At 43.1% G+C, this 126,308-nt stretch overlaps 1 protein-coding gene across 3 annotated transcripts; it reads left to right on the top strand.

Moving 5' to 3' along the window:
- The first annotated feature begins 11,082 nt into the window (after positions 1 to 11,082).
- On the top strand, positions 11,083 to 79,179 carry LOC309537958 (phospholipase A2 inhibitor and Ly6/PLAUR domain-containing protein-like). 3 transcript variants are annotated; one of them, XM_082233117.1, is made up of 6 exons: positions 11,083 to 11,348; positions 11,794 to 11,916; positions 31,446 to 31,595; positions 36,376 to 36,522; positions 65,609 to 65,755; positions 78,772 to 79,179. In XM_082233117.1, the coding sequence occupies exons 1-6, from the start codon at positions 11,297 to 11,299 to the stop codon at positions 78,939 to 78,941; spliced, it is 789 nt and encodes a 262-aa protein (XP_082089243.1). In that variant the 5' UTR covers positions 11,083 to 11,296; the 3' UTR covers positions 78,942 to 79,179. The 3 variants fall into 3 exon arrangements, with proteins under 3 accessions (XP_082089243.1, XP_082089245.1, XP_082089244.1); XM_082233119.1 differs by lacking the exons at positions 11,083 to 11,348; positions 11,794 to 11,916; positions 65,609 to 65,755; positions 78,772 to 79,179 and adding exons at positions 24,844 to 25,170; positions 29,088 to 29,210; positions 37,782 to 38,216; XM_082233118.1 differs by lacking the exons at positions 11,083 to 11,348; positions 11,794 to 11,916; positions 31,446 to 31,595; positions 36,376 to 36,522 and adding exons at positions 59,100 to 59,273; positions 60,537 to 60,659; positions 61,768 to 61,917.
- Positions 79,180 to 126,308: the final 47,129 nt, after the last annotated feature.

Here is a 126,308-nt window from a genome sequence, read left to right as displayed (position 1 = left end):
GGCATAATTTTGTGGTTTGCCTCATCTGGCAACATGTCTTGGGGAAGCCTTGCCAAGGAGCACATTTGACCAGACAGGCAGAAGTGTGATTAGCACAGAAATCATGATTTAAAATATGAGATTTCCTGATCTCATCCAGCTCATCTCTCCTGAAACTGAACTACAGGCCAGGGCATGACAACTGGTCTATCTGTGTCTCCTATATGCCTTCAGACAGGGTGCCATAGACAGTGCCCCGTGCCCCAACCTGGCAGGAAACCTCAGTCATGCATACAACAGGCACCAGTAGTTTAAGGATAATACCTCCTGCCAATTGCTTATGCCCAACCCCACAGAGTTTGATGGATGATGTCATATGATAAAATAGAAGGAGGAGGAGAAGGAGGAGAAGGAGGAGGGTTTGGATTTGATATCCTGCTTTATCACTACCCTACGGAGTCTCAAAGCAGCTAACAATCTCCTTTCCCTTCCTTCCCCACAACAAACACTCTGTGAGGTGAGTGAGGCTGAGAGACTTCAGAGAAGTGTGACTAGCCCAAGGTCACCCAGCAGCTGCATGTGGAGGAGCGGGGACACGAGCATGGTTCACCAGATTACGAGTCTACCACTCTTAACTACTACACCACACTGGCTCTCTTAACCCTTAATGCAGCCACAAATCACACGCAATATCACCGCTGAATATCTCCTCCTCGTGGCAGCAAACAATCCAACCAATCATGGTGTTTGGGGGGTGGGACAGTGTGATGAAATATCAGCTGGTTGGCTGGCGTACAAATCCCCCAATGCTGCTGGCCAGCAAGTGCTCTAGGGAGCGTTTCCTGCCCACAGTGCTGTGGGGAGGGGGGGAGCGGCTGCCCTCTTTGCCAAAACCCAGGAACGGCCCTGCTGGGGCGGTGGTGCATGTGCCAACAGAGAGGGCCACCAGGCCATTCTTTGCAGCATCATGGAGAACTCTAAGAGATCAGCTTCCTCTAATGATGGCTGGAGTCAGTGGCGGAGGAAGACTTTCCGGCACCCAGGGTGGGGTGCCGAGGGACAGGGCGAACCGCCTGGCAGCGCACGCACAGCCCCCACACCGACGGTGCCCTACAGCTGGAGGGGAAGGCAGTGGGCGGACAGCGTGGAGGCTGCGGGCTCTTGAGATGCATGGCTTGGGCATGCTGCAGGCCCTGCAATGAGTGCCACCTGCCATATCGTCACCACCCATCAGGGTGACAGCCGGGACGGACTGCACCCACCACACCCCACTTCCTACACCACTAGCTGGAGTTTCTTTTCTTTCTTTCTTTTTTAAAAATTGTTTTATTAGGTTTTGGGTCCCTTTGGAGAAGCAGTCTGGGCACTTCAAACCATTTTCAGCCAGCACGTTGCGATCAGGAACTGCCAAAATCAAAAGTATAGTGAGCATGTTAATGGTTTTATCTGTTTTTGTACATGTATGTTATATTATTGTAATTCACCCAAGGGCTTTACAGTTTTGGTGGGGCACCTACAAGTATTATTGGATGAAAAGATTATCTAGTGCTGAACTGCTCAACCCAACCTATAGCCATTTTGGCTGTCTCACCCCATTTGAATGAGGCACATGTCCTCTGAGTACCGCTGATTGACTAAGTATCCAGCCCTTGGCCAATTCCAGTGCAAAGCCCTAACATCCTAAGGATTCTAAAATGATTCAGAAACTTACGGCTGAGAGTTGCATTGTTACACAGTTCAGTGTTGCAGCTGTGCCTCTTCATCTGAAAGAATTTACCATTCCCTGTAGTGAAGCTGTATTCACCTGAGTCACAATACCCGGTTACGGCGCATGCATTCAAAAGTTGCACTCGGTGCCCCCCTATGAAAAAGAATTTGAAAGAAATATCTTGATCTGGAAAAAATATGCAGGTCTATTGCTCTTAAGGAACATTCAATGTAATGGTTCCAATTTTCTTTGATGCCTGAATCAGGACAATGTGGAATGTGTTATTAAAGTTGGTAATCTAACGTGAGGTGCTATTTAATTTTTGTTTATTTATTTAAATGTGTGTGCACTGCAATATCATAAAAGGAAAAAAATACCAAAATGTTTTTCACATAAACATTAAATACATAAAAGAGATAAAAGAACCCTTAAGTTAAACGATCTTAACCTGGATCTAATCCAATAGCAAAAGACAAAAAGTAAGGCAAATCCTACCTAAATTTGTAAGCAGAACACTGGCAGAACAGGAATATTTATTGGAGTCACAATGTCTTGTTAAATTGCCATGTGGTGTCATTGTAGTTTTGGATATATCTGCACATCAGAAGTAATGCTGAGGACAGGAGCAAAATATTACTTTGTGGATTATTAACATCAGTATTATTTGGTTTTGTGGTTTGCTTAATGAGACACAGCGGAGGAGATGATAGTGAATTAAAATGTTTAAATTAAAAGCGGTTCAATTTCATAAGCATTTTAATAAAATAAAATAAAACACCCATTAATTAAAATTATTGAAGCCATTGTCCAGAACACTGGTTTAATTATTTCCAAGAGGTGGGGATGTGAACCCTCCCTTTCCCATGGCCAACTTTTCCTCCCATCCAGACTCTCACTTAAATATATTTTCTTCCCACTGTTTGGTTACAAGCTTAAATCTGAACACAATTAAACTATGGAATTTTCTATAAGACATAGTGGATGCCACCAATTTGAATGGCTTTAGAAGGGAATTAGGCAAATTGATGGAGAATAAGACTCTCAGTAGCTACAAATCATCTGGCTCTCTCCCTGCTCCTCCAACCTAGCAGATTGAAGGCATACTAGTGGAAGTAGATAAAGAGGAACCTCTGTGACGGGAAGCTAAACGGCGTTTCCGTGGGCTCTTGCTTCCATCACAGTGTTCCATTACATCAGAAGTGGTTCAGTCACGCTGACCACATGACCCGGAAAGCTGTCTGTGGAAAATTGTCAGCTCCCTTGGCCTGAAAGCGAGATGAGAGCCGCAACCCCATAGTTGCCTTTGACTGGACTTAACCATCCAAGGCTCCTTTACCTTTTCCTTTTTTACTGTCACATCCGAAGTCTATGGGAAGTTGCTGGGTCCTTCATGGATAAAGAGCAATATACTGATCAAAGTGCAATGAAAGCCTCAAGGTACTGCTCAGGTGACTGCTCAGGTGCCAAACTAGACATAGCTCAGGGCTGTTGAAAGATGCCAGGGACACACTGGTAGGCACTGAATAGAATGCAGTGACACCAAGATCATTACTGAGAGCTAATTAAATCATTTTACTGAACATTGCCCCTCCTTGTTCTAATTGTGTCAGATTGTTGGGACAGGGAGAGATACTTTGACTCAGCTGTTCTGCTTAGTGATGACTGTCCTTGGCCACGTTGTCTTGAACTGAATCCAGCTAGTTGTTTATACCTGCTTCAAATCCCACCCTCCATTTTCAGAAGACAAGAAGAACCCTGCAGTGTGGCTGATCAGATGCCCATGGGTACTGTGCTGGTCCCGGGGGGTAGGTTACCGTTATCGTAGTCAAAGATCAGTCCTGAGTCACTAGCCTGGAAACAGTTCATAAAGAGCGAGGCGAAGTCTGAAGCAGGAAGCCGGGCGGGGACAGGAACACTGGAAGGTCAGAAGCAAGAAGGGCAGGTCTGGGTCCGGGTAGGAGCAGGTACTCAACGACAACGTTGCTCCCGCAACCTGGGACCGGGCTGACTGGCCTTTATCTTCTCTGAGGCCTGGGGCGGTCCCGGCCCCCAGGAGACCCGCCTCCCCTGGCCTTAAGGCGAGCACTCCTCCTGGGAGAAACCAGCTCCCTTCGCCTCTCTGTTCTGAGCCTCTGCAGTTCAGGAGAGGCTGAAGGGTTAATGGACCCAGGGGGAGACTCACCTGTAGGCACTGAGTCCTCAATCACCTCCGGAGCCAGAGTGGAATCACCTGGTGCCTGCTCCTGAGGATCCGACACAGGTGCAGGCGCTTCAGACTCAAGGCCTTGCCCCAGTTCAGCCGGCCCTGGAGGCGGGGACTCCTGTGCAGGCTGGGATTCCTCCGGTTCAGCCTCTGAATCGGAATCCCAGGCCATCACAGGTACAGGACTATCATGAGAGGAGGGCAGTAGCCCACTCCCACTGTTCTCCCCCAGCAACTGGAAATAGTACATCCATCAGAATTAATAGCCCCTGATAGCCTCTTCCATAAATGTGACTAGTCCACAGTTAGGTCTATCCAACTGTGGCTTTCATTGTTGATGTGGGTTTTCTATAGCTCAGCCAGTAGAGCATGAGACTCTTAATCTCATGGTCGAGTCCCATGGGGGGAATTGAGGGGTTGGACTAGATGGCCCTTGGGGTCCCTTCCAACTCTACAATTTGATGATTAAACTGAAGAATTTTGCTGATGCAGATTATTCTTTGCTTCGGCAGAATTTCTGATGTCCTGGAGAAGCTAAACTAATTTATCTAGGTCTATTTAGCAATGCAACGCCTTCCTTGAAAGCCAAGGATGTTTCTCAAGTTTCTACCCCATCCCTCACCAATAAATATCTTTGGCTGGAAGGATTGGAGGTAGGGGGCGGGTATTTTAGCAGACATTGCCCATACTTGTTCCTCATTCTCCATTGGCTTTCTGGCAAAACTTACTTAATAGTTTCATTCCAGAAGGGAAGAGAAACAGGATGGATTGCCTGACCTTATACCACCGCAGAATTAAAGCAGGCCTAGGGCCACAAGCCTCGAGTGGTACCATAAGGCTTTTAAAATAAAACAGCTAATACATGTTATTAGTGGTTTGGCTTCAATTCCTTAGGTTAAACTTGAACTTGGGTCCCCAATACCCTCTTCTTAAACCCTTCTAGGCATGCACTGGTAAAACAGATGACCCAATCTTGCATATGACTTTCCAGATATGGATGTAACTTTGGCCCCTGTATGTCCAGTGATAATCAATAACTTTCAGTTTGTATCACCCAAGGATGTGGACAGGATCCTTGGAAATGTGAGAGCTAATGCCTGTGGCAAGCAGGAAAACTTAGGCTGTTTTTCTGGCTCAGAGTAACAGAAAGGGATGGGGGAAGGATATAATGAAAGCCAAGGAGGGCTGGTGATGCCCCCCCCCCAAGCTCCAACACACAGCTTGGCTGCTTCACTTACTAACTTTCTTCAGCATCCTCACTGAACTCCCTTTCCCCAGCATTCATTTCAGGCTTTGACTTTTTCTGCTTAGACTTCTACATCTTTAGGCATGCTGGGTGGGGCTCAGGAGGAATAAATGGATGCACGAGGGCTGAGAAACTTGAGCTATCATTAAAATAACAGAAGCCTTTATGTTAGGTATAACAGGTGAAGAGTTACCAAAAGAAACTGCATGAAACTGCATGAGACATTGTTGGATTTTATGGACTTTAACATCATCATGTTGGGCGATATGAATGGAGTGGTATCGACAAATCAGAAAGACAAGTGGTGACAAAAGATGGAAGACTACCGAAAACCTTCTTTGAATTGACAGACAATATGGACTTAATTGACATTTGGAGAACTAAGAATCCCCTGAGTAAAGAGGGGACATTCTTTTCTGAAGCCCAAAAGACCTGGACAAGGATTGACCAAATCTGGATAACTACAGGAATGGCTCCCAAGATTCGAAAAGTGGAAATCTGCCCAAAAACTTGCTCCGACCATAACCCTGTGAAGATGGAAATGAAACCAACATTGACTGGTTCCTTCAGATGGAGGATGAACGACGCCTTGTTTAGAGATTCAGAAATTACCAAGAAGGCCCAAAAAAGTATAAAAGACTATTTCGAGATAAATTTGAAGACCACAGTGGAAAAAAGAACAATCTGGGACACAAGTAAAGCCGTAATGAGAGGGTTTTTGATACAACAAAATGCAATAAAAAGGAAAACTCAAAATGAGAAAAAGGAGAAGATCCTGGAGAAAATAAGGGAAGGAGAGAAAAAATTGAGACTTAAACCAAAATCTCAAGAGATTTTGAGAGAAATTAAGTTACATCAAGTACAATATATGAAAATGATAAATCAGGACATTGAATGGAAAGTTAAACAGATGGGACAAAAGACTTTCGAATCAGCCAATAAATGTGGAAAGTTATTAGCATGGCAGTTGAAGAAGAGACAAAAACTAAATATGGTTACTAATCTTGAAGTTGATGGAAAGAATATACAGAAACCACAGGAGATTAGAAGCTGCTTCCAGAGATATTTTAAACAACTCTACACACAAGGGCCGCCAAATGAGTTAAAAATTGATCAATTTCTGAACTCAAATGGATTACAAAAAAATTCTCAAGAAAATGAAGTTTTATTGAACTCCAAAATATCTGAACAAGAGGTGGAAGGCGCGATTCAGAATATGCAACTGGGCAAATCTCTAGGGCCTGATGGATTAACCTCCAAGTACTACAGAACCTTAAAAGACTATTTGATCCAACCTTTGAAGGAGGTTTGTAATGAAATTATGGAAGGGAAAAAGGCACCGGAGACGTGGAAAGAAGCTTACATCACACTTATACCGAAAACTGAGATGGAAAAGACACAATTAAAGAACTACCGCCCCATATCCCTACTTAATGTGGATTACAAAATATTTGCAGATATTTTGGCTACAAGACTGAAAAAAGTTTTGGCAGAAGTGATACATAAAGACCAGGCCGGCTTTCTTCCTGGAAGACACTTATCGGACAATACGAGGAATGTAATTGACATTCTAGAAAAGCTGCAGGTGAACATTAATACAAAAGCAGTTTTGATTTTCGTAGACGCGGAGAAAGCCGTTGACAATATTTCCTGGAGTTTTATGAAGAAAAATCTTCATGGGATGGTGGTTGGTCAGAACTTTGAAAATGGTATAGGTGCGATATACTCTGAACAAAAAGCTAAACTGATAGTAAATTATAATGGTTGGGAGTTACTCGTGCGTAATCCTGCTCCGTTTGAGCATTAGATTGCCTGGTTAAACCCTCCGGACTGCACAGCCCATCTCAGCGTGGCTGCCTTTAGTCACTCGTAGAATCTGTCTGGGCATTTCTTAAAGCGCTGCCAACATAAGAGTTGTTTGACGCCCAATCGTCTCCGCCTCTCACTGCGCAGGAGTCTCCTGCGCAGGGTGGGTGTGGGCAGCGGGGTGCTTGGGCTCTCCTCACTAACTTCCAACGAAGAGTCCTGGAGCCCCTGCACCTCCCTGTCCCGTTGCTCTCCTGGATCCCTGGTGTTACACTCATTCTCTTCCCCTTCTTCCCAGCTGAGTCTCCCTCTAGCGCTGGGACCTTCCCCTGCAGAATCAGAGACCCTCTCCTTCTCCCGTGCCTCTGATGGCAGTTCCCTGACATCCACCTCCCTCCCAGGGCCCCCTTCACTCCCCCTCCGACCCGGGGGCTCTATTGCAGCCTCTTCTCTGGTCGGCGAGCCAAGGAAACCCCGGAATGAGCTGTCCTCCTCATCTGTGGGTGTGAACACCTCTTCCCACCTGCTAAGGTTCCCACCCAAGGAATGACTCTCCCAATCCGATTCTTCTTCGGATTATGAAAACCCTTCGAAACTCTCTTCCTCCTCTGTGGTGCCGAACTGTTCCTCCCAGAATCGCTCTAAGGGCTTGGGTTTATCTGGGAACCGTCGGTGGAACACTTCCACCATATGCTCGTCACCAACTGCCTCTGCTGGCACCCACGTGTTTTCCGACCAGGGCTCTCCTTCCCATGCCACCAAGTACTCCACTTGCCGCCCTCGCCACCTTGAATTCACCATCTCTGCAGCCGAACTCTGGTGTTCCCTTTCTTCTACCTGTGGTTGTGGCATGACTTCTACCTCCCGCCCCTCGAATTCCCGCCCCTCTCTGTGTGGTGAGAGTAAGGACCTGTGGAACACGGGATGTATTTTCATGTTGTTGGGCAACCTGAGCTTGAACGCCACGGGGTTTATCTGTTGTATAACTTCAAATGGCCCCAGTCGTCTGGGCTGCAACTATAATAAATAATAAATGTTGGAAGTGTAAAGAAATTGAAGGTACTTTCTTTCACCTTTGGTGGACGTGCCCAAGTATTAAGGCTTTCTGGGAAATGATATATAATGAACTGAAAAGGGTATTTAAATATACCTTCCTGAAGAAACCAGAGGCCTTCCTCCTGGGCATAGTTGACCAATCGGTGTTAAAGAAGGATAGAACTTTCTTTATGTACGCTACAGCAGCAGCAAGAATTCTTATAGCAAAACATTGGAAGACAGAAGATCTACCCACCGTGGAAGACTGGCAGATGCAACTAATTGACTACATGGAGATGGTGGAGATGACTGGCAGAATTCGAGACCAGGGAGAAGAGCAAGTGGAAGAAGATTGGGGGAAATTTAAAATCTATTTGCAGAAACATTGTAAAATTTTTGAATGTTGATGACATTGAAATGAACTGTGGGGGTTCTAGCAACAAGATAAAATTTAAGATTAAACCAACAATAGATAAACTAAGGGCTATGAATTTGCTGAACCAACTTTTAAAAGGGATACGAGAACGGGGGATGTGAGGAAGTCAGGAAAATATGTGAATTTAAGATATAAAACTAAGAAAGAGGGAATTTTTGTGTTTTTCCTATATGTGCTTTTTCTTTTTTACTATTAGTTTTTTAATGTATGTATTTTTGTGCTTAATGTTTGTATTGTTGTATTTTGTAGTCTGTATTTTGTGTTTTTATATTTCTCTTGTCCTTGTCTTTGTATTTTTTCTTTTATACTGTGCATTTTTAAAACTTAATAAAAAAAATTACAAAAAAAGAAGAAGAGTTACCAAAAGAAGACAAAAGATGGATTTAAGATAAATAAAAATGAAATGAAAGTACTGGTTAAAAATATGACAGAACAACATAAAAATGAGTTACAACTAGCAGAGGTGGATTTTCACTGCCAGATTTGAAGTTATATTATGAGGTGTCCTGTCTCTGCTGGCTGTGGGAGTGGATAATTTTTAAATACATATATTTTAGACCTTGAGGGTTATGATAATAGATTTAGATGGCATGCATTTATTTGGTAAGAGAAGACTAAAGTGCACAAATGGTTTTTAAATCATTTGGTAAGGAAATCCATTTTTGCAGTATGGGAGAAATATAAAAACCTGTTAGAGCAGAAGACACCATGGTGGCTTTCCTCACTGGAAGCAATATCCTTGAAAAAAACTAATGCAAAAAGTGAATGGGCAACCTATAAAGAGTTGCTAATGGAAATAGAACAACAATTAAAGTTGAAAAGATTTGAGGATACAAGACATTTAGTAACAGATTGGTTGCAATACCATCAATTGAATGATGTCTGTAACATTGATAAGACAAATGGGTTTAGTAAGAAAATTTCAAGGTTTGAAAAAGATTTAATGGAATACAATGTGAAGTTACTTTCCAAAATGTATAAGTTGTTGCTAGAATGGCATACTAAAGATGAGGAAGTTAAATTGGTAATGATACAATGGGGAAAATATATTGGGCACAATATTCAATTTTCATCTTGGGAAAAGTTATGGAGGGAGGACTTAAAATTTACAGCAAGCTGTGCATTGAAGGAGAACTATATGAAAATGATGTAACACCTACAAAATTAGCAAAGATGTATAGAACTTGTTGTTGTTTAGTCGTTTAGTCGTGTCCGACACTTCAAATGTATATTGGAAGTGTACAGAGAAGGAAGGCACGTTCTACCACATGTGGTGGATGGGCAAGATAACAAAAACATTCTGGGAAATGATATATAATGAGCAGAAGAAATGTTTAAAATAACGTCTTTTTGGGGGGGAAGAAGGTTTTTTACTAGGAATTTCAGATGTAGAGATGCCAAAGTAGCAGATTATGTATGCGAGGACAACAGCATGGATACTACTGGCCCAAAGATGGAAAAAAGACAAAATCCTGACCAGACGTGAATGGTTGATGTAGATGATGGACAACGCCAAAATGGTGAAAATGACCAGGGAAATCAGAAACCAGGACATAGTAACTTTAATAAGGAATGGGAAAAAAATATACAATTTACTTAAGAGAACACTGTAAAAAACTAAAAATGTGACAGGATTTGAGTAACGCTTGCAATGTACTAAAAGCTAAGGTAAAAATGGATTATTTAAAGAAAAATAGAGAAAATATATGATGCAGTAGAAAGTGTTTGAAAATGGAAACCATGGAGGGGTGGAGAGAATCCTAAATGTTGATGATTGTCACTAATGTTTGCATTCAAATGAATCGTGTAAAATTGAATAAAAAGGATTTTCTTTTCTTTTTTAAAAAAGAGAGAATAGCCATGTTTTTGTAGCTCCCTAATAGAGAAAGCTCCATGGCCATTGCTGGTTCTAATAGAGACCTTCCTTATAGTTGTGTAAGTGGCTGATTCATACCTGGCACACTCAGCCATTGGCACATTCAACTCCTGAGATCTCACTTCATTCTTTTCACCCTCTGGAAACCACATCAAAGACAGCAGGATCAGTTTCACTGCTTAAAGTCTCCATTGCATCCACAGCCCATTCCACACTTTCCAGCCTTCCTGGAATGGATCTAGTATCCAGGCTTTTCCTGAAAGAGCTTCTCCACCCCACCCCCCAATTCAGCCCAAACACTGAGATCTAGCTCTGAGGGCCTTATGGAGGTTTTCTCACTGTGAGAAGTGAGGTTAGTGGGAACCAGGCAGAAGGCCTTCTTGGGAGTTGTACCTACACTGTGGAATGGCCTCCTATTAGATGTCAAGGAGATAAGTAACTATAGAACTTTTGGAAGACATCTGAAGGCAGTCCTGTATAGGGCGATTTTAAATGTTTGATGTTTTATTATGTTTCTGTATATGCTTGAAGGCACCCAGAGTGGCTGAGGTAACCCAATCAGATGGGGTGGGGAGTAGAAATAATAAAATTATTATTATTACTATTAAGAGGAATCCTTAGATGGAGGCCATTTTGAGGGGCTATTTTGTAGGTGGCTTCAGGGCTTTTGCCCTTGCGTATTTGGCTCTAAATTGCTTTCTTGAGTGCCTTCATCATTGACATTGTAAATTGTAAATTATCTATATCAAAAAATAAATCTTAGAAGTGTCAATCAACAACTAATGAGATCATAGACAATTCCTTCACTGAGTTTTGAATTTCAGTATGTTCCTCTTTATCTTTGTGGTGTACAAACAGCACCCATTCCTGGACCTCACTGAACCATTTGTACCCAAGTGTTGCCTGCGACATGAGAACATGGCCTATAAATAACTCCACGTAAGCCTCTACCTGCACCAATTCCCTTGTTGATCCATCTCTGCTCTGAGTCTCCTAATCTTTCCAGAATGATGAAGGCACTCCTGAGCGCATGCCTCCTCTTGGTCCTGCTTTCTCCAGGTAAGATGGGGAACATTTAATTACCTTTAGAGGACACTGAAAAGAACTTGCAGCTTGGGAGAGAAGGGGAGTTAAAAGTGCAGATCAACACCCCACAGAGCAAGGAGTGCAGGGTTACCAAGAGAAAGTAGCAGAGTTAGGTCATGAATATTTCTTGTGATGTCATTATGATGGGCCCGACGATGCTTTTTCCCCTGGGCCCGTACTCTCACTTAAGTATAGTGCTCACAGAACACCAGTCCCACGGATTTCCACAGTCTACCTCAGATTATCTTTCTTTTCATTCTATTAAAATGCTTTTAAAATTGAACACCTTTTAAGTTAAAAGTTTTAATTTACTATCACCTCCTCCTCTTAGTCTCATTAAGCAAACTGCAAAATCAAACTAATAATAATGTTAATGATCATAATAATCCATGAAGTAAACTTTTGTTTCTGTATTCAGCATTACCTCTGAACTGCAGATATATTTATAACAATACTGGACTGACATATAAAGACTTTGTTGAAGCAACCTGTGACTCCAAGGAAGATTCCTGTGTTGCCAGTGTTCTGCGTACAAATATAAGTAAGATTTTCCTGCCTTTTTGTCTTTTGCTGTTGGATTAGATCCAGGTTAAGATTGTTGAACTTTAATGGTTCTACTAGCATATAGAAGTCTATGCTAGGGCAACTCAGCCATGAAAAAAAGTGAGTTGAGGAAGCTGTAGCACTTCAACTATAGATGAATTAGAACTCCCATCAGCTTCAGCTAGCCTGGCCACCATTCAGGGATGATGGGAGATGTAGTCCAACAACATCTGGAGGATCACAGCTTCCCAATCCTGAAGTAAGCAATGGTTTGTAAATGAAAATGGGGAACCTAACATCACCTGATCACAATCAGTGGCTGGATCTGGGTGCTGATCCCCAAGCTTGGACAATTTGATTTGCATTAATGAGAAATCCCTGCTTACCCTTCTAAAAGTTTTGACTGTTTACAATGGTTTTTAAGATACATTATAAATTTTTCCCATTCCTTATTAAAATTCCAGTCTTCCTGTTTTCTGATTCTTCCAGTCATTTTTTTTTTCAATTCAGCATAATCCCTCAACTTAATCTGCCATTCTCCTCTAGTAGGAAGTTCATCTTCTTTCCATCTCTGGGCCAATAACATTCGTGCAGCCATGGTCGCATACATAATTAGTCATTTCTGTTCCCTTGGGATTTCGGCACCTAGGATTGCTAAAAGAAAAGCTTTGGGGGGGGGGTTAAATAAAAAAGTTATTTTAAACATTTTTTAACTCATAATAAATCATTTCCCGAACCTCCAATACTATCTTACATGTCCACCACATTTCTAACATACAATTGACCCAGTTTTGTACATTTTTGCTAATTTACTGCTATTTACATCATTTTCAAATAATTTTCTTTCAGCATGTAACATGCTGTAAATTTTAAATCCCAATCCGATAACTTCTCCCACGCTGTAAATTGTATGTTATCCCCAAAATCTCTGGCCCATGCTAGCCATTAAGTATACATTGATATCAGTTTCTTTAATTTTAATACAGTTTTTAATGTCTGCTTTATGCATTAAAGCTGGAAAACATTTTGATATTTTTCTTACTATGATATAGTGGTGTATACATATTTTAATTAATAAAAAAGGAACAGCCCATCACTTTAGACTGACAAATTTAATAACACTTTGTATATTGTTAGTTTGAAAAGGTCCTCATTCAGACAATACAAAAAAAATTGGAACCATTGCAACGAATGTGCCTGAGTAGCAATAGACCTGCATATTTCCTGCCCCCACCCCCAAACTGGGTATTTCCTTCAAATTCTTTTTCATAGTGAAACCCCGAGTGCAACTTTTGAATAAATGCTCGCTATCCAGCTCTTGTCTCTCGGGCCATTACAGCTTCACTGCAGCGGATGATAAATTCTTTGAGATGAAGAAGTACTGTTGCAAGACGGAACTGTGTAACAATGCAACTCTCAGCTGTAAGTTTCTCCATCATTTTAGAATCCTTAACATGTTAAGGCTGTGCACTGGAATTGGCCAAGGCCTGGATCCTTAGTCAATCAGCAGTATTCAGAGGACCTGTGCCGCATTCAAATGGGGTGAGCAGCTCAAGACTATTAGGGACTCTCAAGGTGGAGAGTCAGGCAGGATGGGGAGGCAGGCATGAGGAGAAACTGTGAAAAAGAGGGACCTACTGGGCAACTACAGCTCTGCCTGAGAAGGGATGGGTTGCCTAACACTAACCTTATACCCGGTAGTCTTAGGGCGGTTCACTGAAACTCACAGGTTATTGCTGAAGAGCAGAAGAGAGACATAATCTCTGTACAAAAATAGGGATCTAAGATCCTATAATTTCAAAGAGGCTACACCATAACCAATGGCATGAAAACCTTCAGAGAGATCAAGAAGGAAAAGAAAGTTCACACTCCCCCCACCCAAATTTTAGGAAAGATCATGCATCTCAGAGACCAATGGTGACTTTGTCCCATGTTCAGTCCTGAACCCAGATTGTGTCCAGATTATATTTCATCCATGAGTATGTGCAGCTACCCCACCAAAACTATATGGGCCTAGGGTGGGTTACAATAATATAACACAGAGATACAAAAACAGACAAAGCCATTAACAGTCTCACTATACATTTGATTTTGGCAGTTCCTGAGCGCAACATGCTGGCTGAAAATGGTTTGCAGTGCCCAGCCTGCTTCTCCAAAGGAAAGAAAAAGTGTAAAAGTGAGAAGACTATCAACTGCCTTGGGAATGAGACCCAGTGTGTTGTTTTTAAAGGATATCTTTCTAGAGGTAACATTGCTACTCAGATGGGGAAAGGGCCTAGTCATCAGATGGTTCATGCAGACTCCCTCCTGTTCTCCTATTCTCCCTTCCACCCTTTCCCTTTCCCTTGCATGTTGCTGGAAAAATGAGAGGGACCACATCTTTCACTGGCCCCACTATGCACCATTCCTTAGTGTTTTGCCTGCCTACACTGTATCCTTTAACTCTCATAATGCCACTAGCTTGTCCAGAAGAAGGATTGAGAGTGAGATGTGTATATAAAATACCCTTCTGAACAAAAGTAAAAAGTGCATTCATGGCTTCACCCCAGTTGCATCTGGATCTCTCCACCACTGGAATGTAGTCCAGGACAAAATTTGTTCCTCTTCCTGAAAAAACATATTATTTAAAAGGATTGTAATTTTGTTGTTTAGTCGTTTAGTCATGTCCAACTCTTCGTGACCCCATGGACCAGAGCACGCCAGACACTCCTGTCTTCCACTGCCTCCCACAGTTTGGTCAGACTCATGTTAGTAGCTTCAAGAACACTGTCCAACCATCTAGTCCTCTGGCACCCCCTTCTCCTTGTGCCCTCCATCTTTCCCAACATCAGGGTCTTTTCCAGGCAGTCTTCTCTTCTCATGAGGCGGCCAAACTATTGGAGCCTCAGCTTCAGGATCTGTCCTTCCAGTGAGCGCTCAGGGCTAATTCAGGGCTCAGGGGATTGTAATACATTTCCTTAAATTTTGTGACAATGAGCAGTATCTGGCTAACTCAGACCATTACTGCAAGGATTTATAGTGCATCAGAATTCATGTATATTCATGTTCCAGTGAAATTATGATATTTTTCAGATTTCTTAAATATGCACATTTTAATACTAACTTAGTAAAATTCCCTTTTTAGCATCACAGGCATCCTCTCCTATTCCCTGGGTAAAGGACTAATGTCAACATTCATTTTCTTTTCCCCCTAGCTTTCTTTGAGCAGCACGATTTCACTTTCCAAGGTTGTGGAACAGCAGATTTTTGTGCACTCCGGAAAAATGGAAGCGGTTTAACTGGAATGGGGAGCTTTTTCCTTTTAGTTATCCAAGAAAGCTGTTATAATGCTTCACGAATCTCACACTAGCTTGAATATGAAGGGTAAATGGGACAGTGGAGACCCCTCCTTGTGTATTCCAAAATTCATGGCAATTAGAGGGAATTAGAGCCCTAGTGGTGAAATCCAGGACTCAGGATCTCAGGTTCTTACTTTTTTGCTTTTGGTGGCAGTAAAGCGAAGCAAGGGGCAGAGAAAAAGGATTCAGAATTGTCAGTTTGCATTTCTTGGTGCAGAAAATATTGATCTGGTGTATAATAATAACAATATAATATTTTTATACTCCGTCCATCGGGCTGGGCTTCCCCAGCCACTCTGGGCAGCTCCCAACTGAATATTAAAACACAATACAGCATTAAACATTAAAAACTTCCCTAAACAGGGAGGCCTTCAGGTGTCTTGAAAAGTAAGATAGCTGCTTATTGCCTTGACATATGATGGGAGGGCGTTCCACAGGGCAGGAGCCACTACTGAGAAGGCTCTCTGCCTGCAGACATCTTCCCTATTCTGATTAATTCAAGGGGGCTCTGGAAACTTCTCTGTATGAAAGAAACAAGCAGAAGGTTCATGATGTTTAGGTTACTCCTTCAGAGAAGCTTAGTACAGCTGGCTTAAACTGGTTCTGTTATCTCTTTTTTAAGGTCATATTAAGAGGCCAGAAGGAGCCAGGGTTTCATTTCTCTTTTTATATCTCTTTCTTCTGGTGTGGAGTTCCGTATATAGCGTTAAGGTTTAGACTTAGTGTAAGTTATTGTAAGTTTATGTGAAGTCTGCTGCAACTGGATTTCTTGTGGACAGTGCCAATCCTGAATGCATTGTATATGTGACCATTGTGTTCATTTGCCTTCAGTAGCAGTAAAACTCTGCTGGATGAAATATTAATTGCCTCCGGTCTTTTGGGGGGAGAATCCTGAAACGTGTTGAAGTTTTTACTCTGCTAACTATACATTGGGATCTTCTCTGGATTGATATTGAGTAGAATTTCCATGACAGTTGTGTGGGATTGTGTATTCTAACTACAAAGAACCCTGCAATGTTTCAATAAAAATACTTAAGTTTTCATTCTGTTCATTACAATACAAAATAAATGGTTATGGGAAATAAAATGCTGGATCTCAGATCTGTTTCTTTCAGATACAAATGCAAGTATTATTTATTGGTTTAGCCAAAGAGAATACAAAAGATAAAATACATAAAAGAGGTTAAAAACAAAACAAAATACATTGCACAGAGTTCATGCACAGAGTCTCATATGACAGAGTTCATACACTGGAGTTGCAGAGCTGTAAAAGCTTTTCCCCATTTGGTATTTGTACTGCTGGTTACATACTGAGGGTGAGGGGGCTGAATGGGTAGTCTGGCATTTTAAAGTGCAGGACTGTCCCAACCATGAGGCTAGGTATGACAACCATCTTAGGCGGCGGGATCCATAAGAGCAGGAGATCTGGCCTCCAGGGAATTCCTTGCCCACTGCTGCTGCCTCAGTGGCAGCAACAGCTGCACTGCACTCCTGAGAGACCAGATTGGCCTCTCCCCCCAAAATCAGGTCGCCTCTTCAGTGGCCTCTTGGGCAATAGACAACAGGGCTAGACTGTGCTCTGCATACTCCTTGAGATTCATCTGCATTAACAGAGGGGTCAAATTTCCAGTGGATGCAAGCAATTTCATCCTCAATATTTTTTGCAAACAAGCCACAGCATTGACAAGTCACAAGCACCCTCCCTGGCTCCCAATGACATGCCCTCCCCTTGGAGAATTTCTCACCCAGCCTCTCACCCTGGGAGATGACCACTTCTCCACCTCTCAACCTGGTTACTGGCACCAGGTTTTCCTCTGGGCCCAAGCACACATGCATATTGTAAAAGGTGCAAAGCCCTTCTTTCACACTCTGTGAAACATAAATGCACAGGTTTTTTTAAAACTGGGCAACGGCACGCCACCTGCTTGTGACTCCCGAGCCTTCCCCGATCTCCTTCCCCTTCCCCCTTTGTTTTGACAGATCAGGGGAGGCTCAGGAGTAACGGGCGGGCGGCTGTTGCCCAGGAGGGGCCAGCCTGGTAGTGCAGTTGGCTCTGGTTGGTTTCAGGAGCTGCTTGCTGCTTGCTGCCGTGATACCACGGCAGCGAGCAACTCCTGAAGCCAGCCAGAGCCAACTGTGCTAATAGGCTGGCTCTGGGCTGCTGAGGCTGCCGCTGCCACATTTCCCAGAGAAAGATTTGCAAATCTTGGGAAATTCTGGGGACAGAATTTGTCCAAGGACAGATTTGCAAATCCGGGGACTGTCCCCGGGAACCGGGCACATCTGGTAACCCTACAATAGGAGGTGCTACTGTCTCCTCCCACACTTGTTTCCAATGTAGATCTTTATTCCTCACCTCTTGCATTGTTCCTGATGTCGATCTTAACTCAACCCTTCTTTCCTGGAATGGGGAGGCATAATTTTGTGGTTTGCCTCATCTGGCAACATGTCTTGGGGAAGCCTTGTCAAGGAGCACATTTGACCAGACAGGCAGAAGTGTGATTAGCACAGAAATCTTGATTTAAAATATGAGATTTCCTGATCTCATCCAGCTCATCTCTCCTGAAACTGAACTACAGGCCAGGGCATGACAACTGGTCTATCTGTGTCTCCTATATGCCTTCAGACAGGGTGCCATAGACAGTGCCCCGTGCCCCAACCTGGCAGGAAACCTCAGTCATGCATACAACAGGCACCAGTAGTTTAAGGATAATACCTCCTGCCAATTGCTTATGCCCAACCCCACAGAGTTTGATGGATGATGTCATATGATAAAATAGAAGGAGGAGAAGGAGGAGGGTTTGGATTTGATATCCTGCTTTATCACTACCCTACGGAGTCTCAAAGCAGCTAACAATCTCCTTTCCCTTCCTTCCCCACAACAAACACTCTGTGAGGTGAGTGGGGCTGAGAGACTTCAGAGAAGTGTGACTAGCCCAAGGTCACCCAGCAGCTGCATGTGGAGGAGCGGGGACACGAGCATGGTTCACCAGATTACGAGTCTACCACTCTTAACCACTACACCACACTGGCTCTCTTAACCCTTAATGCAGCCACAAATCACATGCAATATCACCGCTGAATATCTCCTCCTCGTGGCAGCAAACAATCCAACCAATCATGGCGTTTGGGGGGTGGGACAGTGTGATGAAATATCAGCTGGTTGGCTGGCGTACAAATCCCCCAATGCTGCTTGGCCAGCAAGTGCTCTAGGGAGCGTTTCCTGCCCACAGTGCTGTGGGGAGGGGGGGAGCGGCTGCCCTCTTTGCCAAAACCCAGGAACGGCCCTGCTGGGGCGGTGGTGCATGTGCCAACAGAGAGGGCCACCAGGCCATTCTTTGCAGCATCATGGAGAACTCTAAGAGATCAGCTTCCTCTAATGATGGCTGGAGTCAGTGGCGGAGGAAGACTTTCCAGCACCCAGGGTGGGGTGCCGAGGGACAGGGCGAACCGCCTGTTTAAATTAAAAGCGGTTCAATTTCATAAGCATTTTAATAAAATAAAATAAAATAAAATAAAACACCCATTAATTAAAATTATTGAAGCCATTGTCCAGAACACTGGTTTAATTATTTCCAAGAGGTGGGGATGTGAACCCTCCCTTTCCCATGGCCAACTTTTCCTCCCATCCAGACTCTCACTTAAATATATTTTCTTCCCACTGTTTGGTTACAAGCTTAAATCTGAACACAATTAAACTATGGAATTTTCTATAAGACATAGTGGATGCCACCAATTTGAATGGCTTTAGAAGGGAATTAGGCAAATTGATGGAGAATAAGACTCTCAGTAGCTACAAATCATCTGGCTCTCTCCCTGCTCCTCCAACCTAGCAGATTGAAGGCATACTAGTGGAAGTAGATAAAGAGGAACCTCTGTGACGGGAAGCTAAACGGCGTTTCCGTGGGCTCTTGCTTCCATCACAGTGTTCCATTACATCAGAAGTGGTTCAGTCACGCTGACCACATGACCCGGAAAGCTGTCTGTGGAAAATTGTCAGCTCCCTTGGCCTGAAAGCGAGATGAGAGCCGCAACCCCATAGTTGCCTTTGACTGGACTTAACCATCCAAGGCTCCTTTACCTTTTCCTTTTTTACTGTCACATCCGAAGTCTATGGGAAGTTGCTGGGTCCTTCATGGATAAAGAGCAATATACTGATCAAAGTGCAATGAAAGCCTCAAGGTACTGCTCAGGTGACTGCTCAGGTGCCAAACTAGACATAGCTCAGGGCTGTTGAAAGATGCCAGGGACACACTGGTAGGCACTGAATAGAATGCAGTGACACCAAGATCATTACTGAGAGCTAATTAAATCATTTTACTGAACATTGCCCCTCCTTGTTCTAATTGTGTCAGATTGTTGGGACAGGGAGAGATACTTTGACTCAGCTGTTCTGCTTAGTGATGACTGTCCTTGGCCACGTTGTCTTGAACTGAATCCAGCTAGTTGTTTATACCTGCTTCAAATCCCACCCTCCATTTTCAGAAGACAAGAAGAACCCTGCAGTGTAGCAGCATCCTTCTTGGAGTGGCTGATCAGATGCCCATGGGTACTGTGCTGGTCCCGGGGGGTAGGTTACCGTTATCGTAGTCAAAGATCAGTCCTGAGTCACTAGCCTGGAAACAGTTCACAAAGAGCGAGGCGAAGTCTGAAGCAGGAAGCCGGGCGGGGACAGGAACACTGGAAGGTCAGAAGCAAGAAGCCGGGCGGGGAACAGGGACACTGGAAGGGCAGGTCTGGGTCCGGGTAGGAGCAGGTACTCAACGACAACGTTGCTCCCGCAACCTGGGACTGGGCTGACTGGCCTTTATCTTCTCTGAGGCCTGGGGCGGTCCCGGCCCCCAGGAGACCCGCCTCCCCTGGCCTTAAGGCGAGCACTCCTCCTGGGAGAAACCAGCTCCCTTCGCCTCTCTGCTCTGAGCCTCTGCAGTTCAGGAGAGGCTGAAGGGTTAATGGACCCAGGGGGAGACTCACCTGTAGGCACTGAGTCCTCAATCACCTCCGGAGCCAGAGTGGAATCACCTGGTGCCTGCTCCTGAGGATCCGACACAGGTGCAGGCGCTTCAGACTCAAGGCCTTGCCCCAGTTCAGCCGGCCCTGGAGGCGGGGACTCCTGTGCAGGCTGGGATTCCTCCGGTTCAGCCTCTGAATCGGAATCCCAGGCCATCACAGGTACAGGACTATCATGAGAGGAGGGCAGTAGCCCACTCCCACTGTTCTCCCCCAGCAACTGGAAATAGTACATCCATCAGAATTAATAGCCCCTGATAGCCTCTTCCATAAATGTGACTAGTCCACAGTTAGGTCTATCCAACTGTGGCTTTCATTGTTGATGTGGGTTTTCTATAGCTCAGCCAGTAGAGCATGAGACTCTTAATCTCATGGTCGAGTCCCATGGGGGGAATTGAGGGGTTGGACTAGATGGCCCTTGGGGTCCCTTCCAACTCTACAATTTGATGATTAAACTGAAGAATTTTGCTGATGCAGATTATTCTTTGCTTCGGCAGAATTTCTGATGTCCTGGAGAAGCTAAACTAATTTATCTAGGTCTATTTAGCAATGCAACGCCTTCCTTGAAAGCCAAGGATGTTTCTCAAGTTTCTACCCCATCCCTCACCAATAAATATCTTTGGCTGGAAGGATTGGAGGTAGGGGGCGGGTATTTTAGCAGACATTGCCCATACTTGTTCCTCATTCTCCATTGGCTTTCTGGCAAAACTTAATAGTTTCATTCCAGAAGGGAAGAGAAACAGGATGGATTGCCTGACCTTATACCACCGCAGAATTAAAGCAGGCCTAGGGCCACAAGCCTCGAGTGGTACCATAAGGCTTTTAAAATAAAACAGCTAATACATGTTATTAGTGGTTTGGCTTCAATTCCTTAGGTTAAAATTGAACTTGGGTCCCCAATAAAGGTAAAGGTAAAGGTACCCCTGCCCGAACGGGCCAGTCTTGACAGACTCTGGGGTTTGTGCGCCCATCTCACATCTATTGGCCGGGGGCCAGCGCTGTCCGGGGACACTTCCGGGTCACGTGGCCAGCGTGACAACGCTGCTCTGGCGAGCCAGAGCCGCACACGGAACGCCGTTTACCTTCCCGCTGGTAAGCGGTACCTATTTATCTACTTGCCCCCGGGGGTGCTTTCGAACTGCTAGGTGGGCAGGCGCTGGGACCGAGCAGCGGGAGCGCACCCCGCCGCGGGGATTCGAACTGCCGACCTTTCGATCGGCAATCCCTAGGCGTTGAGGCTTTAGCCCACAGCGCCACCCGCGTCCCGCCGGGGTCCCCAATACCCTCTTCTTAAACCCTTCTAGGCATGCACTGGTAAAACAGATGACCCAATCTTGCATATGACTTTCCAGATATGGATGTAACTTTGGCCCCTGTATGTCCAGTGATAATCAATAACTTTCAGTTTGTATCACCCAAGGATGTGGACAGGATCCTTGGAAATGTAAGAGCTAATGCATGTGGCAAGCAGGAAAACTTAGGCTGTTTTTCTGGCTCAGAGTAACAGAAAGGGATGGGAGAAGGATATAATGAAAGCCAAGGAGGGCTGGTGATGCCTCTCCCCCCCCCCCCAAGCTCCAACACACAGCTTGGCTGCTTCACTGACTAACTTTCTTCAGCATCCTCAATGAACTCCCTTTCCCCAGCATTCATTCCAGGCTTTGACTTTTTCTGCTTAGACGTCTACATCTTTAGGCATGCTGGGTGGGGCTCAGGAGGAATAAATGGATGCACGAGGGCTGAGAAACTTGAGCTATCATTAAAATAACAGAAGCCTTTATGTTAGGTATAACAGGTGATGAGTTACCAAAATTAACTGCATGAAACTGCATGAGACATTGTTGGATTTTATGGACTTTAACATCATCATGTTGGGCGATATGAATGGAGTGGTATCGACAAAAATGGATAAATCAGAAAGACAAGTGGTGACAAAAGATGGAAGACTACCGAAAACCTTCTTTGAATTGACAGACAATATGGACTTAATTGACATTTGGAGAACTAAGAATCCCCTGAGTAAAGAGGGGACATTCTTTTCTGAAGCCCAAAAGACCTGGACAAGGATTGACCAAATCTGGATAACTACAGGAATGGCTCCCAAGATTCGAAAAGTGGAAATCTGCCCAAAAACTTGCTCCGACCATAACCCTGTGAAGAGGGAAATGAAACCAACATTGACTGGTTCCTTCAGATGGAGGATGAACAACGCCTTGTTTAGAGATTCAGAAATTACCAAGAAGGCCCAAAAAAGTATAAAAGACTATTTCGAGATAAATTTGAAGACCACAGTGGAAAAAAGAACAATCTGGGACACAAGTAAAGCCGTAATGAGAGGGTTTTTGATACAACAAAATGCAATAAAAAGGAAAACTCAAAATGAGAAAAAGGAGAAGATCCTGGAGAAAATAAGGGAAGGAGAGAAAAAATTAAGACTTAAACCAAAATCTCAAGAGATTTAGAGAGAAATTAAGTTACATCAAGTACAATATATGAAAATGATAAATCAGGACATTGAATGTAAAGTTTAACAGATGGGACAAAAGACTTTCGAATCAGCCAATAAATGTGGAAAGTTATTAGCATGGCAGTTGAAGAAGAGACAAAAACTAACTATGGTTACTAATCTTGAAGTTGATGGAAAGAATATACAGAAACCACAGGAGATTAGAAGCTGCTTCCAAAGATATTTTAAACAACTCTACACACAAGGGCTGCAAAATGAGTTAAAAATTGATCAATTTCTGAACTCAAATGGATTACAAAAAAATTCTCAAGAAAATAAAGTTTTATTGAACTCCAAAATATCTGAACAAGAGGTGGAAGGCGCGATTCAGAATATGCAACTGGGCAAATCTCCAGGGCCTGATGAATTAACCTCCAAGTACTACAGAACCTTAAAAGACTATTTGATCCAACCTTTGAAGGAGGTTTGTAACGAAATTATGGAAGGGAAAAAGGCACCGGAGACGTGGAAAGAAGCTTACATCACACTTATACTGAAAACTGAGATGGAAAAGACACAATTAAAGAACTACCGCCCCATATCCCTACTTAATGTGGATTACAAAATATTTGCAGATATTTTGGCTAGAAGACTGAAAAAAGTTTTGGCAAAAGTGATACATAAAGACCAGGCCGGCTTTCTTCCTGGAAGACACTTATCGGACAATACGAGGAATGTAATTGACATTCTAGAAAAGCTGCAGGTGAACATTAATACAAAAGCAGTTTTGATTTTCGTAGACGCGGAGAAAGCCGTTGACAATATTTCCTGGAGTTTTATGAAGAAAAATCTTCATGGGATGGTGGTTGGTCAGAACTTTGAAAATGGTATAGGTGCGATATACTCTGAACAAAAAGCTAAACTGATAGTAAATTATAATGGTTGGGAGTTACTCGTGCGTAATCCTGCTCCGTTTGAGCATTAGATTGCCTGGTTAAACCCTCCGGACTGCACAGCCCATCTCAGCGTGGCTGCCCTTAGTCACTCGTAGAATCTGTCTGTGGGCGTTTCTTAAAGCGTTGACAACATAAGAGTTGTTTGACGCCCAATCGTCTCCGCCTCTCACTGCGCGGGAGTCTCCTGCGCAGGGTGGGGGTGGGCAGCGGGGTGCTTGGGCTCTCCTCGCTAACTTCCAACGAAGAGTCCTGGAGCCCTTGCACCTCCCTGTCCCGTTGCTCTCCTGGATCCCTGGTGTTACACTCATTCTCTTCCCCTTCTTCCCAGCTGAGTCTCCCTCTAGCGCTGGGACCTTCCCCTGCAGAATCAGAGACCCTCTCCTTCTCCCGTGCCTCTGATGGCAGTTCCCTGACATCCACCTCCCTCCCAGGGCCCCCTTCACTCCCCCTCCGACCCGGGGGCTCTATTGCAGCCTCTTCTCTGGTCGGCGAGCCAAGGAAACCCCGGAATGAGCTGTCCTCCTCATCTGTGGGTGTGAACACCTCTTCCCACCTGCTAAGTTTCCCACCCAAGGAATGACTCTCCCAATCCGATTCTTCTTCGGATTCTGAAAACCCTTCGAAACTCTCTTCCTCCTCTGTGGTGCCGAACTGTTCCTCCCAGAATCCAGCCTTCCTGGAATGGATCTAGTATCCAGGCTTTTCCTGAAAGAGCATCTCCACCCCACCCCCCAATACAGCCCAAACACTGAGATGTAGCTCTGAGGGCCTTATGGAGGTTTTCTCACTGTGAGAAGTGAGGTTAGTAGGAACCAGGCAGAAGGCCTTCTTGGGAGTTGTACGTACACTGTGGAATGGCCTCCTATTAGATGTCAAGGAGATAAGTAACTATAGAACTTTTGGAAGACATCTGAAGGCAGTCCTGTATAGGGCGATTTTAAATGTTTGATGTTTTATTATGTTTCTGTATATGCTTGAAGGCACCCAGAGTGGCTGAGGTAACCCAATCAGATGGGGTGGGGAGTAGAAATAATAAAATTATTATTATTACTATTAAGAGGAATCCTTAGATGGAGGCCATTTTGAGGGGGTATTTTGTAGGTGGCGTCAGGGCTTTTGCCCTTGCCTATTTGGCTCTAAATTGCTTTCTTGAGTGCCTTCATCATTGACATTGTAAATTGTAAATTATCTATATCAAAAAATAAATCTTAGAAGTGTCAATCAACAACTAATGAGATCATAGACAATTCCTTCACTGAGTTTTGAATTTCAGTATGTTCCTCTTTATCTTTGTGGTGTACAAACAGCACCCATTCCTGGACCTCACTGAACCATTTGTTCCCAAGTGTTGCCTGCAACATGAGACCATGGCCTATAAATAACTCCACGTAAGCCTGCACCAATTCCCTTGTTGATCCATCTCTGCTCTGAGTCTCCTAATCTTTCCAGAATGATGAAGGCACTCCTGAGCGCATGCCTCCTCTTGGTCCTGCTTTCTCCAGGTAAGATGGGGAACATTTAATTACCTTTAGAGGACACTGAAAAGAACTTGCAGCTTGGGAGAGAAGGGGAGTTAAAAGTGCAGATCAACACCCCACAGAGCAAGGAATGCAGGGTTACCAAGAGAAAGTAGCAGAGAGTTAGGTCATGAATATTTCTTGTGATGTCATTATGATGGGTCCGATGATGCTTTTTCCCCTGGCACCGTTGGGCCCGTCCTCTCACTTAAGTATAGTGCACACAACTCGCAGAACACCAATCCCACAGATTTCCACAGTCTACCTCAGATTATCTTGTAGGGGATTTGCATGAAGTAAAACTTAATAATTAGGAGTCTCGGGCAGGATTTGTTCAAACTAACAATAACAATTTTATTTAACAAGCAAGTTTATGACACAAATTGATAAAACTTAGGATACTTCAGTTTACAATGTTATTTCACTTCAAGGTTTTTTCAGTTGTTTCACACTTAATACTTTGGTTCTTTTTTTAAAAAAAATTATTCAAAGTTATAACAAAACATATTTTCCAAAAACATATCCTTACCCCCCCCCCATTTTTCCACCCCCCGACTTTCCTCAGTTCCAGTCTTTGGTTTCTCCAATAATGCTATTTTCTGCATGTTACAGAGTTGTATAGATCCTCCAACTGTTTAGCTAATTATTATCAGTAAAAAATTGTGGATGTTTATTCAAAACCTGCCAAGGAGTCCAGTTCACTTTGTTGCATCTTCAAATACTTTGTGAAAGGTTCCCATTCATCCTTAAAGTCACAGTTATCCTTGTCCCGTAGCTTATGTGTCAATTTTGCCAGTTCTGCATAATCCATCAATTTTTCTTGCCATGATTCTTTAGTTGGGATTTCTTCAGTCTTCCATCCTTGTGCTACCACAACTCTCGCGGCCGTTGTCGCATACATGAAGATGTTTTTCAACTTTTTTGGCAGGTCTTTCCCTACAATCCCCAACAAAAATGCCTCGGGTTTTTAAACAAATGTTAAATGGAACATTTTCTTCAGTTCATTGTATATCATTTCCCAAATTTTTTTAATTACTTTACAATCCCACCACATATGATAAAATGTTCCCTCCTTTTCCTTACACTTCCAACATATGTTTGAGCTAGTTTTGTACATTTTCCCTAGCTGCACTGGTGTTGTATACCATCTGTACATCATCTTCATGTAGTTCTCCTTCAATAGTGAACAATCTGTAAATTTTAAGTCAGTTTCCCATAATTTAACTCAATCCTCCATCATAATATTGTGACCTACATCTTGTGCCCATTTAATCATAGTTGATTTTACCTCTTCATCTTTCGTCTCCCATTCTAATAGTATGCTATATGCGGCCTTCAGTAATTTCACTTTCCCTTCAATCACTGCCATTTGAAACCTAGATCTAGTATAACTATATCCTTTCTTACAGTCTTCTTTATATGTTTCATGTAATTGTCGATAATGCAACCAACTCTGAAAGTGGTCTTTGATCTCATCATAATCTCTTAATTTCCATTTCCCATCATGTTCCTTTAATAAATCAGCATATGTGAGCCATTTTCCTTTCTTTCCAAGTGGTTTGAGCAGTAATGCTTCATGTGGTGAAAGCCACCACAGAGTCTTTTGTTCCAATAAGTCTTTATATCTCTCCCATACTCTCATTAACAATTTCCTGATTATATGGTTGTAAAAGCTTCTATGAATCTTCCCTTTCCCATACCCTAAGTGTGCATGCCAACCAAATCTGTTGTCATGTCCTTCTAGTTCTAGTGCCTCTTGCTTGTCCAATCTCATCCAGTCCCTGATCCATACCAAACAAGCAGATTCGTAATACAATTTAAGGTCTGGGAGGGCAAACCCGCCTCTATCTTTTACATCTGTAAGTATTTTATGTTTTATCCTTGGCCTTTTGCCCCCCCAGATAAATCTTAAAATCTCTTTCTGCCATTGTTTAAAGCATTCATCTTTCAGGATGACTGGTATTGATTGAAAAAGAAATAGCATTTTAGGCAACACATTCATTTTAATCACTGATATTTTTCCTAACATTGAGAGATTCATTCTGCTCCATATTTCTAAATTTCTTTTTACCTCACGCCAATTTTTTTCAGAGTTATTTTTAAATAGGTTTATATTTCTTGATGTTAGCCAAATCCCTAAATATTTAACCTTTTTATGGACTTCAATCTCAATATTTTGTTCTAATTTTAATTGTTCTCTTTCTTCTTCCTTCATGTTTTTAACTAATAATTTAGTTTTATTCCTATTTAGCTTAAATCCTGCCACTTCAACAAAATTCTGAATTTTTTCTATTACTTTAGGGAGTGAGGTTTTGTAAGATCCAAAAAGGAATAAGACAAGGATGCCCATTATCACCATTATTGTTTATTCTGGTCTTAGAAGTACTTGCCAAAAACATAAGAGCAAATAAAGAGATTACAGGTGTAAAAGTTGGGAAAAGTGAATTCAAGTTAAAAGCGTATGCAGATGACTTAGTGATAACAGTGGAAGAACCTAAAACCAATACTTTGGTTCTTAACAAGGTGGTACTTTCTGTCAGTTACACACCCCTAGATAACCCTGCTCCTGAGGCACTCCAAGGTTTCACTGGTTTGGGAGTCTTCTCTTACTAGAAGAATCTCTCCCTTCCTGACTGGAATGAGACCTAAGTAGACTGTCTCTTTACAGCTTCTACTTCTCCTGTCTCAACCTCAGCCCCCCAGTTAATTCCTGGCCTAAATACTCTTACAGGACACCACACACTGTTCTTCACACTAAGCTCAGAGACTCCTTTCTCTAGCATGTGATATTTTCCTCAGAGTGGATGTTTCTGCCAAGAACCAACTCTCACTCCCTATCTTCCTACCTATCCTCCCAACCTCAATCCCAACCTACTCCAAAACCTCCTCCCAACACTCCCTCCCAAACTCACTCTCCCTGTCTTTCCAAATCATCTCCTTTTTCAACTCCCCCTCCTGGAACCTTGGCCAATCAGAGGGTGCCATACATTAACCATTTTCTGGCATGGGGAAAAGAAAAAGGAAATACTTCGGCACCCAACCTGCCCCAGCAAAAGCAAACTTTTCCTTCACAGTCATCCAGATAAATGATGTCATAGAGATAAATAATGAATACCTTACAGGAATCTTCTGAGGATTGAATGGGGAGGGGAAAACTATGTACACAGCCTTGAGCTTCTTGGAGGAAGTGGATGCAGATAAATAAATAAATCGGAAAAATAGAAACTGAAAGTAAGTTAAATTGATAGATTGGTTCATCCCTAGTCCAGGATCCTGTCCTCACAGTGGCCAACCCAGTGATTATGGAAGCTCACAGTCAGGACCTCAGTGCAACAACATTCTGGCTTACTGTGAGTTCCAGCAACTGATATCTGAAATATGCAACTTTTTATACTGGAGGCTTCATGTTTAGTAGCCACTGAGAGTCTTATTTTCCATCAATGTGTCTAATTCCCTTCTAAAGCCATTCAAATTGGTGGCATTGACTACCTCTTGTAGAAAATTCCATAGTTTAATTGTGCTAGGTTTGTAACCAAACAGTGGGAAGAAAATATATTTAAGTGAGAGTCTGGATGGGGGGGAAGGTTGGCCATGGGAAAGGGGGAGTTCACCTCCCCACTTCTTGGAAATAATTTAACCGGTATTCTTGGCAATGGCTTCAATAGTTTTAATTAATGAGTGTTTCATTCTATTCTATTCTATTCTATTCTATTCTATTCTATTCTATTCTATTCTATTAAAATGCTTTTAAAATTGAACCCCTTTTAATTTAGAAGTATTAATTGACTCTCACCTCCTCCTTTGTGTGTCACTTAGCAAACTGCAAAACCAATTAATAATAATGTTAATGATGATAATAATAATTAATAATTCATGAAGTAAACTTTTGCTTCTGTCTTCAGCATTACCTCTGCACTGCAGATATACTTATAACAAGCTTGGAATGACATACAATAGCTATCTTAAAAAAACTTGTGACTCCAAAGAAGATTCCTGTGAGGCCAGTGTTCTGCATACAAATATAAGTAAGATTTGCCTGATTATGTTGTCTTTTTTTGTCTTCTTTTTTTTTTTGGTCTTTTTCTGTTTGATTAGATCCAGGTTAAGATAGTTGAACTTTAAGGGTTCTAATAGCATATAGAAGTCTACGCTGGGGCAATTCACCTATTAAAAAAGTGAAGTGAGGAAGCTGTGGCACTTCAGCTGTAGATGAATTAGAACTCTCATCAGCCTCAGCTAGCCTGGCCACCAGTCAGGAATGATGGGAGATGCAGTCCAACAACATCTGGAGGATCACAGCTTCCCATCCTGAAGTAAGGAATGGCTTACATTTGAAAATGGGGAATCTAACATCACCTGATCACAACCAGTGGCTGAATCTGGGTGCTTATCTCCAAGCTTGGACAATTTGATTTGCATTAATGAGAAATCCCTGCTTACCCTTCTAAAGTTTTGACTTGATTTGCATTAACTAGAAATCCCCATTGACCCAAACCAATGAACTCCAATTTAGTTTTGGTTATCAAACTAGACAATAAGCCTAGAATATAACATGAAGCCTTTGCCATAAATGACATTTAAATTGAGACTCCTTTCACAGATCTATAAAAAAAGCTGTACAATTGGGATGGGAAACGAAGGTGCTTCACACTTTCATGGCTCCCCCTCCCCCCTCAAGTAATTTTGAAATAACTCTTAGTGATGAAATGATTAGGAAGGAACCATCATTACGGGAGTATTCTTGACAGTTCACCTATTAAAAAGGGTTTCCGTTAGCCAGCTTGATTCAGTGTGGGCCCCTCCACCCTGATGAACTTCTTTCATACTTCAGCCATTGGTTAAGGTTGATTTGATCCCCTTGCTTGATCCTGATTCACCCACCCCTTCTACCTAGAAGCACATGGGTGCCATTTCTGGTTCGTCTGAGGCGCCAAAATGCCTTGGGGCAATCCTGGGTGGGATGGTTCCAACATCTGGGTGGGATCTGTTCCAACATCACTGGTACATTCTTGGAGGGATAGGGGCAAATGGGCAGTAAGGCTGGTGCAATGCAATGTCTTGCCAAGTTTCTTGCACTGGGCAACAGGAGTTCAGGCAAGCATTTTCCCCACCCTGCAAACTGTTATGATCGACTAGCAGAGAGAACGCAGTGTATGTCAGATGTATTGTCAGATGTATAGGAGAAGGCATGAGTCTTCATGCTTGAAATTTGATGTGAAATGAAGTTCTGCATACATTCCAAATTTAAAGCATTATACAAATTAATTGCAAACATAAAAAAGAGGTTGGTCCTATGGATTAAGGAAGCAAGAGACTACTACTTGTGGCAGAGAGCTGAACTCATAAATGCCTGCAGAAAACTATTCTGTTCCACCTGGGCTATGCAGATAATTAAGAATAGATCTTTCCACACTGGTTAATTGATATCTATTGATTTCCTTTTAATGTGGTTTTTCTTGTATCTTTTACCATATTTCTCGCTCTATAAGACGCACTTTTCCCCCTCCAAAAATGAAGGGGAAATGTGTGTGCGTCCTATGGAGCGAATGCAGGCTTTCGCTGAAGCCTGGAGAGTGAGAGGGGTCAGTGTCCCTCTCGCTCTCCAGTCTTCAGGAAGCTATCCGCAATCCTTCAGAGCGTGGTGGGAACTCCCGCCGGTCTCCGAAGGCTTGCGGACAGCAGCCTGCAGCCCGAAGCCCGGGGAGCGGGCTTTGGGCAGCTGCACAACTTTGTCTCCGCTCCAGAACCTGTTCTGGGGGCTGGGGTCGGGGGAAGCTCGGGCTTCCCCCGCCCCAGCCCCACGGCAAAAATTGAAGCCCCACACAGCCTCTCCCGGCTGGAGAGGTTGTGCATGGCTAAAGAGGAAGCCAAGACAGCCAGCTGGATCCCACTGGCTGTCTTGGATTCTTTGCTCTTTGGGGCTGGGGGGAGGGGAATAAAACTAGGTGCGCCTTATGGTCTGGTGCACCCTATGGAGTGAAAAATATGGTATGTATGAAATGTATGAAAAACATTTTGATATTTTTTCCTCTTATGTTATAGCAGTGCACACGCATTTAAACAAACAAACAAACAAACAAACAAACAGCACCTCACTTTAGATTGCCAAATTTAATAATACTTTCCATATTGTTACTTTGAAAAGGTCCTGATTCAGACATCAAAGAAAATTGGAACCATTACAATGAATGTACCTTAGGAGCAATAGTCGTGAATATTTTCCCCAGATCTAGATATTTCTTTCAATTTCTTTTTCATAGTGGTACTCCTAGTGCAGGTTTTGAATAAATGCACATCATCCGACGATTGTTTCTCAGGCAATTTCAGCTTCACTGCAGGGGATGGTAAATTCTTTGAGATGAAGAGGCACTGCTGCAACACAGAACTGTGTAACAATGGAACTCTCAGCCGTAAGTTTCTGTATAATTTTAAAATCCACAACATGTTAGGGCTTTGCATTCGATTTGGCCAAAGGCTGGATACGTAGTCAATCAGTAGTACTCAGAGGACCTGGGCCTCATTCAAAAGGGGTGAGCAGCCCCAGATGGCTATATGGGTCGAGCCATTCAGCACTATCAGGACCTCTCAAGGGGTGGAGAGGCAAGCAGGACGAAGAAGCAGGCATGAGGAGAAACTGTGAAGAAGAGGGACCTACTGGGCAGCTACATCTCTGCCTGAGAAGGGATGTGTTCCCTTTCCAACCAGGCCTCTCCTGAATCTGTCCCAATGTCAATCCTAAACCCTGACTGGGTCTAGATAATTTTTTCATCCAATAATACTTGCAGGTGCCCCACCAAAACTGTAAAGCCCTTGGGTGAATTACAATAATATAACATACAGGTACAAAAACAGATCCAGTGGTACCTCGGGTTAAGTACTTGATGTTGGGAAAAAGCACCAAGGCAAAAGCCAGCTCCAGATGGCTGGAATGCAAAACAGGATGTTGTGGTTTGCAGATCTACTGTTGGAGAAAAGGTGGAGTCTTTTCTCTGTACTGAGCACCGGATGTTAGCTCAGAGGGTCATGTGACCTGTGCTGGAAGTACAGGGGAGGAGTTGTGTCTCTTCTGATGGAGTCTGAAGGGTGCAGTTGCATTTCTATGTGCTGCTGAGTGACAGGAATAAAACATGTAAAAAGGACTCCTGTCTGTCTCATTTCCCCTCCCTGGGGGAATGCAGGGAGGGAGAGAGAATAAGAGGAGAAAGCAGAGGGTGTGTTCTTTCTCACGACTAATGAGAAGAATCGCCGGGTTTGTTTACCTAGCCTGCCGGGGTCGCAGACGGATGGTACACACAGTATCTCGCTCAATTGCCTCGGGGGAGGCCAGGTACCTCTGCCTGTGAGCGAAGATACTAACATATGGCAGCCTTCGGATGGTTGCGATTCATCGGACATCTGCATGAGAGGCTGGTGGAATGTCCTCCTCTGCTCCAAGGCAGAAGGCAAGCGTCTGAGAGAAGCCAGAGGCTCAACAGACGGCTGGTGGAAAGAAGAGGTGTTTTCCAAGCAACGGAGATCAAGGTATGCTGCATTTCGGGCTAAAAGTGTGAACGCAGGTTGATTAATTCCCTGGTTCATAGGAGCTGTGTTTTGGAAAAACAAAAGCTCCGGAAGGAAAGGCCTGCAGCTCAAAGCTGAAGCCTGCATTCCACAAATTCCTGTGGTTAAGATAAGAAGTCCTGAATGCACTCTTGCTAAGTAACGGGCATGGAAAGTTACTGGCAAAGGGGCTGGATTGTGAGGCTGGGAAAGCGAAACAAAGCCATGGAATGTTTTGGCTACAAGTTTACGTGCTCTTGGAGGGACTTTCCATAGCAGCCAGAGTTTAGCTGCCAGGTGCAAAATAGAGCGTAAACAACTTGCAGTTTGCCTGCCTGAGACAGACAAAAACAACTGTTGGATTTTACAGCTTGACTGACAGTGTGAGCTGGAGGCTTGGCTTCAAGATGGATGCCAAGAAGGCAGGAGGTTTGCCTTTTCCACCTCCCTTAACCAATGACAATTATTCATCTTGGTCTGTAAAGATGAAGGCCCTGCTGCAGAATCAGAGGCTTTTTGATGTAATTGAAAACCCCATCCCTGCAGCACCAACCAGAGGTTGGGAGTCACAGAACGTGAGGGCCAGGACTGCTATAATTCTGTGTGTCTCAGATCAGCAGCTTGTTCATATCCAGCATTTAGAAAATGCGAAAGAGGTTTGGGACACGCTGCGTACAACGCATCAGAGAGATGCTGGTTCATCAGCGTTGCTGTATTTTGAGAAGTTAACCAATCTGAGACTTGCGCCTGATGGAGATGTTCAAGCGCACCTGACAGAAATGAAGTTTCTGCGTCAACAGATGGTGGAACGCAATTTCCGTCTTCAGGAGGAAGTGTTTTGCTTCATGATGATAAACAGCCTTAGTAGGACTTACAAGGTTGTTGCCAGTCAGCTTGGTTCCCTTCCGGCTCAGGACCTGACCGCGGAAAGAGTGTGTGCCGTGGTCCTGAACGAACACGACAGACTTGCTGCACTGGAAGTGAAGGACAGGGGGAGGGAAGAACAGAGTTCACATCTCCCCACTGCTGAATCTACTGGGAAGCATGGAGTAGCATTGAGTGCTGTCCGATGCTACAATTGTGGACAGACTGGGCATCTACAGCGAAACTGTAGGAAGCCACGCCAGTCAAAAGGAGCGAAGAGCAGCTCTACGAAGCCTGAGGCGTCAGGCAAAAGCCGTACCAAGTGCCAGGTGAAACCTGCAAAGGCTATGATGGCGAAAGGAACCACGCCAGATGTTGGGAACGCCTTCATAATTGACATGGGATGTACAAAACATTTATGCCCGCACAGAGAACTGTTTTCGACGTTGAAGAAGCAAAGCTTCACTGTGAAACAGGCCAACGGTCAAGAGTTGGAAGCGACTGGAATTGGGACTGTGTATCTTGAGAGTCTGAACTTGACTATAAGTGATGTTTACCTGATTCCAGAACTGAAATTTAATCTGCTGAGTGTGTCGCAGATTGCAAAGAAAGGACTGAAACTGTCCTATGATGCTAAAAGCTGCAAGATCTACAAAGATGGAGAACTGTATCTTACTGCCAGAGAGAAAGATGGACTGTATTTGTTGACTTTTGATCAAAGTGATTACATGAAATGTAATTCTTCTGATTCTAACGTAATCTCTCTTGCAGGTGTGACCAGTGTGAGCACCAGGAAGGTGACTACGAAGGTCGACAGAGCATTTCAGCGGGTGTATGCTGATGTGATTGGTCCTCTAGAACCATCTAGGGGCAGTGCACGATATTACCTTTTGTGTGTGGGTTGTTTCACTAATTATTCTTGGGTTTATATGATGGAGAAACCGCAAGAAACTTTAGAAAAGTTTCAAGAGTTTTGTGACAAGGTTAAAAATATGCATGATGCTAACATTGATTGTCTTTTCACAGATGAGAAGCAAATTTTTCTGTTACAGAAGTTTCAGAAGTTCCTGGATGGAGAAGGGATAGACCACAAAGTTGCTGTTTCAGCCGAAGCGTGGAACAGAGGGGTCTGTGTTAGGGTGAACAAAGAATTGCAAAAGGGGATGCATGCGCAATTGCTGAGTTCACATTTGCCACATGAATATTGGGCCGAATCTCTAGCGTCCTATCTTCATGTGTGGCTGAGAAAGGTCTCAACAGAGTTGGGATGTTCTCCTTTTGAGAAGCTGTTCAATAGAAAACCTTCTGTTGTCTATTTCAAGGTTTTCGGGTCTCATGTGAGAACAGAAGCTCCAGGTGGAGTAAAGAATGCCAGAGGCATTTTTGTGGGTTATGAAAAGGGTCTCTACAGAGTAATTTTGTCTGAGTCTGGTCAGGTGATTCTCACAAAGTTCCTAGAGAGTGCTCCAGAGCAAGAGTGGGTTGTAGAACAAACATTTCCCACAGGTGACGATTCAGATGATGATGATAATTTTTCTGATGTCACAGATTACAGTGGTACTGATGAAGATGACAGTGATAGCTCAGAGAGTTCAGTTGTAACAGTCATTGAGAGAAAATCTCACACAATGGATAGACCTTCACAGGTGAAGGAAGAACCACTGATTGCTACTGGTTCTCAACAAAGTCCAGAGGTTGAACCAGTGAGCACAGAGGATCAGAACCTCATACGCAGGTCTGAGAGAGTTACAAAGGGTGTACCACCAAAGAGGTACTCAGAAGAGTTTGCTAACTTAGCTGTTGCATGTGTTGCTATTGTTAACAACTCAAAGCAGGTTAAAGCAGTGTCTAAGTCAGAGACAAAGACACAACAGAGAGTAGCAAGCCAAGGTAATGCAGAAGCACTCATTCCTTGGAAGCCAGACAACCAGAGAGGTACACTGGTGAAACCAGTGGTGGGGAGTTCCAAGGGTGGAACTGAAACAACAGGGGACTGTTATATGTATAACAACTGTTTGTTCTCTTCTCTGGGTCGTGTGTTGCCTATTGTTGTTTTTGGGGGAGGATGTTGGGAAAAAGCACCAAGGCAAAAGCCAGCTCCAGATGGCTGGAATGCAAAACAGGATGTTGTGGTTTGCAGATGTACTGTTGGAGAAAAGGTGGAGTCTTTTCTCTGTACTGAGCACCGGATGTTAGCTCAGAGTGTCATGTGACCTGTGCTGGAAGTACAGGGGAGGAGTTGTGTCTCTTCTGATGGAGTCTGAAGGGTGCAGTTGCATTTCTATGTGCTGCTGAGTGACAGGAATAAAACATGTAAAAAGGACTCCTGTCTGTCTCATTTCCCCTCCCTGGGGGAATGCAGGGAGGGAGAGAGAATAAGAGGAGAAAGCAGAGGGTGTGTTCTTTCTCACGACTAATGAGCAGAATCGCCGGGTTGGTTTACCTAGCCTGCCGGGGTCGCAGACGGATGGTACACACAGTATCTCGCTCAATTGCCTCGGGGGAGGCCAGGTACCTCTGCCTGTGAGCGAAGATACTAACACTTAATTCGTTCCGGAGTTCTGTTCTTAACCTGAAACTGTTCTTAACCTGAAGCACTACTTTAGCTAATGGGGCTTCCAGCTGCCGCCATGCGCCGGAGCACGATTTCTGTTCTCATCCTGAAGCAAAGTTCTTAACCCGAGGTAATATTTCTGGGTTAGTGGAGTCTGTAACCTGAAGCGTATGTAACCCGAGGTACCACTGTTAAACCATTAACATGCTCACTATACCTTTTGATTTTGGCAGTTCCTGATCGCAACGTGCTGGCTGAAAATGGCCTGAAGTGCCCAGCCTGCTTCTCCAAAGGAACCACACAGTGTAAAAGTGAGAAGACCATCAACTGCCTTGAGAATGAGACCCAGTGTGTTGTTTTTAAAGGATCTCTTTTTAGAGGTAACATTGCTACTTAGACAGGGGGAAAGGGCCTAGTCATCGGATGGGTCATGCAGACTCATTCCTGTTCTCCTATTCTCCCCCCGCTTCCCTTTCCCTTGCATATTACTAGAAATGTGAGAGGGTCCACATCTCTCACTGGCCCCATTCTGCACCCTTCCTTAGTGTTTTGCCTGCCTGGACTGTGTCCTTTAACTCTCATAATGCCACTTGCTTGTCCAGAAGGAGTATTCCCCTTGGCTGGGGAGGGCGGGGTATAAATAAATAAAAATTATTATTATTATTATTATTATTATTATTATTATTATTATTATTATTATTATTATTATTATTATTATTATTAAAACACCCTTCTGAACAAAAGTAAAACGTGCATTCATTGCTTCACCCCAGTTGCATCTGGATCTGTCCACCATTGGGTTGCAGTCGAGGACAAAATGTGTCCCCCTTGCTCAAAAAGCACATTTATTATGTAAAAGGCATGTAACAAGTTTTCTTAAATTCTGTGACAATGAGCAGTATCTGGCTAACTAATTCTGTGCACCAGAATTTCCGCTCTTGGAAACTTGTAAAATAAAAGGAGGATTCTATGGATGCTTAGATCACAGTGGGGCAATGAGGAAGCCTCAGTGGGCATCCAACCATCCTGAGAGACAATGAAGTGCATCTCCAGCTTTTTGTTTGTGCGTCGCTGCATCACACTGTTGTCTCATGCCAGGTTAAAACACTCAAGGTTCCCACACCAGGGAGGGAGTGGGGTTTTCAAATCTTGCTGTGTGGCCACAGCATGCGACTTTTAACATGCCCAGGAGATAGCAGGGATATAATTCCTCCCATTTTATTGCAACTCAGCTGCACACAAGAATTTGATCTGCTTAATCTAGTTAATTAGGCCTGTTTTCAGATTCTCTACTTTCATTATATTTTATAAATATAATGTCAGAGGCTGGACTGAGGAGGAATGGTGGGAGCTGCCCCCTTCTTTTCTGATTTCCTGAAGCCTGACAGATAAACTGTTTATTAATAATTTTGAGACTCCTTTGGGTATGATGGCAATTCTGAATTACATATGAGTTTCTTTTTATCTGAACTTCATGTTGAAAATTTTGTTTATTCATGTTCTAGTGAAATTATATTTTTCAGATTTCTTAAATATACACATTTTAAAAATAACTAAATTTGTCATTTAGCCTCACAAGCACAATCTCCTAGTACCTGAGTAAAGGACTAATGTCAACATTTCTTTCCTTTTCTTCTAGCCCCCATTCATCTCCACGATTTCACGTTCCAAGGCTGTGGAACAACAGATTTTTGTGCCATCCACAGAAGAAGACTTGGATCGGGGGGAGTTGCCCTTTTTATTACCCAAAAAAGATGTTATAATGCTTCAGGAATCTCACACCAGCCTGAACATGAAGGGTAAATAGGACAGTGTAGACCTCCTCCTTGTGTATTGCAAAATCCATGGCAATGAGGGGAAACTGGATGCCTAGTGGTGAAATCCTGGACTCAGGATCTGTGGATCTTTCTTTTTTGCTTTTGGTGGGGGTAAAGGGAAGCAAGGGGCAATGAAAAATGGGTCAAAAATGTGTGGGTTGTAGATTCTAACTACAAAGAACCCTCTAGTGTATCATTAACAAATAATTTTCATAATGATCATTACAAAACAAAATAAATGGTTATGGGAAATAAAATTTTGGTTCTTAGTTCTGTTTCAGATACAAATGCAATTATTATTTGTTGGTTTAGCTGAAGTAATTACAAAATATAAAATAAATAAAACAGGATAAACGCAGGAATAATTTTTTCCTCATTATAATCATCACTGTAAAAGCAGAACAGACCACTTTTTCAGAGGCGCATGGGCTCTTGTCCCTTAATAAAAAGTTAATTATATACCCAATTCATCTCTCAGTTGGAAGATTTAAATATTTGAACAAAACTTCTCTTACGGCTTCATTGTTGTTGTTGTTTAGTTGTTTAGTCGTGTCTGACTCTTCATGACCCCATGGACCAGAGCACGCCAGGCACCCCTGTCTTTCACTGCCTCCTGCAGTTTATTCAGACTCATGTTGCTAGCTTCGAGAACACTGCCCAACCATCTCGACCTCTGTCGTCCCCTTCTCCTTGTGCCCTCCATCTTTCCCAACATCAGGGTATTTCCCAGGGAATCTTCTCTTCTCATGATTTGGCCAAAGTATTGGAGCCTCAGCTTCACGATCTTCTAGTGTCCTTCTAGTGAGCACTCAGGGCTGATTTCCTTAAGAATGGATAGGTTTGAACTTCTTGCAGTCCATGGGACTCTCAAGAGTCTCCTCTAGCACCATAATTCAAAAGCATCAATTCTTCGTTGATCAACCTTCTTTACGGTCCAGCTCTCACTTCCATACATCACTACTGGGAAAACCATAGCTTTAACTATACTAAGTCCTCATAGATGGGACAAACCAGCAAGTAGTTGGGTAGATATTTAGGAACCTCTATCTCCATGTAGGCAAACCTGTTATACCTAGGGCATCCGGTGATAGCATCCTTCAAAAAAGACGCACTTCATACACTGGAGTCACAGAGCTGTAAATGCTTTCCCCCATTTGGTATTTGTGATGCTGGTTACATAGTGATGGTGTTGAATGTGTAGTTTGGCATATCAAGGTACAGGATGGTCCCACCCATGAGGCAAGGTGTGGTGACCATCTTAGGTGGCTGGATTGTTAGGGGTCGTCAGGAACATGGCCCCCCAGAGCACAGCAGGAGAGTCAGCCTCAGAAATTGAGCTGAGCTAGCAAAGGGCTAGCTCTGAAGATGCGAGCTGTCTGAGTTTAGAGAGGACAGCCCACCCCCTTTCCCCCAGGGAATAATCTGTTTGTTCTCATGAGGAAGAGTTGGAAGCCAGGCAACCATCAGATAAGCCAGAGTCCGAGGCTGTGTCTTCTGGTTTCCAGTGGATGCAAGCAATCTCATCCTCAATATTTTTTGCAAACATGGTAATGTTAGGTTCTATAAAATAAGAAAGAAATAAGATAAAAAGGAACAGAAGAAGGAATGAGAGGGGAAAGAGAAATACAGTGGTACCTCGCAAGACGAATGCCTCGCAAGACAAAAAACTCGCTAGACGAAAGGTTTTTTCGTTTTCGATTTCCATCGCAAGACGAATTCCCCTATGGGCTTGCTTCGCAAGACGAAAACTTTTCGCGACTTTGTTAAACCGTTAAAACCGTGCTTCGCAAGACGAAAAATTCGCTAGACGGCAAAACTCGCGGAACGAATTAATTTCGTCTTGCGAGGCACCACTGTATGGGGAAGAGAGTAAAGTGTGTTTGTTTAAAATGCAGATGAAAGCTATTCAGAAGGCAGATCTCTGAAGATAGGTCACAAGAGGAGATGTTATCTACAACCTTTTCATTCCTGTAGCTTATGAAAAGGGCCCATCATTCTAACAGCTTGTTCTCTTGTTGGCTTCTGATTTCTGTTCAACAAAAGGCCAACCTCCCAGAACATTAGAATGTCAACCCTCTTGCTAGCCATTCTTCCCTTCAGGTCCAGGAGACACCTGTGGGTACAAAGGACATCTGGGTGACCAAGAAAGCAGGAGCTGTTGCCCAATGTCTCCAGCAAAATATATCACCCAGGATGCACAAAGAGATCTGAGGTTCTGGTTTGAATCAACACTGTATCCAAATAAGCACAGAAAGTACAGAATACATATTTATTTTAAAAAATAACAACAGTGTAGTAAGAACCCTGTTACCATATAGGAATAAAAGATCGTAGAAGAAGGTCACTTAAGAATTTGGGAACATTTGGGAAAATACAAACACAGAAAATAGCAAATCTGACTTAGTCTAAGCTAGTGTATTTTAACACCACTTTCTGACCCTCAAAGAGATGTGTCAACCATCAGTGAGTACACATCCCTTTCCGAGGCACATCTTCCACTGTGATGTGCAACAACTACTATTACCAAATTTTTCGCTCTATAAGATGCACTTTTTCCCTCCTAAAAAGTAAGTCTTATGGAGCGGATGCAGGCTTCGCGGGGCTATCCCAGAAGCCAGAACAGCTAGAGGGAGCGCTGCACAGCGCTCCCTCTTGCTGTTCTAGTTTCTGGCTTCGCGGGGCTAGTTCTGGCTTTTGTGGGAGGTGGGGGAAGGGACAGAGCACACAGCTCTGTCCCTTCCCCCACCTCCCAGAAAAGCCCCAAGAGCTGCACTCCCTTTAAAGAGCTGTGTGGGGCGTGTGTGGGGCTATTGGGGGCTTTTCCCCAAGGAGGGAGAAGGGCAGCCCTTCTCCCTCCTTGTGGAAAAGCCCCCAAGAGCCACATACACACTCCTCGCGGCTTGTGAAAGGAGCGCCTGGGATGCATACAAGCTCTGCTCAGCGCTCCCTTTAAAGAAGTTTTTTTTCTTGCATTCCCCCTCTAAAAACGTGGTGCATCTTATGGTCAGGTGCATCTTATGGAGCAAAAAAAATAGGGTAATAGCATAGCTGTCAACATTTCCATCTTTTTAAGGCAAATTTCCTTATTCTGAATAGGATTCCTAGCAAGAAAAGGGAAATGTTGACAGCTATGATTAATAGGCTTAATGGCTCTCATACTGGAGGGAAGGTAGCCATCACGACTGTATAAAAAGAAAGAAAATACTGATAAGCTACAAAACTGCCAGTGCAAACTAAAATGGCCCATGGATACAAGCAGGTTCCAGGTTCCCCTGATTTCTGGGAAGAGCATGTGTGTGACATGCTAATTTTTGATTACTTTGTGCCTCATTAGGATTAGGTTGTTTCCAGCTCATAAAGCCAGAGGGAAGAACAAGAACATTTATTAAAAGTACCTACTTATTGAGAGTGTGAATGTGGTTGAACTGGAAGAGGCACCTGGCTGAATCCCACAGAGTTCCTTTGATTACTTTGTGCCTCATTAGGAGTAGGTTGCTTCGAGTTCAGTTTTATCATAAAGCCCGAGAGAAGAACACATTCATTTAAAGTACCTGTCTACTGTTTACTGACAATGTAGGTGTGGCTAGACTGGAAGGGGCATCTGGCTGAACTCCCACAGAGTTCCTTAGAAAGATTGCATCCAATATGAAATAAGAGCTTTCTGTTACAATATAGAAATATAAGATTTCTGGGAAAGCATGCACTCTCTATTTCCATAATTTCCTGCTCCTCACTGAAACAGTCTTTCCTAGTTGGAATTCCTGGGCATGTTTCCTTGGCCCATAATAACTCCAAGTCAGCTCCTTCTTCTTCCATAGGTCACCTGCTGGTTCGTTCCTCCTTGGCTTTTGATCACTCCGGCATTATGAGGGCTTTTCTGAGTATATATTTCTTCTTTGCACATTTGGCTTAGACTACTGCCTAGGCTAAACAATACAGAGGTGTGGGAACAGTGCATTGGTTGGGCAAGCCCCTTCTTTCTGGTCTGAAAGAAGCAGCAAAAGGAGGCATTTGTACGGCTTCTGGCAGAAGGGGTGAGGATTCTGTCAGGGTCCTAAGTACAACCCCCTTCTTCCCAAAGCCAATAAGCACTGCTAGGTAGTCCTAACATAAATCATGACACAAAGAGAAGGACACCCCAAGATAGACAGCTAAGTGCAGAATGTCCTATGTTCCTTCTGTGCTATGTGTGGCTAAAAAAATACCTTGGGTGGTGGGAAATGAGGGTATTGCTGTGGCCATCACCAGTTAAACATAAGGTGAGCATGCTGGATCAGGGCAATCACCCCTCAAGTCCAGCATCTCAACAGATTATTGTGGGATCCCTGTGGGAATGAGCTGGCTTCAATTCAAGACAATGTGGCTAAGGAGAGTCATCACCAAATAGAACAGGTTAGTTAAAGTATCTTTCCCTGTCCCAACAATCTGGCGCAATTAGAACAAGGCAGGGCAAAGTTCCAGGAAATTATTAATCAGCTCTCAGTAATGATCTTGGAGTCATTGTATTCTATTCAGTGCCTACCAGTGTGTCCCTGGCACCTTTCAACAGCCCTGAGGTATGTCTAGCTTTGCCAGCTGAGCAGTCACCTGAGCAGTACCTTGAGGCTTTCATTGCACTTTGATTAATGGCCTGGAAGAACAGAAAAAGTATATTGTTTATTCTAATTCAGTAAAACCCAACACCAAGTAAGTGCAAAAACAGAGGCATTTGCTCAGAAGATACCTTTATCCATCAAGGACTCAGCAACCTCCTATAGGCCTTGGATGTGATAGCATTAGCTGTCTGCATACATATTTGTAGCTAATGAGGACTGCAGTCAGGGACTGAAGAATATGGTTGGCAGTCTCAGCCATTGTGGGAGGAAATTTAAAGTAAACTTTTGCTTCTGTCATCAGCATTACCTATGGACTGCTTCTTTGGCTATAACAAAACAGGAATGACATATAATAGCTATGACAGAATAAGTTGTGACTTCAATGAACATACCTGTGTTGCCAGTGCTCTGAGTACAAATATAAGTAAGATTTGCCTGATTTTTTGTCTTTTTCTGTTGCAGTAGATCCAGGTTAAGATAATTGAACTTTAAGGGTTCTACTAGCATATAGAAGTCTATTTCTGGGGCAACTCACCTATGAAAAAGGTGAGGTAAGGAAGCTGTGGCGCTTCAGCTGTAGATGAATTAGAACTCCCATCAGGCTCAGCTAGCCTGACCACCAGTCAGGAATGATGGGAGATGTAGTCCAGCAACATCTGGAGGATCACAGTTTCCCGATCCTGAAGTAAGCTGAATTTGGGTGCTTATCTCCAAGCTTAGAGAACTTGATTTGCATTAACTAGAAATCCCTTTTGACCCAAACCAATTTACCCCAGTTTAGTTTAGGTTATCAAACTAGACAATAAGCCTGGAATATAAAGTGGTACCTCTGGATGCAAATAGGATCCATTCCGGAGCCCTGTTTGCATCCAGAGCAGAACGCAACCTGTGTCTGCGTGTCTGTGCAGGTTGTGATTCGCCGCTTCTGCACATGCGCGTGACGTCATTTTGAGCATCTGAGCGTGTGCGAGTGGTGAAACCTGAAAGTAACACATTCCTTTACACATTCCGGGTCACCGTGGAGCGCAACCCGAAAATGCTCAACCTGAAGCAACTTCAACCTGAGGTATGACTGTAATCTCAATATCCCCTTTGACATAAATTACATTAAAATTGAGAGTCCTTTCATAGAAACTATTCAAAAGCTGAGCAACTGGGATGGGAAATGAAGATGGTTCACACCTTCATGGCTCCTTATCCCCCTTCAAGTAATTTAGAAATAATTCACAATTGCAAAACGATGAGGAAGGAAACAACAGAAAGGAAGTATTCCTGTTGTTCACTTCTTAAAATAGGCTTCAGTTACCCAGTTTGATTCAAAGGGGGCCCCTCTACCCTGATGAACTTTGGTTCCTACTTCAACCATTGGTTAAGGCTGATATGATCCCCTTGCTTGCTCCTGATTCACCCACACCTTCTACCCAGGAGGGTGTGGGTGCCATTTTGTGGTTCGCCTCAGGTGCCAAAATGCCTTGGGGCAATTCTGGGTGGGATGGTGGTGCTCACTTGACCATCTGTTCCAACATCACTGCTACATTTTTGGAGGCAGAGCGGCAAGGGGGCAGTGAGGCTGGTGCAATGCAATGTCTTGCCAAGTGTCTTGCGTTGGGAACAACAGGTCAGGGAAGCATTTTCCCCAACCTACAAACTGTTACGATCAACTAGCAGGGAGAGTGCAGTGTATGTCAGATGCATTATCAGATGCATAGAGGAAGGCATGAGTCTTCGTGCTACAAATTGACCTGAAATGAAGTTTTGCACACATTCCATTGCCCAATTTAATAATATTTTCCACATTGTTAGTTTGAAAAGGTCCTGATTCAGGCAACATAGAAAATTACAAATTACAAAATTAGGAGCACTAGACCTGCATATTTTTCCAAGAGCTAAATATTTCTTTCAAATTATTTTTCATAGTGAAGCCGAGAGTGGGGGATGTATTGGGCTCGGTAGTGGCGCCCACCCTGTGGAACACCCTCCCTTCAGATTGTGGGAATGTTCTGGGGTGCAGGAGAGGATATATTGACTAATTATATCCTTATCCAACTTGTGCTAACAAGTTCCCAAAATATCAGCAGAGTTTATAGACATTCCCCTTTAAGTTCGCAACGGTAACGTGTGCACAGGTTCGCTAGAACCTCTATAATAATTACTCTGGTAATTTCCCCTTTGTTCCCTCTTAAAATACAAGACACAACACAGTCTTTATAAAAGTATAAAAGAGTTTACTCACGATCTGTTCACAATATGATCCCAGACGGCAGACAGGCTTAAAAAGGTAAAATACACTTAGAATCTATCTTATAGGAAGATAGGCCTCTCCTCTCTTGGCTGAGAGCCAAGAGGGCATCCTGCTTCTTCGAAAGGTGATGGCAGAGAGAGGGAGATGGCTGCCTGCCCTGTGCTTTTCTCATTACCTGCACAGGTGAGGCCACACCCACCTCTGGTCACATGCGGAGGAAGTCCGTCCCCAGGAAGTTTACCTGCCTGCTGGACAGACATCCCTCTCCATGTTCTAACATGTACACTCTAGGAATGTTGTCATTGACTGCTCCTGTGTTTACATCCCACACAGATGTGAAGGAAAGAAGCAGCTATCCTATCTTTAAAAGACATCTGAAGGCAGCCCTGTTCAGGGAAGTTTTTAATATTTAATGCTGTACTGTTTTTAACACTTGATTGGCAACTGCCCAGATTGGCTGTGGAAACTCAGCCAGATGGGCAGGGTATAAATAACAAGTTGTTGTTATTATTATTATTATTATTATTATTATTATTATTATTATTATTATTATTATTATTATTATTACTCTGATCCTGCACAGTTCCTCTGCCCCTTCCATCAATATTCTTGCTGGATGTTAAGATATGTGCCTTACAACCTTACAACTATTATATCCTATTATATCCTCCAAAATGACCCTCGAGCTGGTTCTGGTTAGTCTTTTAATGGGAAAAATAAGCATTATCTAACACAGAGATACAAAAACAGACAAAACCATTAACCTGCTCACCATGCTTTGATTCCCCCCCCAAAAAATTTTTCTTATTCGTTTTCCAAATTTATAACAAACATAAAAAGAAAACATCAAAAAACAAGCAAGCAAACAAACATATATCCTAACTGTAAAAATTCCGCTTTGGTTATCATTGTTGGTTGACTTCCTCGAATCCCCCTGGCTGAGTTTCCATATACATCATTGTAGCAGTTTTCCAAAACTAGTTTCACATAAACTTACTTAGTCCATTAACATCTCTCTTTTTTTTCATTTGGGCTTTTAACCTTAGTATTCTATAATATCACATGCTGTAACAGCGGAGTAAAGTTCCCAGTGGAAGCAAGCAATTTCATCCTCAAAATGCTTTGGAAACAAGTCACAGCATTGACAAGTCACAAGCACTCTCAATGACAGGCCCTCCCCATTTTCACCTTAGAGCTTTCCTTTTCTCACCCAGCCTCTCATCCTGGGATATGTCCACTTCTCCACCAGGTTGAGATCCCCCCCCCCCCAAGTCTTGCAGCACATTAAGCCTTTTATTTTATATTCAAAGCTTGAACCAATGCTTTCATACCATCACACGGTTGCGATATCTTAGCATTGCCTTCTCTCTCTCTCTCTCTCTCTCTCTCTCTCTCTCTCTCTTTCAGTGTGAGGGGGTTGCCTAAATAATGAAACACTGAAAATAAATGGGGAGGGAAAATGCCACATCTTGTTAAAAGTGATTACACACATATTACTGTACTCCAGTCCTTAGAAATTCTGTTAGAATAAGCAGATACAAATGACACAGTGATACAAAGGAAATTAGTAGAAAGGGGTATATATAAAATTAATAGCAATAATGATGGTAATGATGATATTAGGGTGTGTAAAAGAGAGAACACCATAAAAGAAAGGGAGGAGAGAGAAAGGGGAAATATGAGAAGGAGAGGGGGAGAGAGAAGATGGGGAAGAGAGGAATTTTTTTTTGGTATTAAGGGGCTTACTGGCTCTAATACTTGAGAGAAGATAGCTGTCATGACTACAGTAAAAACAAAACATACTGAAAAGCTACAAATCTGACAGTGCAAACTTGAATGGCCTGATGGATGCAAGCACATTGCAGGTTCACCTGATTTCTGGGAAGAGCAAATGTGTGACATGCTAATTGTTGATTACTTTGTGCCTCATTAGGATTAGGTTGTTTCCAGCTCAGTTTTACCATAAAGCCTGAGGGAGGAACACATTTATTTAAAGTACCTGTGTACTGACAGTGTAGGTGTGGTTGGACTGGAAGAGGCACCTGTCTGACTCCCACAGAGTTCCTTAAAAACATTGGATCCAATATGAAAAGAAGAGCTTTGTGTTACCATATAAAAATATAGGATTTCTGGGAAAGCATGCACTCTCTATTTCCATAATTTCCTGCTCCTCACTGGACCAGTCCTTCCCAGTTGGAATCGTTGGGCACCTTTCCTTGACCCATAAATCCTTCCAAGTCAGCATCTTTTTCCATAGGTTCATTCCTCCTTTGCTTTTGATCACTCTGGCATTATGTGGGCCTTCCTGAGTATATGATTCTCCTTTGCACAGTTGCTTTCAACTAATGCCCAGGCTAAACAATACAGAGGTGTGGGAGCATTGCAATGGTTGGGCAAGCCCCTTGTTTTAACCAAGCTAAGGTACCTGAACATACAAAGATTGTTAGGCCCAGCCAGTCAGTCTCTTCCACCACCTATTCTGACTCTTTTATCATTTCACTTAGTTGACAGATGTGTTCTGTCAAATCTCTGCTTGCCTGTTGTTTTCCATTAAAAAACAACAACACTGATGCTTTATATAAGGAAATACCATTATTCCCCATCCCAAACTATTGATTTGAAGGATAAATATTTTAGAACCAGCCTTTTATTTGCCACAATCATTTATACCTATCATAATAGACATAATGAAGTACACAAATACAGCACTCTTTTCTCTGTGTCCTGCATCCCATTTCAAAAGGAGGAGGTTTATGCTGAAACATAATTACCCGTCAATGTGAGATTTGTGAAGTATTATAATAGTATTTCTATTGGAAAAGAGCACTATTGCTCCAATTCCAACTCTTTCCAAAGAAAATCTGTTGTTCAACATCCTTGGAAAGTGAAGTCACTCCTATGAATGAAATCTGGAAAAGAAAAAGAAATATTCACATTAGTCATTTACTAAGGTCTTGGAGTTTGTGGTTCTGGTGGTGAACAACAACAACAACAACAACAACAACAACAACAACAACAATTTATACCCTGCCCATCTGGCTGGGTTTCCCCAGCCACTATGGGCAGCTCCCAACAGAATATTAAAACAAAATAAAACATCAAACATTAAAAACTTCCCTAAACAGGGCTGCCTTCAGATGTCTTCTCAAAGTCCGATATCTGATGGGAGGGCATTACACAGGGTGGGCACCACTACTGAGAAGCCTCTCTGCCTGGTTCCCTGTAACACAGGGAGGGAACCACCAGAAGGCCCTCAGAGCTGGACCTCAGTGTCCGGGCTAGACGATGGGGGTAGAGACACTCCTTCAGGTATACTGGGCCGAGGCTGTTTTGGGCTTTAAACGTCAGCACCAACACTTTGACTTGTGCTCAGAAGAAATATATTGGGAGCCAAAGTACGTTTTTCAGGACCAGTGTTATGTGGTCTAGGTGGCCACTCCCAGTCACCAGTCTAGCTGCCGCATTCTGGATTAGTTGTAGTTTCTGAGTCACCTTCAAAGGTAGCCCCATGTTGAGTGCATTGACTTAATTTTATAAAGTGTATACTTTTTGTTTCTTTTAAAGTATACTATGCTATAATGATTTTTATAGTGTCCAGATCAAGGAAACAAATGGTACTGCTCTATTCTGACTTTCTCATTCCACACCTGGAATGCTGTGCCCAGTTTCGGGCCCTGCAATCTAAGAAAGATATTTAGAAGCTGGACCGTGTACAGAGGAGGGAACCTAAAATGATAAAGGGTCTGGAAACCAAGCTTTATGTGGAATGGATGAGGGAGTTGGATAGACTTAGCCTCGAAAGGACACAACTGAGAGGACTCCTTTTCAAAGCCTTAGTTATTGGACTGTGACAACTGACCTCAGGATTCTGTTACAGGTGAGGACAAAATAGATTGCGATATAATTTCATTTGGCAGAAAACTTGTGTGTGTTTGTGGGTGGGTGTTTCTAAGAGAGAGAAGATTCTTAAACAGTGACTATATTGGTAGGAACCAAGAGTGTGAGGCAGGGGAGACAGACGGAAGTGCCAGAGGAACCAAAACTCCTAAGTATACATTGAGGAAGTTGCAATAAAGAACTACACACACTTATCTATGCTGGGCTCTACGCAGGGCTGCCCTTGAAGCTGAACCAGAAACTCCAGCAGGTGCAGAATGCCGCTGCAAGGCTCCTTACAGGGTCCTTCACACAGGACCACATTCATCCAGTGCTTACCAGCTGCACTGGCTCCTGGTGGAGTACATGGTCAGGTTTAAGGTGCTGGTTTTGACCTTTAAAGCCCTATGCAGCCTAGAACCCTCATACCTATGGGACTGCCTCTCCTGGTATGCTCCGCAGAGGACCTTAAGGTCCATAAATAGGCCCGAGCCTCAAGGAGGTTAGATTGGTCTCAACTAGGACAGGGCCTTTTCAGCACTGGCCCCTGACTTGGTGGAATGCTCTGTCACAAGAGAACAGGGCCCTGTAGCATTTGACATCTTTCTGCAGGGCCTGCAAGATGGAGCTGTTCTGCCTGGCCTTTGGCTTGGATTTACTCTGAACCCTTATGTGGGCTTTGGTATATAAATTTTCCCTTGGATTTTGCTGGCCCATGTAGGACCAGCATGGGTAGCTGGCTTGGGCGAATAATGTTTCCTCCCTTTATGGTCTTAATTTATGGGCTACTACTAAAATGAAGCTGCATTTTAAGTTGTATCAAGTCATATTTTAATTAACTTTTTGTTGTTGTCCCCCCCCCATTACTTTTTATTGTAATTTATATTTGGTGTTAGACGCCCTGTGCCTGGCCCTGGCCAGGAAGGGCAGAGTATAAATGAATTATTATTATTAATATTATTATTATTATTATTATTATTATTATTATTATTATTATTACAGTGGTACCTCGGGTTAAGTACTTAATTCATTCCAGAGGTCCGTTCTTAACCTGAAATTGTTCTTAACCTGAAGCACCACTTTAGCTAATGGGGCCTCCTGCTGCTGCTGCGCCACCAGAACACAATTTCTGTTCTCATCCTGAAGCAAAGTTCTTAACCTGAGGTACTATTTCTGGGTTAGGAGAGTCTGTAACCTGAAGCGTATGCAACCTGAAGCATATGTAACCCGAGGTGCCACTGTATTATTATTATTATTATTATTATTATTATTATTATTATTATTATTTATTATTATTATTATCTGAGAGTAAGACCCATTGAAATCAGTGGCATTTACATCTATGTAGACAGATATAGAATTGCACTGTAATCCCTTTGAAATAAATGGTTACTACTTCCAACAACAGTGCATAGGAGTGTGCTGAAATCCCTATGCCACCTCCAATTTTTCCAGCCAAATATATTTATTGGTGAGGGATGGGGTGGAAACTTGAGAAGCACCTTTGCCTATGAAGGAAGCAGCTGCATTGCTAAGTAGGCATAACATAAACAATGAAGCAAAGAGAAGGACACCCCAAGATAGACAGCATAAAGCAGAATGTCCTCTGTGCCTTCTGTGCTGTGTGGCTAAAAAATGCCTTTGGTAGTGGTATGAGTGGGAAATGAGGCTATTGCTCTGCATCCAAGAGCAATAGAAAGAGAAGAAGGAGATACTTAAAAGCCTCCTGTTAGGGCTGGCATATCATTAAGAGCAAAAAAAGGGCACAGGCAGAGCCACTGCTAGTCTGCCAGATGGGGAAAGAGGCATGAGGGCGCAGGGTCACTGCTGCCACACCCGCACAGTTAGAGTGGGTTACTCATGGCTGTCTTTACCCGGGGGTGCAAGGGGTGCAGGACACCCAGGTGCTGAATTCTGGGGGCCATCAGGCGCTTGCCGCTGAAGCTGCCTAAGCTCTTAACTATTTACCTCAGGGATGTCCAACCGGTTGAATCAATGTATCTGGTAGCACCCCCTAGTAGTGTCTTCCATTTTCGCATGATCACAAAAACGGAAGTTGGAGATATCATAGAATCATAGAGTTGGAAGAGACCACAAGGGCCATCGAGTCCAACCCCCTGCCAAGCAGGAAACAAAGCAGGTATGCCAAGCAGGTATCACTGCCGCTTTTTATTTTCCCATGTTAGCGGTTTTTGCTGTTCCCCTCTGTAAAACTTAGACTTGCGCCCCTTAAAAAAAGCTCAACACCTTCTAGCTCACCCCTCAAAAAAATTTTGGGGGGTGCTGGGCGAATCTTTGCACCCTGGTGGAACATATGCTAAAGATGGCCCTGGGGCTACTGCCCTCCTGTCATGATAGTCCTGCACCCATGGATATCTGAACAGCTGCTCCAAGAAGGATTCTTCTGTACTTCAGGGTTCTTCTTATCTTTTGAAAATGGAAGATGGGATTTGAAGCAGGTATAAACAACTAGCTGGGTTCAATTCAAGACAATGTGGCTAAGGACAGTCATCACCAAACAGATCAGCTGAGTCAAAGTATCTTTCCCTGTCCCAACAATCTGACACAATTAGAACAAGGAGTGTCAGTGTACTGTAAGATAATTTAATTAGCTCTCAGTAATTATCTTGGAGTCATTGTATTCTATTCAGTGCCTACCAGTGCGTCCCTGGCAGCTTTCAGCAGCCCTGAGCTATGTCTAGCTTTGCCAGCTGAGCAGTCACCTGAGCAGTACCTTGAGGCTTTCATTGCACTTTGATTAGTGGCCTGGAAGATCAGAAGAGAGCAGAAAAAGAATATTGCTCTTTTGAACTCAGTAAGACCCCGCATCAAATAAGAGGAAAGACAGAGGCACTGGCTCAGAATATACCTTTATCCACCAAGGACCCAGCAACTTCACATAGACCTTGGATGTGATAGTATTAACAGTCTGTAGCAAATAAGGGCTACAGTTTGGCACTGAAGAATATGTTTGGCAGTGTTAGCCGTTGTGGGAAGAGATTTAGGATTACAGTGGTACCTCGGGTTAAGTACTTAATTCGTTCCGGAGGTCTGTACTTAACCTGAAACTGTTCTTAACCTGAAGCACCACTTTAGGTAATGGGGCCTCCTGCTGTTGCTGCGCCGCCACAGCACGATTTCTGTTCTTATCCTGAAGCAAAGTTCTTAACCTGAAGCACTATTTCTGGGTTAGCGGAGTGTGTAACCTGAAGCGTATGTAACCTGAAGCATATGTAACCTGAAGCGTATGTAACCCGAGGTACCACTGTATAAACACAAGCCATTCAAGCACACAGTCCTTGCAGCAGAACAACCATAGCACTAAATTAGTTGTTCTGTTTTAATGATGGACACAGTCATATGATCTCAATAGACTTTTCAGTCTTCTTAGAACAAGTTACTGTCCATTGTCCTGCAGTATCCCTACCAGGGAGAGTTGACACCTTCCCTTCTGCCCTGTACCAATATTTGCTGCAGCTGCCTAATTTGCAAACAGACAATCATCTGTATTCTCAATATCCAAAAGCTTTTAGGATTCTTTAAGGAGTTCCTGCTTTAAAATTGCTATGTATTATTGAAACCTTCTAAATCCAAGATACCTCGAGAATACAGATATCTTGGATTTAGAAGGTTTCAATAATGCATTTGGTTGGCATGCATATTTATGGTATGACAAAATCAAAGTGCATAGTGCCTTTAAAAATCACATTGTCAGAAAAGCGTTGTTTAATGTTTGGATAAGATATAAAGATTTGTTGGAAAACAAAACCCCTAGATGGTTGTCACCTTTGGAGGCTAAGGCATTGAAGAAATTTAATATGGAGGTCGGATGGCCAAAGTATTGTGAGATTTTGGAACAGGATGGAGAAAAATTGAAATTAAAGAGTCATGAAAAACTGAAACCCAAAGTACAAGACTGGCTCCATTATTATCAAATAATGGAGGTCTATAAACAAGACAGGAAAATAGGCTTCCAGGTGGAAAAATCAAAATTAGAGACTGAATTGTTAGAACCCAATACTAAGAATCTGTCAAGAATGTATAACTTGCTGTTGAAATGGAATACACAAGATGAAACAGTTAAGTCAGCCATGATTAAGTGGGCACAGGATATTGGTCATAACATTATGTTTGCTGACTGGGAAAGGTTGTGGAACACCGGGATTAAATTTACGGCATGTAATGCCTTAAGAGAAAATATTATGAAAATGATCTATAGGTGGTACATGACCCCAGTCAAGCTTGCAAAAATTTATCACACGCCTGACAATAAATGTTGGAAATGTAAAGAAACTGAAGGTACTTTCTACCACCTTTGGTGGACATGACCGAGGATTAAGGCTTTCTGGGAAATGATATATAATGAAATGAAAAAGGTACTTAAATGTACTTTTCTTAAGAAGCCAGAGGCCTTTCTCCTGGGTATTGTCGGCCAATTGGTGGCAAAAAAAGATAGAACTTTCTTTATGTATGCAACAACAGCAGCAAGAATACTTATCGCAAAGTACTGGAAGACACAAGATCTACCCACCTTGGAAGAATGGCAGATGAAAGTGATGGACTATATGACTTTGGCTGAGATGACTGGCAGAATCCGCGATCAGGGGAAAGAGACGGCAGAAGAAGAATGGAAGAAATTTAAAATCTATCTTAAGGACTATTACAAACTTGATGAATGTTAAAATGTTAAGGTTTTTTAGAAAGAAAGGGTTACAGTGATATAAGATTGGAGTAAAGAGAAGATTAAGATGACAGAGGGTTGAAAGGAACATATATAAGTTGCTAAAAAACTTTGGACATGTGGATGCAGAAAGGGGAGGTATGGGGGAGTCTGAGAAAAGAGGTTTCTGAAAAATATTATGAAATACTATATGTGTTTGTATGTCTTTTTATGTGTTTGTTTGTTATAAAATTTTGTAAAACCAATAAAAAAAAATTAAAAAAATAAAATAAAAGTGCTATGTAGATACAGTGATACCTTGGGTTACATGCGCTTCAGGTTACATACGCTTCAGGTTGCAGACTCCGCTAACTCAGAAATAGACCAAGATTGTATATTTTCAGAGAGGCTACACCATAACTGATGACATGAAAATCTTCAGAGAGATTCAGAAAGAAAGGAAAGTTCACACTTCCTCACCCCCCATCATGTAAAGGTCGTTCATCTCAGAGAGTAATGGTGGCTTTGTCCCATGGACAGTCCTGAATCCACGTTGTTTCTAGATCATATTTTCATCAAATATTACTTGCTGCTGCCCCACCAAAACTCTAAGGTCCTAGGGTGGATTCCATTAATATAACTCAGAGATACAAATACTGACAAAAGCATTAACATGTTTGCTATCCTTTTGATTTTGGCATCTCCTGATCACAACATGCTGGCTGGAAATGGTCTGCAGTGCCCAGCCTGATTCTCCAAAGGAAAGTAAAAGTGAGAAGACTGTCAACCGCCTTGAGAATGAGACCCAGCTGATTTTAAAGGAGGTTTTTCTACAAGTAACGTTGCTACTCAGAAAGGGGGGAAAGGTCTAATCATTGGCTAGGTCACACAGATTCCCTCCTGCTCTCCTGCTCCCACCTCCTGCCCCTTCCTTTCCCTTTCAAAAGTGAGAGGGGCCACATCTCTCACTGGCCACACTCTGCACCCTTCCTTAGTGTTCTGCCTGCCTGGACTTTGTCCTTAAACTCTCATAATGCCACTTGCTTCTCCAGAAGGAGGATTCAGAGCAAGATGTGTATATAAAATACCCTTCCGAACAAAAGTAAAAAGTGCATTCACGGCTTCACCCCAGTTGCATTCGGATCTCTCCACCTCTGGGATGCAGTCCAGGACAAAATGTGTTCCCCCTGCTCAAATAGCATAATTTTAAGAATAAGGAATGTTATATATTTCCTTAAATTTATATATATTATTCCCCAATGTTATTCTCTTGATATTATTTTCCTCTCTGAATTTCTTATTTAGGACTTCCATTACTAAAATGAATATTAATGGAGAGAACGAACATCCCTGTCTCGTCACTTTATTAATTTCACATTTTTCTGATCTATTCCCATTTATTATTATTTTATTCCATTTATTATAATTTTTTCTATTTGTTTGGTATAGATAGCCTGGATTCTGTTACAGAACAGATCTTTAAACTCCATATTTGCAAAGTTTTTTGCAAATAAAGTCGCTCAGATTCGGGAAGAGGTAGACACCACCGTGGGAGCAGGGCCGGGGCGGGAGAGTGCTAGAGTCCTGTCTATTCAAATTGCGTGGGATCAATTCCAATCTGTTACCTCCGAGGATGTGGACAGGCTGCTTGGACGAGTGAAACCAACCACCTGTCTCCTTGATCCTTGCCCATCCTGGCTTATAAAAGCTAGCCGGGAAGGGATGGGCGATGGGCTTTGTGGGGTGGTGAATGCTTCCCTCCGTGAGGGAGCCTTCCCAGACCCACTGAAAGAGGCGGTTATTAAACCGCTTCTTAAAAAACCATCTTTAGATGCGGCCACGATGGCCAACTATCGCCCAGTCTCAAATCTTCCATTCTTGGGCAAGGTGATTGAGCGAGTGGTTGCTGAACAACTCCAGGCACGCCTGGAAGAAGCGGACCATTTGGATCCCTTCCAATTGGGATTCAGGCCTCATCACGGGACTGAAACTGCCTTGGTCGCACTGGTTGATGATCTCCGGCGGGCTAGGGACAAAGGTGAGAGCTGTTTCCTAGTTCTGCTGGATCTCTCAGCAGCGTTTGATACCATCGACCATAACATCCTTCTGGACCGTCTTGAGGGGCTGGGAGCAGGGGCACTGTCATACAGTGGTTCCGCTCCTTCCTCCTGGGCCGTGTTCAGAAAGTGGGGGGGGGGATGAGTGTTCAGACCCCTGGGCTCTCACTTGTGGGGTGCCTCAGGGTTCTTTCCTCTCCCCCATGCTTTTCAACATCTACATGCAGCCGCTGGGAGAGATCATCAGGGGGTTTGGGCTGGGTGTTCATCAGTATGCGGATGATACCCAGCTCTACCTCTCTTTCAAATCAGAACCAGTGAAGGCGGTGACGGTCCTGCGTGAGTATCTGGAGGCGGTTGGAGGATGGATGGCGGCAAACAGATTGAGGTTGAATCCTGACAAGACAGAAGTACTGTTTCTGGGGGACAGGCGGGCAGGTGTGGGGGATTCCCTGGTCCTGAATGGGGTAACCGTGCCCCTGAAGGACCAGGTGCGCAGCCTGGGAGTCATCTTGGACTCACAGCTGTCCATGGAGGCACAGGTTAAATCCGTGTCCAGGGCAGCTGTGTACCAGCTCCATCTGGTACGTAGGCTGAGACCCTATCTGCCCGCGGACTGCCTTGCCAGAGTGGTGCATGCTCTGGTTATCTCCCGCTTGGACTACTGCAATGCGCTCTACGTGGGGCTACCTTTGAAGGTGACCCGGAAACTACAACTAATCCAGAATGCAGCAGCCAGACTGGTGACTGGGAACGGCCGCCGAGACCATATAACACCGGTCTTGAAAGCCCTACATTGGCTCCCAGTACGTTTCCGAGCACCATTCAAAGTGTTGGTGCTGACCTTTAAAGCCCTAAACGGCCTCGGTCCAGTATACCTGAAGGAGCGTCTCCACCTCCATCGTTCTACCCGGACACTGAGGTCCAGCACCAGGCAGAGGGCCTTCTCGGTAGTGGCGCCCTCCCTGTGGAACGCCCTCCCACCAGATGTCAAAGAGAACAACAACTACCAGACTTTTAGAAGACATCTGAAGGCAACCCTGTTTAGGGAAGCTTTTAATGTTTGGTGTATCATTGTATTTTAATATTCTTTTGGAAGCCGCCCAGAGTGGCTGGGGAAACCCAGCCAGATGGGTGGGGTATAAATAATAAATTATTATTATTATTATTATTATTATTATTATTATTATTATTAGTTGCAACATAGTTGTCATAAATCTTCAGGCGATGTTATCGAATGCTTTCTCTGCGTCGACCACCATTAAAATTGCTGGTTTGTCAATTCGTAGTTCCAAATATTCCAACACATTTCTAATATTTCTGATGTTATTCTGAATCATGCGGCTGGGGCACTATATAGCGGGCATTTGCAGATGACCTTATCATCACAACCGAAAATCCCAGAGAGAGTGTTATTAAAACCTTGAAAATAATTAACGGCTTTGGGAAGGTATTGATGTTTAAACTGAACAAATCCAATACAAAATTAATGGCAAAAAATCTCTCCCAATTAGAAAAGTCTGCCAAAAAATAAAATTGTTGGGAATATGGTTAACACAAAAAATATTAATCTTTATGAAGATGATTACATCAAGGCATGGTCTAAAGTTAAAAGGAATATGGAAATTTGGAGTAAATTAAAATTATCTTTTGTGGGACATATTTCGGCTGTTAAATTAAATATTTTACCAAAGATGCTTTTTTTTTTTGTTTCAAGCCATTCCAGTTATATGGAAAACAAGCTGCATTGAAAACTGGCAGAGGGAAATATCTAAATTCATTTGGTCTGGAAACAGACCAATAATAAAGCTCACACTTCTTATTGACCTTAAAGAAAGGGTGTTGTTTTTTTTTGTTTTTTTTTGCATGTCTGACCTAAAATTATATTATGAAACAGTCTGCTTTTCTTGGATAACAGACTAGGGTCATCTTAAAAATAATGAGCTATTAGATTTAGAAGGGCATAACAACCGTTTTGGTTGGCATGAATATTTAAATTATGATTATCAGCTCTCGGGCTGGCTGGAATATCATCAACTCTGCGAGACATTTAAATAGGATGAGAAGAATTGATTTGCTATTGAACCCTCTAAATTTGAGAAGGAAAGAGTGAATAATAATATGAAAATATTATCAAAGGTGTACCGACTCCTCCTTGACTAGTTAAGGCGGTTATGATTAGATGGGATCAAGATATTGGACACCCTATAATGCTGAATGAGTGGGAAAACCTCTGGAAAAAAACTATGAAGTGTACGGCATGTTAAAACACTAAAGAAAACATGTTAAATATGCAATAGAGGTGGTATCTAACCCCATCATAGCTCTCAAAGATGTAGAAAAACATATCACGGCCAAGACAGGAGGATCAGTTTTAATGGATAACGCCTCCATTGCATCCATGTGACCCACAGCCCATTCTATATGAATCTGATATCCAAGCTTTCTCTGAAGGAGAGTCTCCATCACGGTTATTCGGCCCAGACACTGAGATATAGCTCTGAGGGCCTTCTGGCAGTTCTCTCAATTTGAGAAGTGAGTTTAGAGGGAACCAGGCAGAGAAACTTTTTGGTAGTGGTGCCCACACTGTGGAATGACCTCCCAACCTTTAGAATACTTCTCTTACCTGGACAGTTATCTTTCCATAAGGGTCAACATTCATGCAAAAATCCAGCATTGCCTGAGCTCTGCAAGTGCAGCTTTCTCCTGATTGAAGTGTAGAGTGTTTGAGGACCAGGACATTCGCAGGGAAACCAAAACGCTTGTTTACAAAGCCATTGTACTACCAACCTTACTGTATGCTTGTGCAACATGGACCACTTACAAATGCTATCTCCAAGTTCTTAAAAGATTCCATCAACAGTGTCTCCGAAAAATCTTACACATCACTTGGGAAGACAGGCGTAACAATATCAGTGTACTGGATGGAGCAAAGATCACCAGTGTTGAAGCAATGATTCTTCAACATCAGCTTTGTTGGACTGCTCATGTTGTGGGGATGCCTGATTATCGTCTTCCAAAGCAATTACTCTATTCCAAACTTAAAAATGGAAAGTGTAATGCTGGTGGTCAACAAAAGATGTTAAAAGACTGTTTCAAGGCAATCTAAAAAAAAAGTAGTATAAACACAGACAACTAGGAAATACTGGCCTGCGAGCGCTCCAGTTGGAGAACAGCCTTTACCAAAGGTGTCATGGGCTTTGAAGACACTCAAACTCAGGACACAATGGAGAAACGTGCTAAGAGGAAGGCATGCTTGGCAAATCCACACCGTGATCAACTCCTGCCCGGGAACCAATGTCCCCACAGTGGAAGGACGTGTGGTTCCAGAATTGGCCTCCACAGTCACTTACGGACTCATTGTTAAAACCGTGTTTATAGAAGACAATCTTACAAGGCTTCAAGTGATCGCCAAAGAAGAAGAAGAAGAATGTTTCTGCATATACTTGAAGCCACCCAGAGCGGCAGGGGTGACCCAGTCAGATGGGTGGGGTAAAAATATTATTGTTATTGTTATTGTTATTGTTATTATTATTATTATTATTATTATTATTATTATTAGGAATAAATCTGAGAGGTGTCTATTAACAAGTAATGAGATTATAGAGAAATAATTTAGACAATTCCAACAGTGAGCTTTGAATTTTAATATGTTCCTCTTTATCTTTGTCATGAACGAACAATCCCCATTTCCAGACCTCACTGAACTATTTGTTCCCAAGTGTTGCCTCCGATATGAATCCATGGCCTATAAATCTCTCCAGGCAAGCCTCTACCTGCATCAATTCATTTGATGATCCTTCTCTGCTCTGAGTCTCCTAATCTTTCTAGAATGATGAAGGCACTCCTGAGAGCATGCCTCCTCTTGGCCCTGCTTTCTCCAGGTAAGATGGGGAACATTAAATTACCTTTAGAGGACACTGAAGAGAACTTGCTGCTTGGGAGGGAAGGGGAGTTGGGAGTGCAGATCAACACCATAGAGAGCAAGGACTGCTGGTTTACCAAGAGGAAGTAGGGGAGAGTCAAGTCACGAGTTTATTTCTATTGAGTTCCAGCAAAACACACAAATCAAGGATCTCTCTCTCTCTCTCTCTCTCTCTCTCTCTCTCTGTGTGTGTGTGTATGTTTGTGTGTTTATACACACACACACGAGACAGACACATGGTTAGGTGTGGAAACAGATGGGGGATGTGCAAAGGCAAGAGATGGTCAGATGAAAATGTTGGAAATGATTTCAAAATGCAGGGAAAGTGCTAAGAAGGTGAACAATCTTTTCTTCAATGGGAGAGGGGGAGAAAATAGGACTTAAAAAATAGGACAGAATAGTAATTCCATTGGAATGGAGAGTAAAAGTTGCTTAGGAAAGGAAAGGGGAGAAAATAAAGTATGGCCATAGCAGGAAGAAATTCAATACATTTTAATAAGAAAAAAACCATCCTCTTGGAACAGAACACAGAAACCCACTGCTGAGGATCCAGTTTTGCTACTACTACTCATTGATTGTGGAAATCTGGGGAGCTGAATTTAAGAGAGTCAGTTTGCTGCTGTGATGAGAGTGTTAGACAAGGATCCAGGAGGCCAGGGTTTGAATCCCTACTGAGCCACAAAGCTCACTGGGGGAATCCTAGACCAAGCACTATCCCTCAGCTTAACCTACCTCACAGGAATCTTCTGAGGATTAAATGGGGAGGGGAAAACCATGTACACAGCCTTGAGCTTGGCTGCAGATAAATAAATTTGAAAAATTTGAAATTGAGAGTAAGCGAAACTGATAGATTTGCTCACCCTTAGTCCCGGAACCTGTCCTCACATTGGCCAACCCATTGACTATGGGAAGCACACAGTTAGGACCTCAGCAAAGCTGCAAGACTCTGTCTTACTGTGGGTTCCAGCAACTTATGTCTGAAATATGCTACTTTTTCTGGTCAATAGCTTCAAGAGCTTTAATTAATGAGTGTTTTACTCATATCATATCATTTCATATTATTCTATTAAAATGCTTATTAAATTGAACCCCTTTTAATTTAAAGGTTTTAATTCACTATCACCTCCTCCTCCGGGTCTCATTAAGCAAACCACGACACCAAATAATAATAATGGTAATGGTAATAATAATCTGTGAAGTAATCTTTTGCTCCTGTCCTCAGCATTAGCTAGGAAGTGCAGAACTGCCTATAACAAGACTGGACTGACAACACATGGCTATGGGGAAATAACTTGTGACTCCAACCAAGATTCCTGTATTGCTAGTGCTCTGCGAACAAATATAAGTAAGACTTTGTCTTTTGCTGTTGGATTAGATAAAGGTTCAGATAGGTGAACTTTAAGGGTTCTACTAGAATATAGAAGTCTATGCTGGGGCAACTCACCTATGAAAAAGTGAGGTGAGGAAACTGTGACACTTCAGCTGCAGATGGATTAGAACTTCCATCAGCCTCCGCTAGCCTGGCCACCAGTCAGGGAAGATGGGAGATGTAGTTCAACAACATCTGAAGTAAGGAATGGCTTGCATATGAAAATGGGGAATCTAACATCACCTGATCACAACCAGTGGCCGAATCTGGGGGCTGATTGTCAAGCTTAGAGAACTTTATTTGCATCAACCAGAAATCCCTATAGAGCCAAACCAATGAATTCCAGGTTAGTTTTGGTTATCAAACTAGGACAATAAGCCTGGAATATAAGCTGAACATCCCCTTTGCCATAAATGACCTTAAAATTGAGAGTCCTTTCACAGATCTATAAAAACTATTCAAAAGCTGTGTAATCGGGATTGGAGTTGAAGATACTTCAAACTTTCATGGCTCCATGGCCTCCCCCCACTCAAGTTATTTTGAAGTAATTCTCAGTGATGAAACAATGAGAAAGGAACCAATATAAAGAAAGTATTCATGTAGTTCGCCTCTAAAAAAGGGATTCAGTTACCCAGCTTGATTCAAAGTGCGCCCCTCCACCCTGATGAACCTCCAACATCACTGCTACATTCTTGGAGGGAGAGAGGCAAGGGGGCAGTAAAGTTGGTGCAATGCAATGTCTTGCCAAGTGTTTTGCGTTGGGAACAAGAGTTCAGGGAAGCATTTTCCCCAACCTGCAAACTGTTACAATCAACTAGTAGAGAGAGTGCAGTGTATGTCACATGCATTATCAGATTCATAGAGGAAGGCATGAGTCTTCGTGCTACAAATTTGACCTGAAATGAAGTTCTGCATACATTCCATTGCCAAATTTAATAATAATTTTCCATATTGTTAGTTTGAAATGGTCTTGATTCAGGCAATGTAGAAACCTGGAACCATTACAATGAATGTGCCTTAGACGCTATAAATCTGCATCCCGCCCCCGTCCCCCAAACTATTTCTTTCAAATTCTTTTTCATAGTGGATCCCCGAGTGCAACTTTCGAATAAGTGCTCGTCATCCCACTATTGCTTCTCAGGTGATTACAGCTTCACTGCAGCAGATGGCAAATTCTTTCAGATGAAGAGGCACTGCTGCAACACTGATCTGTGTAACAGTGAAACTCTCAGCCGTAAGTTTCTGCATCATTTTAGAATCCTTTTCTTAAAGGAAATAATGTTTTTATTGGATTTTCTGCAAGTGTAACAAGCATCACATATAAACAAAAGAGAACAAACACTACATCAAAAAATTAAAGAAGAAAAAGAGATAAGAAAAGAAAATCTTTTAAACTGCATATCCTTTCTACTCCAAATTTGTATTTTAACCTCAAGTTTCCTGTACCTTCTCTAAAATTACAAGTGTTTTTAAAAACCTGCCAATGTATTAAGATGTTTACAGTACTTTTGTAAATATATAATAAACATTTCCCATTCTTTTTAAAATTTCTCATCATCTTGGTTTCTGAGCTTTCCAATTAATTTCACCATTTCAGCATAGTCCATTAACTTGGTCTGCCCGTCTTCTTTGGTAGGGATTGCTTCCTCTTTCCATCTTTGGACTAGCAATGTCTGGGTGGGCGTTGTAACATACGTCAACAATTTCTTCTGGTCTTTTGGAACCTCTGCTCCTATAATACCTATTTAAAAGGCTGCTGTTTTTTTGTTTTACAAAAGTTACTCTAAATATTTTTTTCATTTCATTATACAGTGGACGCTTGGGTTGCAAACGTGATCCATGCAGGAGGCACGTTTGCAACCCGCAGCGGCGCGTCTGCGCATGTGTGCGTTGCGATTTGGCACTTCTGCACATGTGCAAAGCGCAATCTAGCGATTCTGCACATGCGCGACCACCGAAACCCGGAAGTTACCCGTTCCGGTACTTCTGGGATACAGGGGATCCGTAACCCAAAAAAGCAACCTGAAGCGTCTGTAACCTGAGGTATGACTGTAGATCATTTCCCAGAAGTTATTAATGACCTTACATTTCCACCACATATGATAAAACGTACCCTCTGTTGTTGGATCTTGTTCTCTATGTTTTTGCTAGTTTAACCAGGGTTAAATACCACCGGTACAAAATTTTATTATAATTTTCTTTCGGTTGGGTACATGCTGTAAATTTCATATTTGTTTTCCAAAGCCTTTCCCAGTCTGACATTTGTATATTATGTCCCACGTCTTTTGCCCATTTGATCATCACACATTTGACTTGTTCTTTCTTAGTATCCCACTCCAGAAGCAAATTATACATTTTTGACAGCAATTTTGTATTGTTTTCTACAATTGCTCTCTGAAACTTTGACACTTCATAACTAATCCTTTCTTTTCATCATTTTTAAAGGTTTCATTTAACTGAAAATATTGTAGCCAGTCGGTTACTTTTCTACTGATTTCTTCATAATCTTTTAATTTTAATTGATTATCTGTTTCTGTTAACTGCTCTCTATATGTCAGCCAACCTGTCCTCATATTTACCTTTTTAAAAAGATACTGCTTGTCACGGGGAAAGCCACCATGGTGTTTTTTGTTCTAGTAAATCTTTATATTTCTCCCAAACTTTAAATATCACATTTCTTATTATATAATAATGAAATCTTCTATGTACTTTGGCCTTATGATGCCATAAATACACTTGCCAATAAAATCTATTACCATAACCTTCCAGATCCAGCAGATCAGCTTGTTTTAGAATTATCCACTCCCAGATCCAGCAAATGCAGGATGCTTCATAATATAATCTTAAATCTGGTAGAGAGAAGCCTCCTCTGTCTTTAACATCTATTAATAATTTATGTTTTATTCTTCGTTTCTTCCCTCTCCAGATATATCTTGAAATATCTCTTTGCTACTCTTTGAAGCAGCTCACATTGCTTATCACTGGGATTGATTGGAATAAAAACAACACTTTTGGCAAAACACTCATCTTGATCACTGGCATTCTGCCTAATATAGACAAATTCATCCTTCCCCAGATTTCTAATTTCCTTTTTTCCTTTCCATAATTTTCATAGTTGTCTTTAAATATATTAATATCCTTAGCTGTCAGCCATATTCCCAAATATTTAACTTTTAAAAATATACCTATCTCTGTCTTCTGCTGTATCTGCTTTTTATCTTGCTCTGAAACATTCTTCACTAAGAGTTTAGTCTTATTCTTATGCAATTAAAAACCTAATACCTGTCCAAATTTCTGTATTTTTTCTAATACTTTCAATAGTGAATTTTGGGGGTCATCAACCATTATAACAAGGTTGTTTGCAAATGCTTTCAATCTATCTGCTTTATTTCCTACTACTATTCCTCTAATAGTTTTTTCTGCTCTTATGTTTCTCACCAGGACTTATCATATTAAAATAAACAATAATGGTGATAAACGACATCCTTGTATTGTCCCTTTCATGATTTTACATTTTTTCTGTAATAACATTATTAACAATTAATCTTGCTTGTTGCTCTGAATAAATTGCATCTATTCCTCTTCTAAACCAAATTCCATCTCCTCTAGAACCTTATGCATAAATGACCAAGAGATATTATCAAATGCCCCCTTTTCAGTGTCAATAAACATCAATGCTGCTTGTTTTTTGTTTTTTACTTCCAGGTATTCTGGAGTCCTTAGCATGTTAGGGCTGTGCACTGGATTTGGTGAAGGCCTGGATCCTTAGTATATTAGCAGAGAACCTGAGCTTCATTCAAATGGGGTGAGACAGCCCCACATGGATGCAGGTTCAGTTGAGCAGCTCCAGGACTATTAGGGCCTCTACACAAGGGGTTTAGAGGCAGGCAGGACAGAGAGGCAGGCATGAGGAGAAATTGTGAAAAAGATGGACCTACTGGGCAGCTGAAAAGGGATGGGTTGTCTTTCCAAAAAGGCCTCTCCTTCTTCCTGCCCCTTGTAGCAGCAACCTCCAGGATCAGATCCTCCTTCTGATAGGTGGGAGGATCTGATCCTGCACAGTGCCAGTGCCCCTTGTCCCAGCCATATTTTTACTGGATGTTAAGATGTTGTTACACATCACCCCTATATCCAAGTGATTTGAGATTCTAGGGGTACCAGGCATGCTTCAACCCAGGGTCTGTGTTTCTCGTGGGACCAAAATACACAGCTGACATTGTGGTGCCTTTATGTTTTTTTATTATTTATAAATAGATACAACCTGAATCCTACAATGAAGGTGTCCACAAAAAGGAGATCTGTTCCTCTCACAGGCACAGTAGCATTCTTGTCTTGGAAGCTTGTCTTTTCCTGAGAACGGTCACATCCCTCATATTCTAATAAAACTTAACCCTATTACACAGGGAGCAGCCTCCATTCCTTTGATGTGTTGCTGTGCTAATCTGTTATTTTAATGACCCACTTCTGCAGATGGTCACCTCACAAGTAGATTGCTTCTGACATACATCAAGATAATTTGCTAGAATCAAGAGGTGTCTAACAAGCCAAAATGAAGACGTTGGCCTAGGTTAATTAACTCAGTGGGTAAGTCCCCCCAAAAAAGACCTGGGCCAAGAATACAAAGTTTAAGAAACCTTTATAACATTCCCTATGCTTTTTAAGCCTGTGAATGATCTATTTCAAACAGAATAATTGGATATCTAGGCTCATGAACAGCTCATGAACAGTTTATGGTCCCTTCAAGTTAATATTCAATTGTTTCAAATATTGACCTTACAACCCACATATCTTATCCGTGTCCTCCTAAATCAGCATTGAGCTGGTCCTGGTCAGTCTTTTAATTGGCAAAATAAGTGAATTAGCACACACAGATACAAAAATAGACAAAACCATTAACATGCTCCATATATTTGTGATCTTGGCAGTTCCTGATCGGAACATGATGGCTGAAAATGGTCTGCGGTGTCCAGCCTGCTTCTCCAAAGGAAACAAAAAGTGTAAAAGTGAGAAGACTGTCAACTGCCTTGAGAATGAGACCAAGTGTGTGGATTTTAAAGGAATTTTTACTAGAGGTAACACTGTTATGTGGGAATGTTCTGGGGTGCAGGAGAGGATATATTGACTAATTATATCCTTATCCAACTTGTGCTAACAAGTTCCCAAAATATCAGCAGAGTTTATAAACATTCCCCTTTAAGTTCGCAACGGTAACGTGTGCACAGGTTCGCTAGAACCTCTATAATAATTACTCTGGTAATTTCCCCTTTGTTCCCTCTTAAAATACAAGACACAACACAGTCTTTATAAAAGTATAAAAGAGTTTACTCACGATCTGTTCACAATATGATCCCAGACGGCAGACAGGCTTAAAAAGGTTACATACACTTTAGAATCTATCTTATAGGAAGATAGCCCTCTCCTCTCTTGGCTGAGAGCCAAGAGGGCATCCTGCTTCTTCGAAAGGTGATGGCAGAGAGAGAGAGATGGCTGCCTGCCCTGTGCTTTTCTCATTACCTGCACAGGTGAGGCCACACCCACCTCTGGTCACATGCGGAGGAAGTCCGTCCCCAGGAAGTTTACCTGTTTGCTGGACAGACATCCCTCTCCATGTACACTCTAGGAATGTTGTCATTGACTGCTCCTGTGTTTACATCCCATATACCCCTTCTCAGGCAATACAACATATACAAAACATAAACAACTTTATTCAACCACCCAGAGTCCCAGCGTGACACGTAGATTCTGGAAACTCTCTCTTGGTAGGGGTTTCGTCAGGATGTCAGCAGTCATCTCTTGGGTGCTGCAGTAGGATAGCTCCACAAGTCCATCCTGGATCATCTGGCGTATGTAGTGGTATTTAACCCCAATGTGTTTTGTTCTGGCCAGGAACTTCTCACTCTGCGTCAGCTTCAGGCAACTTTGATTGTCCTCTAGCAAGCTGACAGGCCCTTTTCTTACCAACCCAAAGTCCTTTATGAGTTGATCAAGCCAGGCGATCTCTCTGCAGGCTTCTGTTGCTGCAACGTATTCTGATTCTGTGGAAGATAATGCTACACAGCTCTGTTTATAACTGCCCCATGCAACAGGTCCATTCCCAAACATAAAAACATGACCACTTGTTGATTTATAATCAGCTTTATCCCCAGCCCAATCAGCATCAGTATACCCAACCAACTTAGGGTCTCTGACAGCTGGTAACCTTAATTTACAATTCATGGTACCCTTCAAATATCGCACCACCCTCTTTACACCTGCCCAATCATGCTCAGTGGGAGAATTCACTTTTCTGCTAAGAATCCCCACAGCATTAGCCAAGTCAGGTCTACATGTGGTAACTAAATACAAAAGTTTACCAATCGCCGACCTGTAGTCATTGTTGTCTGGCAACTGCTTCGAATCCTGCTGATTCTTCAGGAAGTCAGTAGCCATCGGTGTAGCAACTGGATGTGCATCTTGCATCTGCATGTGCTCAATTAGCTCGTGGATCTTCTGTCTTTGGCTGAGAAGAAATGAACCGTCCTCTTCTCTTTCCACCTGGATCCCGAGGTAATACTGGACATCTCCTAGCTCCTTGACCTCCACCTTCTTGCTAAGGTGCTTTACTATCTGTGTATAGTCTCGCTCACTTGCTGTGGCAATAATCAGGTCATCAACAAATGCTAGGATATATGAGAATTGTCCATTATTTGACTTACTGTACAAGCACTTGTCAGCGTCGCCTTGCTTGTACCCAAGTTGCGTCAGCATTTTATGCAACTTCTGGTTCCAGGCTCTGGCAGCCTGTTTAAGTCCATAAAGTCCTTTCTGCAGCTTGCACACTAGATGTGCCTCATGTGGTTTTACAAAACCTTTGGGCTGCTTCATGTAAATTTCCTCTGAAATCTGCCCATGTAGAAAGGCGGTAGCAATGTCAATGTGTTTCACCCTCATTTTCTTGGAGGCTGCAATGCTTAAAAGCATTCTTACGCTGCTGTACCTCACAGTTGGTGCAAAAACTTCATCATAGTCTTCACCAAAACGCTGTGAAAATCCCTTCTTAACCTTGAAAACCCATTTACTGCCAATGGCCTTCTTACCGGGAGGCAGCTCAGTGAGTGTCCAGGTCTTGTTCTGATGCAGTGCATCCATCTCCTCCTGCGCGGCCTTCCTCCAGAGACTGGCTTCTGCAGCTGGCATCTCCTGTATCTCTTCCCAAGTGGAAGGTTCCTGTGGAAACGCCGACCCTGCAAAGTAGGACAACCGTACTGGTGGGACACCTTTGTTGGTTCTGGATGAGCGTCTGACTTCTGGTTCTGCAACCGCATCAGCTTCCTCATCCTCCTCCAACGCAGGCATGTCCCCATCTGAGTCCTCATCTTCGTCTCTGGTGCCGCCAGGGTTCTGGTCCTCTGCGTCTTCTGGTGCATCGCCTGTAGGGGGCGCTGTAACACTCGAAGGCAGATAATTACTTTGTGGGGTCTCAAAAGGGAAATATACAGGACTTCCGGGGGCGGCGCGAAACGGCAATGGCGGTCCTCTTCAGTCTCTGAAGAGGGGCTCCGCAGAAAAGGATCGTACGCTACGGCACAGCGACGATCCATTAAGAAAAACCATGAGCAGAGTGAGCTCGTGGCCGTGGGACTCGGCAGGCACCTGGAGCGACCCCCGAAACGAAGAAGGGACCCCGTAAGGGGCTCCGGAAGCATGGAGGGGAAGCGGTGCTGTGAGTTCATCGCTCTTTCTGCTGGAGTGAAGCCACGCGGCTGCTGCTGATGAGCGCTGACCTTTCTTCTTTTGAACTGGATTACAAACTACTTACTCGTGAGTAAGGATTATTCTCTTTTGGATTACAAATTCGGGAATTTGGCTGAAAGCGGGGGACGAAAAAAAGGAAGTCCGTCTCTCCGCACTGCTTAAAGATCAAAGGCAAAGAAACTGACAGCTGGAAGCGATTTAAAGGGACATAAAAAATGGGAAACATCGTGCGCTAATGAAATTGGCAACTGAAAGGGTAAAGGCAAATTTTTCTTCTTCTTTATGGCATTGATCTAAATTGGGAATCCTCTCCTATTTGTTGGATTACAAAAATTTAAAGTTCCGAGTATCGGGCTGGCAGAGGGAAAGAGAACTGTTGCTGCGGGAACTGTATCTAAAGTGGAAATTGATACATTTTGGGCACTTGTTGAGGATACATTTAAAGAACTGTAGCAGACACCTTTTGGAGAAACTTTGTGGCAACCTGCGAATGCTCTGTAAGTTTTAAAGAGAAAAAGGACTGTTGTTAAACTTATGTTGTTAAACTTCTTGGGACTGCAGGGACTTTAATGGCGGACAAATTTCCTTCTTTCCTTTCTGAATTACAATAATACTCCCTCTAGTGGAGTTTTGGATTTACAAGTGCCTGGGAACAAATTTTGTTTTGACTCTCTGCGGTTTTCTTTGGTATACTGAGGGACTGTCTTTCCCATGGGAAGATTGAAAGTTTGACCTTGAGCCATAGACAGGTGTGGAATGAGTGGCCAACCGAAAACAAGGGCTGCAAAAGCGAAAGCAGGGAAAGGACAACTTGTGCAAACAACTTTGACAACTCAAACACGTAGATCATCCGTTCCAGCGATATTAGAGGAAGCTGGACAGACTACAACAGAGGATATGGCTGCAGGAGGATCTGAGTCTACCATTCTAAAAGAGATGTTAGATCAATTCGCAATTTTAAACAAGAAGGTGGACGACCAGACGGCAAAAATTGACTTAGCCACATCCTCCATTACAAAACTTACGGAACAAGTGACACAACATTCACAAGCAATTGGAAATCTTAAAGATATAACATCTGAGAATCGGAAATTGGCCGAAGCCACCAATTTGAAAGCTGACCAAGCAAATCAAAAAATTGAGGAAATAAAAGGGGAAGTAAGGCCACTACACAGACACATCAGTGACCAGCAAGCCTACCTGTCTATGGTCGAATTGAGAAATCGGGAAAATAATTTGAGACTCCGCCTTATTCCAGAACTTGAGAAAGAAGACTTGATTGGTTATCTGACAGTGGAGTTCTCCAAGTTCTGGGGTATAAAAGTTGATCAGGACTTTAAAATAATAACTGCATTTAGATTGGGAAGAGTAACAAGGAAGGACAGACCCAGGGATTGTTTGATCATTTTGAGATCTAAACAGGAGAGAGACAAAATATTGGACCTTCATTTTAAGAAATCACTTGAGTTCCAAGATAAGAGAGTGGAAATTTACAAGGATATCCCAAAACAACTTTTGGATCTCAGAGCTGTATACACGGATCTAGCAAGATTACTGCGAGGCAACGGGATACCTTACAGGTGGGAGTTTCCTCAAGGTTTATCTTTTACCTATAAAGGAAAGAAAATTAAAATTAAAACAAAAGAAGATAGCCAGAAGTTCCTGCACGACCACGGAGAGGACCTACAGAAAGGGACAGCGGCTCCTTGGCCACAACCACTGTCTGGGCTAAAACCATCACCTTCTGCCTCAGGTACGGAAGAAAAAGAGGACACCCCATTATAGAGTAACAACAGATCGACCCAGGATGTTTCTGCAGCTATATAGTTGGAACATTAATGGCGCAAACTCCCCGGAGAAAAGGAGAAGGATTTTTCACATTTTGAAAAAAGAACATTTGGATATAATTTGTCTGCAGGAAACACATGTGACAAGACTCCAAAGGAAAGTGTTGATTAATAAAAGATTGGGCCAAGAATTTATTTCATCAGACAGAGTTAAGAAAAGAGGTGTGGTGATCTATGCAAAGGAGAATCTGTCACCGAAATTTTTGTTTAAAGATGAACACGGACGAATTTTGGCAATTGAAACACAAATTCAAGGAGAAAAAGTTTTGATATTAGGAATTTATGCACCAAACGAGGGGAAATCGGAATTCTACAAGAAACTGCATGAGACATTGCTGGACTATCTGGACTATACTAACATCATTATGATGGGAGATATGAATGGGGTGGTCTCTACTTTAATGGACAAGTCCCAGAACCAAAATTTGACTAAAGATGGCAGACTACCTAAAACCTTTTTTGAATTGACTGACAATATGGATTTAATTGACATTTGGAGGACAAGGAACCCCCTAGGTAAAGAGGGAACATTCTTCTCTGAGGCCCACCTGTCATGGACAAGAATCGACCAGATTTGGGTAACTAGAGGGCTGGCACCTAAGACTGTAAGAGTGGAAATCTGCCCAAAGACTTGCTCCGACCATAACGCTCTGAAAATGGAATTAAGACTTACTTCAGCCGGTTCCTTCAGATGGAGAATGAATGACAACCTGCTAAGAGATCAAGAGATTGTAATGAAGGCCCAAAAAGCTTTAAAGGACTACTTTGAAATTAACTTGAATACCTCGGTGGAAAAGAGAATAATCTGGGACGCAAGTAAAGCTGTAATGAGAGGGTTTCTGATACAACAGAATACAATAAAGAAAAAACTCTGGAATGGAAAAAAGGATAAGATATTAGAGAAGATAAAAGATGGAGAGAAAAAATTGAGATTAAATCCAAAATCAAAAGAGACTTTGAGAGAAATTAAATTCCATCAATCACAATATATGAAATTGATAAATCAAGAAGTGGAATGGAAAATTAAACAAATGAAACAAAGATCTTTTGAATCAGCAAATAAATGTGGAAAACTGCTAGCATGGCAGTTGAAGAAAAGACAAAAATTGAACTATGTTACCAATCTAGAGGTTGAAGGGAAAAACATTCAGAAACCAGGTGAAATTAGAAAGTGTTTCCAGAAATATTTTAAAAAACTGTATACGCAAGGGCCCGAGGAAGTGTTCGAGATGGACAAATTTTTGAAAGCCAACGGCCTACCAGAACTTTCTCAGGAAAAGAGATCAATCTTGAATCATAGAATAACACAACAGGAAATCGAGGTTGCCATTCAGAATATGCAGCTGGGCAAGTCTCCAGGCCCTGATGGACTTACCTCCAAGTATTATAAGACATTAAAAGACTATTTGACATTACCACTAATGGAGGTTTGCAATCAAATTATGGATGGAGGGAGAGCACCGGAAACGTGGAAAGAAGCTTTCATTACATTGATACCTAAAGTGGAAACTGAAAAAACTCAGCTAAAGAACTACCGTCCCATCTCACTCCTTAATGTGGATTACAAAATTTTTGCAGACATTTTGGCAAATAGATTTAAAAAGGTACTGAATGAAGTAATTCATAAGGACCAGGCAGGCTTTCTCCCAGGTCGACATTTGTTTGACAACACCAGGAACATTATTGATATTTTGGAATTTCTGCAAACTAATATTAACACTAAAGCAGTGTTAATTTTTATTGATGCGGAGAAGGCCTTTGATAATATTTCCTGGAAGTTTATGAAGAAGAACTTGGAAGGGATGGGAGTGGGACGGGGGTTTGAAAATGGTTTAGAGGCAATCTACTCAGAACAGAAAGCTAAGTTGATAGTGAACAATGTGGTGACAGAAGAGTTTCAAATTGAAAAAGGAACACGGCAAGGGTGCCCTCTCTCCCCCCTATTATTTATTTCAGTCCTGGAGGTGCTTTTGAATATGATCAGGAAGGACCGGCAGGTACAAGGAGTACAGGTCGGAGAGAAACAATATAAACTGAAAGCTTTTGCAGATGACTTGGTTTTAACGTTAAAGGAGCCAGAATCTAGTACAAAAAGAGTTTTGGAACTGATTCAGGAGTTTGGTCGGGTGGCGGGTTTTAAGTTGAATAAACAAAAAACTAAGGTATTGGGGAAAAACTTGACATCTTTAGAAACAGATGAGTTTCAGAGGGAAACAGAGCTAAATGTGGTTTAAAAAGTGAAATACCTGGGGGTTAACTTGTCTTCCAAAAACTTGAATTTATTTAAAGATAACTATGAAAAATGTTGGTCTGAAGTTAAAAAAGATCTAGAAATTTGGTCAAGATTGAAACTTTCCTTGTTGGGCCGAATAGCAGCTATAAAAATGAACGTTTTGCCAAAGATGTTGTTCTTGTTTCAAACCTTACAGATCGTGGACAGAGTGGAATGTTTTGGAAAGTGGCAGAAGGATATCTCAAAGTTTGTTTGGCAGGGCAAAAAGCTCCGAATAAAGTTTAAAATACTAACTGACGCAAAAGAAAGAGGGGGGTTTGCCCTGCCAGACTTAAGGTTATATTATGAAGCTGCAGCCTTCTGCTGGATGAAAGATTGGTTTCTGCTTAAGAACACTGATGTCCTAGATCTGGAAGGGTTCAACAACTCTTTAGGATGGCATGCATATCTGTGGTACGACAAGGTAAAGACACATAAAATGTTTAAAAATCATATTGTCAGAAAAGCAATATTTATAGTCTGGACAAAATATAAGGACTTGTTAGAAAGCAAGACCCCGAGGTGGTTATCACCAGTGGAGGCCAAGGCTCGGAAAAAACCCAATATGGAGGTCGGCTGGCCGACATATGGGGAAATAATAGAAAAAATTGGAGATAATTGGAGGCTACAGAGTTATGAAAGACTAAAGGATAAGGTGCAAGATTGGTTTCATTATGCCCAAATCCATGAGGTGTTTAAGATGGATAAAAAAACAGGCTTCCAGGTGGAAAAATCGAAACTAGAGACAGAACTGTTAGAACCAAAGACTAAGTTATTATCAAGAATGTATAACTTGCTGCTTAAATGGAATACTCAGGATGAGACAGTTAAATCGGCCATGATAAAATGGGCTCAAGACATTGGGTACAACATCATGTTTGAAGACTGGGAAAGGTTATGGACCACCGGTATGAAATTTACGGCATGTAATGCCTTGAAAGAGAACATTATGAAAATGATATACAGGTGGTACATGACCCCAGTCAAGCTGGCAAAAATATATCATTTGACTGACAATAGATGTTGGAAATGCAAGGAGGCTGAAGGGACATTCTTTCACCTATGGTGGACCTGCCCTAAAGTGAAGGCCTTTTGGGAAATGATATATAATGAGTTAAAAAAGGTGTTTAAATACACCTTTCCCAAGAAACCGGAGGCCTTTCTTCTGGGCATTGTCGGCCAGAAGGTGTTAAAAAAGGATAGAACCTTTTTTATGTATGCTACAACAGCAGCAAGAATCCTTATTGCCAAGAATTGGAAGACCCAAGATTTGCCCACACTGGAAGAGTGGCAAACGCAGCTGATGGACTATATGGAATTGGCCGAGATGACTGCCAGGATCCGAGATTTGGGAGAAGAGGCAATGGAGGAGGACTGGAAAAAATTTAAGGACTATTTGCAAAAGTTTTATAAATTACATGAATTATAAGAATTCGCACGATCTGGAAAGATTAGCCCCAGCAATGAGAGTGGATGACATATGAAATTAAATAATAATTAATGAAAGGACTAATGTTTAAATGTTTAAAATGATATTACAATAAGTAATTTAAACTAAAACGTAAGTTTTTGAAAGTATAAATGAAACGCATGAAACAAGGTTATAATTTGCTGATATTTTTATTGTTAAGAATGCACTGGGAGGGAGATGTGGGGAAGTCCGATAGAAAACTGAAATAAGCCTTGAAAAGATCTATATTTTCTTTCTTTCCTTTCTTTGTTGTCGATGTTTCTCTGTATAATTGAATCTATATCCTTATCTGGAAAAAAGCAATAAAAAATATTTTTAAAAAAATCAAAAGGGAAATATACAAACTCTTGAGTCCTTTCCAACTCATCTGAAGAATCCACAACAGTGTTCTTAGTGTCTACTTTTCCATATTCATCAAAATAAACCGCATGGTATGCATTTGTCTTACCAGTTTGTAAGTCCATAATTCTGTATCCTTTGCCTCCAGAAGCATTTCCCACAAGGATGCCTGCTTTTGCCCTGGAGTCAAGCTTGTGTCTGTGTTCCTTGGGCACGTGGAAGTAACACGGACTTCCAAACACACGTATGTGCGACAGATTGGGAGCTTTCCCATGCCAAAGTTCAAATGGTGTGCACTCTGCACCTTTAGTTGGCAGTCTATTCTGCAAATAAACCGACGTGTATACTCCTTCGGCCCACAGCTTTTGTGGCAAACGTGCATCCTTTAGCATGCACCTTGTCATGTCCATAATGGACCTAAACTTTCTCTCAGCTATGGCATTCTGCTGTGGCGTGTAAGGAATTGTGGTTACATGTGCAATTCCTTCCTTGGCCAGGAGAGCCTGCATTTCATTTGAGCAGTACTCACCTCCATTGTCGCTCATTAACACAGCTGGAGCTCTTTGGAATTTATTCTTGACCATGGCAATGTATTCCTGGAGCTTGTCCACTGTCTCACTCTTCTCTTTGAGGAAATATACAACACAAAATCTTGAAAAGTCATCCAGAAATATTAAAATATATCTATTCTTTCCCAGTGAGGGAACATTCATGGGTCCACATATGTCAGTGTGCACTATGTCAAGCACTTTGTTGCTTCTTTGTTCTGCACAACGTGGAAATGAAGGTTTTACAGCCTTCTCAGTAATACAGCTTATGCACTTTGCTGGAGCTTTGTTGCTCTGCTTTACCTGCAAACCTCTTACAAGATCTCTTTTCTGTAGATCCAGAATGACGTTGGTGTCCCTGTGTCCTAGCCTTCTGTGCCATAGGTCCAGATCTGCTTCATCCTTCTGGCTGGAATGTGCCACTTTTGCAGACTGGTTCTCTGAAAGATCAAGCTCATATACACCATTTATTAGCTTTGCTTGAGCAAACACTTTGCCATTTCTAGTCACTTTACATTCTCCATTTCCAAATGTGACCTGGAAACCTTTCTTGTCCAAAGTGGACACGCTGATTAAATTGCAGCTCAGCTCTGGAACATACAAAACTCTAGAGATTGTGTTCTCAATGCATTCATTGCTTATATTGCATTTCAGGCTCATGGAACCTGCACCTTTTGCTTTAACAATGTTGCCATCTGCAATCTCAATTTCAGATCGTTCTTCATCATTTATCTCATTAATCTCATTAAAATAGTCCCTTTTATATGAAAAATGCGAACTGGCACCTGAATCTAAAATCCATTTGTTACGTTTATTTTCACGATTCTGGACAGCTAAGTTCCTTTCTTGCAGTAACCATGTGCATTCACATTTCCCCTTCTTTTCCCCTCTTGGCTGAAAGGGGTGGGGTTTCTTTGCTTTATGAGCTCTGCAGTTCTTTGCAATATGTCCTTCTTTGTTACAATTGAAGCAAATCACTTTCTTAGGCATCTCTTTGGACTTTGTACATTGCCTAGATGCATAACTGCTGTCCTTGCTTCTAGCATTTCTCACTGGAGATTCAGCTCTATCTCTGCATTCTTCTTTTAAATAACCAATCAAGTCTTTAAAAGTCAGACCTTGTCTATGAGCCATCAAACTTACAAATGCGCTAAAACGTGGTCCAAGTGATGATAACAAAAATGCTATCTTTGTATCCTCATCAAAAGCTTTGGGAGTCAGATCAATTCTTTGAATAATCTCAGTAAACTTGTTGATGTGCTCTGTGAATTCCTCTTTTGAATTCATCATCAATCTGGTTAATTTACACACCAAGTTTCTGAAGCTGTTTATGCTAGATTCTCCATACACGCGCTCAATATCTCTTAAGATTTGAGATGCATCATCTGTACTATTTATTAATGATAGCTGCTCATCACGAAGTCCACTCAAAATTATGTGTCTAGCTTCGCTGTTCATGCGTTTCCAAGCACTTATCTTGGCTAAATCTTCCTCAGACGATCCTGTAGGCTGAGGCTTTAAAGCTTCCAAAATATGCTTATAATCTAAACATGCTATCAAGCGCTGCTTCCAGTGCATGAAATTGTACTCATTCAGCACAGGCATTCCTAGCTTTGCATCACTATCAAAAGCTGCTCTAGCCATCTTAAAATCCAAAATTTGAAAATTCTTCAAAATTTCAAAATTTCTCAAAATTTTAAAATCAAAATCTCAAAAATCTCAAAATACAAAACAATTCTTCACTGCCTTGGGTCACTGTGAACTCTGAGGGAAGGGGGGGGGTTGCTTAATTCCCCACTGCACAATGGAACAAAGGACCATGTGCTTACCAGGAAGTTAACTCAGAAAAATACTACTCAACTCAAAATCACAATCCAATGCAATCCTTCAAAAATACGCAGAAATATGCAATACTGGGGCCACTAACCCTTTGTGGGAATGTTCTGGGGTGCAGGAGAGGATATATTGACTAATTATATCCTTATCCAACTTGTGCTAACAAGTTCCCAAAATATCAGCAGAGTTTATAAACATTCCCCTTTAAGTTCACAACGGTAACGTGTGCACAGGTTCGCTAGAACCTCTATAATAATTACTCTGGTAATTTCCCCTTTGTTCCCTCTTAAAATACAAGACACAACACAGTCTTTATAAAAGTATAAAAGAGTTTACTCATGATCTGTTCACAATATGATCCCAGACGGCAGACAGGCTTAAAAAGGTTACATACACTTTAGAATCTATCTTATAGGAAGATAGCCCTCTCCTCTCTTGGCTGAGAGCCAAGAGGGCATCCTGCTTCTTCGAAAGGTGATGGCAGAGAGAGAGAGATGGCTGCCTGCCCTGTGCTTTTCTCATTACCTGCACAGGTGAGGCCACACCCACCTCTGGTCACATGCGGAGGAAGTCCGTCCCCAGGAAGTTTACCTGCTTGCTGGACAGACATCCCTCTCCATGTACACTCTAGGAATGTTGTCATTGACTGCTCCTGTGTTTACATCCCACATGTTAGTCAAACAGAGGGGAAAGGCCTAGTCTTTGGCTGGGTCATAGAGACTCCCTCCTGTTTTCCTTCTCTCCCCCCCTTTCCCTTTCATGTTGCTGGAAAAGTGAGGGGGAACACTGGTCTCTCTTACTGGTCCCACTCTGCACCCTTCCTTAGTATTTTGCCTGCCTGGACTGTGTCTTTTATCTCTCATAATGCCACTGGCTTGTACAGAAGGAGGGTTAAAAGTGAGATATGCATATAAAATACCCTTCCAAACAAAAGTAAAAAGTGCATTGATTGCTCCACCCCAGTTGCATCTGGATCTCTCCACCAATGAGATGCAGTCCAGGACAAACTATGTCCCTCTTGCTCAAAAAACATATTTATTATGTAAAATGAATGTAATAGATGTCCTTAAATTCTGTGACAATGAGCAGTATCTGGCTAACTCAGACCTTCAGTGCAAGGATTTACAGTTGTGCAAAAGAATAGCTGGGCTCTTCTGCCTACATGTGCTCTGTTTCCTCCTAAAATCTGCTCCACAATTGTGGAAACTCCCGGAATGGATTTAGGGGATACACAGGGGGAGGAAAAGAGGGAGGCTATGTTCCTTTCCAAAAGCCTATATCATTTTGCCGATGTCATGAGTTAGCTACATTCGTAAAAATATAAAGCGCTTTATATGCGTTATAACATTATGGAATTGATGTTGTGGAGTCCCGTCTTTCACCAATGGGACTTCCATGTATGAAGTTTACAATGTATTAAATTGAATCACTTTTTTGATGTGTCTAGATCCAGTCTTAGATGCATAGCTCCAAATCAACATAGTTTTGAGGAATAATGATGTTTTGAGGGGGGGATTGCCAAATCTCTTACATAAGAGTTATTTTCTTACCCAAACTACTAATGGTGAAAATTATGAAACCCAGCCAGATGGGTGGGGTATAAATAATAAATTAGTAGTAGTAGTATTCTTGTATATTCATCTTTGGACTTGACATCTTTCCGCAGGGCCTGCAAGACAGAGCTGTTCCACCAGGCCTTTGGTTAGGGCACAGCCTGACTCCCTCCTTTGGCAATCTTTACAATACTTTAGTTTATGGTTGCCATCAATTTTGATTTTAATTAATTCTTATGATGTTTTTATAATGTTGCACTATTTTAGTGTTGTTAGCCGCCCTGAGCCTGGCTTCAGCTGGGGAGGGCGGGATATAAATAAAATTTATTATTATTATTATTATTATTATTATTATTATTATATTGTTCAGATTTCTGAAATATACGTGTTTTAAAATTAACTTATTTAATTCTCATTCACCATCACAGGTACCATCTTTTAGTCCCTGGATGAAGGACTAATGTCAGCATTTCTTTCCTTTTTTCCAGCTTATTTTATCCACAACGATTTTTCTTTCCAAGGCTGTGGAACAACAGATTTTTGTCGCATCCGAAAAAAAGGAAAGAGAGTTGGAGTAGGGAAATATATCCTTTTAGTTCAGCGAGAAAGATGTTATAATGCTTCACGAATATCACACCAGCCTGAACATGAAGGGTAATTTGCACAGTGTAGTCAATGAGGGGGAATTGGAGGCCTAGTGGTGAAATTCAGGACTCAGGAAGTCTAGTTTTTCTTTTTTTGCTTTTGGTGGAGATAAAGGGAAGCAAGTGGTAGAGAAAAAGGGGTCGGAATTTGGGGGTTCTAACTTCAAAGAGCCCTGTAGTGTATCATTAAAAAGCAGTTAAGTTTTCATTATGATTATTATAATACAAAATAAATGGTTATGGGAAATAAAATGCTGGTTCTTGGATGTTTCTTTCAGATTCAAATGTGATTAATATTTATTGGTTTAGCCGAAGATATTACAAAAGATAAAATACATGAAACGGGATAAAAACATAATAAAATACATTACACAGCTAAAATCATTATTAAAATTGAATGTTTTCTTAGATAAGAGGTTTCTCCTCTGAGTGATTTAACTCGGGGCATCTTTTCAACTCCGGCACCTTTCAGGTGGGTGCCATTACCATTTTAAGAGAACAAGGAAGAATTCCATGGTGAGCTCCTGCACCTGTAAATCTAGAAAAAATAGCACTGATCCCAACATATTATTCCCATTATAATCATCCTGTCTTTTTATAATTAAGTTTTAGTTTTTCTTCCATTACCAATTGATTTAAAACACCAAGTCTTCTTTCAGATGAATACTTCAGAATGGAGAAGCATGTAGGCTGAAAGTTACAGGACCCATAATTAACATGCTAGAATTCCTATCGGTCAGATTGACAAGCAGGCGATAATGATGTTTGTAGACGCGGAAAAAGCATTTGATAATGTGGCGTGGGACTTCATGTTGAAGAATCTGGAACATATGGAAGTGGGCAGAGACTTTTTTAATGGCGTGAATGCAATATATAGAGAACAAAAAGCCAAATTGATCATAAACAATATCGTGACAGAAGAAATAAAGATACAGAAAGGTACAAGACAGGGATGCCCACTCTCCCCGCTGCTATTCATAATGGTATTAGAAGTACTTTTGAATTCAATTAGGCAAAATGGAAAAATTAAGGGAATAACAATTGGACAATATGCCTATAAGACCAAAGCATTTGCAGACGACCTAGTAATAATGACGGAAGATCCAATAACTACAATAGAAGAAATCCTAAAGGAAATAGACCAATTTGGGGAAATAGCAGGATTTAAATTAAATAAAAGGAAAACAAAGATGATGGTAAAGAATATGGACCAAAGTGCAACAGAAATAATCCAAAACCAGTCACAGATACAGGCGGTCAAGAAAGTGAAATATTTGGGGATTTGGCTTACGCCTAAAAATATAGATCTATTCAAAAACAACTATGAGCCAGTGTGGAAAGAAATAAGAAAAGATTTGGAAGTATGGGGAGGACTGAGACTGTCCCTTTGGGGAAGGATTAATACTATTAAGATGAACGTACTACCGAGGGTACTATTTCTATTCCAGACTATTCCTATAATTAAGGGGAGCCGAATGTTTAAAGAATGGCAAAGAGTGTTATCAAGATTTATTTGGCAGGGCAAAAAACCTCGAATAAAATTCAAACTGCTGACAGATAGAAAGGAAAGGGGAGGTTTTGCTCTGCCAGACTTGAGATTATACTATGAGGCATCATGCCTCTGTTGGATAAAAGACTGGGTCAAACTAGAGAATAAGGAGCTACTCGATTTAGAGGGCTCCGACAACAGGTTTGGTTGGCATGCCTATCTATGGTGTGGCAAGAGGAAAATACACAAGGGGTTTGAAAATCATATTTTTAGAGGCCCACTTATCGAAATATGGGAAAGGTATAAAAATATATTAGAGCCTAAAATCCCGCATTGGCTCTCACCTCTTGAAGTGATGAGTGTTAAGAAAATTAATATGAGAAGTGACTGGGCAACATATAGCCAACTGCTAATGAAAGAAGATGGGAAATGGAAATTAAAACCATACGAGCAGGTTAAGGAGCATGTGTATGACTGGCTACATCACTTCCAAGTTAATGAGATGTTCAGAAAAGAGGCCAAAGACAGAGGGTATGCAGATAAAGATTCAAAATTTCAGACGGAAATCATAAATAACGAGGTGAAAACAATATCTAAAATGTATAAGATGTTGTTGGATTGGAATTTGGCAGATGAAGAAGTTAAGACAGTAATGATTCAATGGGCTAGTGATGTAGGCCATGCTATACAATTTGAGGACTGGGAGAATCTATGGAAAGAAGACCTAGATTTTACTGCGTGTATGACGGTGAAAGAGAACGTCATGAAGATGTTTTACAGGTGGTATATAACACCTGCGAAACTATCGAAAATGTACAAAGTAGACAGCAAATGCTGGAAATGTGAAGAGAAGGAGGGCTCCTTTTACCATATGTGGTGGGAGTGTGGGAGAGTGAGAGAATTCTGGGAAGAAGTATATATCGAATTAAAGAAGGTGCTAAAATATACGTTTATTAAAAAACCTGAAATCTTTCTGTTAGGGATGTTAGGGAACGAAATAAAAAAGAAAGACCATAAATTTGTTTATTACGCAGTCACAGCAGCAAGGATAGTTCTTGCCCAGAAGTGGGGGAAAAAGGAAATGCCAACAATAGAGGAGTGGAGATTGAAGTTATTAGACTACGCGGATTTGAACAGATTAACGGGGAAGATTAGACACCTAAGAGACCAAAAGTTTATCAAGGATTGGGGGAAATATGTAGATTACCTGGAATATATTAGTAAAGGTCAAATAACGTTAAGGGGATTCAGAGAAGCACTGTGAAAGACTAAGAGGTATTGTTCAAGGAAAATAGAGGAAGAGGAATGTGTAATGACAATACAAACCAGGCAATGTGTATCTTTGATTTTTATTACGGAAGATTTACGGGCGAGCTGAAGGAAGTCCAGAAAGAGATGACAATGTTAATTTGATAGGTGAAAACTTTTTATTGGGTATACTGTGTACTTGCTTTGTGTTTTGTTGCTATTTTTCGTTATTTTTATGCTTGTGGTATGTGGTTCTTCTTTTTCTTTTTCTTGGAAAATTAATAAATATCTATCTGGAAAAAAAAGAAAGTTACAGGACCCTTGGGGCAATCATGGCGGAGCTTCAGTATCAGGATTCAGGTTCAGTTTTCCAGTCAATGGTGTATCATTCCTGGACTCAGTCAGCTCATCTCTTCTGACACTAATCTACAGGCCAAGGCATTAGTAGTTTAAGGATATTACCTCCTGTCAATTGCTTATGCCCCACTGCCATAGAGTTTGATTGATGATGTCATATGACACTCCACCCCATAAGTCCCATCTAAGAAGGCCCACCTCCAAGGGACACTATGAAATAACCTGGGGACGGGCATCCACGTATCCCATCTGTGATGATGACACACTACTGCTTCCTTCAAGTAGGCAGGGACCCCCCTGTATTGCAAGGAGGCATTAATCACCTCCCTGACCCAGTCAGCTGTCCCCTCCCTGCTCCTTTTCCTCAGACAAGAGGGGCAAGGGGCAATGTCCTTGAATCTTACCAACTGATACTCATCCAACACAACAGGGCTAGACAGTGCTCTGGACACCCCCTGAGATTCAACTTCAAAATGCTTTGCAAAAAGTCACAGCATTGACAAGTCACAAGCACCCTCCCTGGCTCCCAATGACAGGCCCTCCCCATTTTCACCTTTGAACATTTCTTTTCTCACCCTGCCTCTCACCCTGGGAGATGCCCACTTTGCCACCTCTCTACCTGGATACTGGCACCAGCTTGAGATCCCCCACCACCACCACCACTTGACAGCACATTAAGTCTTTTGCTTTATTTTATTTTTAAAGCACAGACCAATACTTATCACCATGTGTTTTTGATACATACTGTACCAATGCCTTGTCATCTCCACACACACTCCAACTCTGCTTTAGTGGTTTCCTAAATAATGAAACATTGAAAATAATCAAGAGGGGAAATGCCACATTTTGTTAGATGTGATTACATGCATATTCTGTTGTTTAGTCGTGTCCAACTCTTCATGACCCCATGGACCAGAGCACGCAAGGCACTTCTGTCTTCCTCTGCCTCCCTCAGTTTGGTCTACTAACTCATGTTAGTAGCTTCGAGAACACTGTCCAACCATCTCGTCCTCTGTCATCCCATTCTCCTTGTGCCTTCAATCATTCCCAAGATCAGGGTCTTTTCCAGGGAATCTTCTCTTCTCCTTTCTCCACCCCTTCGAAATTCTGTTAGTATAAGCAAATACTAAAGACACACCAATTCAAAGGAAATGAATAGAAAGAGGTATATTTAAATAATATTAATAGCAATAATGATGGTGATGATGATGATGATGATGATGATATTAGGGTGTATAAAAAGAGAACACAATAAAAGCAGGAAAGGGAGGAGAAAAGAAAGGGGTAAATATGAGGAAAAGTAAAGGAAGAAAGGAAGGAAGGAAGGAAGGAAGGAAGGAAGGGCGGGCAAAAGTGAAAGATTGGGAAGGGAAGAATGTGTGTGCGTGTTTAAAATGCAGATGAAAGCCATTCAGAAGTCAGATCACTGAAAACAGGTTACAGTGAAATGGACCCATTGTTTCAAGAGCTTGTTCTCTTGTTGGCTCTTAAACACAAGGCCAAACTCCCAGAATATTAGTATGTCAACACTCTTGCTAACAGTTCTTCCCTTCAGGTCCAGGGAACACCTGTGGGTAAAAAGGACATCTGAGTGATTCCAGAAAGTAGGAGCTAAATCACCAAAATATATAGCACAGGATACTCAAAAAGATCTGATACACTGGTTTGCATCAAAAAACACAGAATTACATATTTATTTAAGACAAATAAAACAACAGTGTAGTAAGCACCCTGTTACCAAATAGGAATAAAGGATGGTAGAAGAAGGTCAGTTAGGAATTTGGGAACATTTGGGAAAATATGTACACAGAAAAAAACAAGTCTAAACTAGTATATTTTAACAGCTGTCAGGTAGCAGAGGAACCAACAACCATGGCAGGTTGCCAGGAACGGATAACACAAGAAAAATTCCTTCCCATCTTCTTTTTATTCAATGTTTACAGGGAGATGCTTGGGAATGCAGCCTCTTGGAGAAATGGCGTAGTCCTGAGTAAAACTCCACTCCCCTTCTCTCCCACTTCCTCATTCGTCAAAAGCACCCCCCCTCCATGGTTGCCTCTTAGGGCCATTTGTCTTTGAGCTCTTTGCTCGCAGGGTTCAGGGAGATGGTGGATCTGAAATGCTTTCTAGTGATAATGTGTCAGCCAGCTGCTCTGGATCAGCCTCCTCCTACTCTCCCATTATTTCCCAACTTCTCCCCTCTTCCACTGAATTGTGATCTCCCTCAAACCTCTGTTGTAATTCTGAACTGTCTTCTTCTCTGGAAGGGTCAGGTTGGGGAAGCGGTCTCCACCATTCCTCCTCCGCCCAGTCCCTGACATCACTCCCCTCTCCAGAGCCCTCCTCCACCCATCCCAGTAGTTTTGGTCAGTTGGGGTGGCATGTATGCAACGCCCTTTGTAAGTGTGGTGAATGGACATGCTCTGCATACTCCCATGATCTTTCTTCCGGTCAATACCCCTCCCACACAATCAGGTATTGCAACTTCTTTCTTTGCATCCTGGAGTCTAGAATTTGTTCTACTTCGTACTCTTCCTCTCCTTCTACCATGTCTAGGTGCCTGGTAAGGGTGTGCAGGCACGACGGGTGACAAGACTGATCTGTGCAAGATGGGGTGAATCTTCATAGACACAGGCAATCGGAGCCAGAAAGTCAGAGAGTTGATCTGGTCCACAACTTCAAACGGGCCCACCCTTTGGGTTCAGTTTCCTGCACCTGCCCTTCTGTGGCAAATCAGGTTTTGACAGCCACACCTGACCTTCCACATTAATCTCGGTGCCAGGTTGTCAGTGCACATCGGACAATATCTTATAGGCCTCTTTAGCACAGTCCAAACACTCTTTTAGCAAAGTCTGCATTGCTGACAGTTCTTCTACAATGTCTTTTGCTGCCAGAACCGACAGGGTGTCAGTCGGGGTTGGGAAGGTTGTGAGGATGGTATCCATAATGGACAACACCACTTTGTGACCCACAAAGAGGATTTGGTAACCATCAATGCATGTGTATCCCTTTAGAGATCACATTTTCTGCTGTGATCTGCAACAACATACAGTGGTGCCTCGCAAGACGAAATTAATTCGTTCCGCAAGTCTCTTCGTCTTGCGGTTTTTCGTCTTGCGATGCACGGTTTCCCATAGGAATGCATTGAAAATCAATTAATGCATTCCTAGGGAAACCGCCTTCAGACCAGGTCTGGGGACAGTCTGTTCCCGGACCTCTTCTGAAGGCTGGGGGGAAGGGCTTTTCTTCCCACCCCCAGCATTTTAAAAAACCCCGGGACAGCGGAGGACTTCTCCGCTGTCTGGGGTGATTTAAAAGCCCCTGGGAAGAATGTATAACTTGCTGCTTAAATGGAATACTCAGGATGAGACAGTTAAATCGGCCATGATAAAGTGGGCTCAAGACATTGGGCACAACATCATGTTTGAAGACTGGGAAAGGTTATGGACCACTGGTATGAAATTTACGGCATGTAATGCCTTGAAAGAAAACATTATGAAAATGATATACAGGTGGTACATGACCCCAGTCAAGCTAGCAAAGATATATCATTTGACCGATAATAGATGTTGGAAGTGTAAAGAGACTGAAGGGACATTCTTTCACCTATGGTGGACGTGCCCTAAAGTGAAGGCCTTCTGGGAAATGATATATAATGAGTTAAAAAAGGTGTTTAAATACACCTTCCCTAAGAAACCAGAGGCCTTCCTCTTGGGCATCGTCGGCCAAAAGGTGTCAAAGAAGGATAGAACGTTTTTTATGTATGCAACTACAGCAGCAAGGATTCTCATCGCAAAATATTGGAAGACTCAAGATTTGCCCACACTGGAAGAATGGCAAACGCAGCTGATGGACTATATGGAACTGGCCGAGATGACTGCCAGGATCCGTGACTTGGGTGAAGAAGCAATGGAGGAGGACTGGAAAAAATTTAAAGACTACTTGCAAAAGTTTTATAAATTATATGAACTATAAGAATTCGCACGAATTGGAAAGATTAGCTCCAGCAAAGAAGGTAGTAGACATTGAAATTAAATAAATAAATTAATGAAAGGATTAATGTTTAAAGGTTGGAAATGCTATTATATTGGCTGTTTAAAGTAAATTGGCAATAAGTAATTTAAACTAAAACGTAAGTTTTGAAGGTAAAAAGAAACGCATGAAACAAGGTCATAATTTGCTGAAATTTTTATTGTTAAGAATGCATTGCGAGGGAGATGTGGGGAAGTCCGATAAGACTGGAACAAGCATGAAATAACCAATTTCTCTTTTCTCTTTGTTTATCTTCTTTCTGTAACTGATACTCTTTTGTATAAACTGATGAATAATTTTTTATCTGGAAAAAAAACAATAAAAATATTTATTAAAAAATAAAATAAAAGCCCCTGGGAAGGCAGGCAGGGGGGACAAAGACTTTTGCCCCCCGCCCGCCTTCAGAAGATGTTCCCGCCCCCCCGCCCGGCTTCGCAGCAGCTCTACGAAGCCTGGCGGTGGGGCAGGTGTTCCCGCCCCCCCGCCCGGCTTCGCAGCAGCGCTACGAAGCCCGGCGGTGGGGCAGGTGTTCCCGCCCCCCCACCCCGCTTCGGAGCAGCGTTCCGAAGCGGGGTGGCTGGGGCAGGTGTTCCCACCCCCCCCGCCCGGCTTCGCAGCAGCGCTACGAAGCCCGGCGGTGGGGCAGGTGTTCCCGCCCCCCGCCCGGCTTCGCAGCAGCGCTACGAAGCCTGGCGGTGGGGCAGAACCGATCTCCCCGCAACCGCTTGCTTCAAAAGAGGTCCGGGACCTCTTTTGAAGCAAGCGGCTGCAGAGAGAAGCGATCTCCCCGCAACCGCTTGCTTCAAAAGAGGTCCGGGGGCAGCGGGAAGCGCTTCCCGCTGCCCCCGGACCTCTTTTGAAGCAATGGGCGGTGGGGAGAAGCGATCTCCCTGCCGCCCCTTGCTTCAAAAGAGAAGACCCGCTGTCCCCGGGGCAAGCTTCGTTTTGCGAAGCAAGCCCATAGGGAAATTCGTCTTGCAAGGCAACTCGAAAACGAAAAAACCTTTCATTTTGCGAGTTTTTCGTCTCGCGAGGCGTTCGTCTTGCGGAGTACCACTGTATATTCAGAGGCTTACTGGTTCTCATACTGGAGGGAAGATAGCTATCATAACTATATTAAAAATAAAATACTGATAAGTTACAAAACTGACAGTGCAAACTTGAATGACCCCATGGATACAAGCAGGTACCTTGTTCACCTGATTTCTGGGAAGAGCATGTGTGTGAGATGCTAACTGTTGATTACTTCGTGCCTTATTAGGAATAGGTTGTTTCCAGCTCATAAAGCCAGAGGGAAGAACAAGAACATTTATTAAAAGTACCTACTTATTGAGAGTGTGAATGTCGTTGAACTGGAAGAGGCACCTGGCTGAATCCCACAGAGTTCCTTAAAAAGATGGCATCCAATATGAAAAAAGAGATTTGTGTTACAATATAAACATATAGGATGCACTCCCTATTTTCATAATTTCCTGCTCCTCACTGGACCAGTCCTTCCCAGTTGGAATCCTTGGTCACCTATCCTTGGCCCATAATTCCCTCAAGTCAGCTTCTTCTTCCATAGGTTACCTGCTTGGCTTTTGATCACTCTGGCATTACGAGGGCCTCCCTGAGGATATATGAGGATTTTCACAGTTGATTTTGATTAGTGCCCAGGCTGAAGAAGACAGAGGTCTGCGAGCAGTGCAATGGTTAGGGAACCCCTGATTTCTGGTCTGAAAGGTGCTTCCAGCAGGAGGCATGAGGACTCTGACAGGGTCTTAGAGTCCAACTGTCTTCTTCCCAAAGCCTTTTAAGGACTAACTAGGCTTTGGGAAAGGAGCCCTCACATCTCCGTCGCTTTATATCAGGAAATACCATACCTCCCCATTCCAAACAATTGATTGGAAAGATACACATTTTAGAAGCAACTTTTTTCTTTTCCGCAATCATTAATATTTATCACAATAAGTATAATGATATACAATACAGCACTTTAGCAGTTTGCTCCAATCCTTCCAGCCAAATATATTTATTGGTGAGGGATGGGGTGGAAAACTGAGAAATATCTTTTGCTTTCAAGGAAGGAAGGAAGCTTCCTTTGAATGTGGAGGTGGAACATAGACATTGTGGGCTATTTTGCCCTGATAGAGTTTGTCTAATCCTCTTCTCAAGTAATCTAAGCTGGTGGCCATCACTGCCTCCTATGGAAGTGAGTTCCATGATTGAACTATGAACTGCATAAAATATTGTACAGCACATAATTTCGGAACTGCACTAATTATGCTTCATCCCTCCTTTGAACTATCTCAGCTAAAATATTTGTGATATTATGGGGTTAATTGTTAAATAGAATACTTTTCTTTCTTCTTTAACTTGCTAAACACAAGCAAAATAATTAAGAAACATTAGATTACCTTCTCCTGGACATCAGAAATTCTGCTGAAGGGAAGCATAATCTTATAAATTGATTTTTGTTAGGTCTAATTGGAGATGAAATTTTTTAAAAAAGATGTGAATGCATTTATGTATGCCACAATGGCCACAAGGATACTCCTGGCTCAGAAACGAAAATCACAGGAGATTCCAACAATGGAGGAATGGTGGAGTAAGATGGTGGAATACGTTGAGTTAGCAAAGCTGACGAGGAAGATCCAGAATCAGCGCGACGGACTGTTTCAAAAGGACTGGAGCAAATTTATATTGTATATGAAAGAACTACTGTACATTTGTTTAGTCGTTTAGTCGTGTCCGACTCTTCGTGACCCCATGGACCAGAGCACGCCAGGCACTCCTGTCTTCCACTGCCTCCCGCAGTTTGATCAAACTCATGCTGGTAGCTTCAAGAACACCATCCAACCATCTCATTCTCTGTCGTCCCCTTCTCCTTGTGCCCTCCATCTTTCCCAACATCAGGGTCTTTTCCAGGGAGTCTTCTCTTCTCATGAGGTGGCCAAAGTATTGGAGCCTCAGCTTCACGATCTGTCCTTCCAGTGAGCGCTCAGGGCTGATTTCCTTCAGAATGGAGAGGTTTGATCTTCTTGCAGTCCATGGGACTCTCAAGAGTCTCCTCCAGCACCATAATTCAAAAGCATCAATTCTTCGGCGATCAGCCTTCTTTATGGTCCAGCTCTCACTTCCATACATCACTACTGGGAAAACCATGGCTTTTACTATACGGACCTTTGTTGGCAAGGTGATGTTTCTGCTTTTTAAGATGTTGTCTAGGTTTGCCATCGCCTTTCTCCCAAGGAGCAGGCGTCTTTTAATTTCGTGGCTGCTGTCACCATCTGCACTGATCATGGAGCCCAAGAAAGTAAAATCTCTCACTGCCTCCATTTCTTCCCCTTCTATTTGCCAGGAGGTGATGGGCCCAGTGGCCATGATCTACGTTTTTTTGATGTTGAGCTTCAGACCATATTTTGCGCTCTCCTCTTTCACCCTCATTAAAAGGTTCTTTAAGTCCTCTTCACTTTCTGCCATCAAGGTTGTGTCATCTGCATATCTGAGGTTGTTGATATTTCTTCCGGCAATCTTAATTCCGGCTTGGGATTCATCCAGCCCAGCCTTTCGCATGATGAATTCTGCATATAAGTTAAATAAGCAGGGAGACAATATACAGCCTTGCCGTATTCCTTTCCCAATTTGGAACCAATCAGTTGTTCCATATCCAGTTCTAACTGTAGCTTCTTGTCCCACATAGAGATTTCTCAGGAGACAGATGAGGTGATCAGGCACTCCCATTTCTTTAAGAACTTGCCATAGTTTGCTGTGGTCGACACAGTCAAAGGCTTTTGCATAGTCAATGAAGCAGAAGTAGATGTCTTTCTGGAACTCTCTAGCTTTCTCCATAATCCAGCGCATGTTTGCAATTTGGTCTCTGGTTCCTCTGCCTCTTCTAAATCCAGCTTGCACTTCTGGGATTTCTCGGTCCACATACTGCTTGAGCCTTCCTTGTAGAATTTTAAGCATAACCTTGCTAGCGTGTGAAATGAGTGCAATTGTGTGGTAGTTGGAGCATTCTTTGGCACTGCCTTTCTTTGGGATTGGGATGTAGACTGATCTTCTCCAATCCTCTGGCCACTGCTGAGTTTTTCAAACTTGCTGGCATATTGAGTGTAGCACCTTAACAGCATCATCTTTTAAAATTTTAAACAGTTCAGCTGGAATACCATCACTTCCACTGGCCTTGTTATTTGCAGTGCTTTCTAAGGCCCATTTGACTTCACTCTCCAGGATGTCTGGCTCAAGGTCAGCAACCACACTACCTGGGGTGTATGAGACATCCATATCTTTCTGGTATAATTCCTCTGTGTATTCTTGCCACCTCTTCTTGATGTCTTCTGCTTCAGTTAGGTCTTTACCACTTTTGTCCTTTATTATGGTAATCTTTGTACGAAATGTTCCTTTCATATTTCCGATTTTTTTGAACAGATCTCTGGTTCTTCCCATTCTGTTGCTTTCCTCTATTTCTTTGCATTGCTTGTTTAAGAAGGCCTTCTTGTCTCTCCTTGCTATTCTTTGGAAATCTGCATTCAATTTCTTGTATCTTTCATTATCTCCCTCGCATTTTGCTTGCCTTCTCTCCCCCGCTATTTGTAAGGCCTCGTTGGACAGCCACTTTGCTTTCTTGCATTTCTTTTTCATTGGGATGGTTTTAGTTGCTGCCTCCTGTATAATGTTGCGAGCCTCCACCCATAGTTCTTCAGGCACTCTGTCCAACAAATCTAAATCCTTAAACCTGTTCCTCACTTCCACTGTGTATTCATAAGGGATTTGGTTTAGATTGTATCTTACCTGTCCAGTGGTTTTTCCTACTTTCTTCAGTTTAAGCTTGAATTTTGCTATAAGAAGCTGATGATCTGAGCCACAGTCAGCTCCAGGTCTTGTTTTTGCTGACTGTATAGAGCTTCTCCATCTTTGGCTGCAGAGAATATAATCAATCTGATTTCGATGTTGCCCATCTGGGGATGTCCATGTGTAGAGTCGTCTCTTGTGTTGTTGGAAAAGCGTGTTTGTGATGACCAGCTTGTTCTCTTGGCAGAACTCTATTAGCCTTTGCCCTGCTTCGTTTTGATCTCCAAGGCCAAACTTGCCAGTTGTTCCTTTTATCTTTTGATTCCCTACTTTAGCATTCCAATCCCCTATAATGAGCAGAACATCCTTCTTTGGTGTCACTTCTATAAGGTCTTGTAAGTCTTCATAGAATTGGTCAATTTCAGTTTCTTCAGCACCAGTAGTTGGTGCATAAACTTGGATTACTGTGATGTTAAAAGGTCTGCCTTGGATTCGTATCGAGATCATTCTATCATTTTTGAGACTGCATCCCAGTACAGCTTTCGCCACTCTTTTGTTGACTATGAGGGCCACTCCATTTCTTTTACGAGTTTCTTGCCCACAGTAGTAGATATGATAGTCATCCGAATTGAATTCGCCCATTCCCGTCCATTTTAGCTCACTGATGCCCAGGATGTCAATATTTATTCTCGCCATCTCATTTTTGACCACATCCAACTTACCCAGGTTCATGGTTCTTACATTCCAGGTTCCTATGCAATATTTTTCTTTACAGCATTGGACTTTCCTTTCGCTTCCATGCATATCCGCAACTGAGCGTCCTTTCGGCTTTGGCCCAGCCGCTTCATCAGCTCTGGATCTACACATTTAATGGACTGTACATTTAATAAGGGGAAATAGAAAAATAAGAGAGAAGGTTAAAAAAAAGTGGTTATACAAATGCTAAGAATAAAGTAAATACGTATGGCAGTCAGAAGAAGGGGCCGGAGGAGGTCGATGCTCGGATAGAGCAATGTTTCAGCTTATTGATTACTGTATGGATATTGTGATTACAAAAAACTGAAAATGTAATAAAATTATTTTTTTAAAAAAGAAAAGTAGCGAAGCATAATCTGCATCAGAAAATTCTTCAGTTTCATCATAGAAACGTAGAGTCCAACCACTGTAATTCCCCCCATGGGACTCGACCATGAGATTGAGAGTTTCATGCTCTACTGGCTGAGCTATAGAAAACCCACATCAGCAGTGAAAGCCACAGTTGGATAGACCTAACACTGGACTAGTCACATTTATGGAAGAGGCTATCAGTGGCAATTACCGTATTTTTCGTTCTATAACACGCAGATTTTTTCTCCTGAAAAGGAAGGGGAAATGTCTGCGTGTGTTATGGAGCGAATGTGTGGTCCCTGGAGCCGAAAAATCAGACAAAAATCAAATCGGGCTTCACGATTGCTGAAACGGAACAAAGAGCAGGGAAAGCCCCTCCCCTCCAGGCAAGCAGAGGAAGTGGTTGCTTTCCTGCATTCTGCCTCAGGGTCTTACTGCTCACCCGCTCTGTTTCCTTGCTGTGTTTGCTGAAACGGAACAAAGAGCAGGGAAAGCCCCTCCCCTCCAGGCAAGCAGAGTGTCTGCTTTCCTCTCTGTGCTCCGGAGGGAACAATGTTTGTGAAGGGAGAGAGATTACAGGTTCAGCTTAAAATTCTGATTTGACTTCCTGCTTTTTGTTTTTGGGGACACACAGCATTCAAATATGCTTTCTTCAATTTAAAAGGATGAAATCCTTAAACAGTGTTTTGCCTGTAAATTCATGCGATCTGGAAGATTACAGTGTTGTGTACCTCTTAAGGGATGGCAAAGCTTAGGTTTCGCTGCTAAATAGTTCTTAATGCAGTTAAAATGCTTTCTTCTGTCAAGGCAATTAAAAAAAAATAAATATCAGGCAGCCGGAAAACATGCAGATGGGAGGGAGAGAGAGAGAGCGAGAGCGCTGGCTGGCTTGGGTGGGTGGGAACTTTTGCCTTCCTTTCCTCACGTTATAGCCCTCTCCTGCATTCTTAGCCTTCTGTGTTTTTCCTTCCCTCCCCACTTAAAATGTGGTTACAAAGCATGGATCCACATGGATCCTCAGGATCTTTGCATTGGGTCACCCCAAATTCACCATCAGAGCACACAGCATGTCCATGGCTACAGCCTGCCCCCCCAAAATCACGCACCCACTGTTGCCTGGGGCTGCAATGGTGCAAAAACGTGGTTACAAAGCATGGATCCACATGGATCCTCAGGATCTTTGCATTGGGTCAGCCAAAATTCACCATCAGAGCACATAGCATGTCCATGGCTACAGCCTGCCCCCCAAAAATCACGCACCCACTGTTGCCTGGGGCTGCAATGGTGCAAAAAAGTGGTACAAAGCATGGATCCACAGGGATTCTCAGGATTTTTGCATTGGGTCACCCCAAATTCACCATCAGATCACATGTCTGTGGCCACAACATGAAGCACAAAAATGATACGTCCACTGTTTCATTCAGAATATTTTTTCCCTTGTTTTCCTCCTCTAAAAACGATGTGCGTGTTATGGTCAGGTACGTGTTATAGAGCGAAAAATACGGTAATTTGATGGATATACCATTTCCAGTTGCTGGGGGAGAACAGGGGGAGTGGGAGACTGCCCTCCTGTCATGATAGTCCTGTATCAATGGACATCTGATCAGCCACTCCAAGAAGGATGCTGCTAGACTGCAGGGTTCTTTGTGTCTTCTGAAAATGGAGGGTGGGATTTGAAGCAGGGATAAACAACTAGGTGGATTTAATCCAAGACAATGTGGCTAAGGATAGTCATCATTAAACAGATCAGCTGGCTCAAAGTATCCTCTGCCTTTCAAAACAATCTGACACAATTAGAACAAGGAGGGGCAATGTTCAGTAAAATGATTTAATTAGCTCTCAGTAATGATCTTGTTGTCATTGTATTCTATTCAGTGCCTACCAGTGTGTCCCTGGCACCTTTCAACAGACCTGAGCTATGTCTAGCTTTGCCAGCTGAGCAGTCACCTGAGCAGTACCTTAAGGCTTTCATTGCACTTTGATTAGTGGCCTGGAAGAAGAGAAAAAGTATATTGCTTCTTCCAACTCAGTAAGAAAAGGCAAAAACAGAGGCATTGGCTCGGAATTATTTTTTCTACTTTTAAAGATGAGCATAATCACATGGCCTCAATTGACTTTGCAGCCTTCTTGGAACAAGTTGCTCATTTGGAGCTGTTTGTGGTCCTGCAGTAACATTACCTTACAGTGGTACCTCTGGTTGAGAACTTAATTCATCCTGGAGGTCCATTCTTAAGCTGAAACCTTTCTTATTCTGAGGCATGCTTTCACTAATGGGGCCTCCTGCTGCGCGCGTTTTTCATTCGCATCATGGGGCAAAGTTTGCAACTAGGAGCAGCTACTTCCAGGTTAGCAGACTTCGTAACCCGAAGCATTCGTAGCCAGAAGTGTTCGTATGAAGAGGTATCACTCTGCTTTCTACCTCAGCCTTACTTCCCTGCACCTGAAGTGATTGCTTCACTGCCACCGAGTCACCCTCCTTTTTTCTGTGTGGATCAGTTTTACTCGTTGAAACCTCCATTGCAGCCACGTGCGCTGCAATATGAAGTCAACATTTTATTTTTATTTTTTTATAACAATATTTATTAACATTTTAGAAATAACCATAGAATTATACAATACAGTTCACACAAATAACAATTTTAAAAATATATAAAAAAGAGAAAACACACATAGAGAAAGAAATATATAGACAAGAGAAAAAAACAATGATTAGATATATAAAAAGAAAGAAAAAACAAGCATAAAAAGTTTAAAATTTATTCCATCCTTCAATCATCCTTTATCTCATTACCTTGATTCTTTGACCCCCTCACACCTCCCCTTTTGTATTCCCATTTAAAGAATCCTTTCAGCAAATCCTTACCCTCTGTCATTTTTCATAACTCTGTGTCATCACCGATTGTAAGTATATACTTCTAAGTGTTAACAATCCATACTTGCATACTCTTAAAAAACCTTTTACCAATACCACTTATTTTCCATCCAACATCATTTTAACTTTCCTTAATTTTACAGTATTTCTGCAAGTAGTCTTTAAATTTCTTCCAATCTTCTTCCACCGACTCTTCTCCCTGGTCACGGATTCTGCCAGTCATTTCTGCCAATTCCATATAGTCCATCACCTTCATCTGCCATTCTTCCAGAGTGGGTAAATCTTGTGTCTTCCAATACTTTGCAATGAGTATTCTTGCTGCTGTTGTTGCATACATAAAAAAAGTTCTGTCCTTCTTTGGCACCAATTGGCCGACAATGCCCAGGAGAAAGGCCTCTGGTTTCTTCAGGAAGGTATATTTAAATACATTTTTCAATTCATTATATATCATTTCCCAGAAGGCCTTAAATTTGGGCACGTCCACCAAAGGTGAAAGAATGTACCTTCAGTTTCTTTACATTTCCAGCATTTATTATCGGGCAAATGATAGATTTTTGCAAGCTTGACTGGTATCATGTACCACCTGTATACCATTTTCATAATATTCTCTCTTAAGGCATTGCATGCCGTAAATTTCATACCTGTGGTCCATTACTGTTCCCAGTCAGCAAACATGATATTATGTCCAACATCCTGTTCCCCTTTAATCATAACAGATTTAACCGTCTCATCTTGAGTATTCCATTTTAACAGCAAGTTATACATTGTTGAATTAGTTTTGGGATCTAACAGTTCTGTTTCCAACTTTTATTTTTCCATCTGGAAGCCAATTTTTTTATCCAAATTGTAAACCTCTCTTATTTGATAATAGTGAAGCCAAGCTCGCACTCTGTCTTTAAGTTTCTCAAAACTCTGCAATTTCAATTTGTCTCCTTCTTGCTCCAAAATCTCCCAATATTTTGACCACCTGGCCTGCATATTGAGTTTTTTTTTGAGCTTTTGCCTCCATCGGTGACAACCACCTCGGGGTTTTATTTTCAAGTAAGTCTTTATATCGTGTCCAGACATTAAACAGTGCTTTCCTGACAATATGATTTCTAAATGCCTTATAAGCTTTAACCTTGTCGTACCAAAGGTATGCATGCCATCCAAAAACATTATTAAAACCTTCTAAGTCCAACAGTGAGCTTTGAATTTCATCATTTTCTCTATGTCTTTATGCCAAAGGGGGGGAAAACCCTCCTCTTCCCAGAACTCACTGAACATTTGTCCCCAAGTGTTGCCTGCAGCACAAACACGTAGCCTATAAATCCCTCCAAGTAAGCCTCTATGTGCATCAGTTCTCTTTCTAGAATGATGAAGGCACTCCTGAGCACATGCCTCCTCTTCGCCCTGCTTTCTTCAGGTAAGTGGGAACCAGTAGGATGGGCAACTTTTACAAAAATAATATTTAGAAGCACAGAGGAATCCAGAGAGCTGACATTAAGAGAGCTAGTGTGTTGTAGTCATTAGCGGTTCAGGCAAGGATCCAGGAGACCAGGGTTCAAATCCCCACTCAGCTACAAAGCTCACTGGGGGATCCTCGACCAGTCACTATACCTCAGGTTAACCTACATCACTAGGTTCTTGTGAGGATAAAATGGGGAGTGGAGAACCATGTACACAGCCTTGAGCTGCTTGGAGGCATGTGCGGTAAACAAATAAATTTAAAAAAAATAGAAACCAAGAGCAACTAAAATGGATAGAATTTTTAAAAGATATTTGAAATATGCTAGTAACTGAAGGTACTATGTTTAGTAGCCACTGGTAGCCTAATTCTGCATCATTTGTGTAAACCTTTTGTGTAGCCATTCAAATTGGTAGCTTTTTCAGTCTTACGAGACAGGGATCAAAATGTTTGTATTTCCACTTTGTCCATATCATGCAGAACAGTATGTGCTTCTAGGAAGTCCCCTCTTTCTCCCCTCTTAACTGTCCTACCCCCCCCTTAAAGTCCAACTCTGTTCAACTGCATCTAACCCTGTTCATTTAACTCTGCTTAAAACTGGTTGAAATGCAAAACCTTCTCCCCAAGAGGTCTAGTAAGTGATGGTACAGATTATTCCTACAGAGGGTTCCCAGTTTCCCCAATGCTTTTTTTCATGCCTAAATGATAGGATAAGACCAATTTAGATTTAAAACTGGACCTGCAGGTAAGGGGGAAAGGATCTGTCACAATTTGCCTTCCTCTTGCTCATCGTCTGGCCATTGCTCCTTTAGCTAAGCTCACCTCTGAAATTGTAATCAAAGTGTAGAAGAAAAAAAGGCATTGAAGTGGATGGGAGGAAAAATGGGCCGTGGTAAAGGGAGGGTTTACCTTCAAACCTCTTGGAAATAATTAAACCAGTGTTCTGGCCAATGGCTTTTACTCATTTATTTATTTTTTAAAAAGAACTAATTAATTTGAACCCCATTTCATTTAAAATATTTAATTCATTCTCACCTCCTTCTCTGTGTCAAATGAAGGAAACCACAAAACCAGATAATAATAATGTTAATGATAATAATAATAATAATCCATGAAGTAATCTTTTGTTCCTATCCTCAGCATTACCTCTGTACTGCAGTCATGTGTATAACAATACTGGACTGACATATGATCACTATGTAAAAAAACCTTGTAAGTGGAAAGAAGATTCCTGTGTTGCCAGTGTTCTGCGTACAAATATAGGTAAGATTTATCCGGTTTTTTGTCTTTTGTTTTTGAAATTAATAAGTTAGTGGTAAGGAAGCTGTGTCACATAAGCTGTAGATGAATGAGAACTCCCATCTGCCTCATCTATCCTGGCCACCAGTCAGAGATGATGGGAGATGAAGTCCAGAAACATCTGGAGGATCACAGCTTCCCAATCCTGCAGTATGGAATCGCTAACATTTGAAAATGGGGAAATCTAAAATCACCTGATCACAAGCATCAGATTTCCAGCTTGATGTACATGTTCACCCATCCTTCTTCCCTAGAGTGTGTGGTTGCCATTTTGTGGTTCACCTCAGCTGCTAAAATACTGTGGGGCTATTCTGGGTGGGATGGTTGTGCTCACTTGACCATCTGTTCCTGCATCATTGCTACATACTTGGAGAGAGAGGGGAAATGGGACAGTGAGGTTGGTGCAGTTGAAGTGCCCTGCCAAGTCTTCTTCCTTGGCGATCACTTGTAGCTGAGTAAGATTGTCTTCCATAAACATGGTTGCGTGCTGAGGTCCCCAAAACACCCAGAACCCCAATAACTCACACTTCACACATTAATTTTGTTTAAGGTTTTTGGCATAATTTTGGCCACAACTTTATTTGCATACAAATTGTGAGTGGTTGCTTAGGCATTGGTTGCGACTAGCTGTCCCTCCCGCCTTGGGGACAGCACTGGCTCCCGGATTCCAGCGGAAGCCAGTGTGGAGGAACAAGTTCAGGGATAGGCGGAGCTGCGACACAGACCCTCAGCTTCTCCCCGCATGCTCCCAGGGACTTACTCGGCCCAAACCCGATTCCAGGGGTTTCGACGAATGGATGGTAAGTCCCTGAATTCCTTTAACGGAATTCCCATGCAGCAACCTCATTGGAGGGGCAGGCACAGCCAATCCATACCCCTCCCCAACCAATTTAAACCAATGCCTAACCGCCACTCGAGCCCTTATGCTCGCCGCCAACCACTCACAGCCTCAAACACTCTCTCAACTTATCCACCACCGAATTCAACCATACATCATTCCCAACAGGCGACAGATGAACCCCATCCGTCACAAACAATTCAGTGGCTTTGAACTTAATCAAGGGGTGTGAAATCACGAACCCGCCCAAATCAGCCACCAACTTGCACACTGCAGCATTAATCCGTTTTCTAGCCCGCTCGGTGGCTTCCACACAAGGGCTACCCCTCCAATTACAGCGTTGAAGCAACTTTGACCAAATTATTTTTGTTGGCGGTACCATGGCCGCCAATTCCCTCACATCTTCCAATATAATAGCACGCAGAACAAAACAAGAATACGACACCAGATCGTTCTCCCCAAGCTGAATAACAATCGCCGTAGGAGGGCCCTCCGAAAGAACACGCCTCTGGATAAGTGGCAGAAGTTCCTTCCACCGCATTCCCCTTCTGGCAATCCAGGACACCTTCACTTCTTGCGGAAAGCCAAGGTCGGCGCCCAAGCCAGACTGTCGAGCTCTGCCAGCTGCCCAGTGCACAATGCTGTGCCCCACAATCCAGATGCGTGTAGCTGCTTGACCTAGGGCGAAACATATACATAAGCACACGAACTCACATTATTTTCGTACATAACCCCTATATGCATCCGACCTCCACCGACCCAGGTCCTTTATCCTTCTTGCTGATAGACCCCAATGCGCGGCAGTCGTCGTGGCCCCAATCCTGAAGGAATGAGGCGCAAATTCAGCAGCAGCCAGGCCGCAGGCCGCAATGGCCTTGCGGAGCACCTTTGAAAACTGGTGACGAGCCAACGGGTGCCCATTCTCATGAATAAACAAGGGGCCCGTACCTGGTGGACGTAAGGCTAGATATTTCTGGAGGTCCTTGACCGGACAAGGCCCTTTCTCCCCTGTCGCAGGGAGCCGAATCATCGCTCCCCTACTCCGTTGATCAGTTTTTGAACTCCTGACGTTAACTTGCACCTCAGACGGAGACAAACTCACGTCTTCCAGCAATAGTCCCCTTGAACCACCACCCTGGTTAGGTTCAAGCACCACTTCACCCACTCTCAGGGCCCCGAAGAATGCTAAAGAAAAGGCTGCTGAGAACAGCTGGGCCTCGAACCTGGACCAACAGATGCTCCTCAATTTACCACGCATCCGGGATAGCAGGTGAAGTGTAATGGGTCGCCGGGAAAACGGTCTGGAGGGACGAAGCCGACCCCATCCTTCAATTGCCTTCCGCACCACAAATTTCCCGCATGGATCCTTATTATAGAATGCTTTACTAAAGAAGGATATTGCTGCAGAATGCAGTCTGAGCGTCCTTTTTGCCCGACGTTTTTGAAACAGGTGCGCCAGATACTGGAGCACCTGAGAAGTAGAGTGGGGATTACCCTCGCCTCCCAACTCCGGCTGCCCAACAAACTGTAAAAAATCAAACCAAGCCTTCTCATAAGACCGCAAAGTGGAAGGGGCAACAGATGCAGCTACTCCCTGTAAAACTAAGTGCTGCCAAGGTTCCAGAGGTGATCCGGGAAAAATTCCGGACGTTCTCGAGCCTCTGGCGCCAGGGACCTGAACCGCTCCATCTGAAAACGGGACAGAGCATCGGCAATCACATTAGACACACCTGGCACAAAACGAGCAGAAAATACAATGTTAAAACGTAAGCAATGCAAAACAAAAGCCCGCAACAGGGCTGATACCCTGGGAGACCGTGAAGACTGCTTGGCTAGCACGTTCACCACCGCTAGGTTATCGGTCCAAAAACAAACTCGGCGGTCCCTGAATTGCTCGACCCACAAGTATACAGCCACTACAATGGGAAAGAATTCCAAAAACGTTAAGTCCCGAACTACCGCTTCCCCACGCCAAGCTGTTGGCCAGCGCTCTGCGCACCACCTACCGTCCCAATACAGGCCAAACCCTAAGGACCCCGCCGCATCAGAATGCACCTGAAAATCCGTGCGAAGGTTCAGGGTGTCCTGCCACAAGAACACCCCGTTGAATTCCTCTAGGAATTCCAACCAAATCCGAAGATCGGCTTTCACTTGGCATGACAGGCGCACCCTATGCCTCGGGGCTCTCAAACCTGACATAAGTCTGGCCAAACGGGAACAGAAGGGTCGCCCCGGGGCGACCACTCTACAGGCAAAATTCAGATGTCCCAATAACGACTGGAGTTGGCGTAAGGTTACCTTCCTGAGAGGCAACAGTTCCCTGATCACTTCCTTCAGTGCAATTATCTTGTCTGCTGGTAAACTAGACGTCTGGGTAACTGTGTCTAACAAAATCCCCAAATAAGTCAACTGGGTAGCAGGACCCTCAGTCTTCTCTGCTGCCAATGGAACACCCAGTTCCTGTGTCAACTCCTCAAAGGCCTGCAATAGTTTGACGCAGTGCCCCGTGTCTCTAGCTGAGGCCAATAAAAAAATCATCCAAATAATGCGTGACACCGCTTAAACCAGTCTTCTTGCGCAAAGCCCAGTCCAAAAATGAGCTAAAACACTCAAAAGCCGCACAGGCTACGGAGCAGCCCATCGGCATGGCTTTATCAAAGTAAAATCCCCCTTCAAATTGGAAGCCCAGTAACCAAAAGTCATCGGGATGAATTGGAAGCAAACGAAATGCCGACTCAATGTCGCATTTCGCCAACAGGGCACCTGGCCCAAATTTCCGAACCATCTTGATCGCTTGATCAAGGGAAGCATACCTCACCATGCAAAGCTCCGGGGGAATAACATCATTTACTGATGTGCCCTTGGGGTGCGAGAGATTGTGAATCAGGCGAAATTCCCCCGGGGCCTTCTTAGGGACGATGCCCAACGGAGAGATATGCAGATTCGGAATTGGGGGCTCCACAAAAGGGCCTGCCATCCGATGCAAGGCCAACTCCTTTCCAATTTTCCTTCGAGCCACCTCTGGCATTTCCAAAACCGACTTCTGGTTCACTGGGTTCCTCGCCACCGGGGAAGAAACCACTGGGATCCTAAAACCCAAAGAAAAACCGTCCTGCAAATAAAAAGCCGACTTCCTGTCCGGGTATGACTGCAGCCACGCCAAGAGCGGCTGGAGCCGTACCGGGGTATGGGCTAAGGACAGGATGTTATTTTGTTGCTCCGCCGGCAGGAGCCGGGGTGGCGACCTTTGGGGGCTGCTGTGAGCCCCCACCCTTCCGAAGGGACCGGCGGCTTCCCGTGCAAGCTGATGCGGGGTGGCCACCAGAGCACTTTTCACATGCGTGTGAGAACCTGCAATATTGTCGCAAGCAGGTTCCTTTGTTATAATCCCAACAAAACAACTTGCGACCCACCCTGATGGGAGCGGCCTTAGCCTTCAAAGGGTCGGCAGCCTTCTTGTCAAAACGCGGTGCCACATAAGTGGTCCACACATCCAGATCCTTCCGGTCCCATCGGGCCGTGGGAATCTTGGCTGCCCTGCGCCTGAAATTCTCATCATACGATATCGCGGCGGATTCCCCCGCCATCGTAAATGCTGAACGGACGATAGACAAATACACCCACAGGTGCAAGGATCTCCGAGGGTAAGCTGCAGACACCACTCCTGCAAAAACCTGAAAGCTGTCCAGCCACCGCTCGAATGTCCGGTCCGCCTTAGCCACCACTAGCCATTTTTTAGAGGCACCCAAGCCCTTTTCCTGAATGTCTTGGCCCTCCAATGGGGGGGCAAGACTGAATATGTCCACATAGCGGCCATCCAAAATCCTCGAGCGGAGCTTGGTGGCCAAGTGGGCACCGGGTATGAGGTCCCTGGCCGAATTGGTGGCCACTCTCACATCAGGAACTAACGCTCCATCGCGGCACTCCAGCACTGCCCCATACTTCGCCCTGTGGGAGTTTGCCCTCCGCTCCCAAGCCCATTTTGGAAGTCCTGAAGACTCCCCAAAACCCCAATAAAGCTTGAGCGAAGACTCATCATCGCTACTGGAGCTAGAGGACGATGTACCTGAAAGGGAAGACGAAGTGTCCCTCCGACTCTTCTTGGCACGCTTCTTGGATCTCCTTCGGCGGCGTCGACCCCCGGAGGAAGCTTTTGGAGGGGGAAGCAGGCTATCTTCCACCGAAGACCCGGAAGCATCAGCTTGCTGATCTGTATTTGAGATAGGCTGAAAAGAGACATCCTGTGAATGACCAGGAGCCGCCCTTGGTACTAGAGAAGGTAGCGCACCCGTGGCGCGGGCTGCCCGCCCCCTGGCAGACGCCCTTCTCCTAACAGTACCCCTAGTGCCTCTACGGCCCCTAGACGTGGCGGCCGGAGGCTCAGGTGAACTCAGGGGCTGACCAGTAACATCAAGCAAGACACCCCCAGCTGCTATGAAGTCACTCTCATCATCACTGGATGAAGCAACCAGCGATGGTGCGCCCCCAGGAAGGGCTGGCCTTGCAGAGGAAGTCGATGGAGTTGAGCATCGTTGCAACATGTCGTCCATTTCAGCTTCCACGCGAGCCAGGGTAGCAGGGTCATTGGCCAAACCAGCGACCATAGACTGTATACGACGCAGTGACTGATTCGGCTCGGGTGAGCGCAAGGCTTGGGACGGGCCCTTTATAGGCCTTTTCGCCGAAGATGCCGGACTAGGCCTTTCAGGTGCTTTCCGTTTTGGGGCCATACCTACTACAGATGGAAAGAACAATAACACTTAACAACAATAAACAATATTGTAAGAAAACCCAACGATAAAGCTAGCTAAATGGTAAAGTGGTTAAACAATTTCAATCAAGTGCAATCATACAAGTTACCACCAGGTGGCGCAGCTTGCAAACAATTCCAATAAAACTAAATAATTAAATAAATAAAAGGCTGCAATTCCTCGGACGGCCACTGGGGGCCAGCAAACAATAAGGTGAGGCAGTAAAGATGGCGCTCCCGCCAAAACTGCCTGCAATAGTGATCTCCCCCACTAGCACCACACAGCAGGCCTCTGGGCCTTCACTCAGGCCCGAACAGAAGAAAAACGGCCCCAAAGACCGCCGAAGGCGCTATGCGCGCCCCAAACCAAGGCGGGTCCGCCGCGTCGCCCGTGTAGCCAAAGTCCGACCAAACCACGCCGCGCGCGCCGGAGCGCAACCGCGACCACCACTGACGAGGGCGGGGAGCCAAGGACGCACAGGCCGCCCCCCAGCCAAGGTAAGGAGCCCCGCCGTCCCTCACGGCCGATCCCGGCCTCCACCGGCACGACGGGAGGGCAAGGCCTATCGGCCCGCGCCTCGGAGGGCCGAAACAAAGCCCAAGGCACCTAGGCACCTAGGCAGCGCGGCTCCGCCGATGCTCGGCGCACCCGCAGCGCCTCCCTCCCCGACGGAGCGCACCGGAGCGCACACCGGGCGGCAACGACCCGGCGGGAGGCAAGCCCCAGTGGCACCCCACCACCCACGCACCAGTCCCTAGCCGCCAACGGCACGCGTGGGGGGGGTATCACCAAGAAAGGAAAAGTTATAAACTCTAGTTTATAAGGTTAAAATTAGAATAAGTGATTGCCCAGCTGACCAACCCTACAGGGCCCCAAAGAACCGGGAATAAGGCCGGGAACCGTCCAGCGCCTCAGCCGAGAACCGGGCCGAAGCAGCTAAGGTCCGCCCAACCCCTCCAGCCCCCAGGAGCCCACAGGGCACTAGGCCCAAGGGAGAAGGGCGAAGGCAATTTAAATAAATAAAGGGAAACAGATTAAATTTAAAAGAGAAGAGGGAGAAAAGAGGGGGGTAAGAGAAGAAGAGTAGTTATTTAATACAACCAGTCCTTCACTGTGTCCAGCTAGATCCGATGTCCACAGTGAAAGAGAAAGTACCCTGCTGTGGACCTTCCTTAAATAAGCTCTGACCCCTCCTCCCAAATTGCAACATCAAATTTGCCCCAGCAACATCAACTCATCCAAAAGTAGGCCCAAACCAAATCCACCTAATCACTACAGGGTGCTTTGTCTGACCCATCCGCAACACGTGCTCTCCTTTAGTGAGAACACGCTTTTTAACAATGAGTCCGTAAGCGCCTGTGGAGGCCAATTCTGGATCCACATGTCCTTCCACAGGCAGGAATTGATCATGGTGTGGATTTGCCAAGTGTGCCTTCCTCCTAGCACGTTTCTCCCTTGCGTCCTGAGTTCAAGTGTCTTTAACCTTTGGTTAAAGGCTGTTTCCCAACTGGAGTGCTAGCAGGCCGGTGTTTCCCAGTTGTTAGTGTTGATACTACATTTTTTAAGATTTGCCTTGAGACAGTCTTTAAACCTCTGCCAAGTATCTTGGGTTGGGCAACAGGAGTTCAGAGAAGTATTTTCCCACCCTGTAAACGGTTATGATCGACTAGCAGAGAGAATGCAGTGTATGGCACATGTATTATCAGAAGTATAGAAGAAGCCATGATTCTTCATGCTGCAGATTGGACCTGAAATGAAGTTCCACATTCATTCCAAATTTAATGCCTTTTACTCTGGTCTATGATCGTATTAAAGCTTTGAAAGCTTCGGTTATATTTTACAAACTACAGTTGCAATCGAAATTATTCACGCTCCATTGCAAATTGGGTTGATTATCAAAATTTACAGACTTCTAGCTGTTTGCATTGAGCAAATCAAACAAAAGCCATTGAAATAGCTCTGCACAATGGCTGCTTCAAGTGGTTCCCCCAAATTCAGCTGAAAATGCAACTGATACTGCCAAGAAGAACAACATTATTTATTTCAGTCGAAAGACCTACAAAATCATTTTCAAAAACAAGATAAAAGAAAAATACAATGAAGATTAAAAGGCGGTCACTTTGTTTTATCTGGAGTATGTAGGTTTCTATTTCTTATTACTTCTGAGAGGAACTTAGCCATGGCCAGGGTAGTATCATCTGACTTATATTTGCTTCTCTTGTCTCACTATTATTCAACACATCCTTGGCAAGCATCTTTTAAATGCCTGCAGAAAAATGTGTATGCCACCAGGCTCATACAAGCCATTCAGAATACATCTTTCCACTGGTTAATTGATATCTGTTTCTTTACTTTTAACAGCTTTTATTGAATGCTTTAAGTATTATGGCTGGACGACATTTTGATATTTTTTCTTTCTAAGACATAGTGGTGTGTACATGTTTTAATTCATAAAACCCATCACTTTATATTGCCGAATTTAATAATACTTTCCATGTTATTTGTTTGAAAAGGTTCTCATTCAGACATTACAGGAAATTGGAACAATTACAATGAACGTGTCTTAGGAGCAATAAACCTCCATATCTAGTTAATTCTTTCAAATTCTTTCTCATAGTGAAATTCAAAGAGCAACTTTTGAAGAAATGCTCGTCATCCAGATACTGTTCCTCAGGCCATTACAGCTTCACTGCAGGGGATGGTAAATTCTTTCAGATGAAGAAGCACTGCTGCAGGACTAAAATGTGTAACAAAAATGCAACTCTCAGCCGTACGTTTCTGCATCAATTTAGAATCATTAACATGTTAGGGTTTTGCACTGAATTTGGCCATGGCCTGGATCCTTAGTCAATCAGCAGTACTTAGAGAACCTCTGCCTCATTCGAATGGGGTGAGACAGCCCCAGGTGGCTACAGGTTGGGTTGAGTAGCTCAGGACTATTAGGGGCTCTCAAAGGATGGAGAGTCAGACAGGATGGGGAGGCAGTGATGAGGAGAAACTGTGAAAAAGAGGGACCTAGCTAGAGACATGGGTGGCGCTGTGGGTTAAACCACAGAGCCTAGGGTTTGCCGATCAGTTCAGCGGTTCACATCCCCGCAATGGGGTGAGCTTCCGTTGCTCGATCCCTGCTCCTGCCAACCTAGCAGTTCAAAAGCACAAAGTGCAAGTAGATAACTAAGTACTGCTCCAACGGGAAGGTAAACGGCATTTCTGAGCGCTGATCTAGTTCACCAGAAGTGGCTTAGTCATGCTGCCAAATGACCCAGAGGCTGGTTGCAGACAAACGCCGGCTCCCTTGGGCAATAAAGTGAGATGAGCACCACAACCCCAGAGTCGTCCGCGAATCGATCTAATGGTCAGGGGTCCCTTTACCTTTTACTTGGCAGATACGTCTGCCAGAGAAGGGATGGGTTGCCTTTCCAACCAGGCCTCTCCTTCTTTTTGCCCCTCAAAGCAGCACCATGCAGAATCAGATCATCCTTCTGATAGGTGGGAGGATCTGATCCTGCACAGTGCCAGTGCCCCTTGTCCCAGCCATGTTTTACTGTATGTTAAGATATGGTTACATATCACTCTTATATCCAAGTGATGTGAGATTCCATGCTTACTAGGCATGCTGTAACCCAGGCTCTGTGTTTCCTGTGGGACCATAATGCACTGTGGTGTCTTTATTATATATGGTTATGCATAAATATATACAACCTGAGGCCTACAATGAAGACATCCACCAGAATATGTCCTCTCCCTCTCATAGGCACAGCAGCATCCTTGCCTTGGCAGTTTGTATTTTTCTGAGAACGGTCACATCCCACATATTCTAATAAAACCTAATCCCGGTTTTATTACTACACAGGGAGCAGCCTCCATTCCTTTGATGTGCTGCTGTGCTAATTTGCTATTTTAATGACCCACTTCCCCAAAATGGTTACCTCAGAAGTAGATTGCTTCTGACATCAGTCATGTTGATTTCCTAGTGTTAGGTCCTGCCTTAGTTCCTTGTAATTCTCAGAGCATCAGAAACGCTTCAAAGAGTCAATTTGACAGCAGTAAAATCAGTTATTTATTTGTCATGAAAAAAAGGTACAGACAGGCTAATGCTCATTACCTGCCCTGCCAAAAGGAAGAGCCCCTCTCTGGGCTTGCCAGCCTTTTTATACCCCCTGTGACGGTCTATCATCTGATTTCCCAGAAAACATGTGATTTACAAGAAATGGTATAGAATTAAAACTTTCGTTTTTCCATAAAAGGGGCTAACTTCCTAATTTCACGTATTCTAGTTCCTCCCTCCTCCTGGGCTGCTGGAGTTGATATAGCAACCCATTATCTTTTGGCTGAGCAATCAGTCATTCCTCATGCTTCTACGGGAAGGGGGGGTCTGTAGGGAGAGGAAGCGCAAAGAGATTCTTGCTTTTTATTATGTAAATAAGGATAATATAATTAGCTATATACCATGTGTCCTCCTAAAATGACCCTTCAACTGCTTCTGGTCAGCCTTTTAATTGACAAAATAAGCACTGTCTAAGCTGGCAGTTATTATTAATTATTATTATTTATTGAATTATATACTGCCCTGTACCTGCAGGTCTCAGGGAATTCACAGAAAGTGACGGTTAGTTCATTCCGGAAGTGCAGAAGACAGCCAGAAACTCTGTACAAAGATAAGGGACTAAGAGCATATGCTTTCATACAGCCTACACCATAATAAATGACAGAAAACCTTCTGAGAAATTGAGAAGGGGAGAAAGTTCACACTCCCCCACCCCCCTTTATATAAAGGTCATTCATCTCAGAGAACAATGGTGACTTTGTCCCATGCTCAGTCCTGAACCCAGATTGTGTCTAGATTATATTTTATCCAAGAGTACTTGCAGCTGCCCTACCAAAACTGGAAGGCCCTAGGGTGGATTCCATTAATACAACACAGAGACACAAAAACAGATGAAGACATTAACATGCTCACTATACTTTTGATTTTGGCAGTTCCTGATCGCAACATAATGGCTGAAAATGGTTTGCATTGCCCATCTTGCTTTTCCAAAGGAACCATAATGTGTAAAAGTGAGAAGACCATCAACTGCCTTGAGAATGAGACCCAGTGTGTTGTTTTTAAAGGAATTCTTACTGTCGGTAATATTGCTACTCAGACAAGGAAAAAAGGCCTAGTAATTCTTGGTCATGCAGACTCTCTCCTGGTCTCCTTCTCTCCCTTCCTCCTTTTCCCTTGCATGTTGTACGAACAATGAGAGGTATCATATTTCTCACTGGCCCCTGTGTATACAGTGGTGCCTCGCAAGACGAAAAGAATCCGTTCTGTGATTCTCTTTGTCTAGCGGTTTTTTCGTCTTGCGAAGCAAGCCCATTGACGGATTAGCGCTATTAGCGCTGTTAGCGCTGTTAGCAGCTTTTAGCGGCTTTTAGCAGCTTTTAGCGGCTTTTAGCGGCTTATCAGCTTATCGGATCAGCTGATGAGCGGCTTAGCAGCTTAGAAAAAAGGGGGGAGGAAAAAACCCCCGCAGGAACTCACAAGACATTTTCGTCTTGCGAAGCAAGCCCATAGGAGATTCGTTTTGCGAAGCACCTCCAAAACGGAAAACTCTTTCGTCTAGCTAGTTTTCTGTCTTGCAAGGCATTCGTCTTGCGGGGCACCACTGTATAAAATACCCTTCTGAACAAAAGTAAAAAAGAGCATTGATTGCTTCACCCCAGTTGAATCCGGATCTCTCCACCACTGGGATGCAGTCCAGGACAAAATGTGTCCGTCTTGTTCAAAACAAATATTTATTAAGTAAAAGGAATGTATTACATTTCTTTAAATTCTGTGACAATGAGCAGTATCTGGTTAACTCAGACCATTAGTGCAAGGATTTATAGTTGTGCAAGAGAATTTCCTCTCTCTTCTGCATGTATGTGCTCTGTATCCTCCCAAAATCTGCTCCACAGAATTGGGAAAACCCTCAGAATTCATTTAGGGGATGCACAGAAGGAGGAAGAGAGGGAGGATATGTTCCTTTCTACAACCATACATTATTTTGTTGATGTCATGATTTAGCTACATCCGTAAAGATAAAGTGCTTTATATGCATTATAACAATTTGACACCAGATGGCACTTGGGAGTCCCGTCTTTCCTTAACAGGATTTCCTATTACCTCTGGTTAAGAATTTAATTAATTCCGGAGGTCCGTTCTTAACCTGAAACCATTCTTTCAGCATATTTTTCAGGAATAATGCTACATTAAGAGGGAATTTGGAATGAATGGGGGAGGGGCATATGGCTGATTTGCCTCAGGAGGACAGAGGCAGATTCCAGGCTATTTGTGATGCTTCTGCCCTACATTCTTTCTTCTCTTATTTCTGCTGCCCTTTACAGCCTTGGCTTTGCTATTTTCTCTTTTAAGGGTTGAGTAAGAATAAAAAAAATAAAAGGAGGATTCTCAGGATACTTAGATCACAGTGGGGCAATGAGGGAGCCTCAGTTGGCACCCAACCATCCTGAGAGACAATGAAGTGCAACTCCAGCTTTTTTTGCTGCTGGATCACCCTGTTGACTTATGGCTGGTTCACACACTCAAGGTTCAGACACCAAGGTGGGAGTGTTGTTCTCAGATCTTGCTGTGTGGTCATAGCATGTGACTTTTAATATGCCCAGGAGGTGGGGGGGGGATAGAATTCCTCCCATTTTATTGCTACTCACCTGCCCGCAAGAATTTGATTTGGTTAATCTTATCAATTAGGCCTGTTTTCAAATTCTCTGATTTCATTATATCTTATAAGTATAAGCTGTTTATTAAAAATTTTTGTGTCTTGAGAGTCCTTTGGGTATGATAGCAATTTTAAATTATATCTGATCTAACTTTTTTACCTGAACTTCTAATGTTGAAAATTTTGTATATTCATGTTCTGAGGAAATTATGATATTTCTCAGATTTCGTAAATATACACCTTTTAAAAACTAACTTATTAAAATTATCATTCACCATCACAGGAACCATCTCCTAGTCCCTGAGTAAAGGACTAATGCCAACATTTCTCTCTCCACCCCCCCCCCCAGGTTTCACCCCATTTCACCCCCACAGTTTCACTTTCCAAGGTTGTGGAACAACAGATTTTTGTGCCAGCGGGAACAATCCAAGCAAAATAACCGGAACTGGGAGCTTTATCCTTTCTGTTATCCAAGAAAGTTGTTACAATGCTTCACAAATCTCACACCAGCCTGAACATGAAGAGTGAATGGGACTGTGTAGACCTCCTCCTTGTGTATTCCAAAATCTATGGCAATGAGGGGGAATTGGAGGACTAGTGTTGAAATTCGGGACTCAGGATCTCTGTTTCTTTCTTTTTTGCTTTTGGTTGAAGTAAAGGGAAGCAAGGGGCAGAGAAAAAGAGGTCAGAATACGGGAATTGGGGATTCTAACTTCAAAGAATCCTATTGTGTATCATTAAAAAACAGTTAAGTTTTCATTATAACGATTACAATGCAAAATAAATGGTTATGGAGAATCAAATGCTGGTTCTCAGATCTGTTTCTTTCAGATACAAATGCAATTATCATTTATTGTTTAGCCACACCAATTACAAAAGACGCAATACATAAAACAGAATAAAAACAAAATTAACACATTGCACAACTAAAATTATTATTAGAATCAGATGATTCCTTAGATAACAGGTTTCTCCTTTGAAAGATTTAAATTAGGGCATATTTTAAGGCAGAGTTCATTGGAGCTCAGCTCAGGCATCTCTCAGATTAGTGCCATTGCCATTCTAAGAGAACAAGGAACAAGTTCGTGGTGAACTCTGGCACCTGCAAATCTAGAAAAATAGCACTGATCCCTACAAATCTATCTCCTCATAATCGGAACTGTAAAGGAAAAACAGATCAATTTTTCAGAGGGGTAAGGGAATTTGTCCCTTAATAAATAATACCAGTTCATCTCTCAATTGGGAGATTTAAATATTTGAACAAAGCTTCTCTTAAGTCCTCATAGATGGAACAAACCAGTAAGTAGTTGGGTGAATATTCAGGCCCCTTACCTTTACATAGGGAAACGACATAGGGGATCTGGTGAGAGCAGCCTTCAACTATGACAGAGTTGTAAAAGCTTTTCCCCATTTGGTATTTGTGATGTGCTTACATAGTCAGGGGCCTGAATCAGTAGTTTGGCATACGAAGGTGCAGGACTGTCTCCCCCTCCCCCCCATGAGGCAAGGTGAGGCAACCATCTTAGTCGGCTGGATCCATAGAGGCAGTAGATCTGGTCTCCAGGGAATTCCTTGCCCCTGCTGCTGGCACAGTGGCAATGACAGCCACACTGCGCTTCTTAAAAGACCAGATTTGCCCTTCCCCCACAATCAGGTTGCCTCTTCAGTGGCCTCTTGGCCAATAGGAGGTGCTGCTGGTCTCTTCCTATCCTGTTTCCTGTGGAGTTTTTTATTCCTCACCCTTCGCATTGTTCCAGATGTCGATCTGCACTTATCTCTTCTTCCCTGGAATGGGGAGGCACTATTTTGTGGTTTGCTTCAGCTGCCAACATGTCTTGATACAGACTTGCCAAGGAGCACATTTTATCATGAAATCATGCTTCTAAATATGAAATCTCATATGACAAGGTGTCACCTCAATATCTAACACACTCAGAATATCTCAAGGAAGATCATAATCATCAATAATGTGTAGTATTATCTTATTCCAAAATGGAGGCTCTCTATTGTTAAAAATCTGAATCTCCTTGAAACCTCCATCCCATTTTTAAATTTTATCAATAAATACATAAGGGAAAGAATATACACTCTGACCTTCACTGAACAAACACCAGTTTACATAGGAACCAATTCCAAGGTGGCAAGGGGTCTTCACTCCCCTCACCTCATAAAATGTCTGAGGGAGCCGGTCCCTTCCAAAGTTGATGGGCATGGCAACTGGTCTATAGGTCTCTCTTACTTGCCTTCAGACAGGGTGCCATAGACACTGCCCCCCCAATTCCTCTGATTGAGCAGCCTGGCAGGATACTTTGGTCATGCATACGACAGGCATCAGTAGTATTATTATACTACCTCCTGTCTATTGGTTATGCCCCACCCCTCTAGAGTTTGATTAAAGATGTCATATGACACTCCACCCCAAAAGTCCCATCTCAGATGTCCCACCTCCAAGGGCCACTATGAAATAACTTGGGGGGGGATCCATGTAACCCATCTGTGATGATGGCACTCCACTGCCTCCTTCAAGTAGATAGGGACCACCCCCTCTTTCAAGGAGGCATTAATCACCTCCCTGACCCAGTCAGCTGTCCCCTCTCTGCTCCTTTTCCTCAGACAAGAGGGGCAAGGGGCAATGTCCTTGAATCTTACCAATTGAAACTCATCCAACACATCAGGACTAGACTGTGCTCTGGACACCCCCTTGAGTTTCATCTGCTGTAACAACTGAGTCAGGTTCCCAGTGGATGCAGGCAATTTCATCCTCAAAATGCTTTGCAAATAAGTCACAGCATTGACAAGTCATAAGCACTTTCCCCAACTCCCAATAACATGCCTTCCCCATTTTCACCTTGTACTTTCCTTTTTCTCATCCTTCCTCTCACCCTGGGAGATGCCCACTTCTCCACCTCTCCACCTGGTTACTGGCACCAGGTTCAGATTTCCCACCAACACCACTTGCAGCACACTAAGCATTTTATTTTATTTTATTTGTAAAGCCCAGACCAATGTTTCATATCATCAGATGATTGAGATATTTTAGCATTGCCTCATCTTTGTGTCCACCCCTTTTTTAGTGCAAGGGGGTTTCCTAATTAATGAAACACACATATGACTTTACTCCATCCTTTAGAAATTTTGTTAGTATAAGCAAATACAAAAGACACACCAATAGAAAGGAAATGAGTAGAAGGAGGTATATTTAAATTAAAATTAATAGCAACAATGATGGCAATGTTTATGCTGCTAGGATGTATAAAAGCGAGAACATCATAAAAGTAGGAAAAGGAGGTAAAATAAAGAGGGAATAATGAGAAAAAGTAAAAAGAGAAAGAAGGAAGGAAAGAGAAAGAAAAGAGAAAAATGCGGAAGAGAGAATGTGTGTGTGTGTGTGTGTGTGTGTGTTTAAAATGGAGATAAAAGCTGTTCAGAAGTCAGATCACTAAAAATAGGTTACAAGAGGAGATGTTATCTACAACCCTGTCAGTCCTGTAGCTCCACTATGTCCAACCTGTAGACCGCGATTGACTGTTTGATTGTGGAAAGAATTCTGCTGGATCGCTGTTGCTGAGGCCTCACCCTACCTATCGCCCAACCTCTGCAAGAGACAAACCGAAGCAGCTGCCACCTCATCCCAAGCTCCTCTCACGGGAGGGGATGTTCTGATGCTGCACGTGTCCACCCCTGTCCCATCAGACAAGCAGCTGGTGAGCTCCTCTCACAAGATGGGTTTTTTAAACACGCCCCTGCTCCTTACCAGAGGAAACCTCGCTTGTTGGATGCAGCCCCTGCAAAGGACGTGCCTGCCCCACCCTGAGGGAGGACAAGCCCCTACCCCAGCAAGGTTGGGTGCGCAGGGGCTGCAGCAAAAGCAAGTTTCTCTTTAGATGCCATGCTTGCGTTGCTTGCATCATCATCATCATTGATCAATTAATTAAAATTATTACTTGCTATCTTGCCCAGGGCATGTCAAAGTGACTAACAAACAACACCCCACATGGTGAGAAGGGGTCAATCTGGCTTTTATTATGTGCTGTGTGTTTTTCTCTTGTAAACTGCCCTGAAATCAACAGCTGTAGGGCAGTATTCAAATGTTTTAAAAATAAAAATAAACCAAAGTTTGGGCGGGGGTTGGGAATTACATTAGAAACACCCCACCCACTCCCAGAATATTAGGATGTCAACGCTTCTTCCCTTCAGGTCCAGGAGACACCTGTGGGTAAAAAGGACATCAGATCAATTCCAGAAAGCAGGAACTAAATGACTACTTTCTGCTGCCCGATGTCACCAAAATATATCACCCAGGATGCCAAAAGAGATGTGAGGTACTGGTTTGGATCAAGACTGTATCCAAATATCTACCAAAAGTACAGAATGGCTTTCACTAATGGGGCCTTCTCCTGCGCACAATTTCCATTCGCATCCTGGGGCAAAGTTCGCAACCAGGAGCAACTACTCCCAGGTTAGCGGAGTCCGTAACCCGAAGCATTCGTAGCCAGAAGTGTTCATATCCAGAGGTATCACTCTCCTTTCTACCTCAGCCTTACTTGCCTGCCCCTGAAGTGATTGCTTCGATGCCACTGAGTCACCCTCCTTTTTCCTGTGTGGATCAGTTTTACTGGTTGAAACCTCCATTGCAGCCATGTGCGCTGCAATATGAAGTCAACGTTTTAAACACAGCCCATCCCATCCTTCTCAGCCTTGCTGGGATGGATCTAGTATTCAGGCTTTTCTCTTCCTAAGAAGAGGAATCCTTAGATGGAGACTGTATTGAGGAGGTTTCTTGTAGGTGGCTTCTGGGCTAAACCTTTACCTTTTTTTTGTTCTCAGCTCCTTTATTGGGTTCCATTAGAATTTAAATTTTAAATTAACTGTATAGAGGAAGAAATTTGAAAATGCCTGTTGACAACTAATGAGATTGTGGTGAAATAATTCAGACAATTTCAACAGTGAGCTTTGAATTTCATCATTTTCTCTATGTCTTTATGCCAAAGTGTTGCCTGCAGCACAAACACGTACCCTATGAATCCTTCCAAGTTAGCCTCTATGTGCATCAGTTCTCTTTCTAGAATGATGAAGGCACTCCTGAGCACATGCCTCCTCTTGGCCCTGCTTTCTCCAGGTAAGTGGGAACCAGTAGGCTGGGGAACTTTTACAGTAATAATATTTAGAGGACAGAGGAATCCGTGTTAAGGGTTTTCAGAACTTACAGGGTTAAAGAGTTCTGAGTGACGTCTCACATCTTGAGGCGTGGCTGGAAGACACATACGGGAGTGGTTTACTCTGAGTGTTTCATTCACGTACGCTCTGCGAGAGGAAAGATGTGCGAGCTTTCGCCGGGTGTAATTTACGATGTTATGCTACACGATTAAAGGCTAAGAAGATAAGAGAACGCCTTGTGTGTGTTCTGATTTATTACCCACACACTGCAATCGCTTCTGACCCCTGTGATCGCTCTGCTAACCGGCCAAAGAGGCAGGAGGACGTTTCCGTGTTCGGCAAGGAGCTGCATGCGCAGCGAAAGCCTGCCGGGCTCCATTTTGGTCCTCTTGGCCGCCATAGGTTATGGGAAGCTAGCCAAAGCTTTGAAGCTGTTGCAGGAGAGACGTCCCATGTGTTGGGGAAGCCAGCTGTGAAGACGCTGGAGCCAGCTATAGCTTTGCTTTCTTTGAGGCTGAAAGGAGCTCACTGGGAAGAGAAGCTGGTCTGCCAAAAGCTGGAGGGAGCTACTGCCGAGACGTGAGTACGCTTAGCCCCGGGGGAGGAGATGGCCGACAGTCAGGAATCATATTCCGTCCCCTTTGAAAAGTTAAACAGACAAAATTGGCAAGAATGGAGCCGGAAGCTAAAGGCCTGGCTGGTAGCCAAGGGGCTGTGGGAGGCAGTCCAAGGGCCTCCACTGCCACCAGCGGCGGCCGGTGCTTCGGCAGCAGAGGTTGCAGCTGCTCACGCTTCGCAGAGAAAAAACCAGAAAGCCATGGGAGCTATAGTGCTCAGTTTGGAGGGTTCACAGCTACCTTTGATGGAGGGGCTTGACACTGCTCAGGAAGCTTATGCAGCTCTTGAGAGAGTGCACCATAGGACCACGGCTGGTGCAAAGATCCACACCACTAGACGCTTGTTTGAGATGAAGTTGTGTCCAGGTGGCAACATGAGATAGCATGTTACTGAGATGCTCTCTGTTTTCAATGAGTTGAGGCTGTTGCACGTCAACTTTTCAGAGGAGCTGAAGGTTTATATTTTGCTCAGCTCTTTGGACAAAAGTTATGACAATTTGTGTCTAACTTTGGAATCGATGAGTCCCGCGGATTTGACTCTGCAGTACGTGACAGGACGCTTGGCTGACGAACAGGAACGCCGTGTCAGAGAGGGCAGAGCTGGCACAGGGAGCCCGTCTGGTTGCAGGGGGGCCAGGCCAGCTGAGAGCTCTGTTCAGGCTTTTTCCACTCGTCAGTGTTATGTCTGTGGGTCCAACAGCCATTTTAAAAGATCCTGTCCGCAGAGGAACAGAGAGGCCGGGCAGGATGTATCCAAGATCGTTCCCATGGGAACCAGTCCAGGAGAGGAGGCCAGCGTGGGAACGCGAAGGAAGGACATGACTCAGAGAGGGGAGACTGTTCTTATCATCTCACGGCTTCCATGGCAACCTTAAAGAACAACTCCTGCAAGGACATGGTAGTGCGCTGGATAATAGATTCGGGAGCGAGTCATCACCTGATTAGAGAGACACCTGCTGTCGGGATGCAGAACTGCAGGGCTGTTTCAGCTGGGAAAACTGTTCAGTTTGCTAATGGGTCACAAAGGCCAGTGTCTAACGTTGCAAATGTTTATGTTTCCTTTTTACAGGCAGAGCTGGAAGTCTACGTTGTGCCAGAAATGCATTGTTGCCTGTTATCTGTACCTGCTCTTGTAAAGGAAGGGTACAAAGTTTGCTTTGAAAATGATGTCTGTTCCATTTCCAGAGGGGGGAAACAGCTTGTCAACGTGGAATGCAAGAACAATCTCTTTGTTCTGGAGACACCTCTGGAGGGTGGGGGGAATGCCGGAAGAGCACAGGCGCAGTGTGCTAGTGTTCCCAGCCATGATTCTTGTGTTCACTTATGGCACAGTAGAATGTTGCACAGCAGTTTGGAAGATGTTCAGAAGTTGCCCAGCTACACTAAGGGTTGCAAACTCAAAGCATGTGGGAAATCCCTAGAGTGCAGGGCATGCAGAAAAGTAAAGGTACAAAGGTGCAGTTATCCCAGGGTGGAGAGGGTAACCACAAAACCTTTTGAGCTTGTACACACAGACCTTGCAGGACCCATGGAGTGTCCGAGTCTGGGAGGGGCCAGGTTTGTGCTGACGCTGACAGATGATTTTACTCAGAACGGTTGGTTTTTCTCGCTGAGAACGCAAGGGGAGGCGGCGCCACTGATCAAAGATTGGGTTGCGGAGGTGGAACTAAGGTTCTCCACCAAGGTGCAAGGGTTCAAGAGCGACCGTGGGTCACAGTTTACTGGGTCTGCTCTGAAGGAGTTTTTCAAACAAAAGGGAATTCGTCACCAGGTGACGGGTGCTAAGTCTCCTCAAGAGAGAGGCGTGGCAGAGCACAGGAGTGAAACACTGGCTGAAGCTGTCAGGGTTCTACTGTGTGACTCTGGGTTGCCTCAGAGCTTTTGGAGTGAAGCTTGGAAAGCTGCCAGCTTTACATTTAACAGATCCTATAACCACGTTATAGGTTACACACCGTTTTTTCTGTTGCACCAGAAAAAGCCACAGGTGCATTTATTCCGTGTGTATGGTTCCAGGGCTTGGGTGCCTATACCAACAGCTCAACGGAAGAAAGGTGGTCCAAGGTACCAGGAAATGATCTTCTGTGGGTATGAACCTGCGACAAATGGGTGGAAGTTTGCATACCCAGGGGGTGATCAGACCAAGCTTCTGGTCAGTAAGCATGCTGAGTTCTGTGAGCAGGATGGTTGGTCAAGACTTAATGATGGTCCTGACATTCTCTCAGAATGTCTGTCTGATTCTGAGGAGGAAGGAGAGGCAGAGGCTGAACCTGTTGCTGAGGACCAAGTCTCTGATGAGGGTCAGGAACAGGGTTGGGTTTCTCCACAGGTTAAGAGGGAGCCCAAGAGTGAGCCTTCATCTCCTGTTAGCGAAGTCCAGAAGGCCCGAAGACGCAGCAAGTCAGAGGGGGAGTCTTCTGATGTAGGGGACACGCTTGCTGACCCCAGTGGGTCAGGAGGAGCACCTGAGTTTGTGCTCAGACGATCAACACGCACCACAAAGGGGATTCCACCTGAGAGGTTTCAGGTCACCAGTGCGTGGGTTGGTTTCGCACAATGCGATTCTGGGAGTGTTGAAGGGGTTCAACAGTTGCCTAGGACAGATGCCAGAGGAAGGCAAAAGGCAATGGGAGATGAGTTGAACTCAAAGAGGTCTGTAAATAGGTGTTCACAGTTTCCCTCAAGATGCAGGACGAGAGGGGGTGTTAAGGGTTTTCAGAACTTACAGGGTTAAAGAGTTCTGAGTGACGTCTCACATCTTGAGGCGTGGCTGCAAGACACATACGGGAGTGGTTTACTCTGAGTGTTTCATTCTCGTACGCTCTGCGAGAGGAAAGATGTGCGAGCTTTCGCCGGGTGTAATTTACGATGTTATGCTACACGATTAAAGGCTAAGAAGATAAGAGAACGCCTTGTGTGTGTTCTGATTTATTACCCACACACTGCAATCGCTTCTGACCCCTGTGATCGCTCTGCTAACCGGCCAAAGAGGCAGGAGGACGTTTCCGTGTTCGGCAAGGAGCTGCATGCGCAGCGAAAGCCTGCCGGGCTCCATTTTGGCCCTCTTGGCCGCCATAATCCGGAGAGCTGAATTTAAGAGAGCTAGTGTGTTGTAGTCATTAGAGGGTTAGACAAGGATCCAGGAGACCAAGGTTCAAATTCCACTCAGCCACAAAGCTCACTGGGAGATCCTGGACTAGTCACTATACCTCAGGTTAACCTACCTCACAGGGTTCTTGTGAGGATAAAATGGGGAGTGGAGAACCATGTACACAGCCTTGAGCTGCTTGGAGGCAAGTGCAGAAATCAAATAAATTTTTAAAAAATAGAAACCAAGAGCAAGTAAAATGGATAGAATTTTAAAAAGATATTTGAAATATGCTAGTAATTGAAGGTACTATGTTTAGTTGCCACTGGTAGCCTAATTCTGCATCATTTGTCTTAACCTTTTGTGTAGCCATTCAAATTGGTAGCTTTGTCAGTCTTACGAGAGAGGGATCAAAATGTTTGTATTTCCACTTTGTCCATATCATTGCACTTTGATTAGTGGCCTGGAAGAACAGAAAAAGTATATTGTTTATTCTAATTCAGTAAGACCCAACACCAAGTAAGTGAAAAAACAGAGGCATTTGCTCAGAAGACACCTTTATCCTTCAAGGACCCAGCAACTTCCCATAGGCCTTGGATGTGATAGCATTAGCTGTCTGCGTACATATTTGTAGCTAATGAGGACTGCAGTCAGGCACTGAAGAATATGGTTGGCGGTCTCAGCCATTGTGGGAAGAGAGTTTTTTTTTAAAAAAATAAATCCATATTTACCCATCAGTGTGAGGCTGGTGTGAGATTTGTGAAGCATCCTCAAATCAAAACCTGGACTTGCTTTGAGTAATTTTTGCAAAATAAAATATGGTCTACAAGAATAGTACATGGAGAAGAGCAGAAAGGATGAAATGAGAAAGAAACAGTTTAACAAACAAGAAATTAGACCCACTTTGAGTAGGAAGGAACTCTGTTAGAATAGAATAAGAATGTCTCCCCGGGGATAAGATCCAAGATGTAATTGAACGACTGCAAGGAATCATAAAACCCACTGACAAATACCCCTTCCTCTTGGTTCATGTGGGATCCAATGACACTGCAAGCGATAGCCTCCTGAAGGGCAGGAAATTGAAGCAATTAAATGCACAAATTGTCATCTCATCTGTACTCCCAGTTGAATGACGTGGCCCAGAGAGAGAGGGGAAAATAGTGGAAGTGAACAGCTGGCTTCGCAAATGGTGTAAACAGGAACGGTTTGGATTCTTAGATCACGGACTGCAGTTTCTTGAAGATGGACTTCTGGCAAGCGATGGGCTGCACCTCACAACGGTTGGGAGGAATGTTTTTGCCAAAAATCTCAGAAACCTCATCAGGAGGGCTTTAAACTGACTAATGTGGGGGAGGGAGACAGTGCTCCTGAAGGTAGGAGTCTATCAATTGATGAAGATGATCATCCAAATTTCATAGACCAAATGGAGCAAACAGCACGCAGACCTAGTGGTGGGAGGAAAAAATCCTTAAATAAGAGACACGGGGGAATGATAAATGGACTTCAATGTCTGTACACTAATGCACAAAGCATGGGAAATAAACAAGATGAGCTTGAGCTCTTGGTACAGCATACTAAATATGACATAATAGGCATCACTGAAACCTGGTGGGATAAGTCCCATGATTGGAATGTAATAATGGAGGGATACAATCTATTTCAGAGAAACAGATCAGACAAGAAAGGAGGAGGAGTGGCGTTATATGTCAGGGATGTGTATACCTGTGAAGAGATCCAAGATTTAGAACCTCAAATCCAAAGTGAGAGCATTTGGGTCAAAATTAAGGGAGAGAAGAATAACAGAGACCTCATTGTGGGAGTTTACTATAGATCCCCAAGCCAAACGGAGGACATAGATGATGCCTTCCTGGAACAGATGGCCAAACATGCAAAAGGAAGGGAGATAGTAGTAATGGGGGACTTCAATTACCCGGATATTTATTGGATGTCAAACTCAGCCAAGAGCATAAGGTCAAACAGATTCCTCACTGGCCTTGCAGACAACTTCATTGTCCAGAAAGTGGGAGAAGCAACAAGAGGAACAGCCATATTAGATCTGGTCCTAACCAATGTTGATGACCTGGTTAGTGGAGTAGAAGTGGAAGGATCATTAGGCGCGAGTGATCATGCTCTTCTGAAGTTTACTATACAGTGGAAAGGAGCAGTCAAGCATACTAGGACTCAATTTCTTGACTTTAAGAAAGCCGACTTCATAAAACTTAGGGAAGTGCTGGGTGAGATCCCATGGACAGTAATACTAAAAGGAAAGGGAGTTCATGATGGCTGGGAGTTTGTTAAGAGGGAGATAGTAAAAGCACAACGTCAGGCAATACCAATGAGACGGAAACATGGAAGGTGCCTAAAGAAGCCAGGGTGGCTATCTAAAGAACTTTTAACTGAATTAAGATTAAAAAAGGATGTGTACAAAAAATGGAAAAGGGGGGAAACCACCAAAGAGGAATTCAAACAAATAGCCAGCACATGTAGACTCAAAGTCAGAAAAGCTAAAGCACAGGATGAACTCAGGCTTGCTAGGGAGGTTAAAAGCAATAAAAAAGGCTTTTATGGGTATGTTCGTAGCAAAAGGAAAAACAAAGAAACAGTGGGGTCACTCAGAGGAGAAGATGGTGAAATGCAAACAGGGGACACAGAAAGGGCTGAACTCCTCAATGCCTTCTTTGCCTCAGTCTTCTCCGATAAAGAAAACAGTGCCCGACCTGAAGAATTTGGAGCAAATGATTCAGCAGAGGAAACACAGCCCAGAATAACTAAGGAGATAGTACAAGAATACTTGGCTAGTTTAGATGTATTCAAGTCTCCAGGGCCAGACGAACTGCATCCAAGAGTATTAAAAGAACTGGCAGATGTGATCTCAGAACCACTGGCAGTCATCTTTGAGAATTCCTGGAGAACAGGCGAAGTCCCGGCAGACTGGAGGAGGGCAAATGTTGTCCCTATTTTCAAAAAGGGGGAAAGAGAGGACCCAAATAATTATCGCCCAGTCAGTCTGACAATACCAGGGAAGATTCTGGAGCAGATCATTAAGCAAACAGTCTGTGAGCACGTAGAAAGGAATGCTGTGATCACCAATAGTCAGCATGGATTTCTGAAAAATAAGTCATGTCAGACTAACCTGATCTCGTTTTTTGACAGAATTACAAGCCTGGTAGATGAAGGGAACGCAGTGGATGTAGCCTACCTTGATTTCAGCAAGGCATTCGACAAGGTGCCCCATGATATTCTTGTAAAGAAGCTGGTAAAATGCGGTCTTGACTATGCTACCACTCAGTGGATTTGTAACTGGCTGACTGACCGAAGCCAAAGGGTGCTCATCAATGGTTCCTCTTCATCCTGGAGAAGAGTGACTAGTGGGGTGCCACAGGGTTCTGTCTTGGGCCCGGTCTTATTCAACATCTTTATCAACGACTTGGATGATGGACTCAAGGGCATCCTGATCAAATTTGCAGATGACACCAAACTGGGAGGGGTGGCTAACACCCCAGAGGACAGGATCACACTTCAAAACGACCTTGACAGATTAGAGAACTGGGCAAAATCAAACAAGATGAACTTTAACAGGGAGAAATGTAAAGTATTGCACTTGCGCAAAAAAAAATGAGAGGCACAAAAACAAGATGGGTGACACCTGGCTTGAGAGCAGTACATGTGAAAAGGATCTAGGAGTCTTGGTTGACCACAAACTTGACATGAGCCAACAGTGTGACGCGGCAGCTAAAAAAGCCAATGCAATTCTGGGCTGCATCAATAGGAGTATAGCATCTAGATCAAGGGAAGTAATAGTGTCACTGTATTCTGCACTGGTCAGACCTCACCTGGAGTACTGTGTCCAGTTCTGGGCACCACAGTTCAAGAAGGACACTGACAAACTGGAACATGTCCAGAGGAGGGCAACCAAAATGGTCAAAGGTCTGGAAACGATGCCTTCTGAGGAACGGCTAAGGGAGCTGGGCATGTTTAGCCTGGAGAAGAGGAGGTTAAGGGGTGATATGATAGCCATGTTCAAATATATAAAAGGATGTCATATAGAGGAGGGAGAAAGGTTGTTTTCTGCTGCTCCAGAGAAGCGGACACGGAGCAGTGGATCCAAACTACAAGAAAGAAGATTCCACCTAACATTAGGAAGAACTTCCTAGAGCCAGTGTGGTGTAGTGGTTAAGAGCGGTAGTCTCGTAATCTGGGGAACCGGGTTCGCGTCTCCGCTCCTCCACATGCAGCTGCTGGGTGACCTTGGGCCAGTCACACTTCTTTGAAGTCTCTCAGCCCCACTCACCTCACAGAGTGTTTGTTGTGGGGGAGGAAGGGAAAGGAGAATGTTAGCCGCTTTGAGACTCCTGAAGGGGAGTGAAAGGCGGGATATCAAATCCAAACTCTTCTTCTTCTTCTTCTTCAGTAAGAGCTGTTCGACTGTGGAATTTGCTGCCAAGGAGTGTGGTGGAGTCTCCTGCTTTGGAGGTCTTTAAGCAGAGGCTTGACAACCATATGTCAGGAGAGCTCTGATGGTGTTTCCTGCTTGGCAGGGGGTTGGACACGGTGGCCCTTGTGGTCTATTCCAACTCTATGATTCTGTGATTCTATGATACTATTCTATGATGAGAATAAAGTATGGTAACGTAAGTCCGTGAGTAAGAGCTTTTGGATTTATGGTTATATGTTTGTCATTTGTTTTGTGTTTTCTTTTTAGTTACTTAAGTGTCGTGTGTTTATGTGTTGTAATAAAAAAGTTAGTAAAAAGAATAATAAAAAATACCTCTTGGCCAGAAGACGATAGATATATATATAAAGAGAGATTTGTGAAGCATTATAACAGTTATTTCAACTGGAAAAGAGAACTATTACTCCGATTCCAATTCCTTCTTCAGTAGCAGAGAAATCTGTTTTTGCACATCCTTGGAAAGTGAAGTCACTCCCACAAACAAAATCAGGAAAAGAAAAAGAAATATTCACATTAGTCGTTTACTAGGGCCTTGGAGTTTTGGTTCTGATGGTGAATGAGAATCTTCATGACTTAATTTTTTTAAGTTTATGCTTTTTTTTTAATTCTCTTATGTTATAGCTGATATTTATAGTGTCCAGATCATTAATAGTACTGCACTATTCTGACTTGGTCATACCACATCTGAAATGCTGTGCCCAGTTTTGGGCACCGCAATCTAAGAAGGATATTTAGAAGATGGAACATGTACAGAGGGGACCAGGGAAAATGATAAAGGGTCTGGAAACCAAGCCTTATATGGAATAGAAGAGGGAGTTGGGTATATTTAGCCTGGAAAGGAGGGAACCGAGAGGACTCCTTTTCAAAGCCTTAGCCATTGGACTGTGACAATTGACCTCAGGGTTCTGTCCTGTCCTCAGTGCTAGTCAACATTTGCATGAATCACCCTTAGTCCCGGAACCTGTCCTCACATTGGCCAACCCATTGACTATGGGAAGCACACAATTAGGACCTCAGCAAAGCTGCAAGACACTGTCTTACTGTGGGTTCCAGCAACTTATGTCTGGAATATGCTACTTTTTCTGGTCAATGGCTTCAAGAGCTTTAATTAATGAGTGTTTTACTCATATCATTTCATATTATTCTATTAAAATGCTTATTAAATTGAACCCCTTTTAATTTAAAGGTTTTAATTCACTATCACCTCCTCCTCCGGGTCTCATTAAGGAAACCATGACACCAAATAATAATAATGGTAATGGTAATAATAATCTATGAAGTAATCTTTTGCTCCTGTCCTCAGCATTAGCTAGGAAGTGCAGAACTGCCTATAACAGTTATTTGGCTATGCGGAAATAACTTGTGACTCCAACCAAGATTCCTGTGTTGCTAGTGCTCTGCGAACAAATTTAAGTAAGACTTGTCTTTTGCTGTTGGATTAGATCCAGGTTCAGATAGGTGAACTTTAAGGGTTCTACTAGCATATAGAAGTCTATGCTGGGGCAACTCACCTATGAAAAAGTGAGGTGAGGAAACTATGACACTTCAGCTGTAGATGGATTAGAACTTCCATCAGCCTCCGCTAGCCTGGCCACCAGTCAGGGAAGATGGGAGATGTAGTTCAACAACATCTGAAGTAAGGAATGGCTTGCATATGAAAATGGGGAATCTAACATCACCTGATCATAACCAGTGGCCGAATCTGGGGGCCGATCGCCAAGCTTAAAGAACTCAATTTGCATCAACCAGAAATCCCTATTGACCCACACCAGTGAACTCCAGATTAGTTTTGGTTAGTAAACTAGGACAATAAGCCTGGAATATAAGGTGAACATCCCCTTTGCCATAAATGACCTTAAAATTGAGAGTCCTTTCACAGATCTATAAAAACTATTCAAAAGCTGTGTAATCGGGATTGGAGTTGAAGATACTTCAAACTTTCATGGCTCCATGGCCTCCCCCCACTCAAGTTATTTTGAAGTAATTCTCAGTGATGAAACAATGAGAAAGGAACCAATATAAAGAAAGTATTCATGTAGTTCGCCTCTAAAAAAGGGATTCAGTTACCCAGCTTGATTCAAAGTGCGCCCCTCCACCCTGATGAACCTCCAACATCACTGCTACATTCTTGGAGGGAGAGAGGCAAGGGGGCAGTATAGTTGGTGCAATGCAATGTCTTGCCAAGTGTCTTGCGTTGGGAACAAGAGTTCAGGGAAGCATTTTTCCCAACCTGCAAACTGTTACAATCAACTAGTAGAGAGAGTGCAGTGTATGTCACATGCATTATCAGATTCATAGAGGAAGGCATGAGTCTTCGTGCTACAAATTTGACCTGAAATGAAGTTCTGCATACATTCCATTGCCAAATTTAATAATAATTTTCCATATTGTCAGTTTGAAATGGTCTTGATTCAGGCAACGTAGAAACCTGGAACCATTACAATGAATGTGCCTTAGATGCAATAAATCTGCATCCCGCCCCCGTCCCCCGAACTAAATATTTCTTTCAAATTCTTTTTCATAGTGGATCCCAGGTGGATCCCATAGTGGATCCCATAGTGGATCTCAGGTGATTACAGCTTCACTGCAGCAGATGGCAAATTATTTCAGATGAAGAGGCACTGCTGCAACACTGATCTGTGTAACAGTGAAACTCTCAGCCGTAAGTTTCTGCAACATTTTAGAATCCTTTTCTTAAAGGAAATAATGTTTTTATTGGGTTTTCTGCAAGTGTAACAAGCATCACATATAAACAAAAGAGAACAAACACTACATCAAAAAATTAAAGAAGAAAAAGAGAAAAGAAAAGAAAATCTTTTTTAACTGCATATCCTTTCTACTCCAAATTTGTATTTTAACCTCAAGTTTCCTGTACCGTCTCTAAAATTACGTTTTTTTTTAAAACCTGCCAATGTATTAAGATGTTTACAGTACTTTTGTAAATATATAACAAACATTTCCCATTCTTTTTAAAATTTCTCATCATCTTGGGTTCTGAGCTTTCCAAATAATTTCACCATTTCAGCATAGTCCATTAACTTGGTATGCCCGTCTTCTTTGGTAGGGATTGCTTCCTCTTTCCATCTTTGGACTAGCAATGTCCGGGTGGGCGTTGTAACATACATCAACAATTTCTTCTGGTCTTTTGGAAC

Source organism: Podarcis vaucheri (assembly GCF_965113315.1).
Source record: "Podarcis vaucheri genome assembly, chromosome: 7".
Lineage (NCBI taxonomy): Eukaryota > Metazoa > Chordata > Lepidosauria > Squamata > Lacertidae > Podarcis > Podarcis vaucheri.
This window is presented reverse-complemented; position numbering and strand designations above follow the sequence as displayed.

Bases quoted from the DNA above. Each gene is read 5' to 3' on its own strand.
- LOC309537958 (XM_082233117.1), top strand. From the start codon at position 11,297: ATGATGAAGGCACTCCTGAGCGCATGCCTCCTCTTGGTCCTGCTTTCT. The intron at 31,596-36,375 runs GTAAGTTTCTGT...TGATTTTGGCAG, and splicing joins TAACAATGGAACTCTCAGCC to TTCCTGATCGCAACGTGCTG. The intron at 36,523-65,608 runs GTAACATTGCTA...TGATCTTGGCAG, and splicing joins TAAAGGATCTCTTTTTAGAG to TTCCTGATCGGAACATGATG.